The sequence below is a fragment of the Perna viridis genome, chromosome 11 (genome assembly GCF_037379345.1).
Source record: "Perna viridis isolate PV_CMFRI_1.1 ecotype Kerala chromosome 11, ASM3737934v1, whole genome shotgun sequence".
NCBI classification, from domain to species: Eukaryota; Metazoa; Mollusca; class Bivalvia; order Mytilida; family Mytilidae; genus Perna; species Perna viridis.
The window spans coordinates 6,154,216-6,298,394 of record NC_142455.1 but is presented as its reverse complement, the minus strand read 5'-3'; the positions used below and the strand labels follow the sequence as shown (position 1 = coordinate 6,298,394).

At 32.8% G+C, this 144,179-nt stretch overlaps 10 protein-coding genes across 18 annotated transcripts; 6 read left to right on the top strand and 4 right to left on the bottom strand.

The window, feature by feature from the left end:
• Positions 1-6,918: 6,918 nt before the first annotated feature.
• LOC148602746 (uncharacterized) lies at positions 6,919-16,873 on the top strand. 2 transcript variants are annotated; one of them, XM_088553082.1, is made up of 3 exons: positions 6,919-7,609; positions 12,550-12,962; positions 13,632-16,873. In XM_088553082.1, exons 1-3 carry the CDS (start codon positions 7,300-7,302, stop codon positions 13,641-13,643), a joined length of 735 nt encoding a protein of 244 aa, XP_088409208.1. In that variant the 5' UTR covers positions 6,919-7,299; the 3' UTR covers positions 13,644-16,873. The 2 variants fall into 2 exon arrangements, with proteins under 2 accessions (XP_088409208.1, XP_088409207.1); XM_088553081.1 differs by having other exon boundaries at positions 12,526-12,962.
• Positions 16,874-17,929: 1,056 nt separating this feature from the next.
• Positions 17,930-32,184, top strand: LOC148602745 (C-type lectin-like). The gene is made up of 4 exons (XM_088552284.1): positions 17,930-18,053; positions 27,393-27,487; positions 30,084-30,180; positions 31,942-32,184. Exons 1-4 carry the CDS (start codon positions 17,993-17,995, stop codon positions 32,160-32,162), a joined length of 474 nt encoding a protein of 157 aa, XP_088408410.1. The 5' UTR covers positions 17,930-17,992; the 3' UTR covers positions 32,163-32,184.
• Positions 32,185-35,220: 3,036 nt separating this feature from the next.
• On the top strand, positions 35,221-41,119 carry LOC148602744 (perlucin-like protein). Its single transcript, XM_088552283.1, has 4 exons — positions 35,221-35,347; positions 36,163-36,257; positions 39,334-39,430; positions 40,872-41,119. The coding sequence occupies exons 1-4, from the start codon at positions 35,287-35,289 to the stop codon at positions 41,090-41,092; spliced, it is 474 nt and encodes a 157-aa protein (XP_088408409.1). The 5' UTR covers positions 35,221-35,286; the 3' UTR covers positions 41,093-41,119.
• Positions 41,120-43,906: 2,787 nt separating this feature from the next.
• On the top strand, positions 43,907-51,064 carry LOC148602743 (kielin/chordin-like protein). Its single transcript, XM_088552280.1, has 4 exons — positions 43,907-44,002; positions 45,574-45,699; positions 46,620-46,766; positions 47,565-51,064. The coding sequence occupies exons 1-4, from the start codon at positions 43,957-43,959 to the stop codon at positions 48,869-48,871; spliced, it is 1,626 nt and encodes a 541-aa protein (XP_088408406.1). The 5' UTR covers positions 43,907-43,956; the 3' UTR covers positions 48,872-51,064.
• Positions 51,065-51,849: 785 nt separating this feature from the next.
• Positions 51,850-59,031, bottom strand: LOC148602742 (uncharacterized). Of its 2 annotated transcripts, XM_088552281.1 has the most exons (8): positions 58,892-59,031; positions 58,475-58,633; positions 57,771-57,926; positions 56,066-56,233; positions 53,318-53,470; positions 52,771-52,905; positions 52,369-52,500; positions 51,850-52,017 (listed from the first exon to the last, which is right to left on the bottom strand). In XM_088552281.1, exons 1-8 carry the CDS (start codon positions 58,935-58,937, stop codon positions 51,878-51,880), a joined length of 1,089 nt encoding a protein of 362 aa, XP_088408407.1. In that variant the 5' UTR covers positions 58,938-59,031; the 3' UTR covers positions 51,850-51,877. The 2 variants fall into 2 exon arrangements, with proteins under 2 accessions (XP_088408407.1, XP_088408408.1); XM_088552282.1 differs by lacking the exon at positions 57,771-57,926.
• A 1,979-nt stretch (positions 59,032-61,010) lies between these two features.
• On the bottom strand, positions 61,011-88,764 carry LOC148602741 (E3 ubiquitin-protein ligase ZSWIM2-like). Of its 5 annotated transcripts, XM_088552113.1 has the most exons (15): positions 86,289-86,407; positions 84,715-84,865; positions 84,006-84,123; positions 81,778-82,009; positions 81,002-81,241; positions 80,106-80,190; positions 79,460-79,587; positions 78,796-78,964; positions 77,380-77,504; positions 76,303-76,545; positions 75,166-75,302; positions 74,560-74,703; positions 68,137-68,246; positions 66,935-66,961; positions 61,011-65,503 (listed from the first exon to the last, which is right to left on the bottom strand). In XM_088552113.1, the coding sequence occupies exons 2-15, from the start codon at positions 84,862-84,864 to the stop codon at positions 65,303-65,305; spliced, it is 2,109 nt and encodes a 702-aa protein (XP_088408239.1). In that variant the 5' UTR covers position 84,865; positions 86,289-86,407; the 3' UTR covers positions 61,011-65,302. The 5 variants fall into 5 exon arrangements, with proteins under 5 accessions (XP_088408239.1, XP_088408236.1, XP_088408235.1 ...); XM_088552110.1 differs by lacking the exon at positions 86,289-86,407 and adding an exon at positions 88,643-88,764 and having other exon boundaries at positions 74,560-75,302; XM_088552109.1 differs by having other exon boundaries at positions 74,560-75,302.
• Positions 88,765-91,810: 3,046 nt separating this feature from the next.
• Positions 91,811-99,339, top strand: LOC148602740 (uncharacterized). The gene is made up of 6 exons (XM_088551388.1): positions 91,811-91,931; positions 92,575-92,645; positions 93,692-93,761; positions 94,762-95,028; positions 95,749-95,832; positions 96,850-99,339. The coding sequence occupies exons 1-6, from the start codon at positions 91,830-91,832 to the stop codon at positions 97,009-97,011; spliced, it is 756 nt and encodes a 251-aa protein (XP_088407514.1). The 5' UTR covers positions 91,811-91,829; the 3' UTR covers positions 97,012-99,339.
• Positions 99,340-102,420: 3,081 nt separating this feature from the next.
• Positions 102,421-105,312, bottom strand: LOC148602739 (enkurin-like). The gene is made up of 4 exons (XM_088551387.1): positions 105,137-105,312; positions 104,270-104,415; positions 103,703-103,932; positions 102,421-103,092 (listed from the first exon to the last, which is right to left on the bottom strand). Exons 1-4 carry the CDS (start codon positions 105,211-105,213, stop codon positions 102,778-102,780), a joined length of 768 nt encoding a protein of 255 aa, XP_088407513.1. The 5' UTR covers positions 105,214-105,312; the 3' UTR covers positions 102,421-102,777.
• A 22-nt stretch (positions 105,313-105,334) lies between these two features.
• LOC148602738 (homologous-pairing protein 2 homolog) lies at positions 105,335-114,533 on the top strand. 2 transcript variants are annotated; one of them, XM_088551390.1, is made up of 9 exons: positions 105,335-105,418; positions 107,039-107,133; positions 108,120-108,209; positions 108,848-108,959; positions 110,124-110,194; positions 111,265-111,339; positions 111,730-111,783; positions 112,404-112,463; positions 113,355-114,533. In XM_088551390.1, exons 1-9 carry the CDS (start codon positions 105,394-105,396, stop codon positions 113,409-113,411), a joined length of 639 nt encoding a protein of 212 aa, XP_088407516.1. In that variant the 5' UTR covers positions 105,335-105,393; the 3' UTR covers positions 113,412-114,533. The 2 variants fall into 2 exon arrangements, with proteins under 2 accessions (XP_088407516.1, XP_088407515.1); XM_088551389.1 differs by lacking the exon at positions 105,335-105,418 and adding an exon at positions 105,550-105,919.
• A 571-nt stretch (positions 114,534-115,104) lies between these two features.
• On the bottom strand, positions 115,105-141,446 carry LOC148602737 (uncharacterized). Of its 2 annotated transcripts, none has more exons than XM_088551386.1 (18): positions 141,320-141,446; positions 128,715-128,744; positions 127,682-127,768; positions 127,247-127,336; positions 126,832-126,960; positions 126,253-126,342; positions 123,896-124,018; positions 122,465-122,566; positions 121,481-121,585; positions 120,925-121,020; positions 120,565-120,702; positions 120,028-120,108; positions 119,334-119,646; positions 118,873-119,067; positions 117,951-118,243; positions 117,019-117,524; positions 116,438-116,515; positions 115,105-115,513 (listed from the first exon to the last, which is right to left on the bottom strand). In XM_088551386.1, the coding sequence occupies exons 3-18, from the start codon at positions 127,762-127,764 to the stop codon at positions 115,197-115,199; spliced, it is 2,739 nt and encodes a 912-aa protein (XP_088407512.1). In that variant the 5' UTR covers positions 127,765-127,768; positions 128,715-128,744; positions 141,320-141,446; the 3' UTR covers positions 115,105-115,196. The 2 variants fall into 2 exon arrangements, with proteins under 2 accessions (XP_088407512.1, XP_088407511.1); XM_088551385.1 differs by lacking the exon at positions 141,320-141,446 and adding an exon at positions 135,356-135,571.
• Between the last annotated feature and the right edge of the window lie 2,733 nt (positions 141,447-144,179).

Genomic DNA, 144,179 nt, shown 5'->3' with positions numbered 1-144,179 from the left:
TGTATGATATTCTGATTTTAATACTTAAAATAGTTCACTCAGTAAATAAAACTTCAATACCAGCATACACTCGTAAAACTAAAGTATAACACATAAGAATTTAAGGTGTCATGATAAACAAAATGTATTTTAAAAAGGTAAAAAATGTAGTTAGTATTTTTATCAACAACTGTAATTATCCAGCGAAATAAAATCATACATTACTCTGTTTCTGTTTAATGACAACAAAATATGTATACAATGCTGTTCATCTTCTCGGCATTGTTTCAATACAATTAATTTCTTTGTTGATTTGCTGTAATTAAAAGTGTTTTTAATACAATGATATATATAAAACGAGTTTTGACGGTTCGTACTGGAGGCAAGTTTATCAAACAGATCTTAAAAAGCAGATGTCTTCTGAACATATATATCAATCAAATATAAATAGACATTCCGCTATTTGGATATGCTGTGTTTCAAAGCGTTACTCTTTATTATTATATAGATAACAGTGTTTGATCGAATATTCCCATTGTAATAAATTTCGATAATTCACTCCGTGAAATTCGGTAATTTCACTCACGGACTTTCTCCCGCCAAAACGTCACAACTTTAAAATCAATCCGCCGTTCACAAAATTTGAAATTAACGTTGAAAATAGCGACGAATAATCGAAGAAATCTCTATAATAAATAGGATGATCAACTGGTTATCGCGAATAATTAACACTAAATTTAACTCATGCCAAGAACGCGGTAAGATTTAACCCGTGCGCGGAATAAGTTACGTATACTCGTTAAATCTAGGCGTTCTTCGGCACTCGTGCTTCTTATTTGATATTTTCGTCGTTTACTTCTTGTATTAAATTTAGTGTCGGATTAAGATTCTATTTTATATTTGGTTCAAGTGATATTAGTAATTGGATAATTAATTGGAAAGAGCGAATAACTCAAATATTATCACGAGTGCCGAAGAACGCCTCGATTTAAGGAGTATGCGGAACTTGTTCCAAGCACGAGTTAAATCCTCAAGCGTTCTTGGCACATGTGATCATATTTTGGTTATTCAGGACAACCAATTGATTATCCTAATTATTATATATATTTTCTTTATAATTTATCAATATTTTCTACATGAAATTTAATTCTGGCAGTGGAGGATCGATGCCAAATTTGTGACGTGTTGGCCGGAGAAAGTCAAAGAGTGAAATTAGCGATTTTATTTGACAGTGTAAATTATCGAAATTTATTCTACATGGAACATTCAATAAAACACTGCTATCTATATAATAAAGTCTTTTATGTGTCATACAAGAATTGAAACTCCACTGCTATGGAGTTCTTATATTTTCTGAGACTGCGTTCGATATAAAATCTTTGAAATGATTTGTGTCAAGCAAGTCGGACCATCTGATGAATACCCTCGGGACTTGGATCTTTCATCTTAGGAATGAACACAGTGGTTTTTCGTTGCAAGAAAAATGCAATCACATAAATATTGAAAACTTATGTATGATGTACTCGAGTTTTAAAAGGTAGTCAATCGGCTGGTCTGGTCCGCCGTGCAACCCGATAACCATATTGCCAAAATATCTGATCAATTCAGGCGGTTACATTTTCTTTTGGGGGGTTTCAATAATCATAAGACCGTAAAAATGGAAAATTTCAGATTTTTTATCACTCTTATCATTTTTGATAGATATCATAGTCCAAACATTCTTTTGTGTGAGACACCACATTTATATAGTATCTAAACTTTTGTATCAGCCCAAGTAAAAAATATTTAAACTTTTTAAGTCTAATTAGATGAAAAAAAAATACCACCCTACCCCTGAGAAAATACTTCAACATTGACCATAATGTTAATTTTTAACATATAAATTATGTAGAAAAAGATATGTTAGGTATTGTTGTTTTATTTATCGATGTAGTTAGTATATCTGCTCATTTAAGGTGCTTAGTTCACAGTTTCAAACTGACAATAATGAACTTTTCATTAAAAGTGAAATTTTCGGAATACCATATTTTCGTTCATTGCCCCTGTAATTGGCAATAATTATTTTGCGTAAAAAAATTAGCAAATACATAGCCCCATGCTCAACGCAGCGGCCGACGTCCGTTGGTTCGGTTATTTCCTGACTAGAAGCTGTAGACTAGCCTTTCGAAAATTCTTGAACGTTTTTCTAATCAAACGTCAGTTGACAATCGAATATCGTCGCGTTTAATCATTCACTGTTTCTCCGACCCGAGATTCTTCCATTTTCTGAGAGGACTGTCTGCAGCGTCTAAAGTGAAATTCGAACGTCAGACGCTGTTTGAAGACTGATTATCCCTGTTAACTAGTTCTATCTTGTCTGAAGTTTTGGGCAGTTTATTTCATGAAAAGGCTGTTATGACAATACAAGAACGGAGTTATACGAGTCGAACGATTTGAAACTCTTCGGATAGATACGTACAATTTACGTATGATATTATAGGATAATAACATTCTCATTTTTGTTTCATGGATGATTCGGTTTAATAATCATAAAACTAGAATAAATGATGTATAAAATGTAATCAAGGGAACCAAGAATCTAGCTAAAATCAAAAGAATGTAATCCAGGGTCAAAGACAAGACATTGAAAATAGACATACAATAAAGAACATTATATAACCAAAACAATACACACAAAGTAACAAAAATAAATGAGCAACTCGGACTTCACTAAAAACTGAGAGCATGGCCCAGAGGCATCGGTAGGGTAAGAGTCCTCTGCTTTTCTAGAAACTCCCGCCGAGTTGCTCTTAAAAATTCAGGTCCAGAGTACACAAAAGAGGAAAGGAAAATTATGACACATTGAACAAAACAGTTTTCATGGTGTAGATGGATACACCGTAACGATCCACGAGTTCATGATGACGACCATAAAACGTCTGTAGTAATGAATTCAATCTTGGGGCAACAAAACTCTGTTCCAGAAGCCTAATCGTAAGATGTCTAGCACGATACAAAAAGTCTGCGCAGTTAAGGCAAGCTCTGGCATAACGTATGAGTTGTGATATGAATACGCAGGTGCTGGAGATGCTGCTACGGATGAAAGGAAAGTTGGCAATGCGGAATGAAAGGTCATCGCGTTTGTCGTATAGTTTGCTTTCCTTTACCATCGATTTTTAAGTGAAGGTCAAGATATGAGGCTTACTTTACAGTGTATGCCTTTATCTCATGTTCTTTGAGATAGATGCAATGTATCAAATCCCTGAAACTAGGATTGTTTAACGATAATCCGTCATCTACATTTGTCGGCCCCATTGTCCTTGTGTCCCATCCCTTTTTCATCGTCATTTCATGTTCATTTAATCACCAATTTCATGTTCATCGTCTGAATATAGCTGAAATATTGCTGCTCGAACGTTAAACCCCAACAAACAAACAAACAAACCATTGTTCTTAATGCCTGATATTTCCAATCTTAGGCTACAGCCGTGAAATGGTAGAACCTGTCTAAACAAAACCCCTTTGATCTGAGTTAACTTTTGGGTTTTCATAGGCAAAAAAATATCCGAACTGTTAAGGGTTTTAAGAAAAAAACGTCTGGTTTAAATTAGTTATCGATTTACCCAGGATTAGGTTTAGACAGTATTTATCGTACTACAAAAACAACTATTTTTTTATATATCTTTTTTTATTTGTTTTTTACAACTCTACATTAAATCGACTGCTTGACATCACCTATAGATGCTTAAAACGCCGAAATGATATACATGTATGTCAGCTCAGTGAAATCATGCGATATCATGTTTTATGGAACACTTGAAAGAGATATCGACATAGGCCCATGGCCGAGGTCGATACGTTTTTTAAGTGGTCCATAAAACAGGATACTGCATGCACTAACCTGATATAATTGTTTATTGCATTTCTCTGCAGACATTTTAACTGAGTAAGTTTCTTTTCTAAACAGCTGACGTCAGCCCAGCAACATCACTTGTAATCAAAACGCTAAGCATGATATATTACAAAATATGGGTGTGTCAGAAATACATTGTTTAAATGGAAACTGCAAAATACGAAATGTTATCAAACACTCAATCATATATTTCTAGAAAAAATTATTGATTTCTTTCTTGATTGTCATGTTAGATATTTAATTATCTCTCAAGTTCCAGCCCTCTTGAAAAAATAATGCAATTTTTTTTATCAATATACATTGTATTTTTTTGTATTTTACTGAAAAAATATTTTATTTTGAAAAGTGTCTTTAGTTCATTTTGCTGATAAAATGTTAAACACTTAAGAATTCATCTTATGGTCCTTCACGACTAATATTTTACTGTTACATAAATAGCTTAACATTTATGTATAAATGGAAACTGACACGTTGCAATGGGATTTTTTTTTAAATGCCAACTTTTGTTATTTTTTGTAACAATGGTAACAATCGTGTTGTTGCGTTGCATTGTTTTACTTTAACGTTAATAATGATGCAATGTATAATTTATCAACATTGTTCGTTTTGTACTCTTATTTTCTTTTTTAAACTAAAGCTCAGCAGGAATTTAAAACAAAAGTCGTGTCTCTATAGATACTAGTATGCAACAGTGCTTTAAGTCTTTTTTGCAGCCAAATGTTAAGTAGCACTCCAACTAAGAATCATGCAAAATGTGATACATGGTTGAATACAGAGATGGGTCCGATTACTTTCAATGTAATTGATCAAATTACAATTACTTTGTTAAATACACGATTAAATTAAATAAATGATTACAGCATTTCTGAAAGTAATTGATGAAATTAAAGATTACATTGGCAAGTAATCGTGATTACATCTGATTACGATTAATTTGCAAATAACTATGAATTAATTGAAGGTTTTGAAACATTTTATTTATTTTATTTATATTTTTCATAAGGCCTTAATTTTTTTTAATTTAACACATATTATTTTTTAAATTATAGTAGAACATCAACCTTCACCAGTTTATTAAACCACATAGATCTATAGAATATATATATGAGTTAAATATAACAATTTCTGACTTTCATTTTAATTTTTAAGAACAATTGCACTTGATTCATGTACAGTTATGCCCTTTATATATGCCCTTTGAATATGAAAGAAAATAGCCATAATACCTTTGGGTTTTACTTTTGTACTTCTTATTAAATTCATTAAAGGATAGGATCTTTTGATGGATCTAACAAACTTTTTTTTATTAGAATAATTAGATTTTTGTCTTTACTTGTTGGTATTGAATTAATATTTTGTAATATCTTTGTACAAAAAAGGGAGAAAAAACAAATAAAAATTTATACAAAGAAGCATTGAATGATTAACAATCATTTTACTATTTTTCGTTGTTGTTGTTGACATAATGCATTCATTATCCATAGATTCCATTGAGGCATTAATATTTCCATCGTAATCATAATGTAATCAGAATTACAGGGTATTTTGAAGAATAACTGATTAAATCAAATTGCATGTAATCAGATTTGTGGCTGATTAATGATTACAATGATTACTTGAAGAAGTGTAATCCATTACAGCTGATTAACAATTACAATTACAATTACCCCATTTCTGGTTGGATAGCCTAAATAGTTTTACTTTTTATATTTTGTTTAAAATGCTGAAGTATACAGAAAAAAACGTTTCGATTTCCACAGAACCCGAGTTCATAAGAGATATAAATTATACAGAATACACTGTAGAATTCAAAAAAGGGATATAACTTAGTAAATGACTCTAATTTACAGTAGAAATCATTGAATTTTCAATGTGAATTATTTCCTAAGACCAGACAGATTTGAATGAATGAATATACATTTCATCATATTGACCTATAAAACAACAAATAACAAATCTGCGTAACAGATTCATGAATCAGGGGTATCATGAAATTCGTCTCAAAGGGTCTCTTACCAAATTTCTTTTCAGATATCAGCCTTTGGTTAAAAAGTAATCAGTTTCTTCTATAACAATGAGTAATGATTGCTTTTTGTAAATTATTTTTTTGTACTAATATGAATACTGATTTGCCAATGATAACACTATAGCATGCAAATGCAATTTAATCATCACCGGTATATTCACGCCACAATGGAATAGGGGGGGAGAGGTTGGCGAGCTGTAAAATCAAGATTTTACCACCCATTTCGTTTGAAATACCTGTACAATGTCGGGACCATTGCGGTACCAGCTATTTCAGTGATAGAATATATATTTTCTATCAGATTTATTTTGGTCTTGACTTGATTATGGATTGGATTAGTGTTCAGTAACTTTGTTGTTACACTTATTTAAAGTCTGTCCATGTAGAAACCAGGCTGGGAAGACCTAATTATATCGACGCCAAATACTATTCTACCCCTCACATGTTTGGTACCAGAAAGAACAAAGATTTTGCTATGTCAAAAGTTGATTAATCGGAATGTCTATACGAAGTTCCGAAACTTATAAACTAAATTATGAACAGATGAAACATTTTTACATGTATATCGTTTTATTTTATAAGTTTCTATTGTTTTCTATGTAATTTCATTTCATTCTTACCATTTTAGTAAGTTTCAAACCAACATTTATTTGTGAGACAACTTAAAACTCCGAACAGCGTCTGACGTTCGAAATTCACTCTAGACGCTTCAGCCAGCCCTCTTAAAAATGCAAGAATCTTGCAAAGTTGAGAAAATTTAAATGATTTTTACTCAACGTTCCGATTGTCTAACGACGTATGATTTGAATTACGACCGAGAATTGTGAAAGGCCTGTCTGCAGCGGTTAGTAAGAGAAGGAGACACCGTCGTATTATCGATTTAAAATCCCTAGCAATGCTACATTTAAATAATAAAAAAGAAAAAGTAAAGTGCATGTATTAATATTTTATAACTATTGTTGTGTGCGTGCATTCTTTTTTATTTCAAATTAGCTTAGTAATATTTCATCTATTGTTCACATCGAAGCAAATAAGTTGTGAAAAGTTTTCATCAGTAGTTTTCAAAAAGCGTTTTGGATTCGAATATAATGTTTCGGAAATACGTGTATTGTACAGTACTAGTGTAGTTCCTGTTCATTTAAGGCAACCATAACATAAACACAACGACGTTGTCATATTGCCTTGGGAACGCCATAAAATGAGCATCTAGTTTATTGGAAGATAATGTCCTTATCAAATTCTGGCGCATTGTTCGCTTTGCTTGCCAACAAAATTTCTACCATTCAAGTGTAGCGGAGGAACGTCAAAGTGTGGAACTGGAGCTGTTCAAGAATTTATATCTCTAATAACGCTTAATGACAGATATTTAATACTAATTGTTAAGTAAATTCATTCTATCACAATGTATCTTATCTGGAGCATTTCCGTTTATTTTTCGGTTCTGATGAATGCTGTGGAATGTAATGTGACAAACATGTTTTCAATAGAAAATAAAAAGACTATTGCTTCGTTGGAGACAACTAGAAAACCAGTGGTTGTTTCCACGGTCTCGGAATGTGCTGTGGTATGTTGGACAGCCTTTGATTGTTTGTATGGAGTCTTCAATCCAGTAACTGGCAATTGTATACTATCTGATGCTGTTTATAATACGAAATTTGAAGATTCTAACAGTAATATGGTTTTACGTAAATGTGGCAGAAAAGTCAGAAAAGGTATCTATAAAAATATGATGGTTTTTAATCGAACGTAAAAGAAACGCATCTTGTTGACAAGTAATGCAATCATTAAATTGCTCGATAAAAGAAATATATTTCAGGTGTTATGATGTTTAGTACTTGTTAATGACAGACCTTTCGTCCTCTTCTGAAACTTTACCAAGGAATAAGCACTCATAATTCAGACGCTTATCTAGAGTTAATTTAAAAGTTTTTTTCAGGTTCAATTCAAATTGCAGGTACCTTTATACCACCCAATCGCCGAAGAATTTTCATGGATTCTTTTTTTCGGTATAAGCCTATATTTGAATCCCACTGGATCAAAAAGCCAATATTTTGGTGTCTCAGTTGTTCGAGCGTCCAAGTCTTATTTGGACAGTATGTGTAAATAAGCTGAATACATATAGGTATCATCATGTAGCCCGATGTTCAGGCTTCAAAACGTTACCAAGGAAGGTGGGGTAACACTTAGGGTTTTGGGGTGAAATGAAGAAAACTTACCCCTACCCTACAAAAAAATCGCTAAAATTGACATATATTTCAATGTCAAAATCACTAGAGTATTTATACTTCAGTAAAAAAAACATTGGCTTATTTGGAATTTTCTGTTTATTTTCATCACAATTAATACTTCTGTGGTTCTTTTGATGGCTTATGGCAACTTTAGAAGTAAACGAAGTAAGAATTTATCAACAATGCAAAAAAATGAGATTTTCGGGGTCCCCGTAAAAAAAGTCGCATATATTCGACTCTACGAAGTTTTTGGTATCATTCAATGTATATTTTAGATAATTTGTTGGTCTACATAAATAAACCACGAAAAAATATTTTTTAAGAAAGAGTGTTCAAAATATAATAAGGAAAAATGATGTATCCAACATAACTGATCGATTCAAGGCTTACAATTATTACAATTATTATGAAATCTTAAAAATGGGAATTTTCAGAATTTCAGAATTTCTTCTATCTTCTATATCCTCCCCCGTTATTGTCATTTTTTATACTATCGTAGTTATAATAAGCCTTTGTTTAATACAGTACACTTGTACAGTGTCTTGGCATCCAAATGAGCTAAAAAAAGATTTAAAAAACGTAAAAAATGGATTTTTGCCTCAGCCAGGTATAAAAAGTAGCCCAAAAATACAAAAAATGTTTCATTTTATTTTTTGGCCACCAAAGATTCGTAAATCGGGGATAAAAGGATAACTTAAAATCATACTTGTGTTGATGAGTGGGGTACACTGGTACTAAGTCTATATCTTCCAGGTGTATGTCTTGAACATAGATTTTGGTCATTTGAAGTCAGGTTGACACACATTTTGAGTTCGGATTCTTAAGGCTAGAAACCACTAATTCCACTTCCCATAGGCTTCTATGCTAATTTCACAATATTCAATGGCTTCTCTGGACTTTACCTTAACTTTAACCTGCAGAGTACTATATATCAGCATGATTCTACATATGTCAGCTCACAATCCTCAGAATGGCATGTGGGGTTAGCAGACTTGCAGTGCAGTACTGGTCACCGGAAGTGAAGGGTCTATAAATAGCATGGGAAATCCCAGTGTTTTCACAAGATAGGGGTATATTTAGAAACCATTATGGAGATTAGGCTTCACATCATAAGAAGCAAAATGCATCTATAAAATGTACAGAAATGTTATTCCTTTCAGAAACTGTTTAAATTTTTTATATAAGATGAGAACTTTTTTCACAGCACTATGAGGAACAGGGGTAATTTCTGCGTAGGACTATTTTTGCATACGTTCCAAATGCTCATTGGTTGAATTGGTGGTGTGTAACCTAAAGAGTCACTTTCTGTCTTAGAAAAAATAAATAATTATACAAGTATCTTCCTATTCACATACTGAATGCATTTGCAAAGTTTCAGTGAAATGTGACAAGCACTTTTTTAAATATTTGATTTTTAAATATAGGGTAACCAAGTTGCGCAGGCAAAAAAGTGGCAATATTCTACCATACTTAAATGCATTAAATATTTGCAAAGAACTTTTTCTGACTTTCCAAATAAAACAAATCAATCATGACTTGTTTTTTAACAATATTAATAAAGAGATAACCTTTAAAAGTAATCATTTTCTGAAAAATTGGTCTTTTTTTGAAAATTTATGTCTGACATGCCTCCCCCTTTTTCTTGATCACATGTCAAAAACCCTAAATCTATAAATTTTCACAAAAGGTGATATATTTGGCTTTAAATTTGTAAATACAGTGTTTTCACATTAAAACACGACCAGTAAAGGGCACCTAAAGCAAAAAAAAAGTACTCAAAAATGGATTTTCCATGTTGCCATAAGGAAATGCTTATACATCCTTAACCGCAGTAATGAAAGTGAGTTTTTCCTCATTTCTAACCAAATTTTTCCTCAAATATACACAAAACTTGATTTCAAGTGCTGATTACCACCATATTGAGGTAAATGTAGCCCTCAAAGTTTAATATTTGATATAATTACTAAATTTTCTACATTTTTTACAAGATAAGACATAAAAATCAGCCAAAAAGACCAGTTTTCCATAATTGATCTATAACTTAAAAAAATGCATATTTTGAAGGATTTTTGTGTGTATTCCTCTCATGGCAAAGTTTACAAGATCTTCAAGTAGTTTAAAGCTATTCCAAGAAACTTTTCATTTTGCCATGGCTTCAGCTTAAGGCTAGAAACCACTAATTCCACTTCCCATTAGCTTCTATGCTAATTTCACAATATTCAATGGCTTCTCTGGACTTTACCTTAACTTTAACCTGCAGAGGACTATATATCAGCATGATTCTACATATGTCAGCTCACAATCCTCAGAATGGCATGTGGGGTTAGCAGACTTGCAGTGCAGTACTGGTCACCGGAAGTGAAGGGTCTATAAATAGCATGGGAAATCCCAGTGTTTTCACAAGATAGGGGTATATTTAGAAACCATTATGGAGATTAGTCTTCACATCATAAGAAGCAAAATGCATCTATAAAATGTACAGAAATGTTATTCCTTTCAGAAACTGTTTAAATTTTTTATATAAGATGAGAACTTTTTTCACAGCACTATAGGGAACAGGGGTAATTTCTGCGTAGGACTATTTTTGCATACGTTCCAAATGCTCATTGGTTGAATTGGTGGTCTGTAACCTTGATACGACAATTTTTTTATAGAAAAGAATTGCAGCCCATTGTCTTCACCCGTACACTGGTCAAAAATCTAGAATCAATGACTATCTATGAGGTCGTGAATTTCCAGGAATTAAACTAGGGTAACCATGGAAGTTAAGAATATTCTTCGGTATGTTTATTTTTTTGTAACACTCAGTCCTCCTGAACATAAAACTCATTACAAGGCCCTGTCATGTAGTCAGTCATGATATATTCTTACTACACCACCAAATGTGCCATATATAATACAGTTCTCATATATCGCCTATAATACTGATACGGTTATCATATATTCTCATATGTAAACAACCCCGTGCAGGTCCGGGTGTTAAAAGAATAGGCCTGCAGCAGCGCTAAGCTTGTCGTATAAGGCGACTAAATAGTGCTCAGAAACCTAGCCGGGGGCTTGGCGCTCTGCCCACAGAGCAACTGGGATGTGTGCCCCAGGTGGTGGAATGGGGTACCCCTGGCGTGTTACATGCTGGGGTTGTCAGGCTATAATACGGAAAACCTGACCGCAAACCATAGTGGTGCACCGTGTTGGGAAAGATGCCACGTTCCTCGCCCGTTAAAGAACCCTGCTGTGGTATTCGATAGGAGTAGGAACCTTTGCGCTCCGCCACAGGAGGCTAAATTGCCCGACCTTACCCACCCACCCCTTTTTCCAGTGGCAATTAAAATTTGTCGACCCTATTATCCTTGTGACCCATCCTTTCTTTTTTTTCATTTCATGCTCATTTTATCATCCATTTCATGTTCATTGTCTGAATATAGCTGAAATATTGCTGCTCGGACGTTAAACCCCAACAAACAAACAAACATATGTAAACATTGTCATGCTACCTTAAATTCTTAAATGATTGTGAAAACGTTTAATTATCATTTGATCATCTTATACAAACTGAAACATATGAGAATCATATTACGTTCGATTCATTTGATAAAATTTGATTGTCAATCGTGGCACTTTTGGCAGTGTACAATTAGAATTTTTTAAATTTTTTATTCAGTTGGGAAGTTGTAGGTTAGATCACTGTGGCTCTGCCACTAGGTGAAACAGAGACTTCAAATAAATAGATGAATTTAAAATCAAGAAATCATTGCAATATTGTTTCATTATTGCCAAAAATCCGACGGACATAAAAGCCGCTGTTGTTAATCGCTATTTGGAATTTTTGACATAAATGATGTGGGAGTTTTCTCAAAATCGCAAAACTAAAATCCTTACTTAAATGATAAAATCGCAGAAATTTAAGCAGGCAATTCTGTATAAAACAAATTAAACTAAAAAGAATAAAAGTGATTTATGTCTTCCGTGGGCAAATCTTAAAAGACATTGTTGCAATATAAACCCGAGAAATTTGTTCTTTAACAGTATAATATATAATGATGACTTTTATTTGTTTTTCGTATGTTGCTACTATGGAATTTTTGTTCAAATAATTCATGTCGAAAAACATGTTTTGAAGCATTTTGCCTAGTGTCTTTGTTTTCCTAATTCAAATGATTAAGAACAAAAACAAAGCTAGATTTTATCAGGTTAACGCCTTAATTTTGAAGTTTTGCAAATATTCAATTATTTCGATGTAATCATGTTATTTTGTGAAGACGAAAGGACACATTGCACTGTATATTTATGGTTGTGAACTGAAGAAAAAACGCAGACGGTCAAGTTGTGTAATAGTTAAATATATGTTAAATGCTTTGACAATTTAACGCTTTATTTCTTTTTCTTTGTTTTTTCTCTAGATTCTGAAACGTTTACTATTATAGATTCCAAACACCCTGTGAAAATGGATCAATTCATCATGAAGAGCACACCAGACAAACATTTGCTTTATTTTAAGGTTAAATCTTGTGACCAAGTCTATATCACATTGCGAAATGGACACTCCAATGTTCATAGTGTAGCAATAGGGCTTGCCAGCAACCGATTTATAGATATAGAATGTCATTTACCCGGAGGCACTACAGCATACGCTTCTAAACCGCCTGTACTTGACTGTAATATCTATAAAGATTTCTGGATAACTTGGAACAGCCGTACAATAAGGTTAGGGAATGGAGTTAAAGCAAGTGCCAATGTGATTGTTTCGTACGCACATGTTACTGATATTCCTGTCATCAACGACGTAAAGTGTTACTCACCTTATTCAACATCTGAATGGATATTCCAGAAAGAGCAGGTTCATAATTTCTTATAGTAATTTCGGCTAGAATCTTGGTTCCCTTGGTTACTATATATATAATTTATTCAGATAAAACCGATGTAGTACAAAGGTATGCAGAAAAACATATTATTACAAATTGCATTGAGTTGTACAGTTGCGGAGGGAAATACAATCATAGTTTTTTAGAAGTCAGAGAGAATCCAGAGTGTCATTTATAATTCTAATGAATTTGCACAATTTTCTTAGTTTTGATTGCTGTTTTTGATTCATAACAACACTGAATTTTAAAATATTACAGTTAAATATGAATTTTGTATCAATGTAAAGCTTTCTATCGTTTCGAAAATTTGAACATTCCATCAGGTAGTGGTATTCATCACCAATGGCTCTCTGCATACAGGGCATGTTCGTTGATTACGCTCTATATTTTGCCATCTGCTGCTTTCTATTGGTAGTTTGGTTCCCTTGGTTACTCTTTCAACTTGATTTTAACAAGCTCTTTGATTGATTTGTTCTATGTTTTTATTTAATGATATTTTTTTCAGATATATTATTCTTCCTATTAAATGTATAGGGCGATATCCTTCTTTCATAGGGTAGTCTAGTACAACATCCTCAGATGCAGTTTGTATGTGCATAATAACTTTTAAATAGTATACTATATTCTACTTATTTATTTTTCAGGATAATTGCTAAATGGTATGGAATTGATCAACTCGATACACTAACACAAAAAAGATTTATTGTGATTGATAGTTTTAAGAGATAGATAGATAGATAGATAGATAGATAGATAGATAGATAGATAGATAGATAGATAGATAGATAGATTTATAAAAACTGGCAATAATAAAAAAATTGTCCATTGAAAAATAACAAATTTTCCATGTGCATATTTTGTTGATTGCACTTCGCGCAATAAACAATATGCATATAGAAAATTTATGTTATTTTTCAATAGACAAAATTTTTATCGTAGCCAATTCTTATAAATAATTTCAAAACATATTTTTATCTTTAAACACGAGAAAAGTAGCTCTGAATTTAACTGAATAGGGGCGTGTCAATATTTTTTTATCCATTGAGATATAACAAAATTATTTTAACCAATCAGATTACAGTATTTATCTCAAATTAATTACACGATGATAACAACACATACAATCAGCAAAATTTTCGGTGAACTAATGACCTTCTTCAGTGCCATATACGATGCAGCCCTAACAAACAAACATATGTAAGTTTAGAGGATTGCACAAATATTACATTATAAGAAAATGTATGATAACATTTTTTTTTATTCAACTCAAATATATAAGGTTCTTAAACGAGTGTGTAGTGAAGGTCTGGGATGTCTTTCACGAGTGTAAGAAATTTCATCTTTTCGCGTAGCAGAACGATGAAAAGACGTAGAATTTCGCACACGAGTGGAAGATATCCCAGATCTTCATTATACACGAGTACAAGAACTGATTTCTTTCGTTTTTTTACAAATCTCACTTTCGTAGTAAACCACTGAATGAATTACGTTGCAAAGTGAAACAAATTAATGCGGCCGTGGGAAAATGTGCGCCTTTTTAAAGTACGTCAATAGGCACTCTTCAGTAAAATTAATTATTGCATAGTGGAAGTGGTTTAATACCCCCCAAAAATGTGAGTTTTCTGAAGTATGAAATACCTTACTGAATTTTGCCAGAACTACTTTTTTAGCTCGTTTTTGAGTGGCTGGCTTTGTCAGTGAAGAAATGATCACGTGCCCCTGTCTTCACTGGGCTGTCCTTCACCGAAAATCGATAAAAAAAACGAAAGAGTGGCTTTCACAAACTGAGTATGTAGAAAAATGAATGGTCTGGACACAACTCAATGCCTGATCAATTGAATACCTGTGACACACAAAAACGATATCGTCATAGAAACACCCGCCGAGTTGCTCATAAAAGGTTGACATGGACATCGCTTCACCAGACCGAAGTTATTTTTCCGTGTACATGTATGCCTATTCATGGCAATAAAAAGTACTACTTCATTGCTAGTTAGTGCTACTATATGTCAACTATCTTGAAACAAGCGGTCATTATACTAGTAGATGAATGTTATCTTTCGCGGATTCCTTTTTATTTGGGAAATTTCCTAACGGTCATTTTTTTTTGTACAATGTGGGCAAAAATTAGTGACTGATAGCCTATAAACCCTCTTATCCATAATCCTTGTGGAAACCCTTTCAAATTTGCTAGCATTGTAAGATTACTCTTTTAAGTGTCGGTCCCTGTAAGAATCAGTCAGTAGGTGAAACATGGTTTAAAAAAAACGTCATTTTGATAGTGTAATTTGACTATTTACACAATAAGAATCAAGGAAAACCAACAAGATTTTCCTTGTCATGCTGGTCCACACGGTCCACTTTCAATGAAATGCACTGAAAATGAACATTTCCAGGACAGATAACTCTGTCTAACATTCTTCTGAAAATTTTTGCGCAAAGCCAGTGATCCAGATCAAATAATGGTCTTTTCAAATAGCGGTAGTATCCTTGAGTGATATTACATTGTCAGATCGATGGGGTTGTGACATGTATGTTTCTGATTTTTCCCATTTTGCCTAATTCTTACAAATACTTACACTTAAAGTGCTTATATTCTGCATCGATCTATAGAATTAAATCAGAATTCAACAGATTTTATACTTCGTTATATTTTCCCACCACCCTCCCAAAAGGGGGGATAAGGGCTCAATAACACATTTAACCCCGTTCCTTTATGTGCCTTTCCCAAGCCAGTAACCTGTAGTCCAGCGATTTTCAATGTTTTATATTATTCGTTTTACGTTTTTTTTTCTATATAATAGGTCGATTTTCGTCTTTTGTGAATATTTTTACCTCATTTATGTTTTTGCCTTTCACAACTTGCTTTATGGTATGGGTTTGTCCCATCAATGAAGACCGTGTGGTGACCCGTATAAGTTTATTGTTCGTTGTTGGGTTTTTTGGTTGTATGACTGTCTCATTAGCAATCATACCACATATCAAATTTTTATACGAGTAATATTTTTATGAGAATTTGTCTGTCACCTTTTTTGTATAGAGAAATGTTTATTATTGTATGTATATTCTTGCATCATTTGTAGATTTTGATAATTTCCTTTGAGTATAATCAATACGTTTCATACTATATTGTAGTTTTATATTTACATCACTTAACAAAGGCGAAGCACCCAAATTTCGATTGGTACGGCGATAACATCTGTTTGAATTTGCTTTAATTCAGTTACGGAGTAAAATACCGAGTTTTTTTTTTACAAGAAATGTAGTTACTGCATGGCCTACCAATAAAAAAATATTCGAACGGCTCCAGCACTACCGGTCGAACCAGGTGCTACGTCCCTGCTTACGTTCCTGCTTAATGATATACATTGCTAATTCCCCAGGCTGAATACATGTGGTATCCCAAATATTGTGCTTTTCTCGATGCACATGCCTATGCCAGCACTCTTCCTGGAAATATAAAAAAGATATAAGCATATGCTCTTCGTAGGCTGAGAAGCTCATAGTATCAAAAAAATGTATCACAGTATTTTTAATCTACAGTTAAACATGGAAATCAGAGAAGAGGTATTGTAAAGAAACACCTTAAAATATTTTCGAATAAAAATTGTGCGTCCAAAAACATTCAATATGGGGAAGTTGTTCCAATGAAATGAATCCTTCCTTTTTAGGTGTGTTTTCCAGGAAAACGCTAATACAATCCCATAGGTAGCTTGACATCAGATAATGGCATTATATCATCAAAAACAAGTTTAATGTACATTGTGATTGTCTTATACCTAAGTTTTCATTTATTTTACAAATTCATATGCTTTATGTGTGGTATCTGTAAGATAATATTTTTTTTTGTATTTTTCTTTACGTTCGTGCAATGTTCAATATGTTTTGTCTGCATTAAAAATAGTTTCAAATCTCGTATTCTCTTTTCTAAGTAAAGTAAGTTCCCTCGTAACTCCTTTCTTGTTCGCCTTGTTGCAGTTTTCCACTTTCGGTTTATCTCGGATTTGACATTATACACAATGTTGTGAGTAAATCGATGATTGTTTCGCGAAAACCAACCGCCGAATGGAAACTGGAAAATTCGGCCCGCGGAAAACTCGGTCCAGGACCACTCGCCCCGTGTCTCCGGACCACTCTGACTGTATATTCAGTGACTCGGGCCGTCACTTAAGACAACTCGGACCGTCATATAAGACAATTCGGATCGTCATACAAGACAACCCAGTCCGTGTTGAATGAGTTCTATGACAGTATTGCTTGGATACTACAATTATGCCAAGGCAAGGAAATTGTATTTGGGACCCAGTCCTTGAAACCAGACAACTCGGCCCGTGCTATCGATATCCTTCTTTGAATTTACCGTTTGAAAAAAGAATTGAAAAAAAAAACAAAATCATGAAATAACGGCGAATAAGGTCCATGCTTCAATAGTTACTGGGATTACGGTGATTTCTTGTGCCTCTGCATGTAATTTGTAAATAATTTGAGTTATTCCTAATGTTTTGTCTTTTTCCCTGGTAAAAGTGTATCAAAATTATGGAAATATTTAGTGTCTGTCCCTGTAAGAATCAGACAGTGTGTGAAACATTAAAACAAAAACACACACACCATTTTAAAAGTTTAATTTGACAATTTGCAACATCAGAATTAAGGAAAAAAACGTTTTGGTAAATTGAGTTATAATTATAACACATTGAAATGCGCTGAAGAATCAATATTTCAAGGGCAGATAAGTCGGTTAAATTAACAGTTTTCTAAAATTCTATTGAAAAAATTACGAGCAAAGTCAATGATGCAGAGATCGATTAATAGTCTTCTCAAATACAAGCAGCATCTTTGAGTGAAATTATATTGTCAAATTGGCGGAGTTTTGATATGCATGCTTCTGATTTTTCCCATTTCGCCTAATTCTTACAAAGCCTTACACTTAAATGTATACTTCCAACTATCTATATCTGATTTTAAGTGACGACTTGAACTAGTTGCACTGCAAGATAAGACAATAATGGCCTGGAGAAAGTCGCCATCGTTTCTGTTTGTAAACCTCTTTATCACATGTTCTACGTGTAAGTAATTCTCAATACATAAAGTTTTAGATCCTTTAGGTAAAGAGGGTGGGATCAAAAATTTACTTTTTATTTTATAACTTATATATTGATCCTACAGCGATGGTGAGTTGATTATGGATATATCTCGAAAAGTGAGATATTTCATATTCGACAAGTTAAAGTAGATCCCGTTCAGGCATCATTGGTTATCTTTGTCATGGCGGAGTCTGTCTATGAGATCAACAATTGTTACGGAACAACAGTGTTAGAAACATCAGGGCGCCGCTTTCGATAACAACCAATAGCCCTTTTCTTCTCGGCCAATCAGCGCCTGAGAACTCGAATTTCTTTGGAGAAGAAAAGTTGAGAATCTAACACCACTGAAAGTGCAAGACGGAGAAATCTCAGAAACCCAACTTCTGTAACGAGGCTCTGTCGAGAACAATAAGAGAACAATCTTACCCGAGGGTGTCAGAGATTTCCATTTTTTAGGTTTGCGATGTATGATTCTCAACTTCTCGTCTCTAAAGAGATTCGAATTCTCAGGCACTGATCGGCTGAAAAGAATTGTCTATTTACTGAGAGATGTTTTTTTTTCTCACACTGGGTCTGAAAGTGTGAAAATCGAATAAATATTAGAGAAATGTGTTTGGTTTTTTTACCTACAAACCTTTTATAATGTTTGCCTTTGGAATTGAGTGTGGGACGAAAGTAAAAGGGATCGATGTACAACATTTATTGCGATGTGATGTTGTCATTGCACGTACTCCCAATCTTCTTTTGCTATTTAACTTATATCTCTAGAAGTCCAAGACATAGCAGAGTCGTAGCTAGGCCTGTTTTAGTTGTACGCAAAATTACGGCGAGGGGTTTTGTGAGGGGGGGAGGGTCGCGGAAAAGTACAAAATTTCCGGAATTGATGGTTTTGATATCGCGAATTACTTTATGGTGTATATTGGAGTATCATTATGTATTAAAAAGGATTTGTCATTGCATAAAACCTTTATTTCATCTTTAAAATGTGTGTTTTTATTTTTGTTACTTTTTCCGAAAGTACGCAACTGCGTATTTGCGTATAGGCAGCTACGCCCCTGCATAGTTTATGTTTTAAAATAATTATTAGGAACACTTATTGTTATTTTGCATTCTCTCCGCAGCATCTTGTAGATCATCATTTTGCACCTCACTAACTTGCACGTGCACGTCGCCTAGAGCTCTCTATGGCAAGCCAAAGTGGACAAAAATGAGCATTTTCTAATATTAAAAAATGATTTTTTAATATTACAAATTCATTTTCTAATATTACAAATTAGATTTCGTATATCACAAAACACTTTTTTTTTAATATTAAAAAAAATTAATATTAAAAATTTAATTGAATTTCTAATAAAAAAAACTATTTTTTAATATTAGAAATTCAAAAAAATGGCGGATGAGTGAGTTGACAGAAGTATACACTGTACATAAAAAGACTATTCTTGTGTGTTTTATGAAGAGTTATAAGTGCTTAGAGTGATATTGATGTATTTTAAACATTTGAACATCAACTGAACATTTAAATGAGTACGAAAACTAACCAGAAGCGAAAGAAAAACGATCTTAGCCACTCAGGGGAGACACCACCATTCAAGTCAAATATGGCGGCCTCCATACAACAACAACAACAACAAAATGAGACCTCAAATGTTATAGCCCAAGCTCATGAGACCTTATATAAAGCTCCTAATTTGAACATAACAGGATCCCCTGTCCAGCCACAGCAACTTGTGTTTCAATCTACACCAGTCCAACCACATATTCAACATAGTACACCTGTACCAAATCAAAACATTATACAACCACCACAGTATAATTATACTCAACAGCCAGCGCCACCTCCTCCTCTAAACACTGTGAACAAAGAATACATCCCTCAAATGACATCATTGAATCCAAACAAAACATACTCTGTATGTGCACCACCAACTTTAGATAATATGCAATCTGTAAACATTGTTAAAGATATTCATATAATCTCACAAAAGATGCAACATCTTGAATCTATCCTACATGAAAAATTACAGAAGCTTGATGTTCTAGACTCAATTTCCAGGAGATTTGATGCACTGGAAGAAAATATCATCAACATGAGAGGTGAGATTGACAATATAAAGCAGGCTCAGAAAAATCAAGGTGAAATTACTACAAGACAGGAAAAGCATCATCATGAAATAGAAGACAGAACTCAAGAGCTGGAACGACAAAACCAATATCTTGAGGCTGAAAACTATAACTTGAGAGAAGACTTTTTGAAACTTCAAAGTCACTCTATGAAGTATAACCTGATATTTGGTGGAATTAGACAAACCAATGAAGATGAAAATACTGAGGTGGTAATTCGTGAGTTTCTAGAAAGACAACTTCATATTGAAAACGTGGAAGGCATACAATTCCAAAATGTTCATAGATTGGGTCAGCGAAACAATGACAAACCAAGGAACATCATAGCTAGATTTACAAAATATAGTGATCATGAACGAGTTTTAAGAGTTGTACCAAGGGCCCTTAAAGGAAAAAGAGGCTACACCGTAAATCAGCAGTACCCAACAGAAATTGCAAATAGACGCAGAGCGTTATTACCAGAACTCAAACAACTTAAAAGGCAAGGCATAAACGCTAAAATGGTGTATGACAAAATCTTGATAAATGGCAAACCATATGAAAGCGCAACCCCTGAGGGACCCCACGTCGACTTGAGTAAATAGGACAGTCACTCGGACACAATCAATACCAACGAAACATCTGTAAACAATAACACTGGACATTTAAATCCCAATGAATTAAACTGTTACGACAAAAAACTAAATGTTACATATCTTAATGTATGTGGATTAAAATAGAAATTGTTAAATCCTGACTTTTCAGAACTCATACTAAAATATGATGTACTTATTTTTGTTGAAATAAAACTAGACGAACTTGATACTATAGATTTACCAAACGATTATCTTTTTTATTGTAAAAATCGGAAAGGGTGTAAACGAAAATCTGGGGGTATTATTATTATTTACAAAAAGTGTTTATCTAACCTTATTAAGTTTATTGATTCAGAATCAGATGTTGTTCAATGGGTAGAATTAAATCTAAACCTGGAGAGTAAAGTTTATCTTGGTTGTGTTTATATACCTCCAGAAAATTCGGTCTATTCGTCTGAAAATTCTTTTATTGAACTAGAAAATGACATCATTAATTTTTCACAAAAATCGAAGTATGTGTCACTAGTTGGCGACTTTAATGCAAGAACCGCCCGACTTCCAGATTATGTTACACCTGATGTTCTCTGACATACACAATAGAATACACTTTACTATCTTGTCCAAAAATGACAAGCATGATAATCGTGCTAAAGTTAGTGAAGGGGAACAAATTATTAAATGGAATCAGGTGAAGAGTAAAGAGTTAGTGAATAATCTTAATTCAGATGAAAATGATTGCATTAGAGAATTAGATGAAAAGGTCAACTCCGTTTGTATAGAAACCATTACCAAAGGTGTTATAGATGATTTGTTTTTAGATCTTCAGAATATTTTTGTTGATAATGCAAAAAATACATTTGGGACACACACTCCTAAAAAGAGATTAAATGATCATAATAAGTCAAAACCATGGTTTAATAAAACTTGTGCTGAAAAACGCAAAGAATTTAATAAACTCAGAGATAAATATAAACATGATAAATCAGATCAAGTCAAAAATGAATTAAGGCTAAAAACCACTAATTCCACTTCCCATAGGCTTCTATGCTAATTTCACAATATTCAATGGCTTCTCTGGACTTTACCTTAACTTTAACCTGCAGATGACTATATATCAGCATGATTCTACATATGTCAGCTCACAATCCTCAGAATGGCATGTGGGGTTAGCAGACTTGCAGTGCAGTACTGGTCACCGGAAGTGAAGGGTCTATAAATAGCATGGGAAATCCAAGTGTTTTCACAAGATAGGGGTATATTTAAAAATCATTATGGAGATTAGGCTTCACATCACAAGAAGCAAAATGCACCTATAAAATGTACAGACATGTTTTTCCTTTCAGAAACTGTTTCAATTTTTTAAATAAGATGAGAACTTTTTTCACAGCACTATGAGGAACAGGGGTAATTTCTGCGTAGGACTATTTTTGCGTACGTTCCAAATGCTCATTGGTTGAATTGGTGGTCTGTAACCTAAAGAGTCACTTTTTGTCTTAGAAAAAATAAATAACTATACAGGTATCTTCCTACACACATACTGAATGCATTTGCAAAGTTTCAGTGAAATGTGACAAGCACTTTTTTAAATATTTGATTTTTAAATATAGGGTAACCAAGTTGTGCGAGCAAAAAAGTGAAAATATTCTACCATACTGAAATGCATTAAATATTTGCAAAGAACTTTTTCTGACTTTTCAAATAAAAAATATCAATCACAACTTGTTTTTTAACAATATTAATGAAGAAATAGTTTTAAAAGTAATCATTTTCTGAGAAATTGGTCTATTTTTAAAAATTTATTTCTGACATGCCTCCCCCTTTTTCTTGATCACATGTCAAAAATCCTAAATCTTTAAATTTTCACAAAAGGTGATATATTTGGCTTTAAATTTGTAAATACAGTGTTTTCACATTAAAACATGACCAGTAAAGGGCACCTAAAGCAAAAAAAGTGCTCAATAATGGATTTTCCATGTTGCCATAGGGGAATGCTTATATGGCCTTAACCGCAGTAATGAAAGTGAGTTTTTCCTCATTTCTAACCTAATTTTTGCTCAAATCTACACAAAACTTGATTTCAAGTGCTTATTACTACCATATTTAGGTAAATATAGCCCTCAAAGTTTAATATTTGATATTTTTACTAAATTTTCTACACTTTTTACAAGATAGGACATAAAAATCAGCCAAAAAGACCAATTTTCCATAATTTGGACCTATAACTTAAAAAAATGCATATTTTGAAGGATTTTTGTAGTGTATTCCTCTCATGGCAAAGTTAACAAGATCTTCAAGTAGTTTAAAGCTATTTCAAGAAACTTTTCATTTTGCCATGGCTTCATCTTAAGGCTAAAAACCACTAATTCCACTTCCCATAGGCTTCTATGCTAATTTCACAATATTCAATGGCTTCTCTGGACTTTACCTTAACTTTAACCTGCAGATGACTATATATCAGCATGATTCTACATATGTCAGCTCACAATCCTCAGAATGGCATGTGGGGTTAGCAGACTTGCAGTGCAGTACTGGTCACCGGAAGTGAAGGGTCTATAAATAGCATGGGAAATCCAAGTGTTTTCACAAGATAGGGGTATATTTAAAAATCATTATGGAGATTAGGCTTCACATCACAAGAAGCAAAATGCACCTATAAAATGTACAGACATGTTTTTCCTTTCAGAAACTGTTTCAATTTTTTAAATAAGATGAGAACTTTTTTCACAGCACTATGAGGAACAGGGGTAATTTCTGCGTAGGACTATTTTTGCGTACGTTCCAAATGCTCATTGGTTGAATTGGTGGTCTGTAACCTTAAATCTAAAAGCAAAAGAGTTTCGAAATGCTATGAACAAAAGTTTTGAACTTTTTCAAGAGCAGAATGCAACAAAACTTAGACAAACCTCTAAATCTGATCCCAAAGAAATGTGGAAAATACTTAATAATATGAACTTTTCAAATAAGACAGATGCTAATATTGATATTGATAAATTATATGAATACTTTAAGAAATTAAATGATACCAGTGAAGATGTTGATGATGAAGATGATTCGGACGCTTTCCTTGATAACATATGCGACAATGATCTTTATGATGTAATTATTAATGGGGAGATAACTGAAGATGAAGTAAATGAAGCAATTAAAGGGTTAAAGAATGGAAAAGCTTCAGGTATCGACGAATTTGTAAATGAATATTTTAAATGTTCCTCGCCGCATCTCGTCTCTATTTTTTGTAAACTTTTTAATATTGTGTTTGATTCTGGTATTGTGCCAGATACCTGGTTAAATGGAATTATTCGTCCGATATACAAGAATAAAGGTGATCCAAATGATCCAGATAATTACCGAGCTATTACACTAATTAGCTGCTTAGGTAAATTATTTACATCAATTATCAACAGTAGATTAAACTTTCTTTCTAGTGAGTTTGATATTATTTCTAAATGTCAATCCGGCTTCAGGAAGGGTTACTCAACCACAGATAATATTTTTATTATGCATGCCCTGATTTCATTATATTTGACTTATGGTAAAAAATTATATTGCACATTTGTCGATTTTCGCAAAGCTTTCGACACTGTATGGCGAGTTGGTCTTTGGAAAAAGTTACAAAATTATGGTATCAAGGGAAAGTGTTTCCGAATAATCTATAACATGTATGATAATATTAAATCTTGTGTGTCATTTAACAACCAGACTTCTGATTTTTTTCTGTGTCTGAATGGTGTTAGACAAGGTGAAAACCTTTCACCTTTTCTTTTTTCAATATTTCTAAATGACTTAGAAAAGTACTTTGAAGATCTTAATGTTCTACCATTGACAGTCATTAAAGAGAAAATTGAAAACACACTTCACCATTTAATTAAAATTTTTGTATTGTTATATGCTGATGATACAGTTATTTTTTCTGAATCTGAAGAAGGAATGCAGAAAGCACTTGATATTTTTCAAGAATTTTGTACTAAATGGAAGCTTTCGGTAAATGTATCAAAAACTAAAGTTATTATTTTTAGCAAACGTAAATCCAGAAATAATCCTGTATTTAAACTAAATGGTATAGAGTTAGATATTGTTGATTCGCTGACATACCGTGGTATTGTTTTTAAATTTAACGGCAATTTTAGCGATGCAAGAAAAAAACTTGTCGAGCAATCACAAAAATCTTTGTTTTCTATATTCAAAAAAATTAGAAACCATAGTATACCTGTAGATGTGCAACTTAAGCTATTTGACTCCTTGGTTGAACCTATTTTACTCTATGGATCTGAGGTCTGGGGTTACGAGAATCTTGAGATAATTGAAAGAGTGCACCTACACTTTTGTAAAAGGATACTCAATCTCAGACCTTCGACCCCAAACTTCATGGTGTATGGAGAACTTGGACGTCACCCATTACATGTTCGAGCAAATATGAGAATGGTCTCGTTCTGGTGTAGACTTTTAAAGAATGAGACAAAACTTAGTAGCATTCTTTACAAGTTGATGCTAGCTTTAAACATTAACGAAGGCATGAACTTTAGATGGATTGCCCACATCAGATCCTTATTTGACAATACTGGTCTTGGATACATATTTGCAAATCAACTACACATTGAATGGAATACTCTAAAGCCTGTTTTGTATAACCGCTTTAGGGATCAGTTTATTCAGAGTTGGTTTTCGAATATAGTGAATTCATCTAAAGGGGATTTTTATGAAACTTTTAAAACAGATTTTGGCATCGAGAATTACCTCTTACGGCTGCCGGAGTCAAAAAGAAAATATATTACGAAATTAAGAACATGTAATCTAAAACTACCAATCGAAATGGGTAGATGGAATAAGACCCCTCGACATGAGAGGATATGTCCTCTGTGTAGGAATGGTATAGGAGATGAGTACCACTATCTATTTATCTGTGATAATGAATCTATTGTTCAGCTTAGACAAACATACATACCAAGGTATTATTATGTGAATCCCAGTGTTTATAAAATGAAAAGAATGTTAACTTTTTGTCATGTAAAATTGTTATCTTATATTGCAACTTTTGTAAGCAAACTTAACAAATATTTTCTATGATTATTGTATTACTTTCTGTCAACTTATTCTTCCTGTCATTGTGTATTTATATATTTATTATTGACCTCATGTTACCTTAATTGTGTCTGAGTGTATCAATAAAATCTTAATCTTAATATAAGAAAATGGATTTGTTGTATTCAATTACGATTTTTTAATATTAGAAAATCATTTTATTAAAAAATTGTGACTGATTTTGCAATATTGCAAAGTGATTTTCTAATATTACAAATTCATTTTCTAATATTATAAAATCATTTTCTAATATTAAAAAATCATCTTCTAATATTACAAAATGTGAGAAATTTTATAGCATTACTTAATCAGGAATTTTTAATATTAGAAAATTAATTTATAATATTAGAAAATGAATTTGTAATATAAGAAAATAAGTGTTTTCTAATATTGAAAAAATATTTTTTTATTATTACAAATTCATTTTCTAATATTACAAATTAGATTTCTAATATCACAAAACACTTTTTTAATATTAAAATTTCAATTGAATTTCTAACATTAAAAACCGATTTTTAATATAAGAAATTGATTTTCTGGTTTTAGAAAATGGATTCGTCCTATTCAGTGACGATTTTTTTAATATTAGAAAATCATTTTGTAATATTAAAAAAATATGACTGATTTTGCAATATTGCAAAGTGATTTTTTAATATTACAAGTTCATTTTTAATATCTAAAATTCATTTTCTAATATTACAAATTCAATTGGTAATATTACAAAATGTGTGATATTTTATAATATTACTAAATCAGTAAATTTCAATTTGTAATATTAAAAAAGAAGAATTTTTAATATTACAAAATGAATTTCTAATATTAGAAAATCGTTTCTAATATTAAAAAAAATTATTTTGTAATATTAAAAGTTCATTTTCTAATATTACAAAATATTGATTTTTGTCCACTCGCTAATATTTTCGTTTTAAAGTTATCCCCATTTGTAAACGAAGTGTATGTATTTGTGTCGAGATTTACTGATTCTAAGGGCATTTTTGTGGCAATAATTGAAGAAATCCAGCATATTGAATCTCTTGTTCGTTCATAAAATGTGTTTGTTTATAATCCCTAATTTGTATTAAAAAAATAAGTAGTAGTCTTTGAAAGAATCATGAAAATTCTGAAATATGTAATACACCCCAAAAAAAGCTACACATGTTTTATTTTTTTGTTATTAAGTTGCTATATAGGTCTTTATGATGAAATGTACTATTAATTATTCCAATCTGGCTGCTCTTATGGGATTATACACATTACAAATCCAACAGTTTCTACCACATTTTGGTGTCATTTACAAAGTTGTCTCCCTTAATTTTGATTATACAGTACCATCTATATAATTTTTTATCTCATAAGAACAAAGGTCAGATAAAAAGCCATCCGTTAATTTCTTTTTACTATAACATTTTAAACAAAATATCGAAAATAAAAATATGTAAGCATTACATCCATGAATCACATTTTGAATGATTCTTATCTGAAGTGCTACTTAATAATAGTCTTGTAATCGCTTTTTCAAATGCTTTTGAACTATTTTGCACAGTGATCATACCAAGAACATGTCGTCATAATTGGATACCATGGGAAGATTCGTGTTTCATGCTCTCAGAAGATAAAGAAACCTGGACAAATGCACAGGTAAATAAATCTGTCCCACGGATCTGTTCCCTTTTCGGTACGTTTGGTAATCGCTCCTATGCCCAGACCACTGACTGGAGACCGCTCTCGAATTCATTAAATATCCCTTCGCTAGCTAATTAGCCCTGCCATCCACATTGTGAAACAAGTACCATCTTTAAAAAAAATAGCCGACGCAGTAAAACTTTGTTCTTTAAAATTTTCTTTATTTCATTCAAGAAAATAACACATGGCACGCAATTTCAATTTCCGACACAGTTTTTTCAAACGCGACTAAGTTATCAGTATTTGGCCAATCGGAAAACAGAATTGCGATCAGGTGACTTGCGTCTTTAAGGTCAAAGGGGGAAAAGCGAAACTATACTGACTGCGTCGAAAAAAAAAATAGCAAAACCTGGTTACTACTCATTACCAAAAAGCGAAGCTGTGCGTCAACATTGTACACTAACAAATTGCATAAAGAGGCGGGATTTATATAACTAATGCAACATAAATATGGAATTTTTCCTTTGAACTTACAATCAAATCATCAAACCGAAAATATATTTTTTCTTTTAATATATAAGTAAGTCATGGTTTAACACAAGGATTTAAACGTTATTTCATTGTTAAACTACTCCCATCACAACACAAAGAAGGAAAACTCCCCGTTTATTTCCTTATATGGACAACATGCAAATACAATGTCAATCGGGACACCTCAGCCATTCTAGCTACACAAAACAAAACCTCGGAAGTTTGACCGATCCGATTCTAAAATTGTAGTTAAACTGGTTTAATTTTTTACCATTACTTTTTTCTTAGCTCCTCGCTTCGCTCCAAAATTCTTGGATGAGTTTTTGTTCTTTATTTCTAGTGTATTCCAACTAAAATTTTACATCTAAAACTAAAATTACTTTGATTCGCGTATACTAGAATTCCGTCATTTTTTGCAAAAAGAAATCTCCTTTCTGCATCAGAGATTATTTTTAGTGCAGCTGAAATGGCCGAGTAGTTCCGATTGATACAATGTAATAAATAGGCTTCTTTACGTATGATTATTAAATTGTTGAGGCTTTCACAAAATCAATATCGGGTGCTTTCGTCGAGGTACGCTTCAGTGCGGCAAACATTGTTTTCTACACAAATAGTTATAAATAGTCTGAAGAACTACTTATATAATTATGTATATTTGAATTTATCTACTGCGAGAATCCAGTTTAATTTAGTCATATTAAAGCATCGAATCTGCAGTCAGAAAAAGGAAGCCCTCCTTAACTACTTATATTGAAACCCAACTTATAAACTATATTCGAATTAACTAATATTTTAATACACTTAGTATAGGAGTCATTGAACGTTCAACTACCCAGGGTTTAGCGTTATCCCATTGTGATATTTTTTACGTCACACTCACATTATATGAGTAAAAAGAAGAAGCGACAATCCGGTCTAAGTTGTCACAAAATAAATGAATAAAATACCGCAAGAAAATACAAGGCTAAAGGAAATCTCTTCTTTTGGGCATCTGACTTTTTTTGGTTTTTGTTTTGTGCAGTTACAGCCTTAGATTAATCCTACGAGGAGGAATGACCCGGCCAGCGAAAGCTATATTTTTATAGCCTAGTTGGCCGAGTGGTCAAGGGCGCTGGACTTTGTGCAGGCGGTGTTGCCATAGATGTCACAGCGGTACGAGTTCGAGTCCCACGGAGGGAACGACCAAAAATTTGCATCCCAAATTTGACAGTTCTAACATCGTTGGGAATTTTTCAGTATAATGGAATGAAAACATATGAATATTTTCAACCAATGATAGAATATCAGCCCATACAATAATAAATTTATATCGATAGGATAGTTAAGTGTATTTAAAGTCAAATTACGAAACTGATCGTACTTATGACACCTAAAAAGAAAATTACAGGTTATTTCGACATGACCACATGAACAGGTTGGAGAGTTTACAAGATTTGCAGAAACAGATGCTCGTTAATGGAGCTACTGTTCATGCGAATTAAGCCTTGCATGCAGAATCTGTCCTTGCTTTGTCTCTGTATAATAATATTTTGGACATGATTTTTTTTTGCTTTTTTTTCTCTCGTTAAACAAAAGAAAAACCGTGGCGGGTGAATCTGTCCTGGATATTCCCAAGTCGATTCTAAAATTATATTTTAACTGGTTGATTTTTTTACCTTTATCCTTTCTAGACTTCTCTTTTCGCTCCAAAATTCTTGGAGGAGTGACCGTTCTTTATTCCTATTAATATCAAACTAAACGTTTCACACTACGTAGTGGATAGAACGATTGTTACGTTTCCGACAAACAATTCATGTAGACAGTAGTATTCTTCTGTTTACATCCGAAGTTATTTTAAAAAGTGTCACGGAAATTGCCAAATAGTTCCAATTGAACAAAAGTTATTCTTCGCTTATTCGGTAAACCTAAAGGCTACCACATAGTTAAGATTTCTACATTACAAACCCGCAAAGATGCTTCCGTTGTAGCATAATAATTTACATAAAGAGGTGGAGTCAAGTACTAATTGTAGCAGAGGTGTAAAAATATAGGATCAGTTTAAAAGATAGAATTTTTATATTCTGTTTTTTTTTTCATACAGCTTCACTGCATGGCACTCAATGGATACCTTGCGGAAATAACAGATAGAGAAATGAATACATTTTTGAAGGACCACTTAAAATCTAGGAATTCCCATGGTATGAATATTCATGAAAATGTATATATTAAGTGTAAGTGTTTGTAAGAATCAGGCAAAATGGGAAAAACCGGAAACATGCACGTCAAAACCCACCGATCTGATAGCAGAAATTTTTCACTAGAATCTTAGAAAAATGAGGCTTTTGACAGAGTTATCTGCCCTTGAAATGTTCATTTTCAATGCATTTCAATGAAATTGTAACTCAATGGTCCAGCATGATAAGAAAAACCTTGTCTTTTTTCCTTGATTCTGATGGTGCAAATAGTCAAATTACACTATCCAAATGATGGGTTTTTCATACCATTTTTCACCCACTGCCTGATTCTTACAGGGACTAACACTTAAGATATTTTTCTTAATTGTCATCGCTCCTTCTATTTTCACCTCTTAGAATCGAATTTAATGACGTCACTTAGTGGACTTTGTCATAAAACGGCCGTTTACTCAATGGTTGCGTAAAAGCTACAGTCATAGGCCATATGACTTCTTCTCTCTATAAATGGCTCGATAAAATCTAATTTATGTCAGGTATTTCAAAGTTATTACCTTAAGGTACACAAATTTTAGAAATGATTGACGAAGAAGGTTTTGAACCAAATTAATGTAACTTAGGCCGTCTCGGTCAGTCTGTTGCTTAATTAATAAAAATGCTCTACACATCTACACATTTGCATATAAATGTATTCAGAATACTTTGATTATAAATATATAGATCCACCAGACCCTGCGTAAATTATCTGGACAGCTCTCCCAGTTGGTACTCAGCATTTCTCTTTTCCATTTCCATGACTATTTTGAATCTCGCAGGGTTTTCATTTATAGCTAAACATCAAATGGTTTATTATGCGTCTAAGAATAAAGCATTTGTAGACAATTTGAACAAATCGATCTATTTAATATATTAACATAATGAACGATTGGTTTATTCGGGTAAATGCATAGAAATAAAATACTGATAAAGTAAGCGGTCAATTGGATCGTTGTTAACACAAACAAAATTAGTCAACATATCTAGTTCGCAATTAAAGTTGTTTATTGGCGTAAATAGCATGGAATTAAACATACTAAATTAGAAATACCCATAAATTGGACTTAACTATCTGCATTTGAACCTTACTAGGGTATGCCAATGGGACCATTTTCCTGCGGTACTGTAAGATAATTGTAGATGCGAACAGACTTTACAAATCTCAAGGCCCTGGCGACTGATATATCAATTCTGAACTTCGATCTAAATTGATAAAAAATGCACAAAAAATGCTTTACACATCAACTTGTACATATGTGCACAGAGCAATGTTTGCGCGTCTCGTTTTTCACTGCAGTACTAGTCTGTGTAAGAATCAAGCAGTATTAGAACAATCTAAACCATGCATGTAAAAAAAACAACGATCTTTTAGTATACATGTATTTGCAATTCAGTCCATGTGACCACTATTTTAACTCTTCATCAATGGATATTATGTTTGGAAATATGTGATTAGAATGTCAGAAAATTATCGTTTTTGACAGAGTTATTGACCCCTGAAATAATCATAGGCATTTCCATGAAATTATTTTAAAAGTGATATGTAAAATCTTGTCTTTATTCCTTGGTGATTTAGTTGGTGCAAATAGTCAAATAAGCGTTTCAAATTGGTGGTATATCTTATACCATGTTTTACCCACTGCCTGATTCTTACAAAGACTGACACTTAAACTTTATTTTTCTTGTAAACCAAGTGAAACTCTTTGTTTTCAAAGTTAAAATGAATTTCAGATCATTCCACAGACTATTTCATTGGGCTGACTGATGAAGCTAAGGCTAATGCGTGGGAGTGGCCACACAGTCGAACATTCCCGAAGTTTACTGATTGGAACGTCGGACAACCGGAAAACAATAGTCAGCACTGCACAATTATGAAAGCTGGATCTGGCTATAAGTGGCATGATGATTATTGTTCATTGTTGCACAATTTTATTTGTCAAGAGACAATCTGAACTTATTAAAGTATTAAATTAACCACTGTTCACTTCCATTATATGGTTTTTATACATAAAATTAAAAGGGTTCTGTGTAAATCCCTTTTCCAACGCTGTCGGCAGTTTGCTTTCTTCCGTTTGACCTTATGGCCAACTATATAGATAGATCACTGCAGATAACTGTATGGCAATTTGTGGAAATAAAGCTATATTGAGACACTTAAACAAGCAAAGCCAACAATTTTTTCATGTAAAAAGTATATATTTTCCAAAACCCTATGTTATAGAGATCCATGAAAAAAAGATAAATATTCTTTTCTATTTTGTCAGGAAAATCTGTAGTCATGGTAACACACACACACACATATATCAGTTTTCATAAAAATATCTATGTATTCAACTTTGCCCTCTTACAGGTAACATCTGCTTCATGTTAGAGGTAAACAACACGACTTTGGCCTATATGCTGTTAGATAAACTGAGATTTCTGTTTGACAGGAAGTTAACTTGTAATACTGAGTAAACATATGTGTTAGTTCCGTACGTTTAACAAAAAAAAGTATCCATAATTTACATTTAAAATGTTTAATTATGACGAAAAATAATCTATTAAATGTAAAACTGTAAAAGAAATAAAAATACCTATATTCAACTTCGATCTTCTACGGGTATCACTGGTTCATATGAAAAAATTAAAAAAAAAAAAAAAAAAAAAAACGTTATTGTATTGCGTGGGCTAGCTTTCTTTTCAGATAATACTTGTTTGACCACGTATATTTAAGGAATCAATATTTTCTTGCCCCTGTCGAAGGCCGTAAGGTCAGCCCGAAAATTTGGACATATTTTTCAATAGTTTTATTCATATTTTATTTGTATTTGGTTGCTTTTTACCTTTTAGGCGTGGCTATTGTTCACTAATTCATCATTTTTATTTAAGGAATCGCTGTTATATTTTTCGTGTTGTCCCAGGTAGCAGGTTATTTGAAAGTATGCACCACGGGTATTGTGGTTATTTCAAATAGACCGAAAAATATAACAGTCATTCATAGTGATTTAATTTAAGTACCAAAATTCAACGAATAATTCATTAAAAAAGTTTGATAACGTCACAGTCATTACAAAATTTGGTCTATGAGATGATAAACGAAATTTTTAATCCAATCAGAAACCGTGTTACTTCTGAAATTGAATTATCGCATTATTTACAAACGAAGAAGAATACTCGCTTATTTTATCTACAAATTGAACAAGTGTAGGACTTGGAAATGAACCTCAATCGGTTGTTTTTTTTTTTAAATTTATACATAATTTTTATTTAGTACAATTTTGAATATCTACGTCGTAGTTCCTCTCTGAATTTTTTGTTTTCCTTATTTTCTTTCCAAATACCAACTTAAGATACTGTGGACTATTTCAGAAGAATTAAATTTCATGATGCACACTTATAATCGCGCGTGGTAAAGATGTCGAATCAGCGTGCTATGTAACGTGTGTTTTGTATGAACGATTCTTGCAATTGATTGAGTTCTTGGCTACAGGCCGCGCGTCAGTAGCTTAAAAATCTAAATAACTTGATAAATTCTATTTCGAAACTTCTTAAATGGTACACATCTTGTTGTCAAGACAACGAATTTGAAAATATAATACGGTAGATTGTTCAGCTCCTGTCAATTTCATTTCCGATGCACCATATTGTTATGCTGTAGACTGCTAAATCTTATTCTTGCAGATATTTCTATGCTAGTCGTAAGCACACCGAAAGTTTTACTTGGTTTTTACTTGGTTTACTGGAAAAAAAACTTTTAAAAAAATGTGACCAATGCTCTTTAACTTGCTACACCTATTTGACATTTTGACCCCAAAATTGTATGTGCTATGACTTGTTTATATTAATTGATTCACTTAACGACCTTGGCTATGCTCGGTCGACCTTTTCGGGAATTCTATAAGTAGTAACAACTTATAATGGCGAAACCAACCCTTCAGGATACCTTACCCAATGAAAAACATTCTTAAAGAATATGTCCTGCTAATGACTAAGCTGCTGCTTTGACGCCGTGACCGAATTCCATGCACGTGGATATGGGAGTACCCATTAGCGGTATTTGGATTAATACCTTACCCAACCATTATTCAATAATATGTCATGCTGACCGATGAGTTGCTGCTTTGACATACTGGCAGAATTCCATGCACGTGTATCTGGGAGTGATCTCGAATTCGGTTATTTGAGGTATTCCAACTAGAGATTTTGGATTGTATTTCTAGATCTGGCTTAGTTTTTCTTTTGTAACAAACGAGGACCTTTTTGAAACGATCAAAGAAAAAATATTTTGTTGAATACGTTTCCTAATATTGTGTCATTAAAAAAAACGAATTGAAAGATCTCTCGTACCTCTTTTGTTCAGAATGTTGCAGTTTTCCGTTTCGGTTTAATTCGGATTTGACATTATACACAAAATTATGAGTTGTTGGATGGTTGTTTCTGAGAACAAGAGAACACTTACCATACCGGTGAAACTGGTCCATACTTCAAAAGTTACTTGGATTCAGTTTGATTTCTTGTTAGCTCTTTATTTGAGTTATTTACATGTATAATGTTTTATCTGTTGTCATGGTCACATTGAAACATTAAGTGTCAGTCTTTGTAAGAATCCGGTAGTGGGTTAGATATGGTATTAAAATACCACCCTTTTGAAAGTTTGATTTGACTATTTACACCATGTCTTTGTGATAAGTTAAGTTACAATTTCATCAAAATGCACTGAATATGAACATTTCAAGGGCAGATAACTCGGCGAAAAACCTATTTGTTTTTATTGTTCTATTGGAAAATTTTGAAAATATTAAATGATGCAGAAATCGAATAATGGTCTTTTCCAAATAGAGAAAGTATCCTTGAGTGATATTGTATTGTCAGATCGGTGGTGTTTTGATATGAATGTTTCTGATTTTTCCCATTTTGCCTGATTCTTACAAATACTTAAAGTGCTTATATTCTGTATCGTTCTAAAGAAGTAAATCAGAATTCGCGCCTGATCTTACCAAAGCTTACACTTACATGTTAATAAATGTACTTCCAACTACTTATATCTGATCTTGAATCGCAACCTGACTAGTTGTACTGCAAGATAAGACAGTAATGGCTTGGAGAAAGTTGGCAACGTTTGTCCTTGTAAACCTCTTTATTTCATGTTCTACGCGTAAGTAAATTTTTATACATAAAAGTTTAAATCTCTTGTTGGCGGAATCAGAAATTTACTTATTATTCTATTATGGACATATATAATCTACAACAACAGTGGGTTGACTATGGATATTTCCAGAGTTCAGAGAAAGTTTATAATGAAGGAGCTTACGTTGTAGATTCTGTTTCTTTTGATTTTTTAATAAAAACTCAGTCGTCATTCGCCATTGTCTATGGCGGAAACAGTTGTTACGTAAAAACAACAATCGAAACGTAACAACGTTGCTTTCGACCAATGAGATTCTATAGACAATGTTATACAATTACGCTACAACCAATCGCCTCTTTCTATTTCGGCCAATCAGCGCATCTCTACATACGAGAACAATATTTTTTATCACACGTTCAAGAAGTGATTTTTACGGAATATAATATAACTTTTCTAAAACATAACGTTTAATATTTTTATCAATTTGAATTTGATAATTATTCACGCTACTGAAATGAATGAAAATAGCTGATACACATCGGAATGTTACGTGTGCTTGTATATATACAGTATACATGATTAAGGTGGGCAGTAATTTACACACAAAGCCACGCCCAATAATTAAGTCGTGTGCTGTCCATATAGCAATCGAAAATCAACCACAGTTGAGGTCTGAAGGCCTTTTTAGGACTTCAAATTAGAATAGAAGATATGCTTTTATAAAAATGCAGCATAATAAATAAATAGCCACCGGTTCGTTTTTTTTAAATCCATGATGAGTAAAAACAAACAATTCAGTCTTGTGATCGATTTCTCAAGTTCTTTTTAACTATTTTGCGCAGTACTATTACCAAAAACATGTCGTCATAACTGGATACCATGGGAAGATTCGTGTTTTATGTTCTCAGAAGATAAAGAAACCTGGACAAACGCACAGGTAAGTAAATCTGTCCCCCACATCGGCATGTTTTAAATTGGTAATCGCGCCATGCTCAGACTACTATCAGTGGACCGCTTCCCACTTCAATAAATATGCCTCTGCTAGCTAATTATCCCTGCATCCACAATGTGAAAAAAAACTTATTAGTAAAACGTGATTACTACTCATCACAAAACAGAGCAGCTGTGTGTCAATTTTGTGCACTAATAATTTGTAAAAAGAGCGGGGTTTACAGAACTAATATGTAATAAATATGGAAATGTTCCTGTGATCAAGAAACCAAGTTAAACTCTGCAACTTTAAAAACCGAGGTCTAACATCTATCATGAAGATTTGATGCTATATCATAATTTTGACGTCACCGAAATCAAATCGTTCATTTTCTATAGAAGTAATAGATCATAGTTTAACAAAGACTTAAACGTCATTCCATAGTGAACTCCGCCCACCACAGCGTGTAAAAGAGAGAACTCCTCCTTGATGTCCTTACATGGACATTCTTGCAAAAACAAAGTATTAGACTCCTTTATATTTGGAATGTAATTGATACCTCAATACATTACATTGTATAAAGAACATCGGTTCGATTTATGCAGAATAAACCGCGAATTCGAAGCAGTTAATGTTATGCGTAAATCAGACAAAAGTTCTTAATTCAAGATAATATTTTCAGATATTAATTACATTCCTAATAATTTAATAATTTGGCAAAAACTATGATAACTTCATATCAATTATATCTCTACACATGCCTTTTTCCGACAGGGTCATTTCAGTGGTAAAAGTATTCCGTTCAAAGGGGCGTGGTTTAAAGTTCATTGATCAGATTATACGAAAATTTTGTTTCCAAAATAAAATGAAAACGACAGCATCTTTGCTTACAGAAAAAGTGCTCATATTAAATTACGTATGATTATTGAACAGTTGAAACTTCCACAAAGAACAATATGTTGGGTGCTTTCGTCGAGGTAGGCGTAAGTGTGGTAAACAAAGTTTTCTACACAAGAACAACATCAAATAATTTTTAATAATCCAATTAACTACTTGTATATTACTGAAATCATGATGGTTTAAACGTCACACGAAAACATTTTATGAGGTCAAGGAAGTAGGATTTTTTTTTCTTTGGGTTTTAGAGTCTAAATTTTTCTCGCCGGTTTGGAAAATTGATGTGAAATCTTAGCAGAAGTTTAGTTTCTAAGGCGCATTTCAATTAATTATAATTGTTAACTAATAACAACCCATCTCGCCGAATACACCCTTATTTTATCTGCGAGGTAATGACTAAGTAAAATAAAAGAACAATCGGTACTATTCGTTCTTTCGCATTATTTCTCGTTATTCCCTACTTGCGGAGCTCGGGATGCAGCCATATTTTATTCTGTTTTTGCAGAGTTACCTCCCGTAAGAGCAGGTATAATTTCGAAGTCTCTCTAATCGATGTTCGGATTCGGGTGTTTCTAAAATTTAAAGGGTGTTTCATTTTGTTGGTAGGTTACAAAAGGATGATTTTCATTTTTATTCCGGGTAAAGAAAATTTATGGCAGGGTCAGTAGAACGGGAAATTCTCTTTTGACTTTCGAGATTTTCTAAAGTATCGTCGATCTCGGATGGAAAACCTTACGTGTTCCGAATAGACACCTGCTCCAAAGGGAGATAAATGTTGACAAAATGTTGGTCCGCAAGTCGGAAATACAGAATAAAAACGGTTGAATCTGTCCTGAATATTCCCGATCTGATTCTAAAATGATATTTTATCTGGTTGATTTTTTCTACAACTGTCCTTTCTAGTGTTTTCTTTTCGGTCCTTGTAAACCTCTTTATTTCATGTTCTACGCGTAAGTAAATTTTTATACATAAAAGTTTAAATCTCCAGTTGGCGGAATCAGAAATTTACTTATTATTCTATTATGGACATACATAATCTACAACAACAGTGGGTTGACTATGGATATTTCCAGAGTTCAGAGAAAGTTTATAATGAAGGAGCTTAAGTTGTAGATTCTGTTTCTTTTGATTTTTTAATACGAACTCAGTCGTCATTCGCCATCGTCTATGGCGGAAACAGTTGTTACGTAAAAACAACAATCGAAACGTAACAACGTTGCTTTCGACCAATGAGATTCTATAGACAATGTTATACAATTACGCTACAACCAATCGCCTCTTTCTATTTCGGCCAATCAGCGCATCTCTACATACGAGAACAATATTTTTTATCACACGTTCAAGAAGTGATTTTTACGGAATATAATATAACTTTTCTAAAACATAACGTTTAATATTTTTATCAATTTGAATTTGATAATTATTCACGCTACTGAAATGAATGAAAATAGCTGATACACATCGGAATGTTACGTGTGCTTGTATATATACAGTATACATGATTAAGGTGGGCAGTAATTTACACACAAAGCCACGCCCAATAATTAAGTCGTGTGCTGTCCATATAGCAATCGAAAATCAACCACAGTTGAGGTCTGAAGGCCTTTTTAGGACTTCAAATTAGAATAGAAGATATGCTTTTATAAAAATGCAGCATAATAAATAAATAGCCACCGGTTCGTTTTTTTTTAAATCCATGTCGGGATACAGAATAAAAACGGTTGAATCTGTCCTGAATATTCCCGATCTGATTCTAAAATGATATTTTATCTGGTTGATTTTTTTCTACAACTATCCTTTCTAGTGTTTTCTTTTCGGTCCTAAATTATAGTGGAAGTGGTCGTTCTTTACTCCTATAAATATCAAACTAAAGGTTTCACGCCACGTAGTGGATAGAACTACTTTGGTTCACGAATTGCTACATTTCCGGCAAACAAAGTAGTATTCGATGTTTTTTTTAAATAATGTAACGGAAATGGCCGGATGGTTCCGATTGAACAAAAGATTTTCTTTGCATATAGGGCATGCCCAAACTCTACCCCATAGTTAAGATCCCGAGAAGCTGGTTCCGTTGTAGCATAAATTTCATAAAGAGGATGAGTTAAGTACTGACTGTACCAAAGGAGAAAAACTATAGGATCAGTGTAGAGGATAGTATTTTTATATTCTGTTTATTTTTATACAGCTTCACTGCATGGCACTCAATGGATACCTTGCGGAAATAACTGATAGTGAAATGAATACATTTTTGAAGGACCACTTAAAAGTTAAGCATTACCATGGTATGAATATATATGCATGCAAATTTATGATACTTTATTATTTGTCATCGGTACTCTCTTTTCTCCTCTAAGAATCGAATTCAATGATGTCACTTTGTGGCCTTTGTTATAAAATGACCGTTTACTGTCGCTATGCTGTGTTAAATCTACAGTCACAGGCCATATAACTTCTTGTTTCTATCAATGGCTCGATAAAATCTAATTTATGACAGGTATTTCAAAGTTATTCCCTTAAGTTACCAAATTCTTTGAAAGAATTGACGAAGAAGGAGTTTGAACCATTGATAAGTCGAGTCTGTTGTTAAATCAAAGTACTCATGAACTGAATCAATTTATATTGATCGTTTGAAATTTTAAGCGTCCAATAATCAGGGCGTCATATCGTAAAAGAGTAATCAAGGGAACTAAGGTTCCAGCAGTAATCGAAGGAAAGCAATCCAAGGACAAAGATCAAACATGGAAAACAGATATACACAACGAAGAACATTAAGTAACTAATATAATACATACAAAGAAACAAAAGTAAATGAGCAAATCGGACTCCACTAATATCTGGGAGCATGGACCAGGTGCACCAGTAGGGTAAGCGTCCTCAGCTTTTCTAGAAACTCCCGCCGAGTTGCTCATAAAGAGTCAAGTCCGGGGTAGACAAAAGAGAAAAGGAAAACTATGACACGATGAACAACTCAGTTTTTTCATGGTGCAGATGGATACATCGTAACAATCCACGAGTTCATGATGGCGACCATAAAACTTCTGTAGTATAAACCAATCTTGTAGTAACAAAGCCCTGTTCAAGAAGTCTAACCGTAAGAGGTTTAATTTATTATGTGTTTAAGAATTAATAAAGTTTTTATAGGCAACTTGAATATATGGACACATTGAACATATTAATATAATAAACGACTGGTTTATGCGGGTAAATGCATAGAAATAAACCGTACTGATGAAGGAAGAGGTCAATTGAATCGTTGTAAACACAAACTTAATTAGTAAGCATATTTAGTTCGCAGAAGTAGTTTATTGTCGTAAATTGCATGGAATAAATATAGTATATTAGAAATACCTATAAAGTGGACATAACTATTTGCATTTGAACCTTAATAGGGTATGCAATGAGACCATTTTTCGTGGGTAGTGTAAGATAATTGCAGATGTTAACAGGCTTTACAAATCTAAAGGCTCAGGTAAATTGATAAAAAGAATGCACTAAAATGCTTCACACAGCTAAATATGTACACAGAGAAATATTTGCGTATCTACTTTTTTTAAACTTTTTTATTAGTCTGTTTAATAGTCAAGCGGACTAGAATAATCTAAACCATGCATGTCAAAAATCTATGATCTTTTGGTATATTTGCAGTCAAGTCCATGTGACCACTATTTTATCTCTGCATCCCAGGAAGGTGTGAATCGTTATCAACGTTAAAATTAATTTCAGATCATTCCACAGACTATTTCATTGGGCTGACTGATGAAGCTAAGGCCAATGCATGGGAGTGGCCACACAGTCGAACATTCCCGAAGTTTACCGATTGGAAGGTCGGACAACCGGAAAACAATAGTCAGCACTGTACAATTATGAAAGCTGGATCTGACTTTCAGTGGCATGATCAGTATTGTTCGTTTTTGCACAATTTTATTTGTCAAGAGACAATCTGAACTAATTAAAGTATGTAACTACCACTGTTCACGTCCATTATATACACTTTCTACATAAGATTAAATGGGTTTTGTGTAAAGTCTTTCATTCTTTTTTGCGACAAGAAGTGTAAAGTCTGTCTAGAAAAAGGACAACGGGGAAAAGTAGTGACAAGAAGATTTTCAAATGAATATTTAAAAAAAATGACGTCTTACAATTAGGCTTCTGGGACAGGGTTATGTTGCTACAAGATTGAAGTCATCACTACAGAAATTTTTATGGTCGTCATCATGAACTCGTGAATCGTTGCGGTGTGTCAATCTGCACCATGAAAACTGATTTTTCAACGTGTCATAGTTTTCCATTCCTCTTTCGTCTACCCCGGACTTGACTTTTTATGAGCAACTCGGCGGGTGTTTCTAGAAAAGTAGATGACGCTTACCCTACCGGTGCACCTGGTCCATGCTCCCAGTATGTATTGGAGTCCGAGTTGCTCATTTACTTTTGTTACTTTGTATGTATTATTTAAGGTACTTTGATATGTTCTTTGTAGTGTTTGTCTGTTTTCTATGTCGGGTCTTTGTCCATGGATTACATTCTTTGCTTTCAACGAGAATCTTGGTTCCCTTGATTACTGTTAAAAATATATCTATGTATTCAACTTCGTCCTCCTACAGGTTACATCTGCCTCATATTAGCGGTAAACAATACGAATTTTGGCCTATGTTTTTAGAAGCACTGAGAACTCGATTTCTGTTTGACAGGAAGTTAACTTGTAAAATGTAATACCGAGTAAGGATCTTAACTAGTTTCGTACCTTTAACAAAAAAAATATTCATAACTTTTATCTTAAAATTTAAGATTAAGAAAAAATAACCTTCGTAAATGTGAAACTGTAAAAGAAGTGAAAATTTCTATATTCAACTTCGTTATTATTCGGGTTATAACTGCTTCATATAAACAAACACATTTTATTACGTCAGCTAGCATTCTTTTAAGATAGTATTTGTTTGATCATGTATACTGCATTAATTACACTCACTTTATTTATTTATATATTCATTTCTCTGTACAATTTATCAATTTCTGATACATGTTTGAAATCCTAGTGCGGAATAAAAACAAATATGCTAGCCTCTATTGTTCGCTTAATGTGCATGAGTACGAGCAAAATATGAATTTCTCCAATACTTATGTAATTACATGGACAATGTTCTGTTGGTTAATATTGGATGTTGTAGAAGGGACCTACATGTTGCATGGGGGTTTGCGATTTATTTAGGTCCTACATATCCTTTAATTTTTAATATCTAAATCGTAGTTCCTCTCTGAATTTTTTGTATTCCTTATTTTCTTTTTACATACTGAATTAAGATACTGTGAATTATTTCAGAAGTACTGAATGTTCATAATGCACACCTAATCAGCGTGCCATATAGCATCTGTCCTGTAACGGTTCTTGCAGTCGACTGAGTTCTCGGCTACCGATGCAGAGACCGCATATCAGTAGCTAAAAGATCAAAATAACTTGATAAATTCAATGTCGAACCTTTTTAAATGGTACACGTCTTTTTGTCAAGATAACGAATTTGAAAATATAATAGGGTAGTAGCTTGTTCAGCTTCTGTTAACTTTATTTCCGGATTATCATCGTGTTATGCTGTAGACTGCTAAATCTAATTTTCGTTGCTGAAAAATAGACAATGACTTAAACCAATCGTACAGGTAATTTTAGGCTAGTCGTATACACCAATTACATGTACATGTATGGTACGCCATCACTGTCTTTTAAGACATGATACAAATGTTTCTTACATCCTGCCAAAAAGCCTTTACTTAATGTGTATTCTTTATTACATTATAACAAATCTGTATCACTTGGTATGAAAATATCATTACATGATATGAATATTTATTTGCGTGATATGAATACTTCATAACATAGCATGAATATTTATTTACATGATATGAATACTTCATTACATAGTATAAATACTTCATTACATTATACAATGTGCAAACTTTATTGCGTGATGTGTAAACTTGATGACGCGATGTACAATCTTCATTGCGTGATGAGGTTCATTTATTACATGGTTCCGTCATTACATTATATTAAAATATCTTCACATGATGCGAAACTTTACTCACATGACATTAAAATTCATTACACCGAACATCTATACCGATGCACAATAGGTCTTGCCAATAGTTATTATATATGTGCCATAACTTGTTTGTATTTAAGTGAATTAAACGATCTTGTCTATGCACGATCGACCTTTTCGGGAATTCTATGAGTAGAACAAACTTTTGGTGGCGAAACCAAGCCCCAGGATACCTTACCATAACATTCTTGAAGAATATGTCCTGAGCTGCTGCTTTGATGCCGTGACAGAGTTCCATGCAAGTGGATCTGGGACTGCCCCCCAACTCGGTTATTGGAGGTATTAGGGTTATATTTCTCGATTTTAGCTTATATTTTGTTTTTGACATTGAAAAAAATCTAAGAGAAATATTTCGTTGAATATGTTTTCTAATATTGTGTAATACTGATACCTTTGACCCCATATTAGACACATTTGTTTCTCGGTCTAAACTTTAGTTTGAAAAGGTAGTTTTTTATTCTGTAGAAAAATATAAAACTATAAGGTCATTTTAATACTACTACAGGTAGTTTTCATGGAAAATCTTAGTATAGCACGATGCACGATTTTCTAAAAGAACGGTTCAAATATTGTCATAACAAACGTGACATAATAGAACTACTTTCTACACGTACATGTACTTCACGTTCCATTTAATTCTGTTCTAATTGATAAGACCGACCCTAATATGTAACAAATTTAAGACATACATCGAAACATTTGTCAACTAAGCAGTCATGATACTAGACTTTCTGGTTATCTTTACGACCATAGGTTTTATTTGTAAGTACGCTTTTCTTACTTTGTTTTAAAAAAATTGTTTAGCTCAAGTGGGTGTTATATTTCGAGAGATGTACGTTGGCAAGATTCTTGACCAGCTGAAGCGTACATCGCTATCGTCAGACGATGCAAGCAAAGTATCATTTGAATTCGCATCAAGGCATATAACATTAATGATAAAATTACAGCGGTGGATCCAGAGAAGGCGGTTCAAACCTATTGATCAATCGTTACTGTAAACTACACACATTTTTTAATAAACTGTATAATCCCCCCAGTCCCCCCACCGGGTGCCCCTTTGACTGGGATTTGCCATTGCTTAATATGTCGTATAAATTTTTAACTAATTGTGTCCTGGTAACATTTCAACCACCACAAACATTCATTTCCTTTCTGTGTTGAATATTATACATGAAGTACTGTTTAATACCAGTCCACGTATGGGGTCAGTATATCCTTCTCCGAGGCGTATTCGCTTCGTCTAAGTTTGAACAGCCCTGCCATGTTCATTACTAAGTAGACAGGCGCGTAGCTCCGTTAGGCAAAAAAGCTTTTGCCTGCACTTAATATTGCCAATTTTCTTTTAATACATCCAGGAGAGGAATAAATGATGCTCTAAAACGCTATCTCCGCGGAGCTTCGGGTGGGGGGGGGGGGGGCTTCGCCCCCCTGGACCCACTGCCGTAATTTTTGCCTACACTTCAATTTGGCCTCAGCTACGCGCCTGGTAGAAATTTACACAATGCACGACAAAGAGTCCAGATTTTAAAGCTCTTTGAAATCATGCACATCAAGAATATAGAAATATCACATCACATGCAATATTAATGTTCAGTAGATAGAGTCGGTCTAATCTTGATAAAATGGCGCATCACCCTTCAAAGGAATACACTGACTGTCTAAATGAACTTTGACGGTTACGGATACTTGTACAATTTTTGCACGATTTGCATATCTATATTATCGGAAAAATAAATCAATCTTTGTATCGAATATATTTCTTCGAAGTTTTGGAAATCATTTATTTTTGTCTTGGCGTCCAGATCAAACTATTGATATTGGTGTGCATTTCATATTGAGTGAATTCAATTATTGACACACTGATCGGTTACGTGATTGAACGACATTCATGCAGGTCTATTTGTTTGAAAATGCACACTGTCAAAATCATTTGCATATTGTTCCTTTAAATATTTTCATCAATGGGGGATGGATTTTCTATATATCATCTTCCATTGCATATTGCTTCTTAGATTATTTTGACAAATGGTTTTATCCAATCACAAGTGGTCAATACAACGCAAAATCGTACAAAGAAAGTTTCAATTCAGTTACACACCTATATACATCAACTCTACTCCTTAATCATAATCATATTGTGCTCTATAACACAGCGGAACGATACGTAAGCCTTAAAGTGATTCTGGAAGTGGTTATTAGGTCTCCGGTAGAATTAAATGGACTTAGCTGTCAAAAACTTATAAATGGCTTGCATGCATTATTTGTTTTTCGTCTTCAAAAAAGTATTTTACCGATGATTCTCACATGAACATGTGGTTATCTCACTTTTTCAGCTTGTAGTAACTGCGACTATAAAGGGAGCTTATACAGACCTGGCGATACGTGGGTTGCAGCAGACGACTGTAATGTTTGTACATGCAAAGGTGCGATCTCATGTGAAACTAAAAATTGTACAAGAGGTATGTGCACAGACGTTTATCATCTAACATGAACCTTTTGTTTAATCTAACTATGGTATCTATAAAAAAATACATGTACATTCAAAGATTAATACATGTATTGGAACAACAATTAGATACATCATGTTGTTAGATATTTGATTTTTTTTATTATTAAATTTGTTTTTATATATAATGCATATAATGCGTTTTGATTGTTCTCGAGAACCTTATAAGATACAAAATAATTTAGGAACGGTGGACAAACAAAACAAAAAAAAATTAAAATTAAAAACTTCATCAATAAAAGGGGTGCTAGTACGGGTTAACTTACTATTTACTTCCAAACTGGATTATTATGCGGACATTGTCCATATCAGGACGCATATAATAAAATATAAGCTCCCAGGTGACCGTCTGTTGTTATTAAGACAGTCAGAAGATTCTGTTGGAGGGTAAGGCGTCGACCGAATCTCTCAAACAGCTGGCTGTCTAAATAATTGTATACGGTTACGGGATTACAACATTTTTGTACGAATTGTTTATCTATTGCATGGGGAAATAAGTAATCTTTGTATCGAACTATATTTCCTCGAAGGTTTTTGGAAATCTTTGTTGGTTACTAGGTAAAATCTGTTTTTGTCTTGAACCGGAAGAGTTGGAACTCTCTTTTCCTAATGTCGAATACTTAATGTTCAGTTGAAAACTGTTTAATATTATGCGCGTGTAACATAGCTGTACCAGTGAACTACTTACGACATTGAAAAGATACATTTATGACTTGCCGTGAAAATGTGAAAATCAATATGATGATTCCCACCTACCGGCAAAAGTAAACTTTCCATTAAAAAACCTACGAAATATTGCACTTTTTAAAAACTACGAAATTGATACTAAGGAATAAATACATTATACTTCAAAAGTTTATTCTTTTTTAACAGTGTCATGTCATGACAACGGACAAAACTACGCCTTAGGCTCAACCTATCGAGCAGCTGATGGCTGTAACGAATGTCTATGTACGGTGAACGGTGCTGTGTGTTCTAAACAGACGTGTGGGCTGTTTGGCGCTGGAACAGGACATACACGTGAGTATGGAATTATAGAGTTTAGTGCAGTGGAAAAGAAAGTATGCCAAGAATATGCACACAAAAAACGGACGCAGCCAGATTGACTGATGTTTACGGAGGTAAACCTAAGGTATGGGAAACAACTCTTACATATCAGTGGATCGTTAGTTTTCAAAATTTTACATCAATCTCATGTAAGAATCAAGGTAACTTGGACTGATTTCATTCTGTTTTAAATGAAAAGTTAATAAGCTTCGGTAAAAATTGAATATGATGCAAACATCACTGATTTCAATAGTTGTGTCCCTTACCCTTGGTCTACCTCTTTAATCGTACGTCAACGATTTGTTCAATTAATAGAATTATTCCTGCTCCGAACAAGCTTTTTAAAAACACACACCTAGTATAAAAAGTTATATAGAACTGCCCATGACTCGGATAACTTGGTGGCCTTAAAATGTTGTTCCCACTTTGCGACTATCTTTAAATGTATTTTGTTTAAAGATTGCCGTACAAGGTTTCATTAATGATTGAAGATAAATGCTTTATTATGAAAAAGTACATCGACGCTGATATTTCAAGATCAAATGGAAAATGACCTCATCCTTCGGCAGAATGTACGAAAATTCCTTTTTTTTTGTATTCTAGTATTGATAATGAGTATGATCTTATGTAACGCAGTTAACATATTAATATAATCTAAGGTACAACTGAATGTAATTTATTTACTCATGAAATCATCAATTTTCACGAAGATTGTGGAACTTGTTTTATCTGTAAATGCACCCAACCTTTGGTTTCCCTCTCTTTTAACAGGAATTTCCCGATGTTATTATTATGGGAGAGTATACGTTGTTGGTGAAACCTTCGATTCGGTAGACGGCTGTAACCGTTGTCTGTGTAAAGAAGACCGAGTGGAAGTTTGCTCGAAAAAGTACTGTGCTCCTCCCACACTAACACCGCCAGAAACGACAAAAGCAACAACACAAACAAACGCACCGACAACAGAACAAATAACAACGAAAGCAACAGATGCACCAACAACTCAATCTTCTTCTGCGCCAACAACATCTGTAGTTTCGACAGAGGCTCTTACAACGGTAACGGTAGGACCAACGACCAAAATTCCAACATGCAACTATAATGGCCGTGTTTACAACGTTGGTGAAAGCTTTAAGGCAGACGACGGCTGTAATACTTGTCAATGCCGCAGTAATAACGCAATAATGTGTACCAAGAAAGCATGCCCACCAACAACAGCTCTGCCATCAACAGCGGCCCAGACCACTAAGCCAACAATAGTTGCAGCTGCGCGATCTACCGCTGCACCACAAACTTCAACACCAGCAGTCGAACAAACTACAAAATACCAATGCATCTATAACGGCCGCAAATACAACTTTGGTTCAAGCTTCACTGCCATTGACGGATGCAATGTTTGCATCTGTGGTCAAACACAAGTTTTATGTTCGCTCAGGGCATGTGTAACCACACCAAAAGCAACAACGTTAAAACCGACCGCTGCACCAACGACAATAAAAGCAGTGGCAAAATGCACATATAATGGTAACGAATATAACGAAGGTGACAGTTTTATGGCAATAGACGGTTGCAACAACTGTCGTTGTACCTCTGATGGGTCAGTGGGCTGCACAAAGATGGCTTGTCCTTCAACACCACAGCCAACTCCGTCAAACCCGAACACCCTACGTCCAACTCCAGCGCCTGCATTAAACAATTCGCCAGCATCAAAATGCAACTACAATGGCAAACAATATGACATAGGCGCGCGTTTTACAGCAGACGACGGCTGTAATACGTGCACGTGTACCGGAAGTGGCGTTGCAGCCTGCACACTGATGATGTGCGCATCGACAACAGCCCAAGAAACAACAGTTGGTCAAACTGCCTCTGTAAAAGCGACACAACCAACAGCACCTACTCAATGTAACTACAACGGCAATTACTATGACATTGATGCTGTTTTTCAAGCAGCCGACGGATGCAATACATGCTCATGCGCAAGTAATGGTGCTGTAGGTTGCACTCTCATGTTATGTCCACCTACAACAGCGAAACCAGCTTCAACTGTCAATCATCTAAAGATAACACTAGACAAATAGAATGCCAGACTTGCTCCTCCCGTTACATACATAACTGAATGTAAAATACTCAAATATTGTCAAAAGGCATTAAGATGAAGTTTCAAAATTACACACTGTGCATGTAGCTATTGATAGATAAGAAGTATAAAGTACATAGTTTAAGATGAAAAAAATTAGGATAATTATTACTAAATATTACGTTCATGTTGTACAAGTGAATCCTATCCTTGTCAGCGCCTGAATATTCCATTTGCTTTTTCAATTATTTTAAATCAGACGGGGTTTGTTTTTCGTTTTTGTTTTTGTTTTGTTAGTTTCATATTTTACATATGATTGACACATATAATGCATTCTACTGTGTGCACGTCATCATAATGTACAATAATCCAACAAAACTGTGAATGATGTAGAGCGTTGCATATGATTATTGCCTGAAAAACTTTTCAGTAACATTGTGAAATATATTAAAAAAAATAATAATAATAAGGCAAAATAATGTTTTGTGGCATTAGTTCATTGTGATGACGTCATACTGGTGCCTCAATTATACGTCTGGCGTCGGTTTCACAAAAAGTCGTAAGTGTGAAATTGATCGTAAATCTTGACGTCACAATGCTATTTTAGTTTTTGACGTCATTACTTACGATCAACTTTACACTTTCGACTTTTTGTGAAATCGAGACCTGCTGAGTATTGCAATTTTGGGGTTTTCTTTCGGACATATTTTAATACAGGAAACTATGACTGTCCACACCCAAGAAACAGCTTTATATTTTCACATATGATAATCTATGTAATATTGAAAGAATTCGATTAATATGAATTGGACACCATTTCCTTGCCAAAAATATGACCAGAAAATTACCAAAAATAACAAAATTGGACAGCAAATCTAAATTTTAGTAAACTTTAAGTATTTTCCTGTCCTTTTGATTATTGCAAGAAGTCTACATGTTTCCTCATTTGTGATAGATACAAGTCTCAAATTCACAATTACTTTTTTCAACACTTTTTTAAAATTTTCAGCAGTATTTCAGACCAATGAGAGCCTTTATCGAAGAAAAAGAAATATGTAGCAGTGTAATCCACATTTTTCAATTTTGAACTATTTTCAGTAAAACTCGTATGTTACAACAAAAAATGTGTAGACTTAGACTTATTTCCATAAAACAATGTAACAAGAGGTAGATATCTTGCATACAACAACTGCAAAAGCAAATCCATCGGGTAAAAGAGGATTGCATGGTTTTTTAGTCATTTTTGTCCAAATTTTGCAATTTATGTCAAATATCTTGTGTTTTTCTTCAAATCTTTACTGATCTCAAACCTACATAAAATTGAAAAAAAAATGAAGATAAATATAAGATATTTCATCAAAACAGAAACTGTTTGTTTGTGCAATATCTAACAACTTCGACTCTTCACGCGTGGAGTTCCGGATTACAACTGATGGAGTTTTCTTCTTCTTTTGATTGGCTAAAATAGGCAATTCTATTTTAAGACATTTGATTTGATATGTTCCTATACCCGCTTCCGGGGGGTGGGGAGGGGAGTAGTGGCCTTTGGACATATTTCTGTGGTAAAAATTGATACTGACCAAGTTAAATTGTTTACCCTTGAGTTTAAATTGTAACTCATTGTATACTTAATTGAATACTTTGCTTGGAGTGCCGTTATTTAAATTATGAATCTGAACATCTATAGTGTATGTAAGTGTCGTTTTATTTTTATTTTCTTTACCGGAATTTACAACGTAGAACGTATTGAAAACCGAAGACCGATCTGAATTTTATTGTTTACTTCTGGGTTTTGTATAACAATGCAAAATCTTCTATTTTATGTTTCTTCTTAATACCTTTATCATGTAGAAATAGAATTGTTATTTTTTATCGGTATTTTTTAACACAAAAAGATGTTTTGCCGTCAACACTGAACTCAATGTTCTCTAAATGATAAGTCTCCATGCTTTTGAATGGTAGACTAGGACCCAATCTCGTGAAATCACGGGGTCATATGACGAGACTTACATACCCTATTCTTTTTACAACATGTTATTTTAATGAATACAAACAGCAAATATGAATAAAATTGCACGCGTTGGTGTGCTAGGTATACCCCAACATGCACTGGAATCAGATAGCATCCAAAATCACTCACATAAAAGAGATGAATTTAATTTTAATATCATATGTCTTTATAGTTCACAACTGATTCGCTATGCAAGAGCAAGTACTAACTACTATGATTTGTTTCAAAGCCTTAAGTATCTGCAGAATCAGGAATATGAGGAAATGCGTCTCAAAAGGTCTCTTGCCAAATTCTTTTTAGATGTCAGTCCTAAGTTGAAAAATACTCAGTTTCTTCTAAAATAACGAGTAATGTAATGACTTGCCATGTTGGAACCATTGTGGTACCATCTGCTCCGGTGGTGTATTATATATTTTGCCCGATCTTTTGGACTTGACTTAATTATGGATCGGATTAGTGTTCGGTTATTTTGTTGTTACCCTTATTCACAACGTATACCCATCAATATAAAGCCACACACTAAATTTGAAATCAATCCATCGATTTGTTTGACGAAATTCGGACAGACGGAACGACGGTCCCAATATATATTCCATTCATTACAAGTAATTCAAGGAAAATTCAATTTTGACCCTCCGTATTGAGTTTATTTCTTGTCCATGGTCTTTTGCGCGACTATTGCATTTTATTCCTGGAGTTTATTCGTGTATCAAATTTCTCGTATATGTTACCATAAAAATACATTCTATGTGTGCTAATATGCGCTGTATTTCATATTTTATTCGCGACGAAAACAGTATGGGAATTTCACAAACAAGTACATCTGCATAAACTAATGGTCCTTTTCGCTTTAACTTCGCTGTAGTCGATGAACAGATGTGATACAGCTTGGGGTGTACAGAAGAATTGTTCCCGTCGGAAGTATAGATTTGGCATGCGCAAAGACAACTCCGCAGTTAAGACGAATATGAAATTGTACATAAAAACAATATTTATTTATTTGCCGACGGCGGCGCATGCTCTCTCTGTACACATGACCATGCCATTACTACTACAACCACATCTGTTGCAACCATCAGTACTGGTAAAACTATCCCCGACGTTATATTGTTTGTTATTGTAAGTACAATGGGTGCCTGAAAAAAGTTCAAATTGTGTGCAAAAGCATAAAATGTATATTGAAAAGCGCTACGTAACAATCGAGTTAACGGACTTACAAATGTATACTTTTGAGTGGACCTTTTCGTGTTTCGATATACACTTCCGCAAAGAATAGTTTAGTCCTACTTCACAAAATTATTTTACACACATGCTCATCGATTTATGCTTAACTGAACAAGTTACTGTCATTCAAACTCTGAATGCAAGCTTCAACCATTGTCTGCCTTCATATTTATTTTCTTCAAGAATTTTGATTATCACCGGTTTTCACGCCAAAATCGTACATTTGAATGAGTGATTTTATAACATGTAATACTTATTCCTACTTGTATGAAAACATGCAATCTCTGTGCAAACTACCATTGCATTTTTGTCGCACGAACACATGTTACAACCGTCAGTGCTGGGGAAGCTGGAACCGATGTTGTGCCTTGTATGGTTGTACGTGCAATGGTGATCTGAAATAAACAGACATGCACAGGGTGTGTGATACTAGTATATATTTAAGGCCGTGCGAATGGAAGCAAGAACATGTTTGGGGAAAATTTATGATGAAAAATTAAGATTTCATGAAATAAAATAATTATCCCTAAACTGGGGATTTGGGGAGGATACGCCAGGACCACCCACTTTTGAATCTGCACACAGATATTGTGTACTTTTAGGTTTTTTGTTTCTTCTTCTAATTTCATATTCCTTACGGTTATCGAACCCAAATCGATACTTACTCAATGTCTGAATGCATGCCCTTTTTGTACACACGACTAAACCTGTGGCCTGGCAAAAACACTTATTACAGTGGTCGGTACTTTGGAAACTGTCACCTACTGCGTAGTGTACCGAATTATATGTACATCCGTCAGCTGGAAATGAAAAAAATACAGTAAAGTACATGTGAACATGGCTACGAAATCTTAAAATCATATTAAAATATCAGAGTATGTCATCGTATGTAAGAGAGAAAACGGTGTTACAACGTATCTTTGATTTTGAATTTTATGTTTTAAAGTAGATTTTCGTTGTTTACAAACGAGATTGTCATTCACAAGGTTTAATATTTGAAATATTCAATAATCCACAAGTTATAACGACAGTGTATGACACTGTTTCTCTGCAACTTGTTTGATCTCTGATCAATAACACCATCATTTCTTTTGACAGGTCAATATCCGAAAAAGAATATTCACTTCACCTCTCTTATGTTTGTTATTATACGCACAATGATAAACATTATAAATTGTAAAAAGAAGATTAGAATTGGAAAAAGATACCCACCCCTAGCAGGCCTCTCATTCAGTATGCATGCCATCTCTGTACAAGCAACGCCCCCAGTTGATGTACATGTACACGTGTTACATTTATCGGTACTTTTAAATGATTCTCCAGCTTTGAAGTTTCTGCCGTTGTATGTACATTGTCCAGATGGAGCTAACGTAGAAAAAAACACGTAAGGCCCAGAGCCACAAAAGCTGAATACATGTACTTTTTTACCATCTGTTGTTGGGGGAACGAGAGGTTAGAGGTACATGTTTATATATTTCTTTAATTGTCAAATCTCAGAAATGAAAAGCACATGTACTTGCAACAGACGACACAAAAACTCTCCAAAAACTAATTAACAAAATGGAAGACGGAAAATTCCGTTTCCGGAAAATAATAAATTGAAGAGAAATCGAATTCAACTCATGTATATAATAACTTAAATCTGAGAATATTCTTATTTTCCATGGTAACCCCAATCAAAGAAACTGATAATGTCACAAACAGTTAAGAATTTTCTCAGACTTAAGTAATTTTTCAAGTTTTGTGGCGCTGGGGTCTGGCCCGTTTTTCATAAATAATCTCAAATTGAGATTGTCTTTGGTGTGAACAAATTCACAATTTTAAGCGATCTGATTGGTCGAAATCTCCATTTAAGACTGTACAATGTATATGTAAACTGGTCACGATAATACAATGTTAAATGCGTGATTCTGTATATTTAGATACAGCATAGGATATGGCTTGCCTGTCCCCTCATCGGTCAGCCAGTGCCCTTCCGTTCTTCAATATACCTGTACATTTCCCTCATTTAGTTTTCTGTCGATTGGCGTCATTTGGTAATTATATCATGCATTTTAGGAGGACAACGTATGTAGAGACAGACTATTGTGGCCTATCCATATCCACTTGCATGAAAAGTCAAAATATAATCATGTGATCATTTTTATAAATCACGTTCTTTTAAGTGTGCTTGATTGCTAAGTTTGACTGTAGCTACATTAACTATATTATGTTAGTTGAGATATTTATTGACAGCCTCAGACACAGTAGGTGTACAAGGGGACAAAGGAAACACTAACATGTACATAAACAGGGGCGTACCTAGGCCTGAATTATTTGTACGCAAAATTACGGCGAGGGGTCTTGGGGGGAGGGGTCGCTCAAGGCCCCCAGTGAGTCATTGCATAAAACCTTTATTTCATCTTTAAAATGTGTGTTTTTATTTTTGTTACTTTTTCCGAAAGTACGCAACTGCATATTTGCGTATAGGCTGCTACGCCCCTGATAAAAAAGACAAACACACAGACACAATACATAGAAAAGTCAATATCATAATTAGATATATGAATACATACAAATTCACATTTATATTTTAACACATTCACATTCATATGATATTAGCAATTTTTTGTAAAAAAGCACAGACTCTTTTGTATAATTGAACATTACAGATAGACAATAACTCGCCAAATCTAAACATATTCGGGTGTTTTGAGTAGTAATCTGGGATGAAACGAGATCTTAGATACTTAACCGTTGAATTATTACACTGAAAGAATAATTGTGTGAAATTCATCTCCCACTGACACCTCCTTTACCAAGATTACTTTTTTTTGGACTCCGTGGGACTCCAGACCCCCTCCCAATTGCTATGAGTAGTTTTAATTTGGAACATCTTAATTTAGTCAAATGAATACGTTCTGATGGGGACAATCTGAGAAGATATGGTTCTGAATTCATGTTTAAAAGTAGAATAGGATTCAGCACGTCGAGATGTGTTGTCCATTTGGGAAAACCAAGGTTGATAGAATTGATCACATACTTCTATTTGACTGCGACTTTAAGCCAGTTGGTGTTCGTTCCATAAGTAACTAAGACCCGTATCATGCAATTTAATAATAAGCCGAAGCATTGGATTTGAGAGTTTTTATTCTCTTTGCATAGTTCTTGCCCAAAAGATAACCATTCTTACTTTCACAAATATTTCTAGTGAAATTCTACCTAACTCTCCATAAAACAATTAACTCCATAGTAGACCAATAAAAATGTCGGGGTATATTGAGGTTAATTCTAAAACTAATTATATAAACTCTGTTAATTATAGTCATATCAATTAAGTGTTAAACAAAGGAAAATTTCAGCGGAACTTCACAATCAGTTTAAAAGTGGTTGAGCAATAAGAGAATCGAACGATCAACAGATTTTAATGATGCCGTTCTTTGGATTCATTGTAACCGGTCCTGGGAATTTCGTCTACACATTTCAGTATCATTCAGGTATAAATCAGGCGAATTGATTGGTACATGTACATCATAATTCTCAATTTGGTCTTTTTGCCTCAAATATATTCAATACATCTAGAAAACAACTGAAAATCTTTTTTTAAATTTAGCCTGAAGCATCTGTGACGTAGACATTGTTGACTGCTTATATAAGGAGAACGAGAAAGTTCGGGAAAATTTTCCCGCCATTTTTCCATAGTACATTTTAACATTGATGTATCAACATAATAAACAGGGCAAATTTGACAAACACTTTGATGGTTATTTCTGGAGATTACAGGTATAAATACTTGGATAATGCAATAAAATCTCTTTGTTTTTTTTTCCTTCATGTGCCACACCTTATACACATTTCCCCCGTTTCTTAGACGGAGAAGAACTTAAATTGATTAGAAGTAACGTTAGGTAAAACAAAGGCTAATCTACAATGAAAAGTTAACATTAATTAAGATATCAGAACTGGTTCCCTACTCCATACCTGTACTACACTGTGTTTCTGTACATGACATTCGAACGACCAGATCCCCAGCATGACAGGAACAGGTATTACAACCATCAGAAGCTGTCCAGCTATCGCCAACTCGGAAGTGTTGTCCGTTGTACAGACATTTAAACCCCATTTGGTATACTGATGACCGTTTTACATCTAGGGCAAAAAGAAAAAAAGGAAAGTTATGTACAAGAGGACAAAATAACGGAAGCCCATTAGTGCCAGGTGTTCACTTATTTTCAAGTCGTTATAACGACTTAGTTTCTCGTTTAAACGACTTAGCTATCTCGTTTAAACAACATAGCTAGCTTGTTTAAATGACTTGGCATTTCGTTTAAACGACTTAATATCTCGTTTTATCAACATAGCTAACTCGTTTAAACGACTTAGTGTATCTCGTTATAACGACATAGCTATCTCGTTTAAGCAACTTCGTATCTCGTTTAAACGACTTCGTATCTCGTTTAAACGACTGAGTATCTCGTTATATAACGACATAACTGGCGTTGTTAGCTATGTCGTTAAAACGAGAAACTAAGCCGTTTAAACGAGTTAGGTATGTTGTTATAACGAGATACTAAGTCGTCTAAACGAGATACTAAGTCGTTATGACGACGTAGAAATAGGCGAACACCTGGCACTAATGGGCTTCCGTACAAATCCCATGTTCTATAAAAAGTCTTTTGCAGACCGGAATAATTAAGTCGTGCTTGAGTAAATATCACATGCTCTAGTATATTAGCTCTGCCGTCTGTGGTGATAATTTTCAGAAAACATGAATACTACTCATTAAAACTGCTGAGCTCTTGATTTCTGTGCATTGCATATGACTAAGGTGTAAAATGTTTATAACAGCGAAGGATGTGGGCCATTTTCACCAGGATTCTGACCGTAAATAGGGCCAATTCCAGAAAGTGTTCACATATCCTGAATTTTCATTGGAGTCTTTAAAAAAAAATCTTATTGATCCCCAAAATGCAAATTTGTGAAAATTTAAAAGTACAAAAAAAAATAGCAACAAAAATCATTGAAAATGCATTTTCGACACTTTTGGTCTAAATAGAACACTTTGAGTCGGGAATTCCCATAGACATCGATCTCCAACCGTCACAGTGAATGATTTTTGCGTAGTGTGATTTAAGAAAAAAACATTTTCTATAAGCACATAAATTTGCTTTTAGGTAAAAAAGTAATTTTTTCGCTAGAAATATAAAACATTGAAACAGTAAACGTTATGTAGTTATTACGACCATAATAATCATGTAAGTCCGTAGCCCAACTGGTTTCACAGTCGTACACTGCTTTAGTTTAAATGCGAAGGTTTTTGGTTCGAGTAAAAATGCTACTACTATTACTCAAAGTAATATGCATTCCACCGTGCACGTGTTCCGCCATTCTATGGCATTTCCTGTTTGCTATAAAGATGGTTCCGATAAGAAGATGCACAAGAACAGTTACTGTATTTCAAAAGAGCTGCATTGCTGTAGGTAGTACCTAAATACATTTAGCAGAGCAAAGCGTCGCATTACGAAGTAGTTCAGGTGATGCTTGCATGTATTAGGTCAGCTCAGGCGAAAGCAAAAACTAAAAGGAGTGCAGCTTACAGTATTAATTGGAAAGTTGTCTTTCGTTTGTGAATAAGATTACTGAATTTTGTAACAGTACTACTATACGGATAGGAATCACTTTGTACCTTTTACAACGGGATTATTGTTAAGTAAACACGCCATATCGGTACAAGCCACACCGCCATCATTCATACAGGTACATGTATTACATTTGTCCGCACTTTGGAATTCTTCTCCCGCCTTGTATTGTGTCCCTTTGTACTCACAGTGACCGGTTGAGGCTGCGTACGAGACGTACATGCACATTTATTAACGTGATTACCAAAACGTATATATTGATAACTTTTTTTTACATTTTGTACAAAAATACACTAGATTAACTGGATTTGAATTGCAGTCAAATGGATGAACGTGTATTTGACGTTACTGACACGATTTCCACATTAATTTAGTTATCGTGTATCCATACTAGGGGCGGATCAAAAGATTTGAAAAAGATGTGATCAAGGCTATTATTTGCTAATTTAATGCCCAAATTATGCACGAAATAATTCACTAAATTTTCTAACAAAATATGGGGGTTCCAACCCCCGAACTCCCCCTCCCCATTTTTGTATCCATCATTGTGTACATTTCTGAATAGTAATGATAATGTAATAGTATTAAAATTTTAATGATACATAGATACAGTCATCCAATTTTGGGTAGCATGACGAAAAAAAAAACCCAAAAAAGACAGAAGTGCACCTCCGGCCTTTTATGTATTTATATCCAGATCCTCTCCCTACTCAACTGTCTTTAAAAACATAATAGCATATTATGTGCATACCCTTGGTGCAAGTATTTTCTGTACATCTGATGTAGACTATCAGATCGCCCCTGTGACAGCTACATTGGTTACATCCATCTGAGGCGGTCCAGTTGTCTCCAGGGTCGTGGTATTGTCCCTCATAATGACATTTGAATCCCCGCTGCCACACGCGGGAACCTACGTATACAATTTGTCAAATAAAGAGCTGATGGTAGTATATATAGCTGCAACTGTATATCACGACATACTTTGAATTATATCTTTACTGTTAATTAACAATAAAAAAATTTGTGACTTTTTGTAAGTAAGGCTGAAAAAGTCCCGGGGACGACTTAGGATATAAATATATATTTATAAAATATATAAATAGCACAAAAAAGAAAAACATTTTCGGCTTGTTTAAATTGTTTTCACATTTTTAAATAAAAATCCTACCTTCAGAAAGAACTAATAAGGTGGCTACAAACGCTAATTTCAACATACTGAAGTTGGTATACTTTACTTAAGTATTATCAGTTTATAACTCTTATCTCTTCTGGAACTTCAATGATTTGATACTTCATTGCTTTCGTCACGTTTTATTATTTTCTAATCAGTTACCAGTTCATATAAAATTCAGACATCGCCTAGAGTAGAGGTGCAGATGCTGTATTTTGACGTAACGATGAACCGTTTTATTATTTGTATCATTTGTATTTTTTTTAGAAAACTATGCATATATCGCCTATGAAAGACCTGGTCTACTTAAAAATTATTTGTTACGACTTATTTGTTATGATTTTTTTTTTGTTATTCAATACGATTTTTTTGCTCATTGTTCAAAGTTATTTATTATGGGAAAAATCCATTGATGAGTTTTGATTGATATTCGACAGAATGATAATGAATAAGCCATACTTCTCATGAATTCGACTGATGATAGCATTATTGCTCAAATGAATAATCAGTAACTTTTTAAATTTTCAAGAAAAAATTATTAACTAATGATCAATAGCAAACAAGTTCGAACAAATACATATTAACTAATAATTAATTATAAATAAGTAATAAAAAAATATTGACGAACGTTCGAAAATTAACTTAAATGTGAACAAAACTGCCAATATAATACAAAAGTGCGCCAATACGGGATTTAGCCATCCAATACGTCATATTGGCCCGACCAATATGACATATAAGAGTAGTTTGTCAATAAAGGTGTACATATTTAACTGCGTAAGATTTTCCATATTAACTGAGTCGCTGGTTTTCGGCTAGCTACATTGGACTTCGGCTACGCCTCGGACCAATAACTACGCCACAATGGAAAATCTTACGCAATAATACTGTAGTATCGACTAATCACATTAAGTACTAAGTGTATAAGTGTTTGTAAGAATCAGGCAAAATGGGAAAAATCAGACACATGCATGTCAAAACCCCACCGATCTGACACTATAATATCACTCACGGATGCTTTCTCTATTTGAAAAGACCATTATTTGATCTCTGCATCACTGACTGCGCAGAAATTTTTCAATAGAATCTAAGAAAAATGAGGTTTTTGTCAGATTTCTCCGCCCTTGAAATGTCCATTTTCAGTGCATTTCAATGAATTTGTAACTCAATGCTCCAACATGATATGGAAAATCTTGTCTGTTTTCCTTGATTGCAACTAGTCAAATTACACAATCAAAATTATCGGTCGTTTCATACCATGTTACACCCACTGCTTGTTTCTTACAAGGACTGACACTTAACTAAAAACTACTAACAAATATACTTAGAATAGAACAAGGACAAGAATGGTCAAAGTCGACCCGCCACAGTCTTCAATATTGAATCAAAAACGCTACTTGTAACAGATAATCATTAATGTCCCTCCGGAGCTTCCATAATTTCCCACTAGAAGCAACCAAATCGAAAAGAAAACGCTTGTAAATTGCCGACTTCATGCAAAATCTTTATATTTTTTTTTATCTCGAAAGTACAACAATCGAATTACAAACTAAGACTGGTTAAATGTGGTCTGTAACAAGTTCTGAATAAGAAATAAAAGTGTAGTTGATGGTTTTTTGATATGCATGAATCAACCACATCTTGGCAAGATTATTTATTTCCATTTTCTACACAAGGTTCAGAAAATCTATTTATTTTGGGAGGTGTAGACCATTTATTTTCAACTTTTTATGGGCCAGAATATTTCCAAAAACTGTCAGACCCACCTTCAGAATCAAATAGTTTTTCCCTTATCAGGTTCGATAGTAATTTCAATGACATGTTCAAAAATTTTGTGATAGTTCGGTTATACTGACACGGACCAGACCATTTTTAACTTCACATGTATACTTGACAAGTGGCGATGGTAGAAATCTTAAGGTGGTAGTAATAGCAGAAACCAGAATAAAACGACAGTGTCCATCTGTCATTAGGTCTTACAATATTTCAAAAACATATTCAGTATTTCTTACATTTTCAGGTGTTTTTTTTCGTTCAATGTAATGCCAGAGAAATAAGGGGGAGGTACACAGTTATCTATAATCTCTCACATACTAGAGTAGAAAAAGAAACAACCAACAATTTAAGCATTTATTCGCAAGAGATAATCGTGAAACAAATGATATAAAAATAAACAATTATTGTAAAAATAAATTATTCCACACAAATTATGCTTCTACAATGAAAAACTACTAATACTTAATGAATAATACTGTGCAGAAAGATTATCACAGATCAATAAAAAATGACAACAAATTACCAAAAATTGGACAGAGATCATGTATGTATATATATATCCCCAGATTCCGCACTTTAAAGTGGAAACAAGCCATAACACCTGACACATCATAATCAACCTTGATCTTATTTTATGGTCAAGAGCATTAGATGCAAGTATAGCTCAGCAATTTAATTATGGACAAATCATCAGGTGATTTATAGACCCAAAACACATCAGAATCAATATATATCCCTGCTCATTTAGGGGGAAATGGAGGGGGGGTTAGAATAAAACAAAAAAAACAAAAATTGTGGTTACATCTTACAGCAACAAAGACAGAGCAGAGATACTACTATATAGATTGAATTTCTTTTTCTCTGTGACCATGAAAAGTTCAACAAAGGTCATTCTATATGACAAAACCTAATGTGTTCTGATCCTGTCTTTCATTTTAGATAATTTGCTCTGGGGTCAGTTGTTAAAAAGATTGGCTTGTGAATTTAATCTTAACAAAACAAGGTCAACAAGACAAGTTTGACAACAACATCATGAAAAAAAAATCACAAAATACTGAACCTGCACCATGAAAATCGGTAAGTTTCAAAATTGTCACTCAAGTGGTCGATCTAATGGGAGACAGGAGGGAGTTCTGAGGTTGGAATTCTCCATTTGAATGAAAATTTGTTGATTTTAAGGCCAAGTAAATTTAAATAGATTCTCATCCATCCTGGACAGGTGGGAGGCTTTAATTTTTAATTTTTTTATTTCTTACCAGATATTTGCTAGCATAATCTTAGCTATTTTGAAGTATAGATATTTTCTAAATCCATAGCCACTTCAGTTTCAGAAAAGAAACATTGTTTTTGTCACCAAGAAATAAAAGATTTGTGTGCGATAGTATCTCAATACTAGAAATTGAAGCGAAAAAAAAATTCCTGATTTTGAAATATTTTTTTAGGGCATAAGGGGATGACAGTCTACTAATTAATTCTATTTGCCCTTAGCCAAATGACTGCCAGGAACACCTTTTAATGAATCTCTGGATCTTACCCTCCCACAGGCCTAATAAATTTCTTGATATCCCAGCATTCAATATCTTTTTTCCATATTTGATGAGTCAAACAGCCATTGCCTGGAGAGCAGCTGTTTTTTCTCCAATTCTCCTTTCTTAGTTGAACAAATAATTTTGATTTTGATCTTCATTGAAATTAAGTATTTTAGCAACCATTATATATCATTTAAAGTATAAAAAAAGAAGACCATAACCCACACTATACCCACTCCTAAAATCATAACAATAATAAGCTTCAAAAATTTACATAAAAAAAGGTTCAAAGCCAGAAATGACCAGGTTGTTGTAAACAGGAAGTAGAAGTGTGTCAGACTTGAAATTGCATCCTACAATATGAGTCCCCATACTAAAGTTGCGTGTCAAGTATCTAGTGGCTGTGATTTATAGTTGCTGATAGAAATGTTACAAAAATATTCTTCCCACCTGCGTGCTTTATCAACCAACATTCCTCATTCTAAAAGACAATTTGCAAAAGTGCAACTTGGCCAATAAAAAAAGGATATATTCAATATTGGACAGACACTGCTTATAGCACTGTTTTTACCATCAATTATTTTATCAGCATTTTCAACTAAAAATCCAGAGAGTTCTGAAAGCTCACATTGGAGAAGGGCTGTTTTTACGTAAAGTGCAATGACATGCTAAATCTGATAATTTGACTGACAAGTTCCTTATATAATTATATACAATTGTATATGTATTACAAACAAACAAAATTATTAAAAAAATGTTATCAGCAGCAAAAATTTTACTGGTAGACAAACAAATTTACCAGTTCACAATACTTAAATGTTGACACAACTTATACAAGGCCAAAATAAAAAATATCCTAGGTTCCCATCCCAGTTTTTTCACCCTCCCCAAACAATTTTATTCTGATTTTTTTCCAAATATAGGTCATTTTCTATCAAATTGACAGCATTTTTCACTTAAACTGATAAAAAAAAAAATTTAAAAATTTTGAAAATTGTTGAATGAGAATTTAGGAATTTTTTCATGATGCCTTTATTTTTAATATCAATTACTCTTATACAATCTTGATAAAAACTAGCTAGTGTTTGGAGTTAGTGCTGAAATGGCTGTTTGAGCACTCTTGGTATGTATCTATATATTGTTACAATGGACTTATCTTTAAAAGCAAATTTCAAGCATCTTTAATCAATCAATGTTTACTGTAATATCTATAAATGCACTAAACTGAATGAGCGCAAAATGAAATTTTGTGAATTGTCAGTGGCAGATTGGGGGGGGGGGGTGCAGGGGGCCCAGGTTCCCCTCAGAAAAAAAATTGTTGAAAAATTGTGTGTGTTAAATTATGAAAAACACTCACTTCGTGATCTTCAATGGTGATCCTGTTGAGAAATTTTTTTTTTGGCCCCCCCCCCTTTTACCCAAAACTCTGGATCTGCCACTGATTGTTATACATTGTGCTACACACTTCAAAAATAACAGTTGTTGTACAATAAGTCAATTCATTGACCCTATGCAACACATAACTGAACTGACAATATTTAAAATGGTTTTGTATTGGAAATGACCTTAATGATTTTCTAAACATTATAGATACTTGAAAAAAAATTCAACAGAGTTAGTTAAGGAGGTAGACCTAGGGTAAGTGACACAACTCTTACAAATGATTAGAATGTTCGTATTTACCATTTTACATCAAACTTATGTAAGCATCAAAGTAACTAGAACTAATTTCATTCTGCCTCAAAGGAAAGCTTGAAAGGCTTTAGTGAAATTAAATATGATACAAACATTTCACTGATTTCAAGAGTTATTTCCATTATCCTAGGTCTATCTCCTTAATGTTTGAATATTACAGTTTCTTGCCATTACATTTTCATTACAACTCAATGCAGTTAAAAAACATAATCTACAGTCAGTGATCAGATGTAAATGTCTTTTCCTATTCTAAGCAAATTCATCTTTACAGTTGAAGGAGAAATAGTTGAAATTCTATATCTTTATTTATCAATATTTTTTTTACTGAATAACCCAAAGTGTTTTTAATTTAACTACAAATCAAAAATCATTTCATCACCTTTCTTAATCATATTCAAATAAATTTCATTTCATTACCTTTCTTTTCATTTTAATGGAACATGGCTATTCAGAAACTTAGGATCATGAAAAACAAATAAGTTCTTCTATTCATCTTCAAACTATTGAAAAAAAAAAAATGAGAAATTGACTTCAAAGAAAGTTCTTGAAAAAAGATAAAATCATAAAAAGTAATCAAAAAATGGAAAGGATATATAATTTTGACCACTGAGTCAGTGACAGTGACACTATGTAATAAGATAGAGTCTTTATAAGAATCATGCAAGTTCTGAAATATGTGATACACTCAAAAAAAGGCTACACATTTTTGTTGTAAAATTGTTTTGTGGTTCTTTATGATAAAATGTATAATCATTCATTCCAATCTGTCTGTTCTTATGAGATAATTCACATTGAAAATCCAATAGATTCTGTTGTGTACAGCATCATTTGCAGAGTAATCTCCCCTAATTAAGAATTCCTCAGTACATTCCTTATAATTTATATTTCCTTTGAACAAGGGCTATATGAAAACCTACATTCTAATTTCTGTTCACTTTAAAAATTTCAACAAAGTACCAAAAATAAAAATATGTAGGCTTTTCAACCATAAATAATATTTTGCATGATTCTTGGTTGGAGTACTCCTTAAACTGTCACAATAAATGGCATAAATTATACTTATTTTCAAGAAAAAAATGGAATGGTTACAGTTAAGTATAGCTCTGTCTAAAACCACAGAGACGGTTTGATATTTAATCCTATGTAGCTTCGACGTATTTAAATTTGGCATCAAATTTCCCATATTTTTCAAAGAGACTTGAATTAAAATAGAACTGAAATATCATTTAAAGTCAACTTCTATTTTGAATTGACTTGTAAGTGTACTAAACAGAAGACCTCAAACAAACATTGCATAGTTATTTCCCAACAGAATCTTTTTGCTTTGAACCTCATATAAATATGTCAATGAGCAGACGACCATTGCTCTGGTTTTATTATTACCAACACGTATCTCATTTTTAAGATTCTATATCATGTCTCTTAGTGTGATGTTAGGAAGTGCACTCCCATCTAAACTGAACTCATTGCTTCGTACTCTTCTGACAGGCTGCTGACGACGCCGAGTTCCTCCTCCCAGAGCTCGGCGGGCGGGCCGTGGTGGTAAGGTGACCATGTGGTTCACTGCTGGCTGCTCTCTGGGATCGTTGCCCAGGTACAAATCCAAAAGCTGAAATAAAAAAAATAAATTGAGTGATTAGCTGCTTATTTTTATAAATGTTTCATTTTGCTACAGTAATTATTTAAAAAAAAAATTAACACATTAAGCTGACCAATGTGCGATTCTTACAAAACACAATATCATGAACCAGGGTAACTACTTGAAAAATATACATAACATGTATATGTGATGACATAATTCTTTCTAATTGTATCATTTGTTAAAATACAATACAATTAAATTCATTTCCTACTAAAATCACTCAAAACTTTATTTATTCAAAAGTAGATTTCTCTAAATATAAATTAATAAAAACTACATTATAAATAGTTTTAGTAGTAAATAAAATATTAGAAGTGAATAGTGATTTTTTTTCCATGAGTTGTATGTTAGCAGTAAACCTTAAATGAGTAATGAAGTTGCATGCAAAAGCAACCATCTAGAACCAAATGCCCTAATATGAATACCTGAAAAACATGTAGAATATTTAAATCCTGTAAATACAACTTAAATATTAATAGGATAATTAAATGGAAAGAGTGAATAACCAAAATATGATCAGGAATGCCAATGAGTGCCTAGATTTAACAAGTGTGCGGAACTTGTTCTGCACACAAGTAAAATCTTAATACGTTCTTGGCACGAGTGATCATATTTTGGTTATTCACTTTAACCAGTTGATTATCCTATTTATTATATAGATTTTCTTTATTATTCATTGCTATTTTCAACATAAATTTAAAATTTTGTGAATGGATTGATATTTGTGTTGTTACGTTTTAGGCAAGAGAAAGTGCAAGACTGAAATTACTGAATTTATTTCACAGTGTGAATTATCTAAAATTTTTACACTGGGAACATTCAGTAAATCACTGCTATCTATATAATAATAAAAATTCATCTACAGGTTGTCTAAAAAAACTTTTCACTTTTTAAAGTATTGAAAATATGTTAATTAGAAAAAAACACTGAATCAAAATATTTCACTCCTCTCTATGACAAAATTAAGATTTTAACAAGCTCACTATTACAGTTTCATATTGAAATTTTAAACTTAACAATTTGAAGTGGGGAAATACATATAACTTAGACCACTCCTACCTGAAAGAGATTCTATGACTATTTTACTGCTACATGCATAGGGCTTGAACGAAAAAAAAATCGCTTAAATTTTGATTTTTACAAATTATAAGTCTGGAGGGTCGAGTGGGAATTTAGGTTCTTAAATAAAAAATTCCCTGAAAAAATAAATATGACAATAGCAAAACATTTCAGAAATTTGAGCATAAAAATATCCTGAAAAAACATGTAATGAAAGCTAAAATACTAAAGCATGAAGTACAGATTAGCCACAACAGGAAGTAAAGTGCATGAGTTAGAGAGATGGTGCAGTGACATGTATAAGCATGCTGATATCATCATTGTTTTATATACAGGTACCTCATCCTTCTTAGAAGTCTGGAGTTCCTGAAATAGTAGCATGCTAATGTTAATATCCCTTTTTAATGACCTGGTATAGAAGTGGGGGCATTAGGTTATGGATATGGCCTTAAAATACAACGTTGTTGTAATTACATAAAAATTGTTCAAAAGATATGTGAAATATATAAATGCTAGGAAAATTACTGTTTTGTGGCTTTATTTCATTGTAATGGTTACACAATGGTGCCTCATTTATTTATTATTTAAGAACTGCCAAAAATTGTAAATTTTGTTACAAAATCACATGTTTACATCTAGAAAACTGTCCACACCCAAGTTTCACATACTGGTAGGCTAAATTAGGTTATAATAAATGTATTCACTAAAATGGAACTTGTTTCTTGGGTGTCGAAACAATTTCTTTGACAGAAATGAAACAGGAAAGTGACCAAAAAAATACAAGATGATATTTGGGTAAACTAAGCAATTCTTTAGTCCCTTCAATGCAAGAATTTTAGTCCCTTTAATGCAAGAATTTATAGAAATCCTTCGGTTTTCTAAAATGTTATATATTCAATACTCCAAATTTACAGTTAACACTTTTCAAACTTGATGATTAATTTTTAGTTGAATTTTAGGCCAATTTCGGCAAGATATTTTTATGCCCTGCCCCTTCTTCATGTTCTTTGAAATCCTTCAAATAAAGATTTGAAACTAGTGATCAAAATACCATCAAGAAATTACTTTTCTTTACCATGCCTACTTTTTAATAGAATATTTTGAAAATTGAGAATTTTTTCAAACTTCACTGCCCTAAATGATTATGAGTTATGCATTTGATCTAAGCTACATGTATTTCCTAAGGTGTGAATGTTGGTATATATCTTAAAACTCAGATGGCTCTGAAGAAAATAGTATTCCAGCTAATGTGAAAATCAGTTCAGGCTTTGAAAAAACTGGGTTGAATTTTAAAAAAGAAAAAAAAAACTTAATTTATAAAAGATGTGAACCTATGCAAGCTGTATGTCAAAAATCATTAACATTGACTAAAATTTTAAACAAAAAAGTGCTTAAAACTAAAACAAATACTTGTGTAAAAATAAAAGCGCATGTAGTATATGGTTTAACCTTTTTACCAACAAATAAAACCATAATATCATAAACTGGTACATGTAACTGCATGTTAAAGCTAAAATAGTACCTTCTCTGATGGTACTAACCTGAAGTCTGTCAGAAAGTGTCTCACTATGAACTGGTTCACTGTTAACCACATTGTGGGCACCAGTCAATGATGCCTCACTCTCAGCTTGTGACCATCGACCATTATCCCCTGAAAGGAAGAGAGGGTGTAAAGTGAGGGAGGGTGGTGTTAAGAAGGGGGATACATAGAAGTTGTCATAAAGAAATTCATATATTTATGAATATAACTTATGTCTTGATGTTAAAACATTAATATTTGTTCATTTGCAAGTTATATATAGCTTATATAAAATATTTTGAGCAGGGGTGGACCCAGACACTTTAAAAAGGAGGGGTGCCAGCTGGGGTTTCTCAGAAAATGGGGGGAGGTTTAAGGACATTATTGACTATTTTTTCTCAATTTTACAAATGAAAATGAAAAATTGCCCAGTAAAAAGGAGCCCCCAACCCCAATCTGCCACTGCTTGAGGGATATGTGATACTCATGCATCCAAAACTTCAATATTAAATTCCAACTTTTCACAGGTGCAATAATGACTGGTGTTGATTCCTAATTAACTAGTTAACACAGAATGCAAAAAGAATTCATTGTTCTTAAAGTCTTAAAATTAAAATGAACAATGAAAATCCTGGTGTTCTCTGACCATATTTGAATTCATCAGTGATAATTTAGACCCCACTTTGATCTTAATTGACCTATGACCTTTGACTTTGCAAATCTGTAGAGTTTAGGGTATTTTTTTGTTTTTGGTACCTACCAAGATTGATGAGATCCATATGCTAATCTTAATTCAAGTTTCTAGTAAAAAAACATTCTGATCTGTATTATTTTAAAATATTGTTGCAAATACCCTCCCCCACCAAAAAAAATTAAAAATGAAAATTAAATAAAATTGGCTCAATATATGCAATGGATGAAAAGGTCCATACAATGTATTAAAGAATGTTAACCATTAATTTGAGCAGAGCATAAAATCATAACCAAAAATATGTGTCCATGGAGGAAATAATGGCTGAAATTGATTATTAGACTTTTGAAAGGGTTTTAAGATACATGCATTAAAATACTAATTATTTGGAATAGGGTTGATTGTTAACACTATTTCTAACTATCAGCGCATAAAATTTTCACCTGTTAAAAAACAATAGAAATGAAACTTAAACTTTTATATCCTATTTCATCAATGAGTTGGCCATTTGGTGACTAATAAAGATTAGAATTTAAATCTATTTGCATTGTTTATATGTATGATTAGAACTAAGAGAAATCTAGAATTTAAATTTCAAGTACTCTTATTGTTAATATACTGGATAAATATTATGATTTGTTTGGTAGCTATGACTGGGAATTCAGTTTGAGCTGATACCATGTTTCAGATACATATATAATTACTCAATTTTGAAAATTCTACCAGACATCACACGATATATTTTGAAGAAGGTAATTAGTATGTCCGTGGAAGATTAAGGGGATTCTGGAGATAATTTTGTTAATTTTGTGCGAAGCTTTGGTAAAAATTGCACATTAATGGAACATTAAGTCATACCTTGCCATATAATGGTGAAAAAAGGAGGGTGGCAAAATCAAATGGCCTAGCTCAAAAATTACATTTTGGATTTTGCTGAAAATTTTACTGAACCTGTATTTTATTGTACTTAACAACTGTGCAAAGTTTAAAAAAAAACAATTCATTAACCCTCCTCAGGTAATCATCTTAAATCTGTTGGGAGCCGGCCAGACGGATGGACATCAGATCTGTTTGTATTACTTGATGACAATCTGTATTTTTCACAGTATTCTATGGAAATGATCCGTAAAATCCTGGTTACATATAATACCTTGACACTTCATGTGGTGGGGTATTAAATTAGCAAAAAACAGCCTGAAACCATACCTTTTCAAAATCTATGGATCTACCCCTGTAGGTTACATTCAATCCCTTTTCATGTCATATATTAAGTGGATAAGGGTGAAAGTAATTCTTGTTACCCATAGTTTTTATTCCCTGAGTAATAAATTTTAATATTTCACCAGTGAAATCATGCTATATTTTCTATCTCAAGACTTTTTCTTTCTAAACCCTCATACCACTCCTGTGACATTAACTTTATTTGACGTCACTGATGCCTTAAATGACATTGGACGATCAAATTTTAAAATTTATTTGAAAATAACAATATACTCTTGAGAAAATCAATAAACAAAATATGATTACTCATGCCAAGACAGTATGTTTGGACATTCGACCTGTGCATGAAAAAAGTTATGCATGCTTGTTAAATTTGAGCATATTCTAATCACTCATAATTTCATTTCAGCTATAAACAATCATCTAGGATATGAGAAACAAGTTTTAGACTCATTTACGCCAAAAGGTGTCAAGTCTCAATATTTCATTAAAAAAAATCCAACTTATATGCCTGTGTAGAAAGACGAGATTTAATCATATTGGCATATTTCTCCCATATTATTTAAATTTTAGCTTAAAACTGTAATAAACTGCATCAATTCCTTTCAAAACAAATTGCTCTACAACCTGGTAAGGAAACATTGCATACCACCATTCAGTTGAGGGGATGTGTCACAAGAAATTGGATTGAAATTCGATTAAGATTTGTTATAGTTGAAACAAAACCTCATCAAATACTCCACTTCGAGAAAATTTTGAGGGAGAGCTCCCACTTGAGAATTTTCTAAGGTTATCACCTATGTTTACAACTACTCCATCTTCCCCAAAATGTCTGATATCTCATCTAAAAGCATCACAGAATTATTGCACTTAGTTCCTATTTTTTATATATTTCATAGGCCTATCCAGAGGACCCAGGGCCCATTGCCATGTCATGTATAAAAAGTTTCATTCTATAGTGAAAATTGAAAATAACAGGAGTACCCCCCTTAATAGGCCGCTCAGCCCCCCTACCCCTTTTGCCAAAAGTACGAAACATTTGAATAATTCCAAAGTCTATTAAATAGTTTTTGTAGCAATTAATACAATTCTGAGTTGTGGTGTGACGGACTGCAAAACAAAGTTAAAATTGATACCCAAATAGCAAAAAAACATGAAAAAGTAAGAAGTAAATGAAAACATGTCCAGACAAACAAAACAATACCAAATAGATTTATTTATCTCCATGGAACATTGATAATGCACTATTTAAATACAATTATGGTTATCAAATTGCATACTCTAGATTTAAAGTTAATCTAGGTGTATGAAAGAATATATTGTAACAGTTTAATTAGCAAGTAATATACTCTTTGTTTTATTTTCCAACACATTTAAACCTCATAATACAACATAAGCATGGATAAGTTTTCTTAATAGAAAAATAAGTGGCTTCTAAAATATATTAATTTTATAGACTGGGACAACTATTTTTAATTTTACCATTATTTCATTTAGTTTGAAGAACATATACCACAATCTAAATTTTAAATGTATGAAAATAAAACTAATTGCTGAAATGCAACATTTAAGTTTCCAATACTGTGAAGGTACTTCTATTTGTGGGTACCAATTTTTGTGGTTTAGGAAAAACTTATCATTGGATTCTCAAATTCATAGATAACTCTATCAAACAAACAAAAGGAATTTCTTTTTTGTTAGGAACCAAATTTTGTGGTTAACTGAACCCACGAAAACAACAAAAATTGGTACCCAATGAACAATCGTACTTTCATGTATAAATCATTAACTTGAAAATAGTAAAAAAAAACGTTAAGTGAGCAATTTAAGAGTAATGCCCAGGATGCAAAAATCTCCAGTCTATAACACATGGATAACAATATACTAGAAAAGCATACAATACCTTACCAACATAATTATGTGGAGTATTGAAATGCAAAGAATAAATTAAATGATTGATTGATTGTTGGGGTTTAACGCCCGAGCAGCAATATTTCAGCTATATTCAGGCGATGAACATGAAATGGATGATAAAATGAACATGAATGATGATGAAATGAAACAAGGGATGGGACACAAGGACAATAGGGTCGACAAATATTGGTTGCCACTACAAAAAGGGAGGGGTGGTTAAGGTCGGGTAATTTAGCCTCCTGTGGCGGAGTGCAAAGATTCCTACTCCTATCGAATACCACAGCAGGGTTCTTTAACGTGCGAGGAACGTGACATCTTTCCCAACACGGTGCACCACTATGGTTTGCGGTCAGGTTTTCCGTATTATAGCCTGACAACCCCAGAATGTAACATGCCAGGGGTACCCAATTGAAACACCTGGGGCACACACCCCAGTTGTTTTGTGGGCAGAGCGCCTAGCCCTGGCTAGGTTTCTGAGCACTATTTAGTCACCTTTTACGACAAGCTTAGCGCTGCTGCAGGCCTATTCTTTTAACAACCGGACCTGCATGGGAAGAAAGATTTCAAAGCATAGCTAATGGAGGATAGCAGCAGATGCCAATTCTAAAAGTACAAACATGAATTCAACATCATAGACTGATAGAGGAGCACTCGCACTCCCTTTAAAGAACCTGTCACAGGATCAGAAGGAGGCTTTGTTTAAAATATTTGCATAGAAGACAAAAAACAGCTTTTAGATATAGCATCTATAGACTGAAAAAGCATCGTTGATTGGTGGGATTTTCTACACCATGAATCAACTTTACTATAGGCAGTGTCTGAATTTTATAAGAACTAGTCCTTAATTCTATATTATCTGTAGTTATTAAAAGTTCACATGCTGATTACATTTACGAAATGTATTGATCAATATATTATAGGCCACCATGACAGCTGTCAATGCTATTGTTTGCTTTAAATTTCCTCGGGAATAAGGCTGTTACCCTAAGGAAAGTTTCCCAATTTGTCCCAAAATTTGGAGAAAAAAGATAAATCATTTCCCAATAAATTATTGGCAGTCAAAGTGCTGGATATGGTGTTTTTGCTCAAAATTACACAGTTTAATTGTTAACAACTTATCATTTTCTTATTATCCTTGATGAGATTAATGATTTTACCAACAAATTCCAGGTTTTGTTCTGTTATTCAAAACTTGCCAATTAAATAACAAATGCATATTTTCCGAATTAAAAAAGAAAATGTGGAAGTTTTGAAATTTTCATGAACATCACAGGCTGTTAAAAAATCAACTAATTGTAGAAAGAAGATTTAGACACAACACACAAAAGTAGATAAGGATAGAACAACGATAAGCCAAGTTATAATTAGTACACTGCGGAAGGACTATTGTTTGAGAGATACCATTTTTTGTAGTTTTCAAAGATTATTCAATCCATGAATCCAAATTCAAAACAAAATATTAATTCGAAAATTAAGTACTTCTCTGTCTAAAAATCAGGCAAAATGTATATAAGGTGTGGCACTTGAAGGAAAAAAATACCTGATAACCACCAGAAATAACCATCAAAGTGTTTGCAAAATTTGCCTTTTTAAGATATTGATAGGTCAAATTAAGTTGAAATGCACTACAGAAAAATGGCAGGAAAATTTTCCAGCACTCTTTCCCTATAGAAGTAGTAAAAAAATATCAATGTCACAGATGCTTAAGGATAAACTTAAATAGCTTTTTGGTTGTTTTCTAGATTTATTGAATATATTTTCAGCGAAAATAACTAAATTCAGGAAAATGATGTGCTACCCATTGCCGGATTCTTACACAGAATGGTACTTAATTTGTCTAATGAATCCATAACTTTTAAGAATTCACAAAATAATGAAATTTTGAAAAACTACAAAATTGACACCCACAAATAAAAGTTCCTTCACAATATTAAACTTAAAAAATAAATAAAACATGCATGTTTGGCCTCCAATTAAAATTTGAACAGTAACAATTTCTGTATAATTTACAATTGTATTAGTTGGAAATATCTTTGTACAAAAATATATCACATCATAAAACTTAAAATTTTAGAAAGATTTTCAGCCAATCAAAGTTACACGATTCAGAGACAATAAAACACAAATGAAAATATAGATTTGGAATCAACACAATGATCAAGTTGAATTAGTTAAAATGGTTTTAGCAAAGACTGGAATAAACTGACATGGTCTAAAACAAAGAAATCTTTGAAATAGTGAAACAGTGTTGACCAAACCCCTTAAACAGGTAAGGAACATAACTCTCAAAATATGATATGTTTGTAGCATATTCAATTTTACCAAAGCCTATCAAGCTTTCATTTGAAACAGAATGAACTTAGTACAAGTTACTTTGCATATGATGCTTACATGAAATTGATGTAAAAAAGCTGAATACATACGTTCTAACAATTTGTAACATTTACAAATTCTTCTGTTGTTATGTTTGAGTGAGACATGTACACAGGTAATTCTGGGAAAAAAATTGAGTTTTCACTATACATACATTTAACTCTAGCAATATTGAAGGTCAAACACAGCATGTTTCATTCAAGTTACAGTGGACAATTTATCAGTTCAAAATAACACTTAACCTACCTGGTCTTCTGGTTCTAGAATTCCTCCTAACTATTTGTGATTGAGCTGAAACATTTCTTCCCTCTTCAGTAGGTTCAGACCCAGCACTGTTCCGAGGGGTAATCCTTAATGCTGCCAAGCTTCTCTGTGACTGTGATCTTGAATCTGGAGTTGATCGTATAGATGTTAATTCTACAGAATTGGTCCGAATTGGAACATCATTATCAAGAGGTAACTGAAGTCTTGGCAGTTTTTGAAAAAATTGCTTATTTTGGAGATCATTATAAACTCCTTTCTTAGAATGCGCATCAGCGTCATTATCAATTCCCGGCACATTTTCTAAATCTGACTCAAGTAATGTCGGTAAATCCCTACCAAAAGGTGAACGCATTTCATTACAACTTTTCGTCATAGAATTACGACTCCTAGATGGTGTCGATTGAGAACTCCTATTTGAATCTGGGCGATTTGCCTCATCACTTAACAAAGACAAATGACCATATATGGAAGTGTGTTTTGTATTTTTATGCCCAATGGGCAGTTCACTAATAGTTTCAATTGATGGAGCATTTTCAGTCCCTGACCGGGCTGTTAATCCACCGTTTTCAGACTCAGAATTCTGCTGACCTGAATAATTCGATCCTGGCTGGCTGCCAAAACTGGATTTATGACTAAGCATCTGCCTCTGAGATTGAGTACGACTGAGCAAGCGATTGCCGGGTAGGTGAGTACTTGATGTTGCCTCTGTTTCATTATCATTTGTTCTGCAACAAAGATGACCTTGTCGAGGTTTTTTTTTTTTTTTTAAATGTTTATATCTTTGTGCAGGTGCAGATTCATATTTGTGCAGAGTCAGTGCATTAAATATTATTTAACAAATTTGGTTCGCATTTAAAATTTTCTGTTTACAACTTTTAAGGAAGACATCTGCTGATTCAATGTTATTTGTAAACTCAGAGAGTGTTCTTTAAAAAAAAAAAACTGGACATATGCATGACAAGAATTATTAAACAAAAATTTCAATTTCTGTTTACATAACAAATGAAACAACTGACTTTGCTATTGACAAATGTAAGATAACTAATAACTGCAAAAAATAATTTTCAAACAATAAAACATGTATCTGTTTTTTACAGCTGCTGAAATTAATAAATGAGAAAGTTGATATGACATAATCCAGGAGTCAATTTCACTAGAAGTTGTAAGTGTAAAGTAATGTTGCAGAAATGACATTTTGACATAATTACTTCAAGTCCCTTTTAAACTTACAACTTACAGAGAAATTAACACACTCCAAACAACTGTTATGTTTACAGTACTTTAAATCCACTGATAACAAAAACTTGTTCTAGCCTGCATGTTACAGAAATCAATAACCTGGCAACCCGAGTAATGTTTTTGTTCCACAAGTTTCTCTTCAATATAACCCCAAGATCACTAGTGACACCTTCTGTCTTTTGATTGGCTGAGCAGATATGATGTTATTTAATATATTTTTATACGTTTAAATATTTCTTTCAAAATTACTTGTATTAACATTTTATACAAATGCACAATAATTAAGTTAAATTTAAATAATTTCGTAAGCATCAATTTACTCATATATTGTGCATATCCTTTGCTGGTGACCTGAGTCTGTATTTTAGCAATCCTAGGGTCGCTTATAATATTGACCAGGGAACCAGACTACAGAAATCAACACCTTGTACTCTGTATTTGACATGTATATACATGTATCAGATATTACTATACACATTAACCTACCTAGGGCCAACAGATACACCATCTAAAGTAAAATTAGCCCTCATGGGATTGTGAACATCCGCTGAATTACTACCATCAGAGAGACGCTGAGATTTGACTGGCCTACGTGGACCTTTTGAGCTCTCAACTCTCTGTTCAGTAGTCCTATCCTGACGTACGATACCAACCCCAGGGAGAATCAGAGACAAGTCCTCCTGTTGGTTCGAAGCACCACCTTCTCCATTAACTCTGCCTTTCTGTGCTCTACAAATTGGATAAAATAGGCATGTGTCCACTGAGGCTAACACGTTCTAATGATATACACAGTAAATGTATTATAATGGATATACACAGTAAATGTATTATAATGGATATACACAGTAAATGTATTATAATGGAATAGATAATTTATCATATTTTATGTATTTGGACCAGACTGTTGATGTAAGGTTTAAAATTATACAGAATTTTGGATTATATGCCAATATACTAATAATCTGAAATTAATTCAAACCAAAAAATTTGCAGTTTGTTTTTAATTTAGCAGCTTTTACAAAGAGATGTATCATTTTATAAAAAATATGACCCGATACATGTCTGGACCTAAGTCACCATCATATAATTGTCAGCACATAGATTTCTACATTTTATGCTCAAACACTAAGCAAGGTAATGAACTAAAGATAGATTAAACATTTACCTGTACATATGATAACATACACTGCCAATAAATGGCTAATATTGGTAGGACTTCATATTACAAAACTTGTTATTAAATTTTCCATAATAAAAGGTGCACATCTTCAATATGTAAATACACACTGTGCAAAGGAAGAATAATACTGGTTCAATACTTTATTTTGATGTACAGATTACACAAAGTAGGCACCTCCTAAGAGTGAAATACTGACAGTACGACAGAAGGGACGAACGGGTGGACAGACTCGAACAGCTAATATCTTTTGTACAGCATACCAAAATTTGCAATATCCATATAAGATTGGAATTTTGGTATTTTTCATTGGTATAATATATATTTTGGGTATTTTGTCCATATCAATAGAGAGAAAAGATGACCGCATTACTATAAACATGTACCTCTCTCTGCTCCTCTTCTCCTCTTGTTCAACTTGAGCAGTGACTGGATCCCAGACTACCTGTCCATCAGCTGGACATGTAGCATGGGAATGAAGTAACCAATTATCTATACAGTCTTTATGGAACTGCAAGGATATAAGGAAAATAAAAATAATCTATATTGTGAAGTATCTCAAATGAAATGTCAATAAGAATAATGAATGAGTGAACGAAAGCCATGTTTAAAAGGTAAAAAAGGAACTAAATAAAAAAAAATATGAATAAAACGTAAATTTAAACCTACTATATTTATCAATTTATATTTATTTATTTACTACATATCTTATTTGTATTTAGTTCCCTTTTTACATTTTAAATGTGGCTACCGTTCACACATTTATTATTCTTATAAGAAATACAGACTTATTGTGTGAAAGAAATAATAACATGTTTCATGAAAAGAATAACAGAAAGTTTCAAAAAGTAACATGGGGCAATGACATAAAGATGTCTCAAATTGAGAATTTCCTCACATCCATCTTCCACTCAAATTTTGACCAATCAGACGAATTCAAATTTCACTAAATGAAGATATGAAAAAAAATTAGGAATTTGGGAAAAGAACTTTAGCAGCCTCCAATAAAACAGCTCTTCAGCATTAAAGAAATTGCAGGGGGTTAGAGTACGATTTGAGATGTTGAATGACACCCTCTTATTCCTTCTCTGTCATACGTTTTGTTGGTACATTTATCAAATTATATATACATAGATTTGTTTAATCTGACTTATCCCTTAAATAAATCAATTTGCCTGTCACTAAGTTTTTAATTTTTTCGTTCGAAGGAACAATAATTATTAGATCTAAACCTTTCCATCTTATTTTCATGCTTTTTCATGAAGAAACTTAACCCTACACTTACTATAAATAAAGAAATACATATTAAGTCACTCATTCTTTAATCATTTATAGTGTGCATACACCGAGGGAGTTTCCTCCCAAATACAAATGTAGCCTAAATGAATCTTAACTTAACAGTTTGATATTTTTTTTGAAACAAACACATTAAAAGACTCAATTTTAAATAATGTTGAATATAACCCAGGAGACAATCACACAATCACATCCTCATTTCTATGTATTGTATCCTTAAAATCACAGATCTATTTATCCTACTTGATGACAATCCATATTTTTTACGGTAAACTATGGAAATGATCCGAAAAATCCTGAACTTTAAGAAGAAATTTTTAACAAAGGTACTATAGAGATATTCATTATCCATAGAGTGTAATTTGCAGTAAAAATCTGTAGAAAATACGGAAAATCCATATAAGCAAACACCTCTGGAATCAGAATAACAAGTAAATGTTGAACTACATGATCAACTTTTGTATCTATCTTACGAAAGTAGAATGACGCAATGACAAATAATTTACCTTGTGTTTACACCTAGGGAGTTTCCTGACAAACTGTCCTATCTCATAACATCTAAGACAGATCCTACACTGCATCCCAGGTTGTAACAGGTTACTGTGTTCTCTCACTTTCTCCAAAGGGAAGGAATTTATCACATCTTCAGGAATGTCACTACCAACTTTGTTGTTGCTAAAATCAAAGAAAATATTCGGCTTTTCAACTATTTTAAAGACTGTTGTCACTCTATTCTATTAAGTACCATGTGCTTGGTTGAGATTGATTGATTGATTCTTGGGGTTTAACACCCAAGCACCAATATTTAAGCTATATTCAGGTGATGCAGTGACTACCAATTATAGAGTCTTTGTTGCGACTTGGCTGGGGATTGAACCCATGACCCCCAACACTCAAGACGAGCATGCTACCCTGAGAGACTGAGGTGATTGGAGAACCAAGGAATATTTTAGTTGGCCTGAAAATTTAACTTTAGCAAGTGTAAATTTTCAGTACTTGTTATATTCAGCTAGTGGAAAAATTTCTGAAATTCAATCCCTGAGCTACTAAGTTTAAGTCCAGATTTAAACATCAAGATAATAAAAGAACTTCTGAAGATGTCTGGTTAAGAAAGCTTTGATTCCAGACAGGGATCATTTTACACAGGTAGATAGATTTCTGTGTACTTACTTGTCTAACTGCATCAATAATTCAAAATCGGCTTCAGTGATATCCCTATTAACTAGATTGTCAGCTACGGCTTGTGGCAACATGGCACCATAGGTCCTCTGTGCTGGTCTCCATCTCTGGTTTCTTTTCTGCAAGATAAAAATATAGATATAGTAGTCAGTCTTTTTGAATATTTTTGGTTTCAGTGGGGGAGCTCCACATGAAGTTCTACTTTCAAACAATAAAATTCGATGTTTCAAAAATGCAAAATCTTTACTATAAACTGAAGCTTTCACTTGCCAATAAGAAAGTCACATACAGGAATCAGATTTCCATGACCAAAATTTCACTTTTCTCAAGTAATATGAAGAGGGGAATTTAATAATAAGTTCTAAGAAACTTGATCTTTGCCAGTAGGTTTTACACAACATATTTTTTTCCGACAAGAGGCAAGATACTGGTCATTTATATTACATGTACATAGTCAGTAACCTGTAGATGATTCTACCAAATATTGTTTGTGTAATTTTTTTGTTATATCATGTATATATTGCATCACAATGCTATTTTCTGTTGACATCATTGTGAAATCAAATACTGGTCCTGGCAATTAAAATTTCAATTAGACAATATTAAGCAAAAATCAGTAAAATGACTGTATACATACATGTCTATAGTCAAAGGGATGGTTTGTATGTATCTGTGTATTGAAACAAGACTGGCAGAGGTTATAGTCAGTACATATACTGCATCTGTAACACAGAGTAATTGTCATTTATATAAAATTATTTCAATAAAAATATTTATTTACAAATAAATATAGGCAGTCCATTTTAAACACTTTCCTTTTCCATCATCTTTTCTTAAACAATAATGAAGAATTCATCATTGTGATCTAGAAAAAAATATATATAGGTGGTTAAAATAAGTAATACAATGTACATGTTACAAATTTTGGTACGAGCATATACCATTTTACTCTTTTCTAAATTATTACCAGTAATTTCATGTTTCTGAGCACATGAACTTTAAATCAATATTAATGTTATGTTAGGCCAACTTTTGCATCATGGTCCATCCATTTCAAAAGGACACTATGACCTAAATTTGATTGTAAGAAAAATACTGATTTTCAGGACATTAAGTTTGAGATCATATAACCCAGTCTTGTACTTTGTACTTTTGAAACTTTTCACAAAAAGTACATTTTCCTCAAGTTTTTTTTTCTAACTTATACAAATTTTTGAATGTTGAGAATCAAAAGCAGGACTTAAAATTCAAAAACTGTTATAATAATATTAGATTTAAATGTACCCTAATATACCAATTACCCAAATTGATGGAATTATAATGACAGAAAAACCACTGGGTCTTACTGAAACAAAAATGCCAAATGAAGACGAAGATCCAGAAGTTTAGATGAAAAGCACTGGGGACCTGGATATTTTTGCTTGTTTTTGTCTAAATTTTCCATGCAATAAACAAAAATTTCCAATAAAAGAAGGAGTTCCAACTCCCAGATCTTTGCCAGGGTCTGCCACTAAATTGGAATTTTAAAATTACCTGTAACATTTTCCTTCAATTGGGCTAACACGGCAGCTCTGACAGGACATACCAAGATGACGATCCATTCTTCCACCAGGCTGAACACCCATAGCGTTACGACTTTCTTGTTTTAATAGTTCTATAGGGCCAAAATCTTCACGACAAAATGGACACTTTATAACAGTATCACCAGTTGATTTTTGATGTTCTGCATAAACTTTCATGCATTTTATATGTATACTGTTTCCACAACCAAATCTGAAACAAAATATAAAATCTTATATCATTTAACAAAAACAAGAAAATACTAATAAGGGTCCCAGTTTAAGGTTCAAAATCAACCTATTCAGTACACTCGATCACAAAGCTAGCAGTGAAAAAAAATTAAGTAGCCCTGCACTGCATGGAATCATTATTGAGGAATCTGAAGATGAAGTAATACTCCTGATAATTTACCAGCTCTACTAGAGCAACTGACGATGAAGCTTTCACTAGCTCTCCCCGTAATTCACAAGCCTTTGAGTAACAGACAAGTGTTTGCAGGGGATCAAATTTGCTTTCATCATGTTCAAGAGTGAAAGGTTGTGGACTTTCTTGCATCCTTAAAGAAGGGTTCACACGAAGAAAGCAAAAGGTCATTAATAAGAGTAAGTTTAAAGTATGGTAGGTCCATGACCTAGGTAAATGAAATAGTCCTCCATCAGAAAGTGGGGATCCTCAGACCAGTGCTTAAGTTAGAACCCAAGCCATGCACTTCAATCTTATCTGTTTTACACTTAAAGGTAGGCACATACTTGCAAAAAGTTACAGGTATATGTTTATTTAGTAATTCATCTTGACATATTGGGCAGCAATCATCTTCTGTGATGTCTTTCTGGCGAATTGTTGGTCTACTGTCAGTGGTGGCAGAAGTGGCGGGACCTGATGTTGCCCATCTCCTGGCTGGTGGTTTTGGAGGCTGTTTGTTGGCCTGCCCATGAAGGACTTCATTTAATTCTCTATCTACTAGCCCTAACTGCCATGATACTGAAAGATGAAGAACAATATTTGAACATTAACATCTAGATTTTTTCATGGTTATCTAACCTCTGCTAATCTTGCGGCAGACATTGTGATGTGAAAAAAATAATCATTGTAAGGTTTGTCCCTAAATATTTTGAGTAACTACTTCACATGCATATTACAAGATTACAAACATTATATTAAGTGAAAATATAATCACCCATTTTTACAACAAAAATGTAAAATTTTCAAGTGAAAAAAAAAACATTTATAGAGAATTTTTAAAGTTTTAACTTTAACAGTTATATGAAATTGTTGAGTTTAAAAATACACTTAAATTATAAATGACTTTGCAAACTAAAAAGAACATTGAAAAATTGAAACTCAGAATTATACGATTACGTACATATACTGAATTGGAAAAGGAAGAAAGAGAAAATATATATTGTCATGAAAAAGGCAAAATGGCCTTCTAACTTAAACATTAATTTGTGAAATTCAAACTGTTGGTCTCCACATTCATTTTACTAAAACATTCACAAGACATTTTACAAAGCCGACAAAAATGAGAAATTAACAAAATTGTAAGGAATTAAGGTTAACAAGATGCTCCAATGAGCCTGAATTGCTCACCTGGCAGAATTTTGCCGTTCAAAGGTAATAAATTTAACAAGAAGTAGTCCAACAATTTTGACTCAAGAAATATTTGGTAGGACATATCATAATGATCATTTCAACAATTAAAAGTTTCTTTTAATCTATCATAGTTTTCAAGATATTGACTGAAAACTGTAAAAAAGAAAGTCATTTTTCCCCTTTCAAGGGCAATAACTCTTACAAGGAGTCATCTGACAACTTTTATCCCTGAAGACTTCTGTAGTCCTAATAATAAGGATCATATCAGCTTTTAGCAATTTGGCTTAACCTTACCGTTTTGGAAATATACATGTATGCGAAAAACTACTGTCTGACCCCTATGTTCTATTTTAAGTGATGATGGCTATATTTTTTAATGGATCAAAAATCCCCATAACAGTTCTATGCAGGATATCCCATGGAACATTCATAACAAGTTTGGTTTCAATTGGTTAAGTAGTATCATAGGAGACGGTTTTTGAAAAGAAATAACATTAAAAATAGCAAAAATCGTTGAAAAAGGGCAATAACTCCATGGCTTCACAGATTAAAACCAAAATTTGACCAGTTATAGACCTCATCATGCTGAACACTTTCACACTGTCAGAATTTAGCTAAACCTACTGGTTTGGGAGATATATGCAAAAATCTGCTGTATGACCTCTATGTTCTAATTTTAGTAATGGCAGCCATGTTTTTCAACGAATCAAAATCCCCACATCAGTTCTATGCAGGATACCCCAAGAAATATTTATACCAAGTTTGGTTCTATTCAGTCAAGTAGTTTCAGAGAAGAAGAGTTTTGTATAATTGTTAATGACAACAACGGACGACGACGAACGCCAAGTGATGGAAATAAGGTATGTAAGTCTCATTGTAGTTTCATTTTCTTTACCGGAATTTACGACGTAGAACATATTGAAAACCGAAGACCGATCTGCATTTTATTGTTTACTTCTGGGTACTCGAAACGCTGTTTAATAATGCAAAATCTTCTATTTTATATTTTTTCTTAATGACTTTATCATATAGAAATAGATATTTGTCATTTTTTATCTGTACTTTTTAAACAAAAAGATGTTTTGCTCTCAACACTGAACTAAACGCTTCCTAAATGACAAGTCTCCATGCTTTTGAATGTAGACTATGACCCATTCTCGTGAAATCACGGGGTCACATGACGAGACTTACATACCCTATGGCTCACATGGCCTTTGGCCAGGTGAGCTAAAATGGGAACGAATATCAATGTTCAGATTTCAAAAAAGAAAAAAACAGAATTCTGTATTTAAGTGGAATAAAATCATGTATGAACCAAGAAAATTAGAATATTTTCAAAATAAGGTTTGACATCTGATTTAATTCAATTCTTTCATTATCTTACTTGGATTATTCTGTGTAACTCTAAATTTCTTTAAAATAAGCCAGCATAAATGTCTACATAAATCTCGGTCTTTCTGAAATTGTGAGCAAGTGCACTTGTGGGGGTCTCCAAGATAAGCCTGAAAATGAAAAAAAAATTACTATGTGTTAACAAGTGCTACTTGCTTCAGAATTTGAATAAAGGAGTAAGGACAATAAAAGTGTTTCTAAGACAAAATCCAACTTGTATTTTCATGAAATTTTCTTTAAAAGGTTAAAAAACACAAAAATTAGGAGATTATTGAAACAAATAATTTGCAATGTACATTGTACATGTAGACTGTTATCGGGATTTTCACAACGAACAAAAGTGTTGTCTGCAGTTGCAGCAATGAATATTTGTAACATTATGTTTGCTTTATTCATTTTATCCCATTGAACTGTGAAATAAAGGTTTATTGCCCCTGCTTTTTTATATACAAATGTAGCACTTTAATGTATTTCTGGGTTTTTTTTATTGATTTTCTGAGTTACTGCAGAGCTGTACGAATATTGTCCAAATCAATATTTTAGTTCAATTTCAGTTGATATCTACAAGATTGTACTGCATTTGTGAGTTATTTGAGACCTATCTCATTATAAGGCCAATGTAGGTGTGTCAAATGTTTGTTGTGATCAGTAGAAACAACTAGAATGCATCTACTATGTTCATAAAAAAAGACAAGACATACTTTTACTGGTTTGGTTTCTCCTTCTTCTTTCAATAGAAATCCAGTAGGACCTGTCTCTCTTAGAATGTAAATTGTGGCATTGAGTGCCTGGCATTGTCGCCAAAATACCAGTTCATTACAGGTCTTCCTCCATGCAACACTTCTAGACATTCTGTGGAAAAGAAGAGAAACTTTGCATTTTGTATTACGAACTAAATTTCAAAATACAGTTTTGTATAAAGGAGTCTTTGTTGTTTGATTTTCATTCATATTCTACTCATTCTATTCCTTCTGATTAGAATATAAATACTTGATTCAGACTAATACATTTTCGAAGGAAACATGCTAGTCGCTTTACATAAACTTTAACATAGGAAACAAATATTATCTATATACACATACACTGATTGATTGTACAAGTCCAACAAGTTTCTAGCCAAAAGCTTACTCTGTATTCTGTCTTGTACATTAATTTTATTTCGTTTTGTAAAGAAAGAGAACTCTAACCAAAATACTGTTGAAAGGAAGAATACAGTCCTTATCTTTGGGCAATGTCTAATATGACAAGGATGACTATTTTGCCCAAATCCCCCAGTGGTGTGTTGTGTCTTTAGTGATGATAACTTCATGCACATTAATAGTGAATCACTCATGGGCTTGTGTCATTGGGAGCAATGGGGTAAATTGTAACCCTGTTGGGAGAGTATCAGACACAGGGTTAGGTTATCATAACTAAGTGAGTCCTGATCACATCCATTAGATGCATTATTTCGACTCATTCCCAGTCATCACTCTACAAATATCTCTTAAATGCTACAATGTACATGAACATGAGACTACTGATACTGATATTAAGGCCTGGAGATCAAAACAGTGACATCTTGCTTTGGAAATGAGCTTGCTACCACCAAATGTGGTAAATATTCTTCTCCTTTAAAGTTTTCTAGATGAATGATCACTGATATACAAATGTAACAGTTCCATAAAAACAAATCCAAAAATCACTGTGTATCATTTTCTCCACTACTTTCACAGTGAAGGTAAAGGTATATTTTGTTCAAAGTTGGTGAATTCACATACATGTAGAATTCAATAATTAACATAAGGTCAGTAGAGATTTTTTTCCAACAGCGAAATTAATGACTATTTGGCTATGTGAGCACCTTGCATGGTCACCAGGCTAGTTGGGGAGGAAACCCCAAATTTCCAGGCTGGAAAATGAGTGAAATCCCTGAGCTAGGGTAGGTGCCTGAAAACCTGGACACATGTGGTACTCTAAGCCACAGCAGTCACCTATTAATTATGTCCAGCGCCATAGCCTAGGCATAACCACTTGGCTGACCTGCCCCACCCTCCCTGGAAAATGGAAAAAAGATTTAACTTTTTCTCAATATACACTACTTTTAACTTCACCTCTAATGCTCTCACACCACATCACATGACTATGCAGAAGGCATTACATCACGAAAAGGGTATAAAAAATTTCATTCAACTTCAATGTTCAAGGAAACCCCACGGCACATGTATATCTCATACAGAACTGTCATGGACACAGACATTTGTCAACCTCACATTTTTCAAATACTGTTCCTTACTTTAAATGTAATTAGTTAGCTTATATCGTAAATGGTCTTAAAATAGTTTTCCCGAAAACACATTTTTGTTCTTTCGTCGCCATGTTGTTTACAGCCTCGATTTCAAATTACCAAGAAGAAAATAGTACGTTTCAGAGTGTTCACCTGTATCAATGCATGGACATTGCATCATACGAATCAATATGTTTATGCTCATGGGATCAACAACTTATTTTTCAGATATATAAATTGTGTAACCATGGAACAGATATACTTTTTCTACAATAATATCCTTAGACGTAGTATTCATGGACACTCTGGTATTTAACTGTATTATTTCTTTATATTCAAAACTTTATTTAAATTATGACTGTTAATTGAATTTTACAACATATACCTAAAAGCAATCATTTGTGCATTCATTAATGCCTATGATTGAACTTGATAACTACAGAATTAAGTGGTATTCTATGCAGGCCACCCCCGTCATTTTACCGTTAAGCAAGAAATCACAATTTAACCAGCATCTCGATAAAGACTTTTAAGTTGCCAATTACAAGTTATAATTCATTTTTAACCTTAAAATTCTGTCATTTCTTGTAACAGTTCGGTGCATGCATGTTTCCTATATGAAAACTAATTCATTATAAGGCTTGAAATAATAGAAGACATAATGCATATATTTGTATTGCCGCCCTTAAAGTGTAAGTCTCTGTAAGAATCAGGCAATGGGTGAAACATGGTATAAAAAAAACGCACCATTTTGAAAGAGTAATCAAGGGAACCAAGTTTATAGCGGTGATCAAAAGAATGTAATCCAGGGACAAAGTTCAGACATGGAAAATAGACATACAAAACAAAGAACATAAAGTAACTAAAATCATACATACAAAGTAACAAAAGTAAATGAGCAACTCGAACTCCACTAAAAACTGGGAGCATGGACCAGGTGCACCGGTAGGGTAAGCGTCCTCTGCTTTTCTAGAAACACCCGCCGAGTTGCTCATAAAAAGTCAAGTCCGGGGTAGATAAACGAGGAAAGGAAAACTATGACCCGTTGAATAAATCAGTTTTCATGGTGCTGATGGATACACCATAACGATCCACGAGTTCATGATGACGACCATAAAACTTCTGTAGTGATGACTTCAATCTTGTAGCAACATAACCCTGTTCCAGAAGCCTATTTGTTAGAGTTCTAGCGCGCTACAAAAAGTCTGCGTAGTTTCGGCAAGCTCTGGCATAACGTATGAGTTGTGATATGAACACTCCATACGCAGGAGCCGAAGGGATGTTGCCACAGATGAAAGGAAAGTTGACAATTCTGAATGAAAAGTCATCACGTTTGTCGTAAAGTTTGGTCAATAGTTGTAAATTGACTATTTGCACCATCAGGGCAAAAGACAAGATTTCCGATATCACTTTGGTAATTTGAATTACATTTTTATTGAAATGCACTGAAAAACTTAAACTTGACTCACACAAAAATTACATATACTACATGTATAAGCGTATATCATATCAAACCAACACACACACCACAAAAAATAGGGAGGTATGGAAGGTAATTTAACAATTTTCATGTATCAAAAACGAAAAAGTGTACACAGCTAACTTTTAATAAAATTGATACCAACACTTAAGAAACGTGTATTTGCAGTGTTAGTCACTTGTAATAGAAGCCACGGCAAATTTCCCCTTATCTGAATGTCCCCTCCCCCCAGAAACAATAATATTTTCTGCTTAATAATCGTTAGCATTCCACTTTTTTTTCACCCTTTATGATTTCTCTTAATTTTGCAGTTTTCTTGGTTTTACTATTAAGCATGGCATTTTTTTTATTTACCAATGTATACTATATCAAATATATAAAGATACCGACTATTTTTATGATGAAAGGAGGGGGGCTGGGATTATTTTGATTAAAAAAAACCCATATTATATATATGGAAGGCTACTGATATAATGTAATTAATCCGAAAATATTGTTGTTTCGGGAGGGGAAGGTGCGTGGGGGAAACGGGAAGCAAAGCATTTCATGACCCCGTGGATGTACATCTTGTACAATGTACTGACTAATTTACTGCTAGAGTTGATATTCTTTAAGAATGAAAAAGAAGTTGTAAAACTGAAACTCCATTTCATTATATAGATAAAAAAATAACAACTACAACAACAAAACAAATAGCATAAATACAAAGCATATAAACAATAAAATGAACATATCTGATATCTCGTCCTATTTTAAAATACCCACTTAATACAAAACCAAAAGGAAGTATTAAACAATATGATAACCCCGAAATTTTAAATCATCTTCCTCCGTTCTAAAAAATCTAAATTCATGTATGAAAATATTAACTATTAATACATACTGTTTATTAGCATAACGTCCATTAATAATTAGTTCAGCTTTGTTACTCCATTAATAACAAATTTGCTGTGTAGCTACAAAGACATGTTTTGTTTATTCATTATTTATGTATTGGTTACCAATTCTATGAGGTATCAATTTCATTTTTCATTTTTAAAAGTACTCCGAGCATTTCATTGTTTTCTATATTTTTAACGTATGATTAAATTGAGACAAAAGCCTAGTAAGGACTGAATGCAATGTGAGAATCGCCAAATGAATTTCATGTCATATAATTAAAAGTAAAGTCTTGAAGATGTTCTAATATGTTCTAATATGTCCATCCAGACAAACTATATCAAATATATTAAGGTACCGACTATTTTTATACTGAGGGGGTGGGGTGGGGGGATTATTTTGATAAAAAAAAAAAAAAACATATTCCAAATTTTAGCCATTTTTTCCCCTTCGCTTTGGACAGAAACAAATATGATTCAATATTCACTCCATTACAATGCATATTTTCAAAAAAAATATGTAAACCATATTCTATTTTTTTTTCATTTAATCGAATTAGATATTTCTCTAAACCAAATTCATTTTTAAAACATCTATAAAACTGTCCCTTATAAGATGTTGAAATTTCATTATTCCATCTTGCAATAAAGTGATCTGATAAAATCTGCTTAAAATACAACTTCTTTTGATAAAAATCTGATTGATTCACAAAAATATACACAAGACAAGTATTGTTAAATAAAGATTTTATACAATTAATCCATTTGAAAGAATACTGATCATTAGGGTTCAACATAGTTTATAAAGATTACTGCTTAATTTATATTCATTAGACATAAGTTTGCTCCAATAAAATGCCATTCTCATTTTTCCAGTGGCAATCTTCGCAATTCTCCATAGACACAAACATTTGGAGTAGTATTTTGTACTTTTAATATTCGCTTACAATATTTTAAATGTACATGTTCAATCAATTTCAAATTTTCATAGCCCCAGACTTCACAACCATATAATAAAATTTGTTCGATAACTGAATCAAACATTTTTAATTATAAGTCGATTGGAATATTTTCATTTCGTATACATCTATAAATAAAGTGTTAAGCTTTCTGTGACTGATTTATCATTTTCTTTCTAGTTTCTATAAAAGAATCGTTATACTTGATTACAATACCTACATATGAAAAAGTATCAACACGTTCTAAATTTTCACCATATAAAGTAAATAAAAAATCATCCTTGCACTTTCTTTTACTGAAAACAATAACCTTTGTTTTAGAAGCGTTTACTACAAGCTTCCATTTATCACAGTATGACTGAAAAATATTCAAAGATCTTTGCATGCCTTCTTTTGATTCTGATAAAATATCTGTATCGTCGGCATACAAAATCACAAATAACTCAAATTAAATATGGAGTTCTTGCTATAACCTTGGTTCCCTTGATTACTCATTCACTAAATCTAGTCCTGACAGTATCTAACCCTTGACCTTCTAAACTTTTAAAATAATCCTCTAAATCATTCAAAAATAAACAAAAGAGAAAAGGAGAAAAATTTTTGCCTTGTCTGACACCTGTTAAACATGGAAAGAAATCCGATTCACAACCATTATATCTAACACATGATTTGATCCCATGGTACATATTATAAATCACTTTGAAACACTTCCCTTTTATATCATAATTTTGCAGCTTTTCCCAAAGACAAGACCTGGAAACAGAATCAAACGCCTCTTTAAAATTAATAAAAGTACAAAAAAGTTTCTTTCCAAATGCAAAATATAATTCTACCAGAGCATGCAATACAAAGATGTTGTCAACTGTAGAGTAAAGTTGATCGTAAGTAATGGCGTCACAACCTAAAATGGCATTGTGACGTCATAATTTACTATCAATTTCACACTTACGACTTTTCGTGAACTCTAGATATCAAAATGCGACATGCGCCTCTTACTCTACTTGTGTTCGCGTAATTTTGTGGTGCTAGTTTTGTATTTCTATACACGTCACTTGGGTGATATAAGATATAAAAATATTATAAAATTCATAGTACATGTACAAACATGTCTGATAAATACCAGGCTGTACATCTTACTGCAACAGTGAAAGGAACAATTTCATTCACAGGAATTGTGCACGGATTTAAATAAAAAAAATGTATATTTCCACACAAGATCCCAATGAAATGTGATCATGGCCATATATTCAAGACATGCATGATTATATATGTTGCAGTGAAAAAAACGTTCATTCTAATATGACGTGCTTCAAAGCTCTTTAGACCAGAGCCATGGTAAAAAAGTAATAAACACATGACCTACATTTCGTGCAACACATAGGCTGCGTCTATTCAAAAATATGAAGAAACTAGTCTTATTAAAATTGAAATAAATGACGGAATATTAGAATTGTTGTCACGGGCTGGCCGTTTACGTCGTTATTTAACCCCTCGCTATCGCTCGGGTAAAAAAAAATGCGACACAAATGGTCAGCCCTTGGTAAAATGGAATTACAGTGATTTATTTCCTAAAGTAATCAGTTATGATGTGATTAAATTATATTCACATTATGTAACGTGTGCAAGTCTCATGAGTAAAGGAATTGTGGGAGAGGCGGAGGCTAGCGTAAAAATGCTGAAAATTTGTTTGAACATATAATAGAAACTTTTTTTATGTCCGGGCTAGTTCTTGTAGAAGTATACTTGATTTATTGTATTACAGCATTTGTGTTTATCCATTTGGGGTTTCCGTCCGTCTATAAATAGAAGTTTTAATTTTCTTTGACAGAAAACATTTAATTGTTTTACATTGTTTTGGAATGGTCTTCATTAGAGAAAGGAAAATTAAACTGAAAATCACAAAAATGTTGTGCATGTTAAAAAGGGGGCATGAGAAGCACCATTGGTCCTGTTGCAAGTACTCGGTGTGGACTGGGACTAATTAATACAACAGATTTATTCATATATAATCCCTGGTGTGGATGATTTTACAATTAAGGACTAAAAGTGTTTAATTATGATTACATTGATAGATAAGCATCGATATTAGTTCAACCAGATATTTTATTTATAATCTGTGATTATTTGAAGGATATCTTGATTATTTTTTATATTTTAAACAAGGGGACGAAGTTGTATGAGGACGATGCGTCACATACTCTAGAGTTACCTCCCATAGAAAACAAGAAGAAGAATGGCAGAAGTTCTGGAATCGCAGCTTGAGATTCTTGTCAATGAAAATGCATTTCTGAAAAAGTATTTCGCCCTGAGAAAGAAATGTGAACAAATCCAGCAGGTCATTTTTTTTTATATAAACCCTTTAATTTATAAAAAATATGACTTGTAAATGTCTGTAAAAGTGTCAGTAATATAAATTTTTAGCAGATTTTAATTCATTTATAGAGCGAGCTTTGCTCGCATGTAAGTTAATTACAATTAAGATTCGATTTGTATTTAATCATCGAAACTAGTGAATGTGTCCTAGACTGGTGTGGTTCTTAATTGCTTTTACCAAATGCATGAGAATGGAGCTGTCATGATGTTGTTTTTAAACTCCAGATTTTACGTGCACAAACCGGATATTGATAGTTTTTCTGGACACAAGTATGTTGATCCCAGTTGACATTACAACCATTTGTGCTCATGAAGGAAGTATTTTACCTTACCAGAAGACCTTCAAGAAGTCATGCAGTTTGTCTGTTGGCATAAGATCCCATGAAATTAAAATAATGATTAAAAAATTACTTTTCGTTAACTTCTTGTCAGCACAGTACATGTTTATAAACTTACAAAATGCACATGTAGCTAAAACACATATTAATTATTCAAAATATATGAAGGATTCATAGTCCATCAATTCCAGGTGAACAGAATTTTGATACCAGGACCATTTTATAGGCTTCAATCCAAGTCTTTAATCAATCAATCTCTTCTTTCAGGCTAACGAAAAGATTGTAAATAGAATCCAACATGTGAAGAAAATGGTCAAAAGGTATAAAAGAGAGAGAAGGTAATTTTTCTATACATTTTTGTACATGTAGCCAAAGATTATGTACAGAAATTTACAATAACACAAAATTCAAATCCCCTTTAACACTGACACATCATTCCTAAGATGTACATATATGTTGCACATGGTAGAACTGTTTGTTGCTGGATTCAGCTTCTTAATTTCATTTTTTTTGGATATGAATGAGTATTTCAGGCATAATATTTATTTTTTTATCTTGGTCTTCCTATGAATTTGGAATTTGGATATACATTGTAATTCTGCTGATGCGAGATATTTTTTCATGAAACGTGTATAGCATACATACATGTTCAATATTTATATTTCAATGGTATTGTTTATTTTATTGTGAAGTCATGATCATGAAACGTATACATGTATGTAAGCATTACACGAAGGCTTGGAATCAGATGTGTTTTTGTACTCCTTCCTATGATCTTCACATGTGGCAATGACTTGAAATACTAAGTCATCTGCAGTTGTATTTTCATTTTTGGGAAGTTGAGTCATCTTGTGAGCTTCATATATATTCTACTGAAGAAGTCAGATATGTCAGAAAGGTTATTGCACAGGTATTTTTTATGGAAAATATCTGGTCATATGCATAGATTGTTCTAATTTCTTCAGATTGGAATTAAGTATGATTCGGCATAAAAAATCAGGCATGGGATGATTCATCAGATCTTAAGATACTTAGTGAAACTATAAATACATTTGTTAGGTCCTAAAATCATTCTTTCTATGTTCATATCCTTGGATCTTCTACTTATCGGGAACAGTTTTTTGATGCTTTTATTTTGCGTAACAGTGTCACTGTGCTAATGCAAATTTTGTACTACTGCTAACACAGATATCTTTCTGTTTTTAGCGCAACCTGGTGGATACAACAACTTTGATTCATGTTAGACTCTAATGCCGGCAAATTTTTAAAATGAAATTCTTCTTTCTGCATTCAATGTTATTTTTTGGTGTAGGGGAAATAACTAAGTAATTCAGAATAGGGGTACTTAACGTTATTGATATTTTATTTTGCTATTTTTTTCAAGGTTTCTTGCGAATAGATTAGATGACTATGGAGATAACTATAGGGATGTTCCTGTCCCAGTTATGTGGGAGGTAAGTTGTAGATGGGAAGATGAAATAGTTTGTATAGTGAAACCTGTATATAAACCAAAACCTCGTAGAACTGTGGTGTTGGTTGGTTTTGGAAGGTACAAAATGTATTTAAGTAGAACTCCAGCTAAGGATCATGCCAAATGTTATTCATGGGTAAAAAGCTTACATATTTTTATTTTTGATATTTTGTTTGAAATGTCATAGTAAACAGAAATTAATATGTGGTTTTTCATATAACCCATGCTCTTAGGGGATAAAAATTATATAGAATGCACTGTAGATTTCAAAATTAAGGGAGATAACTCTGTAAATGGCACTCAAATACAATAGAATCTACTGTATTTTCATTGTCGATTATCTCCCAAGAGCAGGCAGATTTGAATGAATAATTACACATTTCATAGTATAGACCTATAAAACAATAAAAATATGTAGCCTTTTTTGGGGTGTATTTTGCATGATTTTTACATAGACAGCTACTTAATTAACTCGGGTCTTAATGATTTATAGGTATCTGTAATAAATGTCAGGTTTATATAGGCTTATAATTTATTCAATGTTTAGTTTACACTGGTTTAACTGTACATATTTATGTAATAAATAGCCAAATCTAAAATACTGTTAACCATGTAATTTGTGTGACAGTTTTATTTTTTCGCTATTTTTGTGCCCAGATCTGTAACGAAAATTAAACTGGCACAAAAATTTTATTCGAAGAACATTATAATACAATTTGATGAATAATTGCGAATTTAAAACCGTGTGGAAGGAAGTTGATAGCAGAAACCACGAAAAAAAAAAGACCGTAAAATTTCCCGGTTTACGGTACCTAAAAAGTTGACATAAATATTTATTGCTGAAATACATTCAACACACCTAAACAAAAAGTGATGAGAAAGTATGGAGAAAATACATGATTTTTGACAGGCTACTACATGTATAAACAAAGAAGACAGAGCTTTGTCCATCTTTTGGTTTTATGTTAATTGTAATTTCACAGGAGGATAAACTTTTTGGTGCTACAGAGCCCTGTTCATCTTTCGCTGAGGTTGAAAAAGATCTTGTGTCTCCAACAACAGCAACTGAAAGAACAGTTTCAGAAATTCTGTCAAATATTAACCCGTTACTGAAGGCCCATGGCCTTGAACATATCCAGACCAAACCAAAGAAATGCAAGGCAGATTCAAATGCACCCAAGAAACCTGCCAATGCCTTCTTGTTGTTCTGTACTCAGCAGAGGTCGTCAGTTCAGGAAGAGTACTATAAGGTATAAAAAGTAAAAATGTGATTTTGGTTTTTAGGCCCTCCATAATTTCTTGAAAGTGTGTCCCTATGCATATTTATTATTAGCCATTTTAAATTTTGGAATTCTGAAAACGGTAGTTGACTTAATCTTTCCAAACTTGATCACAGTGTTGTTGACAATGAAGTACTACTGCAGATTAAAGTAATAGTGGCATGTATGGTGAATATTGTTTTAACAAATTTAGTTCATGTAGTTGTGGCCTTTTCTTCTTGAGGTGGTGGGAGGGCTGGGATTTTATCAAATTGATATCATAATTTTTTTCCACCATCAGCTGAGTTAAAACTTTTATTTGAAAATCTACAATTGGAGGAATATTGAATCGTAAAATTTTTTTCTGTCCATGGTTGAGTCAAAAAAATTTTTGCCTCAAGTTTTGAATAACTTTTATTTAATTTTTTTTTATCCCAGCCCCACCCCCTCAATATAAAAATGGTTGGTGCCTAATGCCTATAAAATACTGAGGATAACTTATTTCATAGACTTAAAGTACAGTTTCTGACTTTTCAAGTGAATACATAGAGTCATACATTAGATAAAACAAATAAAAAATCCTGAAAGTTGTTCAGGTGAACACAAATACTCTTGCATGCAATTTTTTAAAAAGAAAATGATCTGTGCCTTACGTTGTATACTTATCTAAAAGTTATATGACTTTTTATAGAAAATGATTGTACTTTTCAGGATAAGCATGAAGAGATCTCAAACCATGAACTGACTAAAAGACTTGCTCAGAAATGGAATAATTTAACATCAGAGCAGAAAAAGGTAAAACATAATGTGAATCTTATCTGATTTGTTCACATTTAGAAGAAGAGTTTATATTAACTTACATTGTAGTAGTACATGATACAAGACATTTTGTTTCAATAACCTCGGACATGACTGATGTAGAAGAGGGTGAACTACGCAAAAAACAAAACACAGATGGATACATGTTCATGTTTGATGGAGAAAATCTGACACCCAAGGTTAATATTTCAATTAACAAGGGTCTGTGGACTTAGAGAACAAATGGATTTCTGAGATTTCCTGGTCATGAATATTGTTGTGGAATTTTAGTCTTTTTTAATATGCAAAAAAATTGTATTATCTGAAGTTCTTTATTTCAGAACACCTGCTTGCGACTATATATTTGTTGTTACTAGATGTCATTAAAGATTTCATTGTGACTGTACAAACATTGCATGTTTTATCTCTCCATCAGGTGTCACATTGTTGAAAATATTATTCTCTAATTTTTAATCGATTTTCACACTTCTTGACCAGTGTGAAAAAAATATTTTTGTCTCCATGCAGATTCTTGTTCTCAAGTGCTGATTGGCTGAAATATAAAGGGGTGTTTGGTTGTTGTGTGATTGTATCACTTTGTCTATAAAATATCATTGGTAGAAAGCGAGGTTGTGACATTTATGACTTTTTTCTTCCATTACAACTGTTGATGTCATAGATAGACAATAGCTAGAATTTCTGCTGTGAGAATGATGCCTAATGAAGCCCAAGTTTTCATTTTGAAAAATTACAATGAATTGAATCTACAACATCAAGCTCAATGATATTAATTTCTCATATCTCAAGAAATAAATTTTCATAGTTTTAATATCTCAAGCAAGCCTTGCTATTAAAAGTAGGTAAAATTATTTCTCTAGATATGAGAAATTTCAATAATCAACTTGCTATAGTTGTATATTCTATATATAATTTGGCTCAGTATTGAGAATAGAAAATCTAACATTGTAGGTTAAAAATTGGGACATTATTTTATATTTTTGTTTGTTTTTATAGGTTTATTATGACATGTATGAACATGAGAAAGAGAGATATGACAAGGAAGTTAAGGAATATCATGAAAGGGAATCCAGTCAAAGCGGCCTGACCCAAGAAGAACAAAGCATTATGGGAATGGAAGCTCAGAGTGCTGTAGATGCTTTGATGATGGACTCCTGATTCTGGAACATAATGGGGAATGATCTATGACAAGAGTCTCATTAACTGCATTTAGTTGATAATCAAAATACCAAACTGGTGTTTCATTTTACATGTATATCAAAAAGGCAGCATATGAAAAAAAATGCAAAATACTTATTGGCCATTGTTCATGCATAACAATTTGAAAGTTTTGATTTGTTTCTTCAAGAAGTTTTCATAGCAGTTAGACTTCATCATGTAGCAATTTTCAACATGTCATCTGCTTTTTTATTTAAAAGATAACATGTATCTCGAATTTAATTTGAAGATCTTTTTTTTTATGTAGAATTTTCTAGCGGCTGAAGAGGTGAAACAAAACATATGATTATAGTAACAATCACCATTTTGAGTTAAATCTGATTTTTGTTTTATCATGTAAACTATAGGTTTTGTTTTAGATATAGTATTTTAAGTAGCACTCGAGCTAAAGATCATGCAAAATGGGTAAAAAGCCTACAAATTTTGATTTTTGATATTTTGTTTGAAATGTCATAGTAAACAGAAATAAACGTGGTTTTTCATATAACCTGTGCTCTTAGGAGATAAAAATTAAATAGAATGCACTGTAGATTTCAAAATTAAGGGAGATAACTCTGTAAATGGTGCTCAAATACATTAGAATCTACTGTATTTTCAATGTTGATCATCTCCTAAGAGCAGGCAGATTTGAATGAATAATTACATATTTCATAGTATAGACCCATAAAACAACTTAATTACAAAAATAAAAATATGTAGCCTTTTTTTGGGTGTATCACATTTTTCAGATTTTGCATGATTCTTTCAAAGACACTACTTAATTATGCTTTACTTACAACGAGTAACATATTTGATATCATGGGAAAAAAATGGTCTTCAAATGATTGAATATCAATTACCTGAGGAAATGTTTTATGCAGTTGAATGGACAGTTAACAATCGAAACTTTCTATCATTGTATTAGATGTAGGTACATAGAGATTCTCCTTCAATGTCAAGGGGATTACAAGATTTCTCTGCTTGAAATAGTGAAATTTTAGATTTTCAACCGACAAGCTTCAGCAAGTAGGTTATATCTAAATTTATCTATTGAGGTGGAGAAATCTTGTTATCCTCAGGAGCATTTTAGGAGAACATGATTATCCCATGAAATATGTAGAAATGTAAAATGGCGGGAAAACTCTCTCAGAAATTTGATCACTGCTCAATGGTTAAAAAGTCATGTGCAATTTAATTACTGGGCTTAGATTGGGAGAAATGTAAATTTGTGTTTGATAGAAAGTTTAATTCTCCTGGCTAATTGTGCACTTAATTATCTAGGTCAAGGTAATGATCATTCAATCAAAGCAAGATCAAACCTATTCCCTCACTGTGTTAAACTCTGTGCAGTATGCAATATATGTAATACTGAGATGTTGTGTATTGATAGTATTTACTTCATGTACTTGTTTCTGTGTTATTGTTTTTTTCTTTAAGAGTAGGATGTTTATTGTTTTGATGAAGTAGCACTTGATGTGTTGGCAGAAGCTTGTTTTCATTGTCAATTAGGAACGATTTTGTGGATTATTAGTCATGTTAATTAAAACTAATAACTTTAATAAGTAGTTTGTGTACTCTTCTGTTTGTATATCAATGTGCCTCCATCAACCAGATACTATGTATAAGGAATACTACATAATTTTATGACAGATAGACTCAGTGTCTATATATACATTTATTTGAAAAGTTGGCATTCTATTTCCAATATTCATGTGTAAATCTTATTTTATGCAGTTTAAGTAACTTTTTTTAAAAATATTTTTAAAACCTGAATCTTTATAGAGGACATAATATGCATTCATATAGGAAAAAAGAAGTTGAGGCTGTTCCAGTAAAATGTATGAGGGACATGGGGGCACTTTTATTCTTTGTATATGGGTGAGTGTTCAGGTCTTTTGACAAAATATAAAATTTAATACAAAACATCAATAGAACTTCTATGCGTGGCTCCCCTGGTGAATAAATGCCTGCCCCGGATACTGCATATCTTTTTATGGAACTGCTCTTAATATAAATAACATGTTGAATTTAAAACATCAGATACACTGTACTTCTATTTGAAAATTCATAGGTTTAAAAAAGGAATTAAAGACATTTTAGACAGTTGAGACTATTGTATTTAAATGGATTTACAACATTCGACTGAAATATGGAAAAAAAAGGTTCTTACAAGCTTTGTTAGTCAGACTGAATTAGCTATGACAAGTTAGTGGTTTTAAAAAGATTTTTAACAATTGAGCATTATATGCACAATGTAGGAATGTTTTGCAATAAAATTTCTCAGGCACATTGTTTTTGTTTATTTTCTTTTCTTTTAATATTCCCAGTTCAAAAGAGTCACTGCCTATTTAATCAAGTGTTTATCATTTTCATAGGCAAAGGAGGCAAAAACTTATTGGTAAGGGACACAAGACTTCACCGTGAAAGTTATTGGTATGGCATACAGTACCTGTCAAAATTATTGGTGCGGTTGGGGCAATACCATCCGTACCGTTTCCTACGCGTATGATTTTAGGCCACAGGCAGCCACACCAAACTTAATTTCTATTTAATTGGACAACACTATGAAAATATGGTTTATTTTCATTTTTGTCTTGCCTACAACAAGTTATGAAATGTGTGACTAAGGTATTGTGTTTCGGCATCCACATGAAGATTTTTATGCTGAGTTTTCTGATTAGTTTTAAAAATTTTAATGTGAACCACTTGTGCTTGGTCAATCATATTTGGTATGCAATTGCATTAGCATCATTAAATTGCAATTCCATATTTGTTTCCTGCAGATATCCCAAAAGTCACGATCCATTGACTTTGAAGTTAAAATTTCCTGCTAAAAATTTAATGTTCAATTTTCTGCTTTGGTCACTATAATATGAACAACTTGTGATAGGTCAATCATATTTGGTACATGTATGTTTAGTATCACTGCATCACAATTATGTTTTGGATTCATGCATATGCTCCTGCAGTCATGGTCAATTGACTTCGAAATTAAAAATTTCTTGAGCTTTTTAATGTTACGTCTGATTATGTAATTTTAATATGAACTACTTGCGCTATGTCAATCATATTTGATACATTGTTGCATTAGCATCAATTTATCACAATTCTGCATCTCTGTCATGTAAATGCCACTGCAGTCATGGTCTATTGCCTTAAAAATTTCTTCTTAAGGTTTTAATGTTAAGTTTTGTGATTAGGTCAGGGGCATCTGCATTATCATGACTACATAATAATTCCATATCTGTATCATGCATTTGTCCAAACAGTCACTATAAAATTTTATGGGACTGGACAGTGACCATGTGTAATAGACGAAACATGTCTTTGATAAGTTTAAAAGTTTTTCAACAAGCAAGTGCTTTCTTTTTGTCTGTTTGAAAAATATTAATTTTCTTCGAATGTTCTTTCCAAGATACTGTTTTTGTATGATTACAAATCATTTGCAAGTTGTAACATGTGTTGTCAGCCACTGCAACATTGTTGATCAATTCCATTTGATGTCAGCAGAACAGCTCTCTATGAAGTTGTACCACAGGTTATTAGTTTTTTGGTTGATGAGGTTATTGTTTAGGAATTAGTTGCCAGAAATTATGATTATGTTGTATGATCGTAACATGTTGTGATATGCTTAGTAATGATATCTCTGTATAGAAGTTCCGAAGGTTAAAAAATTAACTTTCATTTCAACAAAAAAAATTAATATCTAGAGGTCTTACACTGCTTGAAAATCCAACCTTGTATTTTGCATTTTAGTCCAAGTGTTTGAACTTTTAACAATAATACTGATTTATAATTTAAGTTAATATATAACAATATTTCTAATTGGTTAGTTCTCTTTGAGGAAACCAGGTTATTTTGTATAACCTGGCTTGGTACTACGTCATTAACATCAATTGGTCCGCACTCCCTGGTTCAAATAATCCCAAACTTAAAATGTTTTGATAATGAATAAATTATTATTTCAGGGTTTTTAACTTAAGTGTATAAAATTACAAACATTCCTTTAATAATATTCATATGTTCATGGAAGAAGGTTTGAATGAGAAAGCAAGATATTCCAGAACCTGCAATCATTCTTCCTGTTGACTCCCAACTTTATTAAAGTTTTAGTTGTAGGTAGTAAATGAGGGGCTTTGCACCCCTCCCATAAGTCCTGTGTTCCTCGGAGTGTATCTCCTCATAAGTTCTAATTGCTCTGATGAAATTTTGATATGAAATGTTACCAAGCCACCTCTGTATGATATGAACAATGCTGATAAATTAAAGTGCAATATAAAGTAGGTGTATTAAAACATTTATAAAAATTTGAGGTCTATGGTTCATTTAATTTCACTTTAAGGAGGTAGACCTAGGTAAGGGGCATAACTCTTAAAATCAGTGATATGTTGGTATCATATTCGATTTCACCTAAGCCTTTCAAGCTTTCAGTTGAAACAGAATGAAATCAATCCAAGTTACTTTGATGCTTACATGCTGTTGATCATGATATAAAGAGTCTGAATACAAACGTTCCAATGATTTTAGAGTTGTGTATTTTACCTTAGGTCTACTCCTTAAGTGCCATCCACTTGTGCTTCTTTATTTTCAGATCCAAGCTAGAACACAATTATGAATAAAAAGATGTATGCCAGTTTTGTAGACTTATCTTATGGATTTTTCAACTTTGAATCTTATTTCATATTACTTGTTTGAATACAAGAATGTTTGAAAATGTTAATGCTATAGCAAATATCTTGGACTTTTCACAGTCTTGTGATTAATGGCATGTTTTGGCCTTTCAAACAGACTATGTTTTGCCTTTTTTGTTTTGTCCTTGTCAGCTTATGTGTTCAATATATTTATACATATAGTAACCCTTATGATATTCCCCTATTTACTGGAACTCCATTTTTTTTCTTTTAATTCATGTACATTTTACTCTAAAGACACATCATGGCAATTATCTTGGGATGGGCCCTTTCAATGTATGGGAAAATGTGTCGAAATAGAATTAAACAGGTCATTCATTTTACTGGGGTCCTTGATAAGGCACCAAAATACATTGTTTATTTGTGCCTTATGACAGTATTAAGGGATTTCTGGCCAATTGAAAATTTGCAAGGGTCCATCTTTTTTTTCAATGTCCCACTGAAATCCTGAATATTTCCATAGGCTCCTATATGAATGGGCCTATAATGATCTAAGGCCAGCAAAACCCCTACATTATAATCTCAAGTACAAGTATATTTATACCAAGTTTCATAATCATATCCCAAGTTCTAAAACAAACCAATTAAAATTGCCAACCAGACACACATATGGGCACTACTAGTCAATATAGTATGTGTTGTAATACAGAGTATGAATACATTAAAAGAAAAAAAAAACTTAATTAAAATTTTAATATAATATAAAAACACCTGTTCGCATAGTGAATAAAATAACATTTACTTTGGGAACAAGTTTTTGTTAAATACATTATCTGTACAATGAATAACTAAAATTCATGTTCAACAAAACAGGGACATATTTTGTTATCACAGAATACATCACTTTTACATTTCTCAAAATTTTTAAAACTGTGATATATTTTTACATTGTTGGTAATTTCTGGTGAAATTTAACTTATTTTATTGGAGAATTTTTTGAAATTTATAACAATGATGTTTTTTTAGCACTGTCTTTTTCATTCACCACGTAAGAATATTCAAGTTCTTCTACTAGATTCATATTTAAAGATTTTAGTTATGCAACATAGATAACACTGTGACGTTCAATGGTTTCAATGTCTCTTTCCAGTTGTTTCATTTCAGCTTCCATTCTCTCTTTCCTATTTTTCTTAGGAGCGGTATCAGTGACCACTGATAATCCTTGGTATTGATCATGAATTTCTTCCCAATTTTTCTTAAGTCCTTGTAAAATTGCCTCTCTTTCCACTGCTGAAAGTGATCTCATTGCTCCCCTCCTGAAATGTTCAGCCACGTATGCATCATATTCCTCTTGTGCTCTTCTCATTTCTTCCTTTCTTTTTTCTAAGTATTTTGGTGTTTCTCCGAAATCCTGTTAGAAATACAACATGACATTTAATTTGCATACAAAGAAAAAAAGCATGTCATGTTTACGTACTATTGGCCAATCTCCTGAAAAGAAACTTTTCATTTATTGAAAAGAGCAACATAGCTTTGGCAGAAAAAAATACATCTATGTTGCCTTTGAAAAGCTAGAGGACATGTCTTTAGCACATCTGTACCCAATTCATAAGGGCATGCTTCATACATTCTTTGTGAAAAAATGTTATGATAATGTGTTGTATTCTGTATCATTGCTTCTAAAAGCCTTCCAATGTACAATACATAATTGAGTTATTGCATTAGTATATGAAAAGTGGATTTTCAATTTCCTATTTGATGTCAGAAGAATACACCAAAAGAATGTACAGTGCAATTCTTTGTTGAAGGCTATCCCATACATTTGGGTAATTAAATGGCAATAAAACAAAGAAAAAAGTAATCAATTTACTAGAAAATTGATATTTTCAAATCACAGCGTTTTCTAAAATATCCTTTTTGGATCCCTTGATTTAATGTCTTTTCACACCATCTGTTTTTCTTTCTTAGTCTCTTCATTCCAAGACTAATTCAGTCCTAATATCTGAAAAACTGAGGTTTACCTTTCTGTGAACATAGACTGGTTCCAATCCCGATGGTTCCAATAAATTTTTATCTCCCTTTCTTGTGTCAACATAGATTTTTGCAGGAACTTTAGGTACTGATGTAATATTTTGCACAGCATTGTTTGTGATGAAGTTCTTTGATGTCTTAAGGCCCATTAAAGGTTGATCTTTGGTTGTTGGAACAGGTGGTCGTCTTCTAGTCTCATCTGGATAATGGAATTCTCTCCCTAAAATGAAAATATTGAATGTAAATATATGATAATGAAGTGCTCACAAGTGATTATATTATGGAATCAAAGTCATGAACAAAGATATGTTTAAAGGCTTAACCATCCCTACACTTCAAGACTTGTGAACTCAAGAGTGAGACTATCCAAAATGATGATTGAAAACAAACACTAGTACACTGATTATTACTTTAAGTACATCAGGGTTCAAATTGACCAAAAATATGTTGTAGAATTTTTTCAAAGATTTGAAAACAATATTATGTATTAAATACTGTCACCTTCTCAATATTTAACTGTTCACAAAAACCCTAAATTTAGGAAAGATTGTACTTACTGTCTGGTAAAACTGGTTCTTTTTCTCGTTTCTTCATAAAGTTTTCTGGGTCCCTGACAGGAACTTTAGCTTGCCCCATTGTTTTGTGATCACCTTTGCTTTTAACATACTCTTCCTTTGCTGTATCTCTGAATTTTGAGACATGTCTAAAAGAGAAAAAAAAATGTGATTTATGTTAGCCAAATTTTCTGCAATAATGTAAAGATGTGGTGGTCATAAAAAAATATATTCATGGTTGAATCCAAGCAGAGATTACTAATGCCTGTGGTGTGAAAAGATGGAACGGACCAAGTTAAATTTGATTCCAGATTTATTGGGGTATGATCTGACGTTTTTTATGAACTTGTGTTTCATGTTGTACATTGCACCTGCATAATAAAATATCAATATTTTATGTTGTAAATGATAGTGATGTCTAAAAATAGTAAAACAAAAACTGAGGGTATGATATACAATGTAATATTGGTCCAATAAAAAGGTCTGCAAGGTGGCAAAAAATGGATTTACATGAATTTACTCCAACTGATCGGATTTCATGTCATCACAACAAACATGTAAAATGCAGAACTATGATTTGAACTGACGAAGAAGCTCAAGGAGTAAGTGGCATGAATTTCAATTTCTCCAGTCTCACTTAATTCAGTAATATTTTATTCATGAACTGTTCAACTTTGGAATAATTGATATGCATTATTCTTTTAAAACTTCAACATATACACGAAAAAGAATAAAACTACTTTGATTTCATTTTATCAAAAAGGTAACATTCAGCAAATGTATATACAGTAGATGACATTATTGACATAACTAAGCTAACTTTGTTTTTTGTTTGCTTTTATTATAGTTTTTTAACACATGAAATCCTACCTTGGAGGTTTTTCCTTCTTAATTTCTGCTTCTGGAATTAGATTGTAAATAGTTGGCTCGTCGTCCCGTGTGTACATCTTGCTTGATCTGTTTTTATTCTAACGTACACTGTGTTGTTGAATATAATAAATAATAGATCGAGGTGACGGTATCCAGGAAGTGCGTCATCAAGGGGGACACAACTCTAGTAAACAGGAAGCAGTTGTCTGCTCTTGGATAACTCCCGCCAAACTTCAAACGTAAACAAATGCAAAAACATGAGTAAATCTAAAGAATCTCTTGGTATCAATGCGTTAATAAGTATAACATAGAATATTATATGCAGATATACTATTATATCTTTACTGTACTTTTTTGTATATCTGAAAAGACACTAATAATGTTAATGTATCATACGTCGTGTAACTCGCTGTAAGCCCACTGCGGGCACTGGAACCTGAAATCTTTAGACATTTTCAGGCTGAAATGTTTAGCCCATAAGCTAGATCTTCTTTATATATTGTCTATATATACGCTCCCTGTTAGTGTTTTCTGTCTTTTCTTACAAAATTCTAAAAGGCTAGCAGGAATAACGGAGGACTGAATAGGATTCAACTAGACGGAAACTAGAGAAGTACACATCATTTCACAAACCCAGATCAATTTTTACTAGCCACTACCTTTGGGCTAGTGGTAATCCCTCTAGGGAAATATTTTTTGTGTTTTGACCACCGTCGATGTTGTGGTCAAAACAAAAAATATCTTGGCACAGAATCCCAAAAGGGATTAAGCTACTGGCTAAAGGTGAGCACTGGTCACTCTTTGTGTAATTCTTTTTGGAATTCCGTGTTAGGAGCTATGGGCAACCAAATCAGAATATGACTCCGGATACTGAATCCCATAAGAAATTAGTGTTTGTGGACCATAAATTGGCAATACTAATAATCTTTTATGCATCAACAGTCATAGAAAATTCATCATATATATTGAAAATGCAAGGTTTATTTCCCACAGTTTGAAAAATCCATGTTTTGGCCTTAAAATGGACGAAATAACTTTTGCATTACAGTGTATGCAATTTTCAGGATCCAATAAACAATGAATCACACATGCACAAACATACATTTGTACATGTAACAAAAATTGAATTATCACACCAAAAAATAACCAAAGCAAAACAAGAAGAATCCTTATTTCATGTTGAATAAAGAAAGGCTTTCACTGTGCAGTGATTAGGATTAAAGGGGGCCCTGTGATTTATATCACATTCCTGCTGAAAAAGTCCCATTAAAATCAGAATTTTTTTCATAGAATGTTAAAGAATGGCCCATTGAAGTTCTGAAAATCATTAGAAGTGGCCCATTCTTAAAATTTTAATCCCATTCACTGATTGTGTTTCAAAGTGAAATTTTTATTTTCCTGTTTTGCTGATAACTATTGGTCACTTATCTAAAGTCATCTGTCTTGGAACACTGCTTAATTATAACTTAATCACATCATTATGTTATTAGTTTTTACAGAGTGACTAATTTTGTGTAAAGAAAAGATTTGCTAATTAAATCAATAGATTATGACACTAATTAATGTAATGACTGCTTTTTGTGATGATTGATAAGTTCTGTCACTGTGTGTGATGTTGGAAGCTGGCAATAATATTGTGTTTTCATTTGCATACATTTTTTGTATTATACATGTAATTAAATTGGCAATTTTGTAAATGAGATAAGTGTTGAAATTTAAGAAAAATTTGTGATGAACTTTTTTTTTTTTTTAAATCATACACGCATGAAGGAATTGTGTAAAAAGTGAAGAAATTTCACCAAGAAGAAAAAAAGAACAAGGTTTCACACACTACAGTATACATGTACAAAGCATGTACATTGTAGTGTACATACTATGTACATGTGATTTGTTTATTTACAGCTATCTCTGCAGTTCTTGACTACCTCAACAAACAAAACAGACCTTACAGTGTCATAGATATCCTAAATAATCTTCACAAAGAACATGGAAAAACTGTAGGTACATTGGACATGTATATGTATTTTTGTGAATTGTTGGCCCATCCAAATTGTTCATGGGTTCATATGCACTGGTCCGAGGTCCAGGGGTGAGGACCGTTGAAATTTTGTTCACCTTGGTCCTAAGCCTACAAGTACATGTACCAATTTTCTACATTTGTACATGTACATTTTTTACTGAAGACCATTCAATCTCTTCTTGTGGACCTTTCAGTTGTACATAGACATGTAAGATTCTAAAAACTGCAGGACTTTCATTCTTGAAAGTAAATTTGAAGTCTTGAAAGGTTTGGAGAGTAATTCAACTACTTGTTAATTTCCAAGTATGTTCCTGTACAATAATATATGTAATAATGTGGTATGAAACTGTACAAACCCAAATTATTATTATTATTATTTTTTTTTTTAAGATAATCACCACATGGTTACGTGTTACATGCAGAAATAGTAGCAGAAATGTACAATTTTTCTATTATGATATACATGTACAAATATATTCTTGCTGAGTGGATTTGAAAAGAAATGGCTTACAATTAAATATATAACAACCACCATGGTAGAACTCAGAAACAATATACATACCTACGTGCACTTTAAAGTAATTTTCAGTGTAACCAAGAGTACTGACCTACATATATAATTAAAAAAAAAAATTTCACACAGGGAACATTCAGTATATCACTGCTATCTATATAATAAACAAATATATTCACTTTTAAAAAGTGAATGCATAGGCTTGTGGTAAAATTCTTTGAATATTATGAATCTGTTGTTAATATGTATACAATGTAGATATCATTTTTCAGTTTATAGAGAAAAATATTAGATATTACTATGGACTGAAATCTGAAAATGTTTTTGCCATGCATATACATGTACAGTATAAAAGAATAAGGTGATTTGGTGGGGGAGGGGGTTGAGGCAAGTTTTTGTTGGTTTAATGTTTTAAACACTATAGGTAAATTTAGTCATTGTATTTGTAGGCAATTACAAAGGCATGTGAGATGTTGACTGAGCAAGGAAAAATAAAAGAGAAAGTCAATGGAAAACAGAAGTGTTATTTTGCTGATCAGGTAATCTTAGGCAAAATGTCACTCTGTTTACTGCTACCATACCAGTCGTATTTTTTTGGCCTACCTTCAACTTTTATTAGCAATTTTTGCTACAACACTGTTTAGTCTAGATTGTTTACAAATTAACTCAATGTAAAATGTTTTAAAAAATAATGCCCCTATCTACCCACCCTATTTTTTTTCTTGCTGGTATCAGGAAACATGGCTTATTTTTTTTTACCTTATTTAAAAATTTCCTTTTCTGATGGTTCATACAACAAGGATGTAATGATAAACATTTACCTGGTACTGTATTGATTGATTGATTATGGTGTGCTTTTCTATTGCAGATATTTCATGCATTTCAAGAAAGGAATGTTTTTACCAGTCTGATATCCATAGAGCATATTTATTGTGTTAGCTCATAGAAGCATGCCACCCCAATCAGACATTGTTTTTGGGGCCAGCTGCAGCTTGCCCTGTGGTGTGAGGATTTTCTGGTCATTCATTGTAGACCTATGGGTGGCCTTGGTCTTGACATTTTTCATCCTGGTGGGATTGTTGTCTCTTTCACATTATTCACCATATTCATTCTAGTTATGCATTATCATGACTCAGAGACAATCAGTCATCACTCATTCGTTTTACTTGTGTTTCAGTCACAATTTTCAGATGTTGATGACAATGAAATCAAGGAAATGGACATGAAGATAAGTCAACTAACAGAACTGGTAAAACAGAATCAGGAAGAGAATAGAAAACTTGACTCTGGTACATAGGTGTTAAGTCTTCTGCTTTTGGTGGGAGCCTCCATATTTCATCATTAATTCAAGTCTCCCGCCTGTAGTGGAATATCTCCCATCTTACTGGAATTTTATGCTTAAATGTAATAAATTACTTTAATTCTTGTCAAAACATGCTGTGAAAACAAAAATTCTCCCTCTTTGAGAAATTTTGAGATGGAGATCTGTTTTGATAGAATCTTCTATGGTTAACACCTTTATTTCTGATTTCAACAATGCTGTTGCTTATTTGTTGTACGGTTTAAGTTTAAATGATGCATGATCTTACATATTTACTTACTGCCCCTTACACCTGATTGCATGTAGGGCAGCAACAAAGGATCTCCATCCGTGGCGGTCTTTGGCCATCCTTTCAACAGTTTTCTAGGTTTGGACTCTGTCCTTCATCTCAGCTTCTATGGTTCTCCTCCATGTTGTTTTAGGTCTCCCTCTCTTTTGCCGTCTGGTGTCCAGTGTAAGGCTACTTTGGTATGAGAAGTATTGTCTTTTTTGATGACATGGCCTATTCACTTCATTCTTCTTCTCAACAGTGTTGTTGCCATGTCACATGATCACAAAAAAAAATGTTAGATGTAAAAATTATGCTTACTTTTATTATGAAAAGGAACAAAATGTTATGCATACTGTGAAAGAAGTTTGAAAAATAAGATTTTTTTGTCATGTGTTATCATTACAGAAAAACAATTGGGAGATATAAAATCTCAAATACATGGCCGAAATGTGAAAAGAGGAAACAGAGACAAAAAACATATCCTATGAGGACAACAGAATAAAACTCAATTACATATACAAACTGGACATAAGGAAAACAAGACAACGCGAAAAAACTGAAACACTAGCAAATATGAACTCTCACCAAAAATTTAAAAAAAATACAGTGACATCAGGCCTTAGTTTCATAAAAAAATCTCAAGTTGAGAATTTCCTAGTCCTTTGTTTTTCCTCGCATCTTCAGTTTCAAGTGATCTGTTGGTCGAATTTGAGCTGAGGAAGATTTTAGGAAAGTCTCGATTTGAGATGTTTTTATGGACCCAAGTGCACCAGAAGGGTCAGTATATCATGCTTTACCATTAACTATAGCCACCTCTCAGATAGATTTGCTTTTGTAAATTGTTTCTTGTCTATTTTCTAGAATTAAAGGGTTTGAACAGCTCTATATCTACAGAAGATGCAAAAAAAGAGTTAGAAATGCTTGGACATGAGGTCAGAATTCAATTATAAGATACTTATATAAGGCCATGCTAAATCAGTACCAAGTTCATCTGATTCTTGTCGTGGTTTCAAATGGCCGAAAAGGTGTTTTATTTTTTGCTTCGATGTTTGTGGAACTGCCTTTATTAGATTCAAATGTTTAGTAAAATTTGTTATGCGACTTTGTTAAGGTTAAAATATATAAACATTCAACGGAGGCAAATGCAGGATATCTGCTTTGGTGGGTAGGCAATAATAGAAATTAAGTGTCTGGCCAAGCCAGGTAAAAAAAAAGTTATGGAGGTAGAATTTGCAAAAAATCAAGATTTCCTGCAAACAATTTTTCCCCGCAAAATTCATGGGGGAGTAGATACTCTGACCCATTGTCTTTGGATCAGTGCTTGATAATCCATAAGAATTTCAGCAGAAATGATGCAAAGAATATTTAATTGGAAGCTTCATTTTCCTTTTTATAAATAACATGGATTTTGTTTCACAGTTAAAAGTAAAGAAAGGTTTAGAAGAGTGTGCGTAATTTACATGTATTGTCGTATTATATGACCCCAAAAAATTTGCAGTAGTCTATTGGTATGGTGGTGTCATTGTCCAAAGACACTTGATTTTCATGTGATATCTTTAGTTTTGGCAGTCCAATTGTTATGAAATTTTTATAAACTATTAGTAGCCACTAAAGGAAGGTTCCTATGTAATTTTGAGGTTATAGCCCGTACTATTAATTATTTAGGGGCCAAAAAGGGTAAAAATAGGCGTTATATTAAAACCCATGTAGAATGTTTTTCTACTGGTAAACAAATGCATCAGATTTTATGCATTTTGGACCATTTTCATGTTATAAGGGATCAAATGGGCCATACCCGAAGGAATTGACTTATTTATTTTTGTATGATTTTGAAAATTTTATTGTGGTGTCCATAATGCATTGTGAGTCCTTATGCTTAAGTGTGTCAAAAAGAAATATCGTGTCCTCGCATGCCCCAACTGTTCAGGGTTTGACCATTTTGGTAGTATTATGTTGTGCTCGGTGAAGCTTTTTATTTAAACTATTGTATCGACTTTTTCAGTGTGTGAAATGTAAAGAAAAACTAGCTGTTCTGAAAGGAGGTGCAGTACAGATTTCCCCTGGGGAAAAAGATAGGGTATGATAATAAAAGTGTCTGTCTATGTTAAGATAAGGCAGATAGTGAAACATGGTCAGAAACAAATCCACCATTTTTGACATAGAAATTATTCATGTTAGGTAAGGTATAGGGTTTTTTTTTTTTTTTTTTTTGCCATCAAATGGGCAATTTTATACTTTGCAGTATTTAATGTTGTCACATTTATCCTCTTGTACAAGAATTAGACGTAAAGAAGCATTGAAGTGTTTATGTGGGGTATATCTGGAATGTACAAAGTAGCTTCTATAGAAAAGTTTATATGATTCAACTTTAATAAGCGGTTAAAAGAAAAGTGACGATACAATTTGAAAAGTTATTACTGTTACATATTTATTACTTTATTTGTATATTTGTTTTCCTAACTTTCAGATTTACAAGTCAAGAGAAAAATTTGTAAAAGAATGGCGGAAGAGGAAAAGAATGGTACCTAAAATTTGTTCTATAAATACTTTAAAGTAGCATGTAAAATGTTTACTTTAGTTTGTTTCTTATTTGTATACAATAGTAAAGACAAATCTTTGGTAAAAGACTTTTTTTGGGTTATTGGATGGTTTAACGTCAGTAGATCAAACCTAATAATTTTTGTCCCGTAGATTTTCCTTATTTTTCTCAATGATGACCAACAGTTGTGAAACCTGATTTCGAGATAAGTTAATCTTAATGTGGTTGTTTTTTAACAATATATAAATTCTGTAGGGAATTTTCCTTAATTAGCAAACTTAGAAAACTTGTTTATAGGATTTTAAAAAAAAATGTATTAAGAACACTTATCTGATGTTCTTTTATATTTCAAAAAGAAAGTTTGTTGTAACTGAACTTTTTTCCTTGTAATATTCAAAAACTAGAATTACCGTTATGTTCCCCACCAATTATCTCCCCACTGAAAGAAGCTTTTTAAATGAAACTAATAGTAATTTTATCATTCTTAGTTTTACATACAAATGTAAAAAAAAAAATTCTCAAAAATGATTTACAATTATTTTTTTTACACTATCTCAAACATTTGCTCAATAAATAATGTAGAAGTTTTGTTTTTCTTTTAGGCTAATGACATATTAGGGGCTATACTAGAAGGATATCCAAAGACGAAGAAACAGCTTTATGTAAGTAATGATACAGTCAAAATACTTGTAATTTAGCTTGAGACTTGCTAGGACAGAATCCCTGTTTTTTTTGTTGTTTTTTTCTGTTTTTTGCCAACTTTCTTAATGTTCTTCTATTACCAGTCAAAGCAGTGTTTTACCAGCCCAAAACAGCCTCTGTGTTATTGTGTATGCCTCAGTTGGAGACCGTTGTGGGTCCTCAGCCAAGTTGGAAAAAAAGACTTAATATTGGTCGTAACTGCTTCTCTGCTAAGAATACAGGAAATTGGAGATAGAGTGATGGCTCTTAAATCTTTGAACTAGCACATCAAAAATCCTGTTCTGTGTGGGATTTGTACAAAGCAGGGTCTGTTCATTTGATACAATGTTCTTGTCTTGAAATGCATAAAATATCTGTGGTAGTTCTACAATCAATCTTAAAGGCTCAAATAAATTTTTATTGGCCAGGGTATCGGTGTTCATTTCTAGGAATGTTGGTAAAGCTACTTGAAGTTTGCAGTTCAATACTGATTAATTTCACCAAAGTTACAGGGGTTGAAGAATCCAAAAGGGTATTTAAGGGGGATCATGAAAACTGATTTGTTCAACATGTCATAGTTTTCCTGTCCTCTTTCGTCTACCGTGGACTTGACTTTTTATGAGCAATTCCCAGAAAAGTAGAAGACATTTACTCTACCGGTGCACCTGGTCCATGCTCCCTGATTTTAGTGGAGTCCGAGTTGCTTATTTCCTTTTGTTACTTTGTATGTATTATTGTAGTTACTTTATATTCTTTGTTTAGATTGTGTTTTCAATGTCTGGTCAGTCTCTGGATTACATTCTTCGATCTAGAATCTTGGTTCCCTTGATTACTATTTCATCCATCTTGATAAAGTTTTTATTGTTTTGCAGGAAGAGGTAGGCATAGAAACTGATGAAGAAATGAATGTTACCGTTCCGGACTTATGATTGTATTTTATCTTGTTATTAATCTTGTAATAAATTATTTCATTTTTGATCAGTGTTAAATGGCATAGGAATTGTGGTCTTTGAAGAAAAAAAATACAGCATAAATAATGGAAATATAGGTTTGTATTCTGCATATTGACCCTTGTTCAATTCATCAACATCTGGTCATGTGACCTGTCACAGTTCATTGAAAACTGACATGATTTTCTTCCATATTAAAGCAGAATTTAAGGTACTTTTTATTTATTGTATGTTTACTTCTGATTATGGAAATTTCTGCATTTTTTTGGTCAGCTCTGTATAACCACATATGTTGAAAATGAAAACACTTATTCAATCACCAGAAACAAGATTGTTTTTATGTCAACCCAATGTTACTGCTGTATAATTTTGCTTCAAACACATCAAAAGTATTCTCAGTACCAGTCCATATAAAATTCAGACACTGTTAATGGTAAAGTGATTATTGATGTAGAAAAACCCACCAAACAAATGATGCTTTTTCAGTCTATATATGCCATACTTTAACATAACAATAACCATTTCTGTACTTTTTAGGAAATTATACATTCATCTTTCACTACAATCAACCAAATGAAACCAAACCAAGGACAATAACTCTTGCCAAGTGCCATTTTCAGGTACAATCTATATATTTTTTTTAAAGCACAACAACCAAATGAAAAACTAAGACTCTAATTATGTGATCAGTTACTGTTTCTGAACAAGAATTAAAACAATTCGGTGGGTTTTTGACATTCATGAAACCCCTGCCTGTCTGATTTTTAGAAAGACTGCTACTTAAGAAACTTATTTTATGGATTTCACTAGATCTGAATTTAGTGAAAATTAATGAAAAAATAAATTGGTCAACAGTACATTTCATGCTTGAATGTAATGTTTTTTCCCCTTTTAGAATGTTTGCTTTGAGGAAAGGTTTATAAAATTTTGGAATAACGATATAGCAAGCATAGGCTTGAGGTCAAAGGTTGACACACAGAACTACCCATCAAGCTGAACCTTGTTCTTTGAAAATTTGATTAATGTACGAGGGACAATTTTCTAAACCTAGTTATGTCCTTGGTATTTCTGCATTTTTTAATAAAACAAATTTGCAAGTTAGACATTTTTATTTCTTTTATAAACCAAGCTATCAACAAAATATGAACCGAAAAATGCCATGAGCAAGCTTACTTAAAGATCCCCTGCTTAAAAATCGAGTGATCAAAACTTCTTCACCGCTTAGAAGCTCTGCCTAACGAGGTTGTAACAAAAAACCCTTGAGAGGGATTATCTCCCTTTGGAGTCCACCAACAATTTTATTTCTTCATACACAACTGCTTATGATGCACAAACCTTTGAAAAATCTTGAATTTAGGGGCGTTGCCCTCACAGGAAATGTGGATCGACTGACAGATAGGAAATTCCTATGTACCCCACCCAGTCCATGCTCCAGTTTTTAGTGGAGTCCGAGTTGCTGATTAACTTTGTAACTTTTAATGCAAAAAAAATCGTCGAAAGTAAGATGGTGGCCGGTAGTATATGCATTTTTGGTGTGTTTGTTGTGTTTTACATCTGTTTTTCATGTAAGCATCCATTCTTGGCTGTCAATACCCCGGTATCAAAAGTTTGAATTTAAGTAAGCGCGTCTTCTGTTCTTAAGTTTCATTTTTCGATTTATTAACATCACAAATGGAGTGAACTTATTTAATATAAAAAATGCTTTTTCGAACAAATTATAATAGGTTGAGCAACGGTGCAAAAAATCTGTATTGAAAGATGTGTTTATCGCTTAAAATCCTCCCTTATTAAACCACTTTGTAAACTTCTCACATGTGAGATAACATTAGCACAATCACTTCTGCCACACGTGCGCAATGACGATACCAGGAAGTCCACCATTGTTGCACGCCCTGTTTTCCCGCGCCACTCACACAATGTTTGAAAGTTTGTTCGAACCGTATCACCTTCAACTTGGTCTTTAATTTTTTCTATAAGACTGAGGCTTACGCCAAGTTGAAGTGCTAACTTTTTAAGGTCTTTCTCTGTAAGCTGTCTTGACAGGACCATGAGACTGTCATGCGCAAGAACACAACGAGCAGCTGAAATAAGATATACATGATATACAATAATTTGATCAAATTGAATTCAATTAACTGAAGATATCCAGGGCTTAACACCATGATGCAAACGTGCACTTTTATATTGCTTTTGTTGATGAAAAAAAAAGAAACAAAACAATTAAAAAGAAAATGCCTGAACGACAACAACACTTTCACAGTGAAGTTCTGTTGAAGAACCCAATTGTGCCAATTTTAATAGAGGTTTCAAATGTATCATCTTAATGGAAATATTAACTGCTGTGATCAGAGCAGGAAATAAAACGTTTCCGTTGCAAAACTGTGTAAATTAAGAGAGTGAAGAAGTATCCGCAGATATTAATACTTTCCAGAATTTGAGCAAATTAAATATGTATTGCAAAAATTGAACGTGTGGCTTTAATAAAAATTTTTTTTTTCAAAATTGTATCATTTTAAATGACTGATTTCATCTTTAAGAAGCCAGTAAAAACCGCTGTCAATTTATCAAGACGAATCCTCAATCAAATATTGCATGATGCATGTTCATATGCATTAATTGTCATTATTGGCAACGTAACGAAACACTTATACTGGCACAAACGAGTTGTAAAACAAAAAATGTGATTCATGAAGACAAAAAATTAGTTGAAACGAGTATCTCTCGTATGTTGTAACAAAATGAATTGTTAAAAAACGACCAATCATTTGACATCTTTACACAAGAAAAAAATATTTACTTGTGAATGGACTACCACTTAGGGTTCGATATTTTTAGATTTACCTCTTTATTCTATGTATTAAAGACTCTTTGCAGATATTTCCCCCTAGATATTTGAAAGTCTATTAAAGACCTACTTGCACACTGTATCTTGCATTTATAGCAAAATTGATATAAATTCACATTTTAAAGTCAATCAAGTGTACAAATATGACCGACGATCTCACCTTCTTCTTTCTTTCTTAATTCATCCCGCATGTTGTTGTTTTCACTTCGTTTAACTTGTGGCCGTGATGCCAGGTCCTCTGCAAACGTGAAGTCAAAATTCAATTGAAAAGAGTAGTAAAGAGAACAAAGATTCTAGCGGAAATCAAAAGAATGTTATCCAGAGACAAATACCAGAAGGTACCCATGTCATTTTACTGATGCTACGTTTAAAGTCTTTCTGTGAAAGCATTTTAAAATGTTTTCAAAGTAGGCTGTAATTTTCGACATTGAAAATATATTTTAATTGCAAACACAGTTCCCGATAATTATATTATGTGGTTATAGAATTTAGTTTTCATTGATCCTGTAGTTTTTCACAAAAACTCCTTGAGGCGAGGATAGCTGTATTGTATGCTCTCTAAGCTGGATTAGATATCGGACGACATGGGAAAAAATCTTCAGTCCTATAATTCAAATTAAATTATGCATAATGTATGCACTTTAAAATATTAGAACTACTGACGAAAGTACAGAATAACTTATTCATACTTCTTTAAATTAAGGTTATTGAAATACAATATAATTTAACTTTGGTACATACCTGACTTTAATTCAAATAAATCTCTAACGGGAATAGACACCACATTTTGAGGAGTGTCTGACTCCTCCTCTGTCAAAATAAAAGTTGCAAACGGGTCTTTCTCCTGATCTCTTTTCACTTCCAGGGGTATTGTCAGGTGGTTATCAGCACCTTTAAGATATGTCATTTTGAACTGCTGGCTGGTTGCAGACGATAGTGTCAATTTCACTTGACCTTCCAGTACAAGGTCAAACGTCTGGTTTTGTTGTATAGCTAAATCCTTTGATCGGCTGTGTTTCACCTCTACGAACCCTAATTGTGATTTCATTTCAATGTCCTCTCTGAGCATATTTTTTTCTACGACGTCTAACCAAAACATTGCACCGCCCTTTGCCTTGTCACGTGACGAGTCATCTATGTATGTCACCAAATTACACAGTTGCACTTTCCCGGACATTACTAGAAATTCTTTCTTTAAAGAGTCTCTCATGTTCAAAAAGATTTTCTTAATCCTTGCAACCGCTAAGCTGAAAACAAGAAAACACAGAAATATTAAGAACATTATTTGAATTTTCCCAGTAGTTTTCTGCCTAATTCCATGGACATTTGACACATAAGAACTGGAATGATCTAAGATGAAACCCGTACCAAAGTGTGTCAGTTTATTTGATATGCAGTTTATGGAAACAAGTGATTAGTTCCCAATTTAACATTACTACTCCATCGAACATACAGGAACGTAAGTTTACGTTTTAGTATATAAACTCTCTTACAAAACTGAAAACCCAACCGTCTTATTCATTTACAATTTCAGCAGAATGTACCGTTCGTGTACCTCACTAAACTCTTCCAATGATGAACAACAAAAGTACATTAAATGAGGTAATTTTGAAGTACGAACACAACATTTATAAATAAGGACGCAACGGTTTCTGAATTCACAATACCCATACCTCCAAATTCCTTTGCACTCGACTTTGTAGGTGTCCCCCTCCTTGGTCATTCGACACTGCGTCTTATCAAGCACTTGTACCACATTATCAGTATAACGTATCACTACCACGATTGTGTCTTTGTCTGAGCTATTGGCATCATCCATACCAACAAACACTGTCGTATTCTTTTTGAAATCAACATCACCTTCGTTTCGTATTTCAACTGCGTCTGATAGACTCACAATACCCATCACAGAGTCCTGACATTTTTCTCGATATGTTGCGACTTCCCGAGAGTCATGATGAACAACCTATGAGATAGAAACATGACAAAATCACAAGAAAGGGAGCGAAGGATATTTTCAAAATAATTATTGCATACTGATGAATATTTAAGTGAACATTCATGCTTGGCTTTTCCATTAAAAAAATTGGGCTGACATACCTGTTCTGAAGTATTCTTTATCGGAGATGCATGTAAGTGTTTTCCTCTCCAAAATACAGATCTGCATGCTGAAAGGACTTAAGTTTCCTAAAACATGGGAGTATGAAGGTATACAAGTATTGTTTGTTCAAGGATTTTTTTCTGCCTCATAAATCACCTCTACCATTGTCAGAATCGGATATGGATACCTGTGTATTTAAAAATAAATCACGGAAACTCCATTTTATCATTATTTTACCACGGGCTGACCATTTATGCCGCATTATTTTACCCCGAGTGATACTGAAATGAATGAAAACAGCTGATACACATCGGAGTGTTACGTGTGTTTCTTTACATGATTAAAGTGGACATTAATTTACACACACACAAACCACGCCCAATGACAACCCTAATAAATCGCGTGCTGTTCATATGACAATCGAAATTTGACCACAGTTGTGGTCTTAAAGCCTGTTAAGGACGTCATATTAGAATGAACAATTGATCACATACCTTAATTTGAACCTTAACAGGGGATTCGACTATGTCTTGTGGAAATACAACTTTCACATTTTCATTTGTAGCATTGGTATATGTTGATCCTTGTGGTGTTACTTCAACTGTTTCCGATGGATTGTCTGTGTATGCTATAAAAGCCTCCAAGTTTGATATTTTGAATGAAAGGTGCGTTTTTGCTTCTGACACTTCCTGAAAAAAAAACCAATCAAATAAGTTATAGACTTCAATGGATGATGTTTTGAAAATATACCAGTACATCTGCTTTGCAGTCACATGTAACATGAGCCGAAGAAAAAAGAATGTATGTACAAGAAAACCGTTATTTTTCAACAGAATTGTGTTTCTATGTATTAATTTATTTTATTATAACTCAATGTTGTCGATGAGCTTACGGTCTTGTCCTAAGTTATGGAACCTAAAATCAACTGATATTAGATCTGTCGAATTCTTATTACCTGTTGTACATCGTCCAAATCATTCCAGTTACCCCCACTGTTGACCTTGACAATAATTGGTCGATCACCTGCTACAGGTAGTACAACGAAATCTATTTCAACATCACTGCTTGTCTTTAAAGGTCCGTTTCGAACAATGTAAATATCAGAAACCAATGTTTGGTCCTCCGTAAGTGGCAGGTCCTTGATCCATGCACTCCTGTCTTTCATTTCACATGGACCAACTGTGCAGTCAGCAATTTCATTGTATTGCTCTGGACGATAATACAACGTAACGTCACTGCCATTGGGGTCTTCTTGACAAATGCTTACTCTTTAAAATGAATTTGAGTATTGGTTATTACACTCAACTGTAGTCCAAGATAAATATGTTTGTCTTATATCAGAATGTTTGTGTGATTTTTTTTGTGTTACTTATTTGTTGCACTGTGGCTTGATATTCCATTCCTTCATATTTCATGTATGTTTAAGATTGTATGACGCTATTTTAACTTAGACTCATGAAGGAAGAATGTAATAATGTTCTGTTCCAAAGAGAAAAGTTTAACGCCGGTATTCATGCTCATTATATATATCAAACCAACAATGTAACTAATTTCAATGCTAAGCGATCAATGGATCAATATATATATATATATCTCCCACTAGCCACCCTTTTAAAGCTTATCATAAGCAAAGTGCACTATTCACTTACTTTCCACTTCCTAGAAATTCCTTTGTAAAATGCTGATACTTCCTTTCTAGTTGCTTCAGAGAATCATCGATGGTAGGTTCTCTGTAAATACAGAATTATAGCAAAATTATCGAAATAATAGGCAAACTCTAGGCAATGTCAAAATAAGTACCCAAAAGTAGGAAAATCCATATATAACAATATGACAATGACAATATCAAGGCAAAAACTGGATAGTTGGGACAACCCAAATGGCCCTAATTTGATACAGGCAACGATGTAACATATATAACGTTATAATGATCACAAGCTGTTAGTTGTATGATTTCTTTGGTATATTTATACATAGCAGTCTGCCTAAATTTACTTAATACAACCCGTCCACAGAAACTCTTCATTTTGCAAAAACAAAATATGAAATAAAGTTTCAACTTACAACATTATTTTGGTTTTACTAAAATCAAATCATCTAACTGTTTTATTTTAAATGATGAAGAAATACTTGGCAATTACTTCACTAAAACGCTGTAACAATTTTTTACACTGAATTGTACTTACTTGTCCTTGTTTTCATCCTCAATTTTCTTTTCGTCTTTCTTATCTTCTTTCTTGTTTTTGTCTTTAGATTTGCTATTTTTGTCATCCTTTTCGTCCTTCTTTTCTTCTACGTGGTCTTTTTTCTCTTCGTCCTCTGCCCTACGATTTCGGAATTTATATTCATTCAGTTCTTTATTTTTTTAAATTAATGATGCATGTACACTTTCGAAAGTTACACATTACAGAAGAGAACAATAAGCTTAAATTGCAAGTTTTTTTAACAATATATTTCCAAACAATCACAGGTTATATATTTTTGTTATGCTTTAATACCAAATTTGTATGATGCTTTTGCCTTCCCGTTGTTTTAAATTTACATACTCTAATTTGTGTTTCTCCAACAGCTCTCCTAATAGTGGAAACAGTTCTTGAAGCGACTTGGAAAATTTCTTTAGATCATCGTCAACATCTTCCTTACTGAAAATTACAAAATATCCTTAATTCACTTTTCCTGATCCAAACGACTGATTGACTGGAAACATTTAAGTTTTAAATGATTTGGAACACCAGTAAAAGTTTGCTGTTATCATTTGCTCACTAATCCTTATTATATTCATACAAATAGTCTTGAATTTTTATAAAGGTTACATTTATTTTTAACTTAGTGTACAAAGTTTAAAGTTGGTTTCCCACCCAAAACATGTTTCATTAGGTTTTTTGGTGTAGATGGCAGAGCGACAACTAATAGAGCTAAAAATTGAGTTTGACGATAGTTTTTGTTTTCATTTATTGATCAGATCATTGCTGTCCAGTGATAACAAGACTAAGAATCTTATTGACTATTTGACATTTTCCACAATGTTTACAGGGATTGAATTATAAATGTTCTACATCATATACATTTTTTACATAAAAAAGTAACTCCATGAGTACCTACCTCCCTGTACGAAGTGGTTGAAGTACGTTGAGGGAAATATAGTGTAGCCCATAAAGAGACCATGTTACCATATTCAGAATAGCGTCTTCTGCAGGGTGATCCTCACTGAAAAAATCAGATGTGAAGAAAAAATTAAAATTGTATTTAAGGCATATTTAACACAATAATATTTCAATTTTTTCTTCTATATCAATTAATGTATATTCACGCTAAAATTTTATTTCATCTATAAAATTCTTATTTCTTCATTACCGTGTCTGGTTGGGTACAATATGATTAATGGGTACGGGAAATAAAATACCATTTTCTGCTTATTTTATCGAATAAGTTCACGAAAGCTCTTAAAATTGCCTTAAAGTTTCTCTATAATACTATTTAATGGTGATCGATCCCACATAACTTTCATCCTTTGCAGGACGCCCACATAACTTTCTTCCTTTACAGGACCCACACATAACTTTCTCCTTTTGCAGGACCCCCACATAACTTTCTCCCTTTACAGGACCCCATAGGTTTTTTTCTGTTTGAATGACCAAATAAATCAGATATGTAAAGAACGACTGCTATATTTTTTGGTCTATGAAAAAATGACCTTAAAAAGTGGTGCCTACTAAATAACCGCCTTAGCAAGCTATTTTCAAATGTGCACCATTGGTATTGGGGTTATTTTAAATAAACCGAAAAAGTATAAGTCATTCCTTATAATTTAATTTTAGTATCAAAATTAAGCGAGTAAATCATAAAAAAATGTCGTCACAGTCGAATCACAAAATTTAGTCTAGGAGATGGACAAAGTTTTTTTTATATAATCAGAAAGCGTGTTACTTCTAAAATTAAATGTTTATCCCACAACCTTCTGTACACCTTTCTTTACGGTTTTGAGTAGCTTTGATTTTTAAAACTGTTTTATACAATGTTTGGTACTTTGTCTTACTAGCTATCGTTCAGACAATAGATAATAGAAATCTAACATATAAAACTTACAAGACGGACGTTGCACACTTGACAACTTTTATCAAAGAGTCACTTGCAAATGTAAGATGTTCTATTACTTTGAATATCACGTCTTTGGTATTTTCTTTTATCCTGTAAAAGACACGAGATAACTTAAGTAAATTGTGATTGCTAGTACTATTGATTTATTTTAAGTTAAAAATTGGCGATCATTATTCTGATCGCCAACTTTAATACCTGGATCGCATGCATACCAACCTTCAAGTTCAGATAATGAATTCTTTATTTTGCAGTATTTGAATGATACAATAGATATAGCGTTTTGATACAGAATATAGAATTAATGTACACTTAAATACGACATTAAATCAATTTCTTATGTAATGGTTTATAGAGGACGAAGTCCTTATAACGGCAATCAGTACAAATTTATTCTAAGACCTCAGAAGCATTTAGAGCCTGATTTCAGTCTGACAGAAAGTTAACCCTTAAAGTAGTTTCGTATCATTAACAAATATTGAAAGTCACAGCTCATATCTTAAGTAGCAGTCTTTCTAAAAATCAGACAGGGGGTGATTCATGCATGTCAAAACCCACCAATGTCAGGTTTATTTTTAGTTCAGAAACAGTTACTGATCACATCTTACCACACTTTACCAGTCTTAGTTTTTCATTTGGTTGTTGCGCTTTTGAGATAAAAATTATATAGATTGTACATGAAATTGGAATTATTGCAAGAGTTATCGTTCTTGGATTGGCTTCATTTGATTGTTTGTAGTGGGAGGTGAATGTATGATTTTCTAAAAAGTGCAGACCTGCATACAGAAATGGTAATTGTTATGTTAAAGTATTGCATATATAGACTGAAAAAGCATTGTTTGGTGGGTTTTTCTACACCATGGATCACTTTACCATTGGCAGTGTCTGAATTTTATGTGGACTGGTACTTAAAATTTGCTTTGTCAAATTATGAAGAACAATAATAATTACGGGTTAAACCTGCGTCATATAGTTTTGGTATGAATTTAGACTTTGCCTTTGAGGGACTGAGCCATTTGACTTTGCTTTAAATGCACCACGATGTTGAACATACTTTACGTCCTAACAGCATTGGGTAATTTACGAAATATATCGACTGAACGATTTTGAGCCACCTTTGTTTCTAATGAGGACGTCGCTGACGCTCTAACCCTTATGTATGTTCGAACCAATATATTTTATACCAGTATCAAGATTGCGATGTTACATTACGACCATGATGATAATTCAAGAATCAAGATTTCATGATCGTCGACGATACTTAAACAAAAAAAAAAAAAAAAAAAAAAAAAAAAAAAAATCCTTTATGCGAGTAAAAGAGGAAAAAAGATGACACTTATGAATTACACTTCATTCAACATCGAATAGAGTTTAAGATATATAAATATACATGTATATAGATTATTTTTTTACTAAACCTACTTGTCTGGAATAGGATGTTTGGTCACATCACAACTCAGCACTACCTGCTTGACACAATATGTACTACACACAGTGAGGGATTTTGCCAAGTCGTCATGATCATCCGAGGAGGAAACCCAGTTACTGTATACAAAAAGAAAAGCTTTAATTTATTAAGTACTTTGATATTGTATGCAAATACAACACTTCTTAAGGTATTATGTTGAAGCGTCTAAAAGGGTTCTCTATGAAAATAAACTGAAATGAAAATTGTTGGTGCATTTCCGTATTAAACTTGATTGCCAATTATGTTAATTTTGTTTACACACTTCGTGTTATATTCAAAAAGGTTAGGCGAGAGCTATAAATCCACGATATAAAAACTAATTGATATCCTATATTGGTTTATAAGTGATCATAAAAACAAAATTTACTTTAGTACATCTGATACTTTGGTCCATGCTCCCAGGTTTTAGTGGAGTCCGAGTTGCTTATTTGCTTTTGTTACTTTTTATGTATGATTTTAGTTACTTTATTTTCTTTGTTGTGTATGTCTGTTTTCCATGTCTGGTCCCTGGATTACATTTTTTTGATTACCGCTATAACCTTGGTTCCCTTGATTACTCTTTAAAATAACATCGTTCTAACAAAACTTTTATGAGAGAGTAGTTTCACTTCATTTATTTTGGGGGTTTTTACAGCTTGCTTTATGGTATGGATTTTTTTGTCGCCATGGAAGACCATGTGGTGACCTGTAGATTTAAATTGTTCGTTACTTGACTTTTGGTGGATGACTGTTTCATTGAAAATCACAACACTACTCCTACATTAATATTCAGTATACTTCCCACTTAGATAACATTTTTAAATCATCGTTTTCCTCGTTCTGATGTTGGTTTCAAAATAGTTATTAATTTATTGAAATCAGATTGGAAGACCAGAAGATTCATTTAAACAGAAAGTGTAACGAAAAATTTGTTAGATCTTACATGCATTGGCTTTATATAGCAATTAACAGTCATACTTTTAATTAGATCAAAGAAATTATTTCCTCTCAAGCAAGACATCATTAGAAGAACACCTTGCTAATTTATACATGTTCATTGTTCGTGACATGTTCCATAGTAACTTCATTAATGTTTCAACAATGAATAAAAAAGTAACCTTTGTGCAATGAATGTAACCAACCATTATTGTAAGAGTAATATTCATGGTTGAAATTTCTTTCTAGTGGTGGCATTTTACAAAGGCAGGTATAATATATCAACTGTTTTCCTTCAATAACGTATTGCAAATACATGTAGTTGAAATTGACGTAGTTAAAGGGTAAAAATCCTAGAATTGATTGATCTTTGTATACAAATGCGTGTTATTGGATATTTCATGAATATCTTAGCAAACACTTACATCAATCAGAACTGAATTAACATAAGAACATTCATGTACAGCGTCACATACTAATTAGTTATACTTTGTACATAACTGATATGCAATACAGGTATTTTGCACACGAACAGACGGCAACTGATTAGGTGCAATATTAATTGTTTAAAAGATACAACAAATAGATATTGCAGCTATCAATTAATTATTAAGTTGAAGGAATATAATATTAGTTACATTGACTAAACTATAGATAAATGATAAAATCAATCAATGGTCAATTGCGATATTAAAATGTCCATAGATGGGGTATTTAATGGGACTTCATATGAGACTACATATTAACACCAAGTACAAAACCATTACTAAAGTAAAAAACTGCATAACTGGACAAAAAAAGTGATAAAACCAAGCAATTGTTCATAGAAAAACCTTTGGTGTGTTCTCATAATAATTATATAATAATCAGGATTTAAAAAATGGAGGGATAACGAAATTAAAATCAACATAAATCAGGAACTGGCAACAGGATTGTGCTGAAATTGAATTTATATCTTTATTTATAATACTAAACAGTTGTGTAGCCTTAAGTAGAAAAGAAATTCTCTTTTTTGATATTGTGAAATATGCTTGCGACAACTCGGGGACTGACGTGCAAGGGCTCATATTTGTAAATAAAGGTGGTCAAAAACGAAAAAAAAAATATGCCACTATACAAACAAAACCATTACATGCTCATTTTGGTGAATGCATTTAGGGCAGAAATATCCAAGTCGTGATTGGTTAAAAGAAAATTTATTTTGTGACTATTATTGGAAGGCACAAGTAGATAAAGCCTGAGAACAAAGAGTCAAATCCAAAAGTGTTAATGCTATCCCAATCTTTAAAAAAACACGATTGGATCTGTCCTTATATTCACCGTGAAACGGCACAGAACTCTGAGTCATATATATATTCAGAACAATTGAATGATATCTATATAATATAATACTTACTCCATTATTAGGGCCACCATTAAATCAGCTGTTATCAATGAGCAGCTACCCCATAGTTCGAGTAAGGATGGTAAGTCATTTTCACAGAATCTGGTACAGAATTATGAAACCAAAAATTAAATAAATGTAGGAGATAATTAAAAGAGGATATTAAACGTATAATTTATGAGCTATTAGTCCACTTACAAAGTACAATAATAGTTCATTTAATGCATCCATAAATTAGTTTGGAACGAGCAGCTTGTTATTACATTTCAATTTGCATATGTCGTTGGTTCCGTGTTTTTAAGCGATTTTGTTGGTTATAACTAGCGTTTGGAACTGATATAGCCACCGTCGTATAAATGATCTATTTACTTAAAGCGGCGCTTTACTTTTGTGGATAAATTTTCGTTGAGTCTTCATAAAAACAGTGGAAAAGAAATTGTATATATTCAATCATTTTCTTTAAGACAAGGGTAAATTTTGACAAATCACGATCGATCATTTTGGCAATTTCAATGAAATACAAAACTCAATGTAAATATCTTGATTTTTTAAAAGGCTGTCATAATTGGTTTGACAGACACATTATCATACCTTTCTGTTGCTTCCTCATTTGAAAATACTCCTGATTCGGCCTCACTGAAAGCTAAACGAATGGTATAAAGCAATCGCGAAAACTCGTCATACACAAGTCCGAACTTGAAAGCATCGTCTTGTTCCAGTCTGTGGTAAGACAAAAATATTGATAAGCACTGAGAAATTTAAAAAACAAAATAGCACATTTTTCAATTGCAGGATTTTTGTTTTGTTTTTGGAAAGCATTCACTATTTTAACCATGTTGATAACCACGTTCAATGTATTGCTTTGTACTACTCCAACAGCAGTGTTAACGGCATAACAGCAGCATAAAAAAAACAAGAAAACAAGAAAAAACAAAAAACAAACAAAAACAAACAGAAACAAAACAAAAACAAACAAAAAACAGAAACTAAAGCAACGAAAACTCACTTGGTAAGAAAACCTTGTTTTCCTTTCAGTTTCATACAAATTCTTATAGCTGTTGCCAATGTTGAATCTTCAACTTTCTTCCATTTGTCTCTGGAAATATGTAAAAAAAATCCTACTGACGTCTGGGACTGAGGTTTGATTTGACGGTATTTTTGGTCATCAATGTTCATAATTCTCCAATTTGTAGTCCAATACGAGGAAAAATCAAACATAATGCGATGGTTCAAGTAAATTCAAGAATGTGTAACTAATTACACAAATTACAAAATAGACATCACTATACTAGTATAATGATCGACGTGCCCAGTAGGACATACAAAATAAAATTAACAAATACATCTCATTTTTAATGTCACACTATGAAAATGGTTAAAAGAATTTTTTTCTAATAAAATGTATTATAAAATAAAGTATTGTTTCAACATTTTTACTTACACAACATTCTGTATATCACTAACATTGACCCAACATTTCTTGATGTCCTCTGACATCTGTATTAGGGCATCATTGTCATCCATGAGGCTAAAAATACAACGTCAATAATTTGCAAAACAGGGTAAAACGGGTAACATTTTATCTAATTTCATACAGGTTATATGTGTCGACTTGTTGGATCTCGCATTTCCTCCAGGTCCTCTGTTACTTGTAATCTGAAGTTCTGGTTAAATCGTAAATAAAATGGTTAAAAAAAGTACAAACGTAAACCACCATTCAACAAAATTTGATAAAACATAGTACGGAACATAAAAATCCTAAGAATATAATTCTCTATTGAAGGGAAAATACACAATCATCGGTTTGCGTGTGCCTATTACATATCTGACTATGATTTTCTAATGTCTAGTGTGTATATGATAACAAAGAATCACGTATGAAAAAGTAAGCTGATAGTCATATTAAAAAAAAGTGATCATATTTTTTTGGGTAACAATACATTCTAACTTCACTTACTTTTTACGATTTACGAATCTTGTTTTTCCTTTTTAAACACCTAGAAGTATTGACTTAAACGCATGCAAATTTGAGTACTTAAGTCCCCCAACTAAGACCTTCATTCACTGTGAAATGCTATAGATTTATATTTAATCCTTCAGAAATATAGGTCCGAAGTCTGAGATAAAAATATGTAAGAATTAAACTAAAAGCGCAAAATAGTATATATTATATTATGTTATCGATAACATTGAAAAGGATTTTGTAAAATATTTCCCATTAATGAATGGACGTTCTAGAATATTAGCGGCTTGTTTGTTCATCAGATCTTCTGTAAATAAAATTTTTGATTATAAACATAAAAACTGACACGGATTTGCATCAACGATGTTTTGTTTTGACTCTATTTTTACACATGCACATATTCTATCATTGTTGCCCACTTGTTTGTATACAAAAGATCCCACTAATATCAACAACCACTTTAGACTGATAAATTTATATCTCATAATTGTGATTTTGATTTGTAACATACCTCTTCACTTGCTGTGTCCTCTTTTGTCTTCTAAAAATATGAATGCATCACATTAACTTTATAATCTCAATCAAGATTTATACAAACATGCTGAGAATTACATATTTACATCTGACAATATGAAAATACACAGTGAAACTTGTCTTAACGGAACACTGAATTAGAAAACCTGTCTATATCCGAGTGTTCTAGAGTCCCTTTTAGGTGGCGAAGGGTAAGGGACATAACTCTTGAAAACAGTAATATGTTTGTATCATATTCAATTTCACCAAAGCTTATCGCGCGTTCATTTGAAACAGAATTAAATCAGTCCAAGTTATATTGATGCTTACATGAGATTGATGTAAAATGCTAAATACACACATTCCAATGAATTGTAGGAGAGTAATCAAGGGAACCAAGATTCTAGCGGAAATCAAAAGAATGTAATCCAGGGACAAAGACCAGACATTGAAAACAGACAAACACAACAAATAACATAACATAACTAAAATAATACATTGAAAATAACAAAACAGTTGTGTCCCTTACCGTGGGTCTATCTCCTTAAATCAGTTTAATTAGAAAAAAAACTGTATACACCAGACACTTTTTAAAGTCCCTGTATATCAGTTTAGTTTTGGGGGCCATTGTCAATAGAACACCTGTCCAAACCAAACCAATTTGAAATTCATAAAGGGGTTTGGTTTAAACAGTAAACAGTGTCACATTACTTCAAACAACCGTAGTTCATGAGAAACGTAAGGAGCCCTAACAGTTTAAAATTACCATGAATCGTTTAAATATATTCAAAAACACACGCATGTTAGTAGCAAAATAATTTTATTGGACATAAAGCATTAATATATAATTACATATGTATATGAGAAAAAATATCTTCGGTACTTTTGATGACTAATAATTATTAAGCTTTTGTCTCCATTGAAACCAAAATGATTTACACGTAACCAAGATTTCCTAATCATTACTTTTATGGCTGAGCGGACGCCAAATAATTTCAAAGGTAGAACTGCAGCTTTGATCCAAACAAGCAAACAACGGTATTTTCACAGAAAATAGCTAAGCTGGACAAATGCTATCGATCTGAGACAAATTGTTCAGGTTTTGATATAGTTATAAAACAGTTGAAGCTGAATATATCAAATAATTTATCTCAAAGACGTCAAACTATACCTTAATTTGATACGACATATAATTTTATGAGGAATATATAAAAAGTGATCAAATGAAATGTAAAATATCGAATCGTCAAAACATTTAACTGCAGTTTAATATAAAATTCACGCAAATACCATTTATTTGAAAACGTAATAATGTACTAAAATGTAATGTTCAATTGATTTAAAATTGAGATTGTGAAATACTTTGTCAGTCATATCTTAGATGTTTAAAATGATCTTGTTGATGGACACATTAGGTACGATATAGGTAATTCATTTGGTAAGGTTAAATACAAAGGAAAGCATCGATGGAAATATGTTATATTTCCATTCATTTGACTTATCTGTGTTTGTATTAGTTTTGATTTACATCCAGTTGGTGTAAATGCCTGCATTTAAATATTTTTCGTGTGTGAACGACTATTTAAGAAGTGTTACGTTATTTATTTTTGGACCTGTGTAAATACTCATAAATTTCCGATAGACTATATTTTAGCCAAGTGAGTTTAACGGGAATTTAAGGTAGTTACCTTAATAGTAAGGAAATATACATATAGCACATGTAAAAAAGGAACACCACAAAATGGTGTAAACAAGTGGTTACTCATTATATAAGCAAGCATGATGTAGTGTGATGCTTATTTGGTATTCAAAATGATGTTCAAAATTTGAAGAAATTTATTTTTTTATATGTTGCGTTTCAAACAAACAAAATACCCAGCTATGAAACAAAACAAAACACACATCCAAAAACTAAACAATTACAAAAAAAATTAATCAAACAAACACACTAAAACAAAATAAAACACCCTCTTCAGCGGGAAATACATATGCATATTAATATTTTATAGGTAGACGATCTATGCTCATCTTTTTAAAATTTCATGTTCAGTTATTTCAACATTTACATTGACGAAAGGATTAATTTTTTTAAACAAACGTGTACCCCCCTTAAACCCATTATCTAAAGTATTGCACTATGCTATCATTTTATATCTAATTTTGAATTAATTTGTCGCAAACGAAATGAACTGTAACAAACGTAAAATCCCGACTTAAAAACATTGTACATCGTTGTTTTTCAAAAAACGATGGTACACCTACATACAAATATATAGTTCTTGGTAGAGATTCCTCATACTTTGTAAGAAATAATTCCAAATCATATATATAGAGGAAGCTGTTTACAAAATGCTGGAATTTCTAATCGACAACATATTTGTCTAATGTGGTGGACGTGTTTTTCAACAAACGGTCGGCATTCCAATGGGAACAAATTGTGCTCCTTTACTTGCTGACCTTTTCCTTCTATCTTATGAGGCTGACTTTATAGCTGATCTGATCCAAAAGAAAGAATATCGTTTGGCTAGATCCTTTGATCTCAGTTTCCGCTATATAGATAACGTATTATCTTAAACAATCCTAATTTCGGGGATTTGATACATCGCATCTACCCCAAAGAACTTGAGATAAAGGATGCTACAGAAACAGTGAAGTCAGCCTCATATCTTGACCTACACTTAGAAATCGATGGTAAAGAAAAACCACTGGCCAAACTTTACGACAAACGTAATGACTTTTCATTCAGAATTGTCAACTTTCCTTTCATCAGTGGCAACATCCTTTCAGCACCTACGTATGGAGTGTTCTTATCACAACTCATACCTTATGCCATAGTCTGCCGAGGCTACGCAGACTTTTTGTATCGCGCTAGAACTCTAACAAATAGGCTTCTGGAACAGGGTTATGTTGCCACAATATTGAAGTCATCACTACAGAAGTTTTATGGTCGTCATCATGAACTCGTGGATCGTTATGGTGTATTCATTTGCACCATGAAAACTGATTTATTCAATGGGTCATAGTTTTCCTTTCCTCGTTTGTCTACCCCGGACTTGACTTTTTATAAGCAACTCGGCGGGTGTTTCTAAGAAAAACAGAGGACGCTTACCCTACCGGTGCACCTGGTCCATGCTCCCAGTTTTTAGTGGAGTTCGAGTTGCTCATTTGCTTTTGTTACTTTGTATGTATGATTTTAGTTACTTTATGTTCTTTGTTGTGTATGCCTGGTTACCATGTCTGGTCTTTGTCCCTGGATTGCATTCTTTTGATTACCGCTATAACCTTGGTTCCCTTGATTACTCTTAGGCTACTTTTATTTTCTTTTTTAAAATTGATATGCATAGTTGGATTTTAAATAATATCAAATGTAAATATTGCAGTGTAAACACTCAAAGGTTGATGACATAGGCACATTAAAGAGCAATATTTGACATAGTTTAAGATCTACGCTTTACTATGATAAGATTGATTTTGAATTTTAAACAGTCGAAATATATCACATATGATCCTTCCTAAACGAATAATACTATTTTATCTGGTCATTGGTCAAAATTCCCAAAACTAAGACCGGATTAGTATAGAACTTAAAGTGTTCATCAATACAATAAAAATTTAGCCAACAGCATGGACAACTTTCACATGTGATATAATTTACATTAAAACGCTTTGTAGTAGCCTTTGGTTGGTAACGTTAGGCATCATTTTCTTGTGAGAGACTCTCAAGATTATATAATGTTTAAGACGATTTTTTAAAAGAGCTCATTAATAGCTGCGATGCAATGAGTACTTTCCCTGCATATATGTAAATGTAATGGGATAGAAATTTATGATCATTTTAAACCAAAGTAAGTAATAACAATATTCAAGACCTCATATAATACATGAGAGAACCAGAATGAAAGATCATGTTAAAACAGGGCTTCGTTATCAAAGAAACGACAAGAAGTTGATATGAGCATAGTTCATATGCTCTTGCAGAATACCATTAGGATTGATTGATGGTTTGATTATTGTTGAACAGACCCCTGATTGAACGAATGCAACACACTGAATTAAGCGGATCTTTAATGCTCATAGAAGCAATAGCCAACAGGTAGGCATATTGCCCCATTCGGACTCCAAGCCAACCAATCGTTGCTCAATCCCCTAAATGCCTCATGTTTGACGGAAAAGCAGTGACTACCAGTTTTTATTCGACGACGCAAGTCAGTCGGATATTAAGCAACGACATCACCCTCCCGAAAATACCTTTTTCGGAAAATATCATTAATAAAAATAACAAAAGTAACATTATTTTAGACCCAAAGTTGTAGATAGTCTATAAATCTTTGAAATAACATTGCTTCATTGTGGTTATTTTAGCAGTAGTGATGGAAGGGTGAAATATATGCTCATGTCGAGTTATTTATATATGTTAATTTTATGTCTTGAATTGAAATTATTGAAATTGCTTTCATTTAGAACTGCAGTAGTAGAAGTATTGCAGGCTTGTTTTCCTGCTCTTTCTGGACCATTATATGTTTATCATTAGAAATGAATGCACTGCACAATTTATTTTTCAGGACAGTATGCATATGGCCCATAAATATCGTTCAATCCTGAAATCGGTTCTATATCTTGACAAATAATACATAGATGTTTATATTGATTGATTTTCCCACAATTATATTCACAACATACTGAAGATTAATTTTACATGACAAAAAGTGAATCTTTCACTGTATCTTTACGTTTCAAGTCAAAAATAGGTTGTCTGAACTGTCGCAAAACTGCAGATCAGTATTACAGGAAAAGCTAATGTTAACTAAACATATACATCTGAAGAACGAAAAAAAAACATTGTTTGTTCGATGGGTCTTTTCTACATTATGAATCACTTGTACCATAGGAAGTATCTAAATTTTATGTGGACTTTTACTTAATTGTTTGATTGTATGATAACCTTTTAAATGCCCTATTACTGAGAAGCTCATTTTAAATCGTGTTTATAAATACTCCAAATCTCACTAACATGCACAAAGATACAAAGTCTACATTTACCGGATGTATGACATCGAAAACCTATTTGTATTCAGTGTGCTTTCTCTTGTTTTTATTAAATATATTTTTTTTCATAAAGTAACATGATAAAATTTACGATGATGTACAAATATTTTAACATGCCATACTTTTCATAATCCTTTCAAATTAAGTGGGACCACCGGGAAGTTTTGTTGGCTGTATCAATAATAAATGGGTGTTGTCATTGTAAATATTCAAAAGCGAGACTTGGTAAGAGCTGCTATAGTTCTGTTTGGTGACGACAAATCAGACAATGATTGCTACGTCATCTTGGGGTAATTGCTTAGAACAACTATGTAGTGATTGACACTTGAATAAACATTGATATCTACAGCTCCGATCTTCAGATTATGATGATTGATATCGTGGGAATACTGCCATTGTAACATTCTATAGACCATCATTCTATTAATTAGTTCTGCACATGGTAAGGTTAAAGTTAGGGTTTTGATTCATTCTGTAACTAATCGTAGACCGTTAGAGATGTAGAATAAATATAGTAGTTCATCACAGGATTTCTTTCTATATGTAGTATAAGGTACCACAAACTATTATTATGTCTTCGAATAATATATGAAAATGGAACGTAAAAACATCATTTCACTTCACTGTAAAACAACATTTTGTTTTAGTTATTCAAATACAATACAAATTATGTATTCATGTATTACAAATTTCGATATATAAGCTGTGCATGCACGTGTTTCAATGGGTAACCTCTCATCAAATGTTACTTGCAAACATGTCTATTCCATTCGTACTCAACATTTCCTGTCTATTTTCAAGTAAGTTTAGATATATTACACCCCCAGTTGACAAGTAGACAGACTGACCACCCTCTTTCAAAGGTAAATCTTCCTGTTTGCATATGATGTACATGTTTATGCACCATGCAATGCACTTGGGGTGGGGAAGGCTGGTATTACGGTGTAATCTTAAGATATCTTGTGTGTTTCTCGGTTTGGTTAACCGTCGCTATGAAAAGAGAGTTTATCAAAGGTCAACGTTCCAAAGTAACAGGAAAGTGAAATGGTCAATAAAACAAATTCAAAATCAACATAATTCTTTTCGATGGATCCATCTGCACCGTGACAACTGATTTGTTCAACGTGTCATAGTTTTCCTTTTTTCTTTCGTCTACCCTGGACCTGAGTTTTTATGAGCAACTCGGCGGGTGTTTTTTTAAATAGCAGACGACGCTTACCACACTGGTGCACCTGGTCCATGATCCAAGTTTTAGTGGAGTCACTCATTTGTGAGTTGCTCATTTACTTGTGTTACTCTTAAGCAACTTATACTAGTCATATACTAGAAGCGCAGTTAACGCTCAAGTGCATCGAAAGTAGATGGCATTCACGCTATTATCGAAAACGACAATACTCCGGGAATAATCCGAAGATGAATATGACAATATGAGTAAAAGAATATTTCGCAAAGCAATTTTAGGATATTTCAAGAAAAATAACAGAAAATATAGAGCAACAAGATAACATTTACAGTTTGTTTTCTACTTGATTTTCATCAGATCGTTAAAAATATAAGAAACTAAAAGAAATGATAAAATATTTCAACCAATACCTGTAATGCTTTGTACTTTTAGTTTTCCCCATTTTAACGAATTGGTTACTAGCAAAATACTTCCTAATGAATTCCACAAAGTAACTACATTGGATGTAAAGATATAACGATCGATACAAGTTAGATATTAACAGCACTCCATCTTAATTCATCTCCAGTTTCAACTTCAGTGAAGTGTATCGGTAACGAGGTGGAATAGAAATACTTGAATATACAATTATTAAAGTTCAGAGAAAATCAATTCTCGTGTTTTGACTACCTATATCGAACTTTTATACCGAGTTTAAATAGACTCTGCACCTAATGAATTGTATAAACTAGAATAAATTTATTTGCCTTTTATATTGTGATTGAAAATGACAATGGGTTAATGTTTAAATGAAGTTTGGGTAATTACTTTTTCCCTTTTTGTTAATTTTTTGTTTGTTGACACAGTATGTTGTATGATATATTTTCAGTAATATCAGGGCCCTCTCTAGACAATGAGAAGTATTAGAAAATTCTGTTTGAAAAATAACAATATTGACATTTTTGTCTATATTATCTATTACAAAATCTTCACTCTGTCAAAAACATTCGGAAGAAGTGAGCACAAACAAGGAAAAGTTTTCGCTCATTTCTCCCTCTAGTTAAGGCCACGGGTACATGTTCATACGACAAATGATGTTTTTGGACATAAACAGGAAAATTGAAACAAACGTTTTTCATATCTTAAATAACAATATGAAAAACAGTTTAGATCGAACGAAATAGTTCAGAGAATACTTGAGAATAAAAATCGTATGGTGTTTATCTGCTTATAAATGTGGTTTTGTATTATTTTTAAATTCATATGAATTATATGCACAAAAGCATATATTTCAATATGGCTCGTAGCTTATTTTTCCATACGTTTTAGAAACACATGCAAACCTATCCTGCAATGTTTTCCATTGTAGTTTAAGTCAATTTAAGTAGATATCTAAATCAGATTTGATTTTACTCACATATTGCCATCTCGATATGAGTAAATATAAACCTTTACATGGGTTGCAAAAAGCTAATTTAAGTATGTATACACTATAAAATGTTTCGATTGCTATAAGGTCCTGACTTGCAAAAAAAGCTTAACTATAGACATATTGTGGGAAAAAAAATATAATTTTATGGACATCAATTCCAATCAATATGACTCGATATTATTAAAGATATGCTTTGATTTTGGTACCGGATTACCAATACAATAACCATGACTCATAATTATTTTTGCACAAACCAAAATTCATTGGAAAACTACTTGAATTTACAATCATTTATTTCACGTCAGACCGACAAATTTAAAACACTAAAACTATACAGTAACAACTATACCCGCCATTGTGGAAGAGTAATCAAGAGAACTAAGGTTATAGCGGTAATAAAAAAAGAATGTAATCCAGGGACAAAGACCTGACATGGAAAACAGACATACACAAAAAAGAACATAAAGTAACTACAATCATACATACAAAGTAACAAAAGCAAATGAGCAACTCGGACTCCACTAATAACTGGGAGCATGGACCAAGTGCACCGGTAGGGTAAGCGTCCTCTGCTTTTATAGTGTATAGTTTTCATTTAGAAGGTTGTTTCATATGCATTTTTTCATTGGGTATATTCTTTCGATTACCGCTTGATCCTTAGTACCTTTGATTACGTTGTACTGAACCATTACTCTCACGACGGTGCTTGATTTGTAAACTTTTTCTTTAGAATTGTGGTATAATTCAACACATGTTCATTGCGGTGGGGGGGGGTTAAGGCTAGAAGATGCCTCTTGTATTTTATCGTTCAAATGCACTACTAGTGGTTTGGTTTTAGATCATTTCATCGTATCCCAGATTCTCTAATGATTTTCGTGGTATTGAAACGAACGAGATTGTACTTTTTAATTGATTCATCTACTAAACACCCTTTGGTAATAGATATCTTTTTTGTAATACTAACAAGTTTTTCATGGTTGGTTTAAACTGGAATTATATCTAACTTATTATGAAGCTTATAGGTGATACTCGGGTTGCTATAAATCTAGATTAATATAAACCAACATTAAGTACATAATTACCTTTCCGATTTTTAAATTTCTGTTTAACACCGTTTCATAAATATTTGGTTTTAAATAAAACGATTTTAAAATATTTAATATATACAATGTAAGAAATAAGTGGACTTTTTAGCATATACCCTGAATTATTTACTTCCAGACTAGGTCAGTGATTGCTTACAATTCAATATACTGAAAACTTAGGAGAGGTAGAAGGAGTAATCAAGGGAACCAATATTCTAGTGGAAATCAAAAGGATGTAATCCAGGGACAAAGACCAGTCCTGGAAACAGAAACACACAACAAAGAACACGAACTAACCAAACTGATATATACAAAGTAACAAAAGTTTATTTGCAACTCAGACTCCGCTAAAAACTGGGAGCATCGGTCAGGTGCACCTTTAGGGTACGCGTCCTGGTTTTTTTCTTCTAGAAGAACGTATATATTTATTTGAATTGATGAGCCCTTTGACGTGTTCTTTTAAATGATCTTTTAAGTCACAGCAAATAATAGTAAGTGGCCAAAACAGACAAATATTACTCTAGTTAAGTCCAACTGAATCGAGCTTCACATGAACTAAACGTAAGTTTCACTTGAACGTTCATTTAACATGAACTTTGTGTGAAAAGTTCACATTGATTACACGTGAATTTTCGATTCACTTGAATTCACGCAAACTCTGTTAAAGAGTTTATTTGCTCAATTCAGATGAAAATTACATGAAATTCGTGTGAACTCTGTCACGAATTTAACTTGCTCAATTCAGATGAAAATCACATAAAATTCGTGTGAAAATCACATGAAATGATTTTTCATGTGTAATAATAAGCATTTTTCAGGGAGAATGCAGTGTGGTCCTGGATAAAGGCCAAATACACAATCAAACGAACTGATGAAACAAAAGAGTACATAACATCAAAAATTGGATCATGTATCTTATGAAGGAAATGTAAAGAGAAGAGATAGGTGAATATGTGAAAGAGAAAACAATGCCACCGGGATGAAAAATGTCAGCTCATTTTGAAAAAAAAATAGGAACTTCGATTGTAATAATGATAAATGTACCGGAAATTAACAGCATTTGGAATTCAGGAGAGGATATAACGTTTTTCAGATTCGGTGTATCTTGACATATGAAATGATGTAAAATACCCAGTGATGTACTTTGAATGATATAAACTTTATATGGCAATGGGAAAGGGATATAGGCAATGTGATCAATTGGAGATAGGGCATTAAAATAAGTGATCGAGTCTTACTAATACTGATACGGCATTTTGGAAAAGGTTATGGGATAATTACAAGAAATCAGGCTTGGATCTATGGGAGATATGGCATTAAAATAAGTGATCAAAGCCCAGCTGGCAAGAAGTGTTTTTAAGGCGGTGTATAAACTATTTTATCAAATTGTGATGTCGATCTATTAATCAAAGGATAGTGCGACGGTGAATAATACATTGACACAAGAGAGAGAGAGAGAGAGAGAGAGAGAGAGAGAGAGAGAGAGAGATATGATGAATGGGATATAAGATGGGAATAAATAATGGGTAGATAAGAAGTGGTAACGTCGTCAAGGCAAAATCTAAACAGAAACATGTATCGATATTTTAAACAATATCAGCATTGTTTCACGTTAAAATGCAAGTGGATGGATAAGGCAATTTACCAGTGAATAGAAAAGGCAATTTGCACATTACGTAATGGACAAATTTCTCCCTAATGAAGTTTAAATGGAAAATATTCGATGCAAAAGTTTTGCAAATAACAGCAGTGTTGTTTTCAAAGGAAAATAAACACCGTTAGTAGACTTAGTAATTATCTTTCCGTTTGTTATCTGAAGTGGGTGGATCTATCCCAAGAATTGCATGAATTGTAAATATTTGAACAGATATGAATGAGTCACATAGTAAATATTGGTTGTTAAAATAAAAGAGTGTTTATATCATGTGAACTACAATTATGAATTAATGATATATTATTTACAAGCGTGTACATTAAAATGAAAAAGACAACTTTTTTTTGAATCAATAACATAAAGATCAGATTTCGTTCAACGGCCGACAGAACTAGGAATAAAAAACAGTATTGTAGAAATTTGTGTTCTATGTATTCAACAAAATTATATTTGTGTATTTAGAACGAATTGCTAATTATCAGTATTTGTAAGAATCATGCAAATTGTGTAATATGTGATACCCCCACCCCTACCCCCCAAAAAAGGCTACACATTTTCATTTTTGTTATTTATTTGTCTATACGATGAAATGTATAATCATTCATTCCATATGTCTGCTCATAGGAGGTAATTCACATTGAAAATCGTTTGTACTGTATTTTGTCATTTATAGAGTTTTCTCCCATAATTTTGATTTTTGCACTACATTCTATATAATTCATATCTGTTATGAACGCGGGTTCTATGAAAATCCGCATGTTATTTTTTGTTTACCTAAGCATTTTACACAAAATATCAAAAAATAAAATATGTAGGGTTTCCAACCATTTTGCATGATTCTTAGCGGGAATGCTTCTTACATAAAGATCATTTCGGCAAGCTAATACTATTTTTTTCATCCAGGTGGGGTTGTTGTCTCTTTGACGTATTCACTATTCTCGATATAGACAATACATATAGTGACAATAAGATGAAAATTGAAGGTTACTGATATCGGCCATTTTTCTGTATTGAGGTAACAGTCGACCTTTTTTATATTTCTCCAAATAGAGAGGATGTTCACCTGTAAGGAAGTACATACGAAGTGAAAGAACGATCACAACAAACAACAACTAAACACAACTTCAAACAATAAGATTGTAAAACTCGATCTCACACATACAAAAAAAAAGAAAAACAAAAACGAACAAAACAAATCAAAACAAAACTACAACTTCCGCAACTTGGCTAACATTGTCTATCAATCCTCTTTCCTTTTCCTGTTGTAACATTGTCTATCAATCCTCTTTCCTTTTCCTGTTGTAACATTTATTCAAGTGATCTTTAAAGTATTCCTCGTTTGTCTGGAAACATCTCAATGCAAACGAGACTGTTGCAATAAAAAAATCTCAGATGATTTTAATCTTTTTTCTTTGTCATGAAATTGCCCTAAGTGGTTGTGATATTTGTATTACTAGCTTAACTGAAGCAATGAAGATCGATACATATTATTGAATCCTGGTGCATTACTGTTAAAGTCAACGAATTCATACTGGAAACAGTAAAATGGCGGTTTAAGCTATTGTTCTTCAGTGAATTAACACTGAATCATTCATTAGTTTCAAACATAAACTACAAAATGGTGTCTGGCTAAACGTTACAATTTCTGGAACTTTTTTATGACAACGTCGTCTGCAACTGGGAGACAAGAGCCTTACGTGAGATGCTTCATTCCGCCAACACTTAAAATCAAGCTAAATATTACATACATCAGTTAATACAGACGTTCTATTTTAACAGCTAGATAAGGTATAGATGACAAAAAAAAAAAAAAAAAAAAGGGGGGGAAACTACCCAAAAAAAGTAGTTTGAACAATATAACGAATACAACGAATACTCAAAAATACGTTATTGGATTTTGTACATTGTACTCAGTTAAGAGTGTGATTCAACATTTCTAGAAACACGCGCCAAATTGTTCAATTATTTAAAATTGGAAGTGAAATTACAAAAGGATAAGTTATGCCCTCATGAGGACGATGAACACCACAAAAGCGACTCGACTTTCACGGTTTGGTTTTCAATGTACGCTTGCATGCAGTGCCAGATTTTTATAAACAGTGAGTTAAATCACAAAGATTGTTTTCACATTGATATCATAATTTTTCCATAAAACTATTTATTTACATTTGAGTACATTCAAACAGAAGACAAATGCTATAATGAACAAAAATCATGCACTCACCTCTTGTAACTATGGACTCTTGGCAAACAGTCGGTCAGTTTTAAAAAGAAGAATTAAACTAATGGATTAATTTAAATATAATTAGATTCCTGCTGGAATAAAATGTTATGATTTTTAAAAAGCGAATACATATCGTCGACAGGTTTTTAATTATTAAATGGCTTTTTAAGGTCAACCATTCATAAGATTTAAAAGTGTATACAATTTCTTTTCCCTCTTTCTTTTGTATCGTACTTTTGTTTGATTTTTATGTAGGTAAGATTTAAAATCTAAATTGAAGGTTACGCTTTTCTCTGTGTATGGTCGTTTTGACGTATACCTGTTTATGTTTTGTGGACTATAATTCACCATTTTTATATAATACCATAATATTCTTAACAATAGAATGCTCCTGAGGAGGGTTCAGGTGTTTTAATTGGGAGGGGTTCGATTTAGAAATTGTACTGTATATTAATCCCTATATAAGCACAAGAACATGAAACCAACATATTACAATCGGATATGTTGAATTTCTGCATTGAATTTACATTATTGTTTCCCACAAAAATGTTAACATTGTTTCAGTGTTGACTCAACAATAAAGTAACAATGGAAATTACAAAAACAGTCACGAACATAGGATTAATAACATAATTCAGACGCATAGCACCCGAATCCCGATTGGACGGAGGGAAGGACGATTTGCTATATTTCAACTTGTTTTAATCAGTATAATAATGTTTGGCAACGCTTTTATGTACCAACTAACGTAATTTGGAAAATTACTGCATGCCCTGGCAGTACTTGCCGTACCAGGCGCTACGCCCCTGTTAATATAAATTTTTAACATAGGCGGATCCAGCTGTGGCGTCTAGGTTGCCCAGTGTCGTATAATTCTTGGTCCGCCACAATCCTTGATCCAGCCGGATACAGAAGGTTTAGGTTACAGACCACCAATTCAACCAATGAACATTTGGAACGTACGCAAAAATAGTCCTACGCAGAAATTACCCCTGTTCCTCATAGTGCTGTGAAAAAAGTTCTCATCTTATTTAAAAAATTTAAACAGTTTCTGAAAGGAAAAACATTTCTGTACATTTTATAGGTGCATTTTGCTTCTTGTGATGTGAAGCCTAATCTCCATAATGATTTTTAAATATACCCCTATCTTGTGAAAACACTGGGATTTCCCATGCTATTTATAGACCCTTCACTTCCGGTGACCAGTACTGCACTGCAAGTCTGCTAACCCCACATGCCATTCTGAGGATTGTGAGCTGACATATGTAGAATCATGCTGATATATAGTCCTCTGCAGGTTAAAGTTAAGGTAAAGTCCAGAGAAGCCATTGAATATTGTGAAATTAGCATAGAAGCCTATGGAAAGTGGAATTAGTGGTTTTTAGCCTTTACATTTTTGGTCGGCCCAGGTATTAGAATAATTATTTATTCAAACAAATTGTTTTAATGCAAAATTATGTAATTAATTTCATATATTTGGTTTTCCAGATATATTGCTTATATAGGAAAATGAAGCATCGATGACGTAGATATTTTTGACTGCTTATATGAGGAAAACGTTCGGGAAAATGTTCCCACCAATTTTCCATAGTGCATTTCAACTAAATTTTACCTATCAATATATTATAAAAGCAAAAATTACAAACACTTTGACAGTAATTTCGTGAGGTTATGAGCTATAAATACTTTGATAATGCAATAAAATCTCTGTGTATTTTTCTTCATGTGCCACACCTTATACACATTTTGCTTAATTCTTAGACGGATAAATACTTAAAAATTACAGCCCCTAGATTATTTTTTTCGTTACATACTCTACAACTTAACTTTCTGATTAGTATTATCATATCGAGTTGTTACTTCCATAGTACGTTTTATCACTTTATTTTCAGTAATATCGCACACGAAAAAAAAAAAAACAAAACAAAAAAACAAAACAAAACAAAACAGAAACATATGGTAAGCCAAAGTGGACAAAAAGTGTATTTTCTTATATTAAATAAAAATGATTTTTTAATATTGCAATTTTTTTCCTAATATTAAAAATTAGATTTCTTATATCAAAAAACACTTTTTTAATATTAAAAAATAATTTTTTAATATCAAAAATTGAATTGAATTTCTAATATTAAAAAAAACCGATTTTTATTAATATTAGAAATTGATTATCTAATATCAGAAAATGGATTTGTTGTATTCAATTACGATTTTTTAATATTAGAAATTTATTTTGTAATTTAAAAAAATGTGACTGATTTTGCAATATTGCAAAGTGATTTTCTAATATTAAAAATTCAATTTGTAATATTACAAAATGTGTGATGTTATAATATTACTAAATCAGGAATTTGTAATATTAGAAACTGAATTTTTAATATTACAAAATGAATTTCTAATATTAAAAAATCTTTTCTAATATTAAAAAAATGATTTTTTTAATATCAAAAATTCATTTTCTAATATTACAAAATGTTGATTTTTGTCCACTTTGGCTATTAAGGCAATATCATCTGCAAAATCAATGCTTTCCTGTGTTGTGAACATAATTATACTATTCTCCATAAATTATAAAATCCAAGACTCAAAATGTTAACTATTAATTTGGGTCTACATTTTATATGTAATATAGAATAAGAACAACAGGGGAATACAACTTCCGTGAGTCAATCATAAAAACTCGACAAATATATAAGTATTGTATGGAGGAAGTATTTATGGAAATGCATATCATCAACTACATGTATAAGCATCCTTATACGTATGGCAGCATTTTTTGACAGGCTCACTCATATTTTTAAATATATTTTTTCAGCATCCTGCACCCGAGGTTGGAACCCATTCTATAGTGATGGCAAAAATC

Bases quoted from the DNA above. Each gene is read 5' to 3' on its own strand.
- LOC148602738 (XM_088551389.1), top strand. From the start codon at position 105,853: ATGTTGTGGTCAAAACAAAAAATATCTTGGCACAGAATCCCAAAAGGG. The intron at 105,920-107,038 runs GTGAGCACTGGT...GTTTATTTACAG, and splicing joins GATTAAGCTACTGGCTAAAG to CTATCTCTGCAGTTCTTGAC. The intron at 107,134-108,119 runs GTAGGTACATTG...TTGTATTTGTAG, and splicing joins ACAAAGAACATGGAAAAACT to GCAATTACAAAGGCATGTGA.
- LOC148602744 (XM_088552283.1), top strand. From the start codon at position 35,287: ATGGCTTGGAGAAAGTTGGCAACGTTTGTCCTTGTAAACCTCTTTATT. The intron at 35,348-36,162 runs GTAAGTAAATTT...TATTTTGCGCAG, and splicing joins CTTTATTTCATGTTCTACGC to TACTATTACCAAAAACATGT. The intron at 36,258-39,333 runs GTAAGTAAATCT...ATTTTTATACAG, and splicing joins AAACCTGGACAAACGCACAG to CTTCACTGCATGGCACTCAA.
- LOC148602745 (XM_088552284.1), top strand. From the start codon at position 17,993: ATGGCCTGGAGAAAGTCGCCATCGTTTCTGTTTGTAAACCTCTTTATC. The intron at 27,488-30,083 runs GTAAATAAATCT...TTTTTCATACAG, and splicing joins AAACCTGGACAAATGCACAG to CTTCACTGCATGGCACTCAA. The intron at 30,181-31,941 runs GTATGAATATTC...AATGAATTTCAG, and splicing joins AAAATCTAGGAATTCCCATG to ATCATTCCACAGACTATTTC.
- LOC148602741 (XM_088552110.1), bottom strand. From the start codon at position 84,864: ATGTCTAGAAGTGTTGCATGGAGGAAGACCTGTAATGAACTGGTATTT. The intron at 82,010-84,005 runs GTAAGATAATGA...TTCATCTTTCAG, and splicing joins AGTTACACAGAATAATCCAA to TATCATGGCAGTTAGGGCTA. The intron at 75,303-76,302 runs GTAGGTTAATGT...TCTTTGTTGCAG, and splicing joins GGTGTATCTGTTGGCCCTAG to AACAAATGATAATGAAACAG.
- LOC148602746 (XM_088553081.1), top strand. From the start codon at position 7,300: ATGTATCTTATCTGGAGCATTTCCGTTTATTTTTCGGTTCTGATGAAT. The intron at 7,610-12,525 runs GTATCTATAAAA...TTTTTTCTCTAG, and splicing joins TGGCAGAAAAGTCAGAAAAG to ATTCTGAAACGTTTACTATT.
- LOC148602742 (XM_088552281.1), bottom strand. From the start codon at position 58,937: ATGTTGAAATTAGCGTTTGTAGCCACCTTATTAGTTCTTTCTGAAG. The intron at 57,927-58,474 runs GTATGCACATAA...TCTCGTACGCAG, and splicing joins AGAAAATACTTGCACCAAGG to CCTCAACCGGTCACTGTGAG. The intron at 52,906-53,317 runs GTGGGTATCTTT...TTTCATTTCCAG, and splicing joins GAATGAGAGGCCTGCTAGGG to CTGACGGATGTACATATAAT.
- LOC148602743 (XM_088552280.1), top strand. From the start codon at position 43,957: ATGATACTAGACTTTCTGGTTATCTTTACGACCATAGGTTTTATTT. The intron at 44,003-45,573 runs GTAAGTACGCTT...TCACTTTTTCAG, and splicing joins TACGACCATAGGTTTTATTT to CTTGTAGTAACTGCGACTAT. The intron at 45,700-46,619 runs GTATGTGCACAG...CTTTTTTAACAG, and splicing joins AACTAAAAATTGTACAAGAG to TGTCATGTCATGACAACGGA.
- LOC148602740 (XM_088551388.1), top strand. From the start codon at position 91,830: ATGGCAGAAGTTCTGGAATCGCAGCTTGAGATTCTTGTCAATGAAAAT. The intron at 92,646-93,691 runs GTAATTTTTCTA...ATTTTTTTCAAG, and splicing joins AGGTATAAAAGAGAGAGAAG to GTTTCTTGCGAATAGATTAG. The intron at 95,029-95,748 runs GTATAAAAAGTA...TGTACTTTTCAG, and splicing joins TTCAGGAAGAGTACTATAAG to GATAAGCATGAAGAGATCTC.
- LOC148602737 (XM_088551385.1), bottom strand. From the start codon at position 135,387: ATGGGGAAAACTAAAAGTACAAAGCATTACAG. The intron at 120,703-120,924 runs GTATGTAAATTT...CCGAAATCGTAG, and splicing joins TTGGAGAAACACAAATTAGA to GGCAGAGGACGAAGAGAAAA. The intron at 118,244-118,872 runs GTATGTGATCAA...TCTATCTCATAG, and splicing joins CTGTTAAGGTTCAAATTAAG to GTTGTTCATCATGACTCTCG.
- LOC148602739 (XM_088551387.1), bottom strand. From the start codon at position 105,213: ATGTACACACGGGACGACGAGCCAACTATTTACAATCTAATTCCAGAA. The intron at 104,416-105,136 runs GTAGGATTTCAT...TTTCTCTTTTAG, and splicing joins AAGAAGGAAAAACCTCCAAG to ACATGTCTCAAAATTCAGAG. The intron at 103,093-103,702 runs GTAAACCTCAGT...TATTTCTAACAG, and splicing joins CAGTCTATGTTCACAGAAAG to GATTTCGGAGAAACACCAAA.